This window comes from Protomyctophum parallelum (genome assembly GCF_964188405.1).
Source record: "Protomyctophum parallelum genome assembly, chromosome: 4".
Lineage (NCBI taxonomy): Eukaryota > Metazoa > Chordata > Actinopteri > Myctophiformes > Myctophidae > Protomyctophum > Protomyctophum parallelum.
Genome location: NC_139700.1, coordinates 6,466,335 through 6,610,513, shown reverse-complemented (window position 1 = coordinate 6,610,513; position 144,179 = coordinate 6,466,335). Strand labels below are relative to the sequence as shown.

General features: G+C 43.2%; 2 protein-coding genes and 1 long non-coding RNA gene across 3 annotated transcripts in view; 2 read left to right on the top strand and 1 right to left on the bottom strand.

Annotated features, from left to right (window-relative positions):
• Positions 1 to 17,088, top strand: part of syt9b (synaptotagmin IXb) — a gene marked incomplete at its 3' end in the record, with an annotated part of 40,819 nt that extends 23,731 nt beyond the window's left edge. The window contains exons 5-8 of the mRNA XM_083763046.1: positions 11,858 to 11,978; positions 12,948 to 13,119; positions 13,544 to 13,673; positions 17,011 to 17,088. Coding sequence (XP_083619172.1) covers positions 11,858 to 11,978; positions 12,948 to 13,119; positions 13,544 to 13,673; positions 17,011 to 17,088 — 501 coding nt within the window. The remainder of the gene's footprint in view (positions 1 to 11,857; positions 11,979 to 12,947; positions 13,120 to 13,543; positions 13,674 to 17,010) is intronic.
• Positions 17,089 to 31,168: 14,080 nt separating this feature from the next.
• On the top strand, positions 31,169 to 33,116 carry LOC310857931. The gene is made up of 2 exons (XR_014569188.1): positions 31,169 to 32,029; positions 32,155 to 33,116. It is a non-coding gene; the product is annotated as an uncharacterized lncRNA (long non-coding RNA).
• spon1b (spondin 1b) lies at positions 32,978 to 137,977 on the bottom strand. Its single transcript, XM_083763933.1, has 16 exons — positions 137,124 to 137,977; positions 135,203 to 135,309; positions 105,185 to 105,318; positions 97,986 to 98,059; positions 95,106 to 95,225; positions 94,805 to 94,953; positions 57,668 to 57,732; positions 52,065 to 52,266; positions 46,054 to 46,194; positions 43,913 to 43,988; positions 41,812 to 42,003; positions 39,626 to 39,796; positions 38,749 to 38,916; positions 37,735 to 37,893; positions 36,693 to 36,971; positions 32,978 to 33,321 (listed from the first exon to the last, which is right to left on the bottom strand). Exons 1-16 carry the CDS (start codon positions 137,461 to 137,463, stop codon positions 33,167 to 33,169), a joined length of 2,532 nt encoding a protein of 843 aa, XP_083620059.1. The 5' UTR covers positions 137,464 to 137,977; the 3' UTR covers positions 32,978 to 33,166.
• Positions 137,978 to 144,179: the final 6,202 nt, after the last annotated feature.

Here is a 144,179-nt window from a genome sequence, read left to right as displayed (position 1 = left end):
CTAGTCTAGAGGGAATGACTCGCATCCAGATTTCTATTAGACACGTTCGTAATGACAGGAAAAACACAAGGGCTTTGTGAAGCAATTAAACTTCAATATGTCTCCAAAGCAATGAATAATGATAAAAGCTTAGTTGCATCGAGCCCCCGCCCCCCTCAAACGCACACACACACACTCACACACTCACTCACTCACTCACGTTGTTTATTCATAAATGCTATCACCCACAATCTATTGGCAACACCCACCAAATAAGGTCAATATAAATAGCACGAATCTCCCCTGAGGCAAACCAACCAGTGTGTGTGTGTGTGCGTGCGTGCGTGCGTGCGTGTGTGCGTGCGCGCTGTGGCGTGGCGTGCGTGCATCACAACTCAGAAATGAGGCTAAAGCATTCGATTTGGTTTCTGATCCAATTTGCATACTGCAATTAAAATACCGGTATCTCTTCATCATGTTCTACAGCCATGACTTCTTGTTTGATTGCAGCACTCACACATGTTTCTAAGTAGTAAGAAATGTGACAGGTGATCTCTTATTTGATCAAAATGTGTCTTTCAGACTAAGTATGCATTGATTTACTGGATTATGAAATTAAATTGAGTAGTTATTAATACCATTCCATACATGCTTTATTTATAGCCCAATAGCTGACTATAGCTGTTGTACTGCTAAAGAAGGGCATGCGCACGCACGCACGCACGCACGCACGCACGCACGCACGCACGCACGCACGCACGCACGCACGCACATGTACACACACACACACACACACACACACACACACACACACACACACACACACACACACACACACACACTGCATGTTCCTCCTCGGCCCGGGCACCCTGGAGAAATGACGAGCATTTACATGACATTCAATTGCTAGCCCGTCCAATGACGTTAAAATAGCTCGCCCATTGGCTTTAAACAATCCACTGTGTCTACACCTACAGCCTACTAGCACGTCACACGATGGACCATTCATATTATACATATTATTATATGTATTTATACAATTTGAGGGCGGCCATAGCTGAAGGGTTATAGTGAGCCCGCCTGGGGAGCTAGAGGCCCCATGGTTGCCACAGGTAACATTCACCAGGCCAAGTCAGCAATGTGTCCCCTAATTGCTCCACTGCCTATATAGCTTCGATCGGCTGGGTTGAGCTCAGCAAGCGAGGGACAAAAAGAAAGTTTTAATTAATAGCGGTTTGGCTGCTGTACCGCATGCCGTGCGCGTGCGACCCCCCTGCTACCGCACCGCCTACTAGTGCATTTGTGCGTGCATGTGTGTGCATGTGTGATTTACATTTCTAGTGATGCACCGAAAGGGAAATTCTTGGCTGAAACCGAATACCGAATATAGGAAACAGTACCTTAAAGCTATAGCTTTAACCTTAAAGCTTTAAGGTACTGCCATGACAGCAATGGTAGGAAAAAATACGGTACCTAATTTATGGCAAAACTTAACTTAAATAATAATCACTATTATGGGTCCATAAAACATTTATTCAGCTCTTTTGAATGCATTAATTGCATACACTAAAGTATTCTGTGATATATTTTCTGCCTATTCGGGCCGAAACCGAATAGGCCGCAAATGCATTTTTTTGCCATTTTCTGCGGCCGAATATTCGGTGGATCACTACATTTCTATGTAAGAGCAGAAATTAGGTTCTTCTTTTTATCTTTTAAGTTTGCGTGCCACGATGACATCATCTCTCCGTTTCGTTCCGCCCCAGGCATAACCGGGTTAGCACCCTTGGGACCTCACAGTATGTAGGAGGCACCCTGCTCTGGTCCAACCTCTGGTTTATGAAGATTAATCATTGCTACAGTCATGCATACGTGCATATACATGTTTGGTATACATACAAAGTACATTGTATGGACTGGGATAGGATAATATGCTGCCTGGCTATTGTTGACAAATATGAGTTACACATAGACAAGCTCCTCGTATACAGGTAAAAAGCAGTGAGCTTCCTTTGGAAGCTGCCCTTAGTTTAAGCAGTGCGTGCTCATGCTATAAATAAATACAACTTAAATCAAATACCACAAAAGGTGGCACTCCAGATAAAAGACTGGCTCAGATGCAATTTCGCATTTATTGTATACACTTTGTTGTTGATCACAGTACTGTATATGCACAGTACTGTATGTTGAAACGTGCTGAGCTTGTACCCGCTGTGGCAAGAATACATATTATATATTATACATGTCTTGCTTGTTTTGATTGAGCTACAGTATATATGAACATAGGTCATAGGTAGGTTATAGAATGATTGGATACCCGGCCCCTCCTCTGGAGAAACCTCTGCCTAATATATGAGCATGTAACTATCTCCCCAGGCTGCCTAATATATGAGCATGTAACTATCTCCCCAGGCTGCCTTCCAGTGCATATCCCTCTATCTTTCAAATGTCCCAATAAAGGAGGAATACATAGGGGAGTACACTACCCACTCATTTGTTTTTTTATGGACTGGATACATGTCTCTGGAGGACCGATGATTGCTTGTCTATTGGGGGAAGGGGGAGATGGGACATAGAAGATGTGGGAGAGAAACACCTCAGTATTCCTTACTCTTCTTTGTTGTATTGTTATGGACCCTGGTCTAACCAACCAACTGGAAAACCACGTTAACTGACCAATTCTTTTGCAATTACGTACCGGTAATTATTGCCCTGTCGTTTCCCGAGAAGTTTTGCTCATGTATTGAGTTGTTTGACCCATTATTCCTGAGAGTTAGCGCGCAAACGTAGGTCATGATAAACTTTCAATTACTTTGAGGCTATAATTGAGGGATGCCTGGGTTCTTGGGGGTCAATAGATTTCTTTTTTAAGAACATATTTATTGTTGTTAAGCCAAAAGTCATGCTCCATTGTTAATCAGTGAAAGATTAACGGAGGCAAACACAATCAAGAGTTCAGAGGCACTGTAATCTGTAGCTCTTCTAAGGGTCAGTCAATAAGATCGACCATCGTCGTCTGGTTGGAATGTAATTAGGACTTTTGATGAATGGGGTCAACATGTGCATGGCATGCGTGTGCGTGTGTGTGTGCGCTCGCACAGCATGTGCATGTGCATGTGCACGTGTGCGTGCATGTGTGTGTGTGTCTTTAATTCAATAAAGGAGGTTCCTTTATTGAATTTATTGGGAGGTTCGCCTCCTTTGTCTTATTGACTAAGTGAGACATTTGAGTCCGTGTAGAGCCAGTGGGTGGCTCAGATGATATATGTGTGTAACTGATACTGAAATTTGTTTCTGCATCATAATGTAACTAAAATATTCTAACCGTTGCAGTTTGTGAATGAAGCATGCCATTGATGTGATAACGTGAGATGTGTGTGATAATGCTGATCACGTACTGTGGAACTTTGCTTTATGGTTGGCTTTATGCACATTGCAGCGTGAGGTGAGCTGTGTGGTTCGCTTTGCATAGTATTCGTTTGTGGAGACAAGAGATACAAATATCGGTAGACAGGCGGAGATATGGACAAACAACCCTGTTCTAAATGACTAGAAGGCTCTCGAGAATGTACGGGATCTTTTTCAGACTTTTCAAATCATTTCGCGTATTAAATCTACAATACATACTAGAGTATTAATACCAGTAAGACCAGTAAGCGACCTGCGCTGAAACAACAGAGCTTCCTAACACGGCACAGTTGAGAAGCAGCTAGTTAAACTATTAATCTGGTCAGATGTAGAGTTGCTGCATATATGTAGATCTAGTATGTCTCACCATGTATGGCTATCAAGGGTTCGATGAGGTCAGTGTCGTGATGATAGTTAGGTCCACATATAGCCTGGAACTCACCTATGCTTTCTATGGCATAGGCAGCTCCCGGCAGGATCCGCCGGGAGAAACTGTGCGCAGCTGCTGGACATGAGACTAATTAATTAGAGCGACAGAGAGAGAGAGAGAGGAGTGTTTGTGTGTACGGGTGTGCGTGTGCGTCAATTTAACAAAGGTGCAGACGATCAGAAATCAGCAGAGAGTGATCAACGTTTGCGCCGAATTGTAGTGGACTCGGACCCAGACTTTTTTTTTTCTCCCTGGAAATAAAAACGTCTGGGTTTCCGAGGCTATAGGTCCACATATGGAGATCCATGTGTTGTACCAACTTGGTTCACTTGCAAGTGTGACTCGCGTCGCGGCAACCACATGATCTCACAATATGGCCATATACCTGTATCGACATTCCCATATATTTCTGTTTTTCATTGACCAAAAAATACACAATGCAAACGGCCAGCTATGGCCAGGGTTCATGGCCATATATAGCGTGTCTTGACTCTTGAGTGTAAAGGGTTTGACGATGTCAGATCGACATGATCGTGATCTTCATATGGACTCGGAGACGGCCATATATGGAGTGTGTCACGACTGACAACATATATGGAGGCGTGAGTGACGGAGCTGCGGACAGGTTTGGACAGGTATGGTCGCAACAATACTACAGTACAGTATTATGTTAGTACAAATATAGTGGTTGGAGGTGGTATCCCTATACTCTTCAACTTTACTATGTTGTCACAAGGTAGGACAAGTTATTTGAAGCAGACTAGCACACCAGATTGGACAAGACATCTCTATACAGTAGTTCGTATACATTTTTGCAATTACCTGCCTCCATTGACACAAAATAAAAGTTATAGATTGTATCTTTAAAATGCAACATCTTCTCTCTCTCACACACACACACACACACACACACACACATGCACAAACACAATGAATCCCTACAATCTCTGGAAGTTGGTATTGATATGAACAACCCACAATATGCTTTGGAAAAAGATGGTTAGCAACAGTGTCAGGTATAGTGAGTCATGAGTGAGTCAGTTCTCAATGTTTTCCTTCATTTGAACACCACTTGAAGACCACCACTTCATCATAAATGGTGCATTTATATAGCGCCTTTATCCAAGGCGCTTTACAGAGATTGTGCATTACATTCACCCATTCACACACACATTCATACACCGATGGCAGCGGAAACCATGCAAGGCACCAACTAGCACATCGGGAGCAATTAGGGGTTCAGTGTCTTGCTCAAGGACACTTCGACAGTAACTCTGGGGGAGCCCGGGTTCGAACTGGCAGCCATCCAGGCACTCTACCCCTGAGCCACCGCCGCCGCCCATCATGCAGTTTCATTCTGTGCGTGCTATTGTGGCGGACTAATCTAGTTTAGCCTAATTCTGCCAGTGTGTATTTATTTAAACAGCGACAGTTCGTCCCAGGCTAGGCCACACATTATTTACTTCCACCATGTCCAGTCATGCAGATTGCAGACAGTCAGACACCATGACTGTGGCTCTTCTCTGATGTATTGTAAAAGGACGTCCAGTGGTTAGGTGAGCTGAACGCATTCTCCACTTCAGTCATCTCTCATCGGTACAGCCCCATTCATACTTAGTCACACCACAGTGTCAGTATCATGGTCAGTATCATATCAAAATCATGGTCAGTATCAAGTCAGTATTGTGAGACTGATTGATTGAATAGTTGAATACTTTAACATTTTGCAACAAAAACAAAAGGCACAGCGGCACAGATTTATACAAAAGAATGCTAAAAGGATAACCCAAATAAGTCCTCATGTGTTGTTTCCATCATGGTCCTTTGTATTCAGGACATTAAAGGTATTATGACATTATTTATAACATAATTTTAACATTAAAAGTCTTGGCCATGGTCCTTCAAACGTGTCTATAAAAGGTTTGAACAGAAAAACTCAGAACACATTCCACATTCCTCAGAACACATTCCAAGGCATATAGAAGCTATAGGCTTAACTCTCCCTTTCAATGAATGTCAGTTCTGATTGACTCTTTTCCATTATTCCATTCAAACTTAAAGCATTTAAAATACTTTTGCCAAAACCTCAGAAGAAGGTTACATTTCCGAACTTTTTGTGGGCAGTTTATTTCATCCGAGTAAATCTTTCACCGTGCACTGGAGGAGACAGACAGAAGAATGAGACAGGGGTCATTAGAGGTACAGATGGTGCAGCAAGGCTCCCAGAAAGGTTGCGCTGGGAGTGAAGGTGCTAGTATTCTAATTGATGGACTGTCCAGTGTCCATCCACACTCCCGCTGCAATATTAGAGGCCCTTTAGAGCGCCAGTCTAATTTCATTGGCTGAGTACAAGTGACCGTAGTCTCCAGCCGCAGACTTGATTTGAGTGCTCATAAGAGTGGGGAATGGGTATTTCATAGTCTGAAAACCAAAGTAAGTGTGTGGGTGTGTGTGTGTGTGTGCACGCGTTGTGATGGAAGAAGACTATTAGATTATCTATGGCCTGGAGACCGGGTTTCTTGGCCCCGTTACTAGTAATCAACCATCTCTGTGTGTGTGTGTGTGTGTGTGTGTGTGTGTGTGTGTGTGCGCGCGCGCTGTGCGCACTGTGCGTGCTGTGTGTGTGTACGCTGTGTGATTCCTTGGAGACTGGAACAGAGGTTGTACGGGGTCTATATGGTCTAGGCTAAGCATAACATGACCGTGAGTTTGATGGGGATGCTTTTGCCCTTGTCAAGACATGATGGATTAACTCATTTTGCTATTAACATTCTCATTGATATTGGACAAAGCCTTTGCTCTTGGTGTTTGTGTCTGTATTTGTGTCTGTGCGTGCGTGCGTGTGCGTGCGTGTGTGCATGTGGGGGGGGTATGCGTGTTGACAACTGTGATGAATCAACTCATTTCGTTAATTTGATTCCCAGTGATGTTGGGAAGAGGCAAGAGTCTCACAGAAGCATCGGTGTGTCTGTGTGTGTGTGTGTGTGTGTGTGTGTGCCTGTGTGGGTGGTGTGTGTGTGTGTGTGACATTCACCTGCTGGGTCCCCCAGCAGACGGCTTCCAATTCATCATTCTCAGCGTGGCGCCAGAAGGAGACCACTCATTGCTGCTTAAGTGGGCACACTTATTTTCCAGTGCTACAATTACAGCTGACCTTTAACTACATATCCTGGGTGATATTAGCGCTGACAGGGACTAACTGCCGAACACAGAATCATTAACATCCTGTGTATTACTCATGTCATGGACACAGTTCAGATCTCTCAGTCTGTGTCACAACTCACATCGATACCGCCGGCCACTGCATCCATCGCAACCAGAAGCCAGAGTGGCGAGGAACAGTGGTGTAAATTAACTGGGTAGCCTACATTTACTCAAGTACTGCACCCAAGTACAATTTTGTGGTACTTTTACTTTATTGAAGTATTTCCAAATGTCTGTACAGTAGAGACATTTGGAAATGTCTGAGATGTAGTGGAGTCAGGGGCGGCCTTAGGAATCTGGAGGCCCGTTTCAAGACCAAATATGAGGCCCCCATATACCTATGACATAATTATTTTGTTGATACAGCCGTATGTCGATACGAATAGTTTGACTGTTCAATATCACACGCAGCCATTACTCTCGACAATTAGCAACAACAACACCTTTCCTCATCCTGTCGTCCCTTCACAATTAAAGTGTCTCCCCTTTACCTCCCAATGCTGCACATTTTAGCATGTTATTTACATAAAATAGGTGTAACTTTACTAACTTAGCATTAACATTGTGGGAGAGAGCAAGGCAGTGAGTGAGCGAGAGAGAGAGAGAGAGAGAGAGAGTGGGCCAAGATGGCGGGGGTTGACTGAGGGTACTTCAGTGCACTGTACACTCTTGCTTCGAGTCCCAGGTTGGCTTGGTGTGGAATGTGCTAATTTCCCCCTATATTCAAAGTCTGATTTCCATTGATTGTTGGCTGTGTTTAGCATGTATATGGCTGTGGAGTTTTGGTACAAAATCAAAACAACTTGTCTAATATTTTGGCATGTTTAAACCTCCAGGAAAATCTGTGTTGAGGTTCCTAATCCACTGTTTCCCATTAAAATGTCTTTGTCCTACTGTCCAGTTGGGGTTGTGTTGAAGTCCAGATACTTTTAGAGCTTCAATGCCGTGTGCCATGTAATGTTGAACAATCCTTTTAGTTGTCTTTTTTGCATTGTTAATATTGTATTTGTGTTGTCTCAGCCTTGCAGCTATTGTTTTACTCGTTTCTCTGACATATTGTAAGCCACATTTTTCACATGTGATTAAATAAACACAGTTGCTGGTGCTGGCTGTTATCTGTTGTTTCATCTCCAACGTGCGTTTGTAGTTCTATTTTTAACTATTTGTTTGGGTTTGAAGTATTCTGGTCTCTGGCGTGCTGGTGTGTTGATTCCTTTTAGCTTGCTGTGTACCAGATAAAATGGTAAATGGTGCATTTATATAGCGCCTTTATCCAAAGCGCTTTACATAGATTGTGCATTACATTCACCCATTCACACACACATTCATACACCGATTGCGGCGGAAGCCATGCAAGGTACCAACCAGCACATCGGGAGCAATTTGGGGTTCAGTGTCTTGCCCAAGGACACTTCGACATGTAGACAGGAGGAGCCGGGATTCGAACCGCCGACCCATGGATCATTGGACGACCTGCTCTACCTTTCAGGACTCCTTGGTCCTTGAAATAAAAAAAGATCATAGAAATAAATATACAATAAAGAGAGTTCCACCGTGTTCAGTTTGGAACATACAGACACAGGTTTGTGTTTACACCGCATTGTGTTGGACGGAACAATTGTCATTGTTTGATGCCTAGCTGAATGGTTAGAGAGCCTGCCTGGAGAGAAGGAGTCTCCTGAGGTTTGAATCTCAGTAAGTGATGCTGAGAGGTGGCTCACCATCAGGTGGGATGAGATGTTGATCCATCATTTCTTGATCTTTCTGCTGTTCCTTCATCTGGAATGTGGTCTCGGTTGTTGTTGTCGTCTGTTTGTTGCCATGGCTGCCAGTTCCCACCTGATGTTGTGTGGGAGTTCTGATTGGTCCAGACTAAGTGTACTGAATAACTTCTAGCTTACATAACGTCTTAAGACAAGGACTCAAGTCTAAGATGAACATCTCATCATAGATAGTGTGAAATCCTTTCCTTCCTCCAAAGAGGATGATACGATCTCCCACAATGCAACAGCACATACCAGTCATTGGACATGGTCCTTTCCCCTTGGGCTCAACCTTCTTCCAGGAGAAGGTCTCTGGACTGAATTTCCACACATCATTGAAGTTCTGGTTACCGTTCCAGCCACCAAATATGTACAGCTCTCCATTGTAGGTAAATGCTGAATGAAAATAGCGTCCTTCTGTTAGAAGTTGTGCAGAAGGTGTAGTCAGACAGAGATTGGTCTCTGTGTCAAACACTCTGATGGTGTTGTAGCCCCCCTGGTACCCCCTACAGCCCCTGAATACAAACATCTTGGTACCAATGATGGTAGCAGAGTGAGCTGATGAATAAGGAGGTGGAGTTCCTCTGGTGTTAATTAAAGTCCAGACCATTGTGCTGGTGTCCAACTTGTACATTTGTGTATCCAGTCAGCTTGCTGTTTCCTCCATGGAAAAACATGACCTTCTCCAACACACAGGCTGAGTGGTAGCTCCTCTCCTCTGGAACAGTCCCAGAAACCCTGGGTGGAACCATCTGTGGGCGTCAACATCAAATGCATAAAGCACATTGTAATACTGCCCTTCCCAAGACCCTCCACAGATGTAGACTGTATCTTCAACCAACACAGCTGTGTGGCCGCAACGCATGGATGGAACCTCAAGGTGACCGTCTCCTCTTCCTGGTTCCACTGGAGGTAACTTCTTCCAGCATAAAGACACTGTGTTGAAGACATGGACATCCATCTGTCCTATGTTGTTGAAGGTCCCTCCATCACAGTTGCCTCCAAAGGAATACAGATTGTTCCTCACTGCTACAGCAGCATGATAGGCTCGCTTTGGTCCTCCTGCTTTGGAAACGGTCCAAGACAACATCACTCCGTCCGTCCGTCCGTGTGAAATCACACGCGACACAAACTGTTGCCATGCACGCCTTAACGACGTCAATTAGTGCAGCTGTTCTTCATCTGCACCCTTTGACCCTTTATTACTTCATTGCGGCTACGTTGGGGTCTATGGATCTATGGGTCTATGGATCTATGGATCTACAGTATGGGTCTTCCACACGTATAGCATAGTATAGTATACATGTATAGTTTATAATATAGTTTCATTATATAGATATTCCACTGTTACGTTCTTAGCTTACGCATGTTTCATGATAAATGCTTTTTATGTGATGCATTCCCATGCTTTTTTGTTCTTGCTTAATGTAAATCACTCTGGATTAAGAACGTCTGCTAAATGCCTAAATTGTAAATTGCTACAGCGTTCCCTAACACTGAGCTGTGTTGTATTTTGAGGCTGTGTGTGTGTGTGTGTGTGTGTGTGTGTGTGTGTGTGTGTGTGTGTGTGTGCGTGCGCACGTGCGTGGAATGTGCTCAAGCTGACTGGCTGAGCACGGAATGTGATGTATGGTGATAACAGTGCCGCTCACGTCACTGTACTTTTCTACTCCACTACATCTCAGAGGCAAATATTGTCTTCTTTTCTTTTGCCACAGATATATAAAATGAGTGGAAAATAATATTACCAGAAACACAAAGAGCTAACTATGAATGACCATATACAGTAGCTACAGGTCTGTAATTTCTCAGGGTTTTGGAGGTCCTTGAAAATAAAACATTTGAGAACGACTAGTAGTAGTTGGACTGCGGGCGGACAGACAGACAGACAGACAGACAGACAGACAGACAGACAGACAGACAGACAGACAGACAGACAGACAGACAGACAGACAGACAGACAGACAGACAGACAGACAGACAGACAGACAGACAGACAGACAGACAGGACAGACAGACATCCTGCGGTGGAAATCAGTCACCCAGATGCAAGGACAAGGACAAGTCTTTGCCACCGTGTATGGACATATTGATGACCCCTGCTTGGTAAAGCTGTGGGCTACATTATCCCATTCTGACCTGAGATCAGATTCTAAAAATGTCTATTACATCCTGACAGTTTAATTATTAACCCATTCTGACCTGAGATCAGATTCTAAAAGTGTCTTCGATTTTTCAAAAATAGCAGACCTACAAGCTCGTATCGCGCCACTCGGTGGCGCGATATGAGCTTGTAGATCTGCTATTTTTCAATAGCTAAAGCATAACATGATGCCAACACCAAAATGGGTGCCCGTTCAGAATGGGTTATGCACCAGCCCGGGTTTAACGCAACAATACAATAGAATCTATCTTCACAAATCGTTCGTCATTGACTCCAAATGTCTGACACTATGCTGTCAGCATGAACTAGAGGAGGAAATCACAGAGCAGACCATTTCCCTGATGGAAACCTTCTGTGCCAGTTAGTGTTTTCTAAAGACTTATAGATTCTCACCCTAACTTATTTTCAGAGGTGTTGATCAGCGTGTTCTGGATGCACTGCAAAGGAGAGAGATCCTCTCAGGGAAAGCCAGGGTGATGTGAGGTAACTCATGACACCAGACTCCCCGCTGTAACTTAAACTGCAGTATAGTGACTAGTGATGTCCTATTCAATAGGATATCTGCCAACATAGTCGAGATCCAATACGTGCTTTTTCCTAGAAGATTCAGCACAGTTCAAGCAAATAAAAATCATGTATATATGCTTCACAATTAAAAAAATGCATAAATGTCACGCGCCGTGATGGAAGAGGACTATTAGATTATCTACGGCCTGGAGACCGGGTTTCTTGGCCCTGTTACTAATAGTAATCAACCATCTGTGTGTGTGTGTGTGTGTGTGTGTGTGTGTGTATGCGAGTGAGACATGTGAGACTTTCTGTTACATGCTAAATACGGAATTAGCTGGAATTGTATAGTTTTTAACATGCCGTTAAATGGTGAAAGATATTCCTGCCCTTGTTTTCCAGGACAACGTGGACTTGGGGGAGCTGATGTTCTCTCTGTGCTACCTCCCCACGGCCGGTAGACTCACCATTACCATGATCAAAGCTAGAAACCTCAAAGCCATGGATATCACCGGCGCTTCTGGTCTGTACCTCACATTGCTGTATTGTTGTTGTGGTCTTTTGTGTGATTGATGTCACATGGCAGGAACAATGGAACACGTCTTTTTTTCCCTGTATACGTATCTTCTTTTATTGTTATATATTATGTCATATATTGTTATATGAACGATGGGAATTTGCATTCTTGCAAACCTTTAGACGGGAAACCCCTTTTGGTGTTTTAACTAAGCATTTAGCTATTGAAAAATACTTGTAGGTCTGCTATTTTTGAAAAATCATAAGAAATATTTTGACGTCAGTGCCTAAATGGGTTAAGTAATGATAATGATAATGAATTCATTTATTTAATGTGCTATATAAATAAACACCAACACCAACACCAACACACAATGTATATCGAGTGCAACAGCGTCACATCTGATCATGAAGACCCCGTCTTAAATCCATCTCAGGGCCATTTCTACTTTGTTGCGTGCTGCATGACCCTTTCGTTCAACTTCAATGTTGTGGAGCAACCAATGGCTGAAAGGCTGTATATAACGAAGTACGTATTCATGTGCGTTATCAAGAGTGCAGTCAAGAGTCCTGCCTCACCGTTCGTCTGGTTGGTCAACATCCATTCATTCCATCCGGATTTTGTTTCATCTAGCACTCCATGTCAATAAAGAATCTTTCCTCCGGACCTGTACAGTGGTATGAAAGAATAATTGTTTTAACAATACTATGTCGTAAAAAAAAAAAAAACAATAAACTTATGACCCAATCTGTGCCAGGAACGTTATGTTTTAAGCAGCAAAAAGAATATTAATAATATATATATATTTGTTTTAATCGGACGTGCACGCGATTGTGCACATGGATGCGCCCACGGTTATTTATTCTTTCATTTTGTCCCATATCTCTGGCACCTGAGCACAGCGTTTCTATTGTAACAGGTGGCATGGATTGTGTACAGTGGATAATAATCACATTACTGTATGCCTTTCTACAGATCCATACGTTAAGGTGTCCCTGATGTGTGAGGGGCGGAGACTGAAGAAAAGAAAGACTTCGACCAAACGCAACACCCTGAACCCAGTGTACAATGAAGCCATCGTGTTCGATGTCCCCCCGGAGAACATCGACCAGATCAGCCTCCTCATAGCGGTCATGGATTATGATCGGTTAGTGCAGCCGTCAGTCGATCTGCCTTCCTGCTGTGTCATTGTGTAACTTAACCAATTCTGGGCGGGAACCCCTTTTGGTGTCAGCATTATGTTATGCTTTAGCTATTGAAAAATAGCAGACCTACAAGACCTACAACCTACGAGCTTGTAGGTCTGCTATTTTTGAAAAATCAAAAGAACGACTGACATGGAAGAATAGCTTTTTCAGAAAACTGTCAGGATGTAGAATACCTTTTTAGAATCTGATCTCAGGTCAAAATGGTTTAAATATAATATGTACCGTGTTATTAATTCATTTAACAGAAAACGTCCCGCTTTATCTCACATACTGTGAGATATTAAAGTTACTGAAATGAAGATACTGAACAGAGTGGCTATGTAATTAGACAGATCCCGTTGTGATTTCTGTCTCGTCTCACAGGGTCGGCCACAATGAAGTGATCGGAGTGTGCAGAGTGGGCAACGACGCAGAGGGTTTGGGCCGGGAACACTGGAGCGAGATGCTGTCGTACCCTCGCAAGCCCATCGCACACTGGCATCCCCTCATAGAGGTACTGTGTGTGTATGTGAGTGTGTGTGCGTGTGCGTATGTGTGTGTGTGTGTGTGTCTGTTAACATATTGTCTACAAAGACAAATGCATAACTCAAAACAAGAATGATTAAAGTTAAATGTGTAGGCCTATATGGTTTCATGTTGCCATGTTAGCAATGTATTTTCTATTTTGCAGTGTGAGAAAGAGAGAGACGGAGTCAGGCACAGGCAGGCAGGCAGGCAGGCAGGCAGGCAGAGACAGATAGACAGACAGACAGACAGACAGATTCTATTTCTGAATTCCCAGACCACACTCATTAGTACAAACATAGTATGCTGACACTGACACAGAAGTTGTGGACTGAATCATGCAAATTCATGTTGAGCTATCAATTGATATTCAGCTTGGACGGAAATTAAATGCTTAAAATTCAGTCGAGAGACAATAACATTCTGTCGAATTATTTGCATGCATGCCAGCTGAAATGTCTTAACAGGTGTGATCAATTGTCTTATTTTTATGCTTAATCGGCTGAGTTCGGAAATGCGTTTTTAGCATTCCTCACTGCAGGTGCCGATAGCCACAAGCGAGCTCATTAATCATCCACACTGTGCATTTTCCGAACAAAATGCAAGGTTACTGCAGTTGCTGCAGGATTGGTTGGGTTTTCTTGGAGGTGGCTAAAACTTAGCATCCCACCATAGATGGATTCACTCACTCACTCACTCACTCACTGTAAATTCCTTTATTCATTTTCCCCATCTACATAATAGTAATGCTGAGCGTGTACAAATGGAACCAAAATGGACCCTTACTTTGATTCCATTTCCATTTGTACAGCGTCAGTGCTAAAGGTACTCTCAGGATTTGACAGTGTACAGATACGTGCCGCTCACCACCACGTGTTTTCTCTTAGTTGTCAGACGCCATAGAGTGGTGTACTTGTACTGTACACAATATCTTCTATAGGACCATTAGTGACCTAGTAGCAGCATCCTTCCACCAGCAAGCTAATGGATTATTATTGTACAGCTCAATACATCTGCAGATGTGTCCCCTCCTTACACATTATGCATACACTGTATGATATACTGTATGTATACACATATTGACTGTACTTGAACTGTACTATGAATGAAGCAAAATGAGAGGTAGAGAGAGAGAAAGAGAGAGAGAGAGAGAGAGAGTTGAATTGAGTACATCAAGGCTTCCTTGGATTCATCCTAGCAGACCATGTATTGTACTGTACTTCCCTGTGCTTCATGTCCATGCAAACTGTTAGTAACGTATTCAATCAAATCACAAAATACATGACATATGACCCTCAGGGGTCCTTGAGGGTGTTCCAGGGCGTGGCCGGTTAAGACTGAGGTTAGGGTTAGCTACCTACAGTATGTGGCAGGTTAAGACTGAGGTTAGGGTTAGCTACCTACAGTATGTGGCAGGTTAAGACTGAGGTTAGGGTTAGCTACCTATGTGGCCGGTTAATAATAATAATGGACTGCATTTTTATAGTGATTTTCCAAGTGCTCAAAGCGCTTTACAATGGTCCATTCATTGGGAGGTGAAGCGGAAAACAGTCAACGCCAGCGTCCTCACTTCCCACATTCACACACCGACGGTGGCGAGCTCAAACCGACCAACTCATTGGAGGCAATGTAGGGTTCAGTGTCTTGCCCAAAGACACTTCGACATGTGGACAGGAGGAGCCGGGATTTGAAACGCCGATCCAGGGATCATTGGACGACCTGCTCTACCTCCTGAGCCACAGCCGCCCATTAAGACTGAGGTTACAAACATGCCCAGAACATCGAGATGAACCTGTGTAGTTTATGGCTGCTCCAACATTAGTGGTAACATAAAAAAAAAAAAAAACTGAATGTCCACCGCGGTGGCTGAGACCAGAGCCATTGAGTAATGTTTGAGACGAAGCAGTGAAAGGTCCTGAAAGATACATAACGTCAGTCTTACCCAATACCCAATCTTTCCGTTTTATGAACACAAGGCTGCTGTACTTTATACCTCATACTTTAAATGCTTAGTATGAGGTATAAAATACAGCAGCCTTGTGTTCATAAAACAGAAAGATTGGGTATTGGGTAAGACTGACGTTATGTATCTTTCAGGACCTTTCACTGCTTCGTCTCAACCATAAAAAGCAGGTAAAAGAGTAAAGTTTGAGACAGACTAACATCAGTCACTCTGCCGTTCACTGTAGTGGAAGAGGTGCGCCTGGTGAGGGTTTAAACCCTGCAGCTACGTCGAATCTGCCTACAGGAAATACGTAAGCTGCGACCATGAGACCCGTTCCTGGATTCGTCTATACTGTAGGTCGTGGTGACACACACATGAAGGCCTACACACACACACACACACACACACACACACGAAGGTCTACACGACGTAGATCCCTTTTAGAGCCACTAGGTGTTCTCTAGCTCACTGGTCGTCTGATCAGACTGAAAACAATCATTCATTCACTGGCCTTGATCGCTTCACCGATTTAAATATAAACACATACGCGCGACATGCATGCTCTCACACATACAGCATAATGTTTTCTCTCTCGCACACACACACACACACACACACACACACACACACACACACACACACACACACACACACACACACACACACACACACAGTCACACACAGTTATCACTGCTAACTCTCTCACACACACACACACACACACACACACACACCCTCACACACACACACACACACACACACACACACACACACACACACAGCAGAGATCACTGCTAAGTGCTAACTCTCACAAACACTACAACACCTCGGTCGCAGTGGCATTTCATTGGAATATTGCAGAATGCTTATAGCTTTTAACACCATAACAGAACGGAAATGCAAAGAACATTCCGCGTGTGTCAGATGAAATCTGAATTGTGTGTCACCAACTGTATACAGTACACTTTGTACATACTTTAAAATGACAGCATCACCTTATTAGCTTATCAGTTATGTTCAACATCACCTATGGTTCTCAAACTAATACCTTTCGGTGTCAAGGACATGCTGGAGACCCTATGGAACTCCCCCAAGGACCCCGGGGGGTACCGAGACCCCATTTTGAGAACCACTGACCTACAGTCTGGCATGTACGCTTGTACAGTAGTGTGTCTATAAAGTCCTTTGATGGTGAAGGTAATACCATATGTACTGTGTTTGTAATTACAGTGACAGTCAGCTTGCTAGCAAGGAGCAGTCAAATTCACTGTGGCTTTAATAACCTACAGTATGACTTTGTGAGCTCATGAGTGCGACTTTTTACAGTTCTGTTTTGTAATTGCAGTGACAGAGCAATCACTTTCTCTCCATCTCTGTCCAGTGGGTCGGACAGGGGCCTGCAGTGGGTGGAAGCCAAGGAGGATCCACCAACTCTTTGAAGACACCGCCTTCACCATGATATAACACACACACACACACACACACACACACACACACACACGTCATGGGCAGGATTTTAACATGTGCCTCACTATCACTTTCAAATCCAGTGTACGGTGGACCTGCTGGACATTTTTATAGCCTGGCTGAAGTTATTACTACAGTATAGTGACCACGTGAACCCTAGCATCCCTAATCTGGGCATGCCACAATGGCCAAATATTCAACAAAGATCTACAAGCAAACAAGACATTGCGTTGTGACTCGTTGTGAGCTTGTAGATTCAGTATTATTGGGTTCACATGGCTAGATGGTTTGAACGTTACTCGTGTCAGTAAAGTAACTCGTTAGATCGAACAGGATTTACTGTGCTATGAAGCTGGAAAGACACATTTATATTCCTTATTCCTATTTTGTCATGAAAACCAAAAAAGAAAATCAAAAAAACAATTGACCACATTCCGAGAAGGCTACTAAAGTACATTCACGCCTAACCTTTTTAACAGCATAGCCAAGATGTTTGAAGTAGATTAAACTAACAGTTGAGTTGTCTTTGTCCAACTGCAGTACGCAGACCAAAATGTTGACTTTGTCGAGAGTGTGTGAAGCTTCAGCTGCTGTAACAGTCGACTCTGTGTGAATATGTAGATAGATCAGCCTATTAGACTAACTAACAGATTTTATAGGTAGGCCTATAGGTATAGAAATGTGATGGACAGAATTGGACATTCCTGTTCAAATCAACATTGTTGAAATGGTTCTTCGTCTGGTGCACTTCAGATCAGTGTTGATTTCGACGACTAAAAGTAGACGAAAAATGTCCGACTATCTTTTTCACTGAGGAAAACTAAACTAAAACTATGATGACTAAAACTACATTTATTGAGAAATTTGTCAACAATGAAATAAAATATTAGGAAGGTACTAGTGGAGAAGAGATCCAGTAGAACTAAAAGTCATTTTATTATATAGGTTGTATGCTGAAAATAGCTCATTACGCAATGTGAGCTTTTAGATCGGATATTTTCAGCATGCAACTAAGCCTTAAAATCATCCATTACGACGCCATCAAGGCCTGCCAAAAATACATCCTAGTCGACTAAATCAACTGTATATTTAGTCGACTAAAACTAGACTAACTAAAACATTTCAGATGATTAAAATGGGACTAAAACAGAAAGAAAATGTATTCAAAAGACTGACTAAAACTAAATCAGAATTTGCTGTCAAAATCAACACCGTTTCAGATGGCTGACACAGAATCCCAGCTAGCGCTGTCATGGAAATGTACGGTTCCAAATCATCGCTGTCAGGCAGAAACCTCGTATCTCCATATTTCATCTTTATGTTTTCTTAGTGAATAAATGCCATATACTTTTGTCATACAAGAGTGTCGTACAAAAAAAGTAAAAAAAAGTAGCAGATCCGCAAGCTCAAAACGCATCGTGACATGCTGCGAGATCTGCTATTTTATTGGTTAATTTGGTCTGTAGATTTCATTAATACTTTTCATTGGTTCAATATTTACATTGGATGCATTGGAACGCAGGTTACTTTTTTTTCTCCATTTCCTGAAAAGTAACAAATGAGGCCCCCAGAGCGGCTGGCCAACGCTGAAGCTGCCAAATTCTACTGGAACTGCAAGCGGGTGTTTTTTGCCCGTGCATGTAGGCCTACAGCACGAGCTGGGGTTTAACATGGAGAGCTCGTTAGCACTTCAGCATTTTGGCCACCAAATGGTCATTTCTTTGGTCTCCAAATTGAAAAAAAAAAAAAAAGAAAACGGGTCCTTCAATCGCCACTGAGCAACTTCCATTGAAATTAATTGTGGAGGTGGGGCTGTCCTCTCTCTAGCTTATATACAGTATGACTCTCTGGGCGAAACGTTTCGATGCGTGACCCTCAGGACGGCGTGTTGCCATAGTAGCAAGGTCACCATTTCACTGAACATTCCAGTGGCAGTTGTGTTGGAAAGAATCCTCCAGCTCTCCAGAGTCACACAAATACATGTACAGTACAGTACGTGTGACCCCAAGCGACGTGCTGTCATAAATCAAATGTAAGGCAGCATTATTAAGTGTACCAAAGGAGCACACAGCTATATACAGAGACGGACCGTTTCTGTGCATTTTTCTAGTCTTTGTGCGAGGCTCTTCTCACTGAGCCGTGCCCCAAGGACACGGTGAGGGGGAGTGTGAAAAGCTGCTGTTGTTGTTGGGATGGGAAAATGGTCAGACAACATGTTTTATGTGTTGCATGTCAATTCGTCTTTGGTAATTAAAGGGTATGGACAAAATAAGAGAAAACACTGCAGTATAGTTTATACCGATTGTCTTTTGCTCTGTAGCGGTTTGGCGTGTTGCTTTTCCTGAAAGTTTCGTTCTTCTAACTGCGGAGGGCATCGTTAGTATAGTCTAATGACATTTTGACAAGCAAGCAGTGCTTTTGAATGATTTGGGGTTATGAACCACATATGTCCGTAGCATCCCTATTCATCACAGACATGATAATAGGCAAACATTTGCCAACATATAACATATACCAGCTCTACAAGCTCACAATGCTGCAATGCACAATGCATTGTGAGCTTGTAGAGCTGGTATATGTTTCCAAAATGTTCGCCGACTTGTAGTGAGCTCGTATTTTTGGCAAAAAGGGAGAAAAGGAGGTGAAGTACATTTTGAAGCCGATTCTTTTGTACTTTTACTCAAGTAAATGTTCAAATCCGGACTTTTACTCGTTAAGAGAGTATTTCCATATTGCATTATTGGTACTTTTACTTAAGTAAAAATTGTGAGTACTTTTTCCACCACTGATGATCATTATGCTCCACACAGAGCACCAAATGAAGACTCATGCCCTTTTGACTAATGTGTTAATGTTCTAGAACCCAAAACCCAAAATGTTCAGATTAATCCCATTAGAAGTCATTTCCATTCGTGTAGGGTGCAATTGATTTGACTGGAACGGATCCTTGCTGATAACCCGGGCCAGATCGGCACCAGTTCACTGAAATGTATTTAAAGCAGTGGTTCTCAAGCGTTCTCATGTCCAGGAGCACCAAATTAACCCATTCTGACCTGAGATCAGATTCATACAAGGTTTCCACTGGACACACACTGGTCTGATTAACCCATTCTGACCTGAGATCAGATTCCAAAAATGTCAGTCGTTCTTCGATTAAAAAAAAAATAGCAGACCTACAAGCTCGTATCGCGCCACTCGGTGGCGCGATATGAGCTTGTAGATCTGCTATTTTTAAATAGCTAAAGCATAATATGATGCTGACACCAAAATGGGTGACCGGTCAGAATGGGTTAATATGTATTTGGCCGCAGACCCCCACCGGAAACCATTTTGTGCCAGGGACCCCCACAAGAAAGGATTAACATTAAGATAAATTCAATCATGCCTATTAAAAAAGAATATTATTTGGGGGAGGAAATAATTACATTTTGAGAATCACTGCATTAAACCATACCTGGTTATTTATTTTGAGGACAGAGGAATAGCGGAAGGAATTTTTGTATTATTTGAATTTCAAGATAACACCAGATTGTTTTGACTTTGTATTGCAAATTATGATTTGTCCTGTGTTCCTCTTTACAATGCATGCGTCATTTTTGTTGTGAGATGTTGCCATTTTTAAAGCTTTTCTTTGTTGTGAGATACTGTACTAATCCTATTGTAAACACAAAATGTATTATGAAACCATGGCAGACTGTGTAAATTGTCTATTCAGATGTTATTAATAAATATTTCTATATATAGTACTGACTCATTTTATATTAAGTGTGTGTGTGTGTGTGTGTGTGTGTGTGTGTGTGTGTGTGCGCGCGCGCGCGCACGCTCGCGCATGTCTGTTTGGTATTGAGAGTGAGAGAGAAAAACACAGTATTTCACAAGAAGGAAGGTACAAAAAAAAGGGGGAGATCCAGTTTTTTCCAGTTTAAATGTTAGTTTAAATGTTTAAAACATGCACACGTGCAGGCACATACACACGCACACACGGATTCCCACATGGGCAACCAAACATCTACCTGCACTCAGCCAAAGAGCCTGAGTTACTGTTTTTTGATGACTCATTTTACTCCAACACAAGAGAGCTGTTGTGGACAGCTATTGTCCACAAGTGTCAAACTGATTCATTTAACTCAGACAAACAGAACCAATGTGAACAAATTAGAAAATATATTTTCATAATTGTATGATCCACATGACATTTCATGAGAACTCATGTGAACTAAATAGTACATTTTAATAACTATGATTCGTTACATAATTGACATGTACCACATTCACATTTAGCCGAACTGAGAAATTGTGCAAATCCATGTCAAAAGTTATCCCACTGTCTCCAAAATGTCCCCTAAATTTGTATAGATATAACAAGGACTTTTTTAGATACGAGAGTACTTCATGGGGGAGGTGAAAGCTTCTGAGCCGGTGGCCTCAAACAATCTCGTACAGGTTTTTATACAGGCATATAAACATGAGTCCAAAAGAGCAGTCTCTAGTGTATACAATGCCTTGGTTTCAGCTAGGATTAACTCCACAGAGTTTAAACTAATTGGGAAAAAGAGTTGGAGATTACCATCACTACAGAGTAATGGGTAAATATGTGCAAAACACAAATTACGTCTACCAACTCCAGAATGTGGAGAGAATTCTGTTGGAAGACAGACACCTAAAATTAAGTCAGTACAATTGAAAACAGAACAGCCATGCTGGAGACAATGTGGCCACAAGGAGGCGGGCCACGCTCATATATTCTGGATTTGTCCCAAAATTCAGAAATACTGGCAGGATATCCACTCCACCTTGGAGACCATTCTGTGTTTTTAAGATACCTCAGACTTGTTCCTTTTTATTGCTGGGAAATATCCCTGAAGAGTTTCTAATACATGATAAATGTTTAATCGAGATCCACTTAGCAACAAGTAAGAAAGCGATCACACGACGCTGGTACCAACAGGACCCACGAAAGAACATTGGATGGACATTACTGAGGAACTGTATGTTATGGAAATATAACATTCATACTTAAGACTACAAGAGGATAAGTTCTATAAAAAGTGGGAAAAGTGGGATCTCTTCTTTCAGCCTAGCGATAATGTATGAGGATTTCAATGAATGTACCGTGTAATATGAAAAATGCAGCCTTGTTTTAGTTTTTTCCTTTTCTTTTTTGTATTGACTTTTTTTTGTTGTCCTTGTCTTTTCATCAATAAAAATTAAGTGAAAAATATATATATATATATTTGACAGACGGTGTCACTCGCAGAATATAGCCGATCTCACAATGCATCACCTATACAAAGAAGTGAAAGAGTTGAAGATCAGTATACTGTACGGCGAGCGCATGGCAAGAAGTGAAAAGGCTGATTCAGCATTGTGTCATTACAAATCAGCTTGTAGAGCACGGGATTAGAACTATGGTGACTCTGAATAGACAGACAGGGAATGGAGTGCATGCATAATTAATTAAATCAAATCCACTTCTGCTTGTCATACCTTGTTGTGAACTTCCATTATTTTTTCAGCGCCACTTAGCTGCTCTTTTCATAGCCTCTGACCTGGACATGCATGGGCCTCTGAGAGAACTTCTGGGAGACCCTTTTCTTTTTTTTATATACACCCCTGTGTCAATTATCAGTACACACCCTCCACCAACCTGGGGAGTGCAACGGACTTGAACTCATGCTTCCTTCATGTATGAGTGTCCAAGTTGCTCCTTTACAGCTGACAGGGGGTAGTTTCCCTGGTTGGACGTAGCGCGTGGAAGGAACACGTTATTCCAACCAGTTCCTTCCCCCTCCATCAGGTGCCCCGGCTGGCCAGGGGGAGGCAGTTTAGAGACTAGGATTACTGCATGTTTTTTGTGAGGGTACCTACCCTGGGGGACACGGGGAGAACATGCAAACTCCACACAGAAAGGCCCTTCCACCTGCCTGCCTCTGATGACGCGGAGGAGAGAACACGCCGCCAGCACCCACAGCGTCCCCAGCGGGAATCGACTGTGCCACCGTGCCCCCCGGGAGACCCTTTTCTAATCACTCAAGAACATTGACATGCATTTTTAACATTTGGGGCCTTATTTTAGTACCTTACCCCTTGGGCCCTTATCCCTAGATTTCTTTGCCTTTTTTTTTTAGCCCCTCCTATATACAGGTTTAATGTTTGTTTTTAGTTCAATGTTCGTTTTAAAAACACCATTGACAATGAAGGGAAAATTTACGTCATCTTGTCCCAAACACAAACATTAAATCCCATTAACAATACAGATCATTTTATATTTTTGTTTGACATCATTACATCACCTAATCATAGCATGATGAGAGCGCCCCTCACTTCACACGGGTGTGATTTTTTTTTTTTACTATCTTGAAAAACATTTTAAAATTGTTCAAATCACTGCCGAAAATAGGGCCATTGGTGTATTGAGAACAACTACACTCAACATTTTACATTTGCAGCAAATACATTTTTGCCCTATTCAGCGCTTGTGCATTCCAGAGACCCGCTGCAGCATATCACTTTGATAATATAGGCACTCATCTGAAGATCTGCTCCATGGAACAACAACTGAATGTGTGTCATTGTAGTTAATTACAGTTAAATCAACACAGCACTGTTTCCAGTCCAAATTGAGTAACTCAAGAGGCAAGAGGCAGCCAACATCAGAGCCTTAAAACTGTGTTGTCTTGTGCCAGTTGAGTTAACAAAATGTAATGATGGAGTAAATGAGGGAGTAAAGTAAACAAATTGCATAATAGTATCAAACATTTACCGTTTAACCTTCTTCTCTTTTCTCTGATCATTCTGGCGGTGAATTAACTGTGGCGTGTGCTGCGTGCATCGCTATGGATATTTTCCACACTTAATTGTTTCCGATAGCGGCTGGCTGGCTGGGTGCTAGAGAGCCATTACGCCAAATTAATCTCATAAAAAAAGTATACACAGGATCCCAAGATGTGTTCGCACGTTGCCATGAGTCACATTCATTCAATGGAAGAAGTAGCAGCTGCTCTTCGTACCTCTCCACAATGAGGAACACAAATGAAATGTATTCACATATCACCTAAGCAACCAGAACTGCATGTCAGACTGGTGTGAATGAGCTATTTGAGACACAGCAGTCTAGACACCTTTTCAGTTTTGCTTTGACATGCTGAAGAAAAGAAAATATAGCTGCCAGTGTAGCTCTAATAATGCAGGAGAGGACAGACATGCGGCCGGTGGTACTACAGCACAAAAGGAACTTTACAATGGCCGTCCAGGTATAGATGGAATCATCATAGTGCATTTAAGGCTTCATTTGTGGTTCAGTACGTGCGTTGGCTACGCAGTGTGCACATTGTGTGTCAAACTGGAAAGCTGTACTGTACCTAGGAAGTCCAGGTCAGGAGTCATTTAGGCCAGGTTATAACGATAACGAGGAGGGCCCAGGGATGTTAAAGGAGAATCTACTGTCATCAGCTGCTGCTTATTATGCGGGGCATGTGAAGAGTGTGTGTGTGTGTGTGAGAGAGACAGACAGAAAAGACAGAGATGTATTCTATTGTATAGAGAGAGAGAGAGAGAGAGAGAGAGAGAGAGAGAGAGAGAGAGAGAGAGAGAGAGAGAGAGCGCACAACCGAAAAGACAGAGATGAATGTATGAGTATTATTTTGAATGGCATGATCATAATAAACTGTTAATCAGGGTGGATAGAGTACCACAATATTCCAGTCGAGTCGAAGTACTTGACTTAATTATTACTCAGTCAAGTAGAGTACGTTTTACTGCTGTTGACTTCTACACAGGTACTACCTACTGTATGAGCTGGCACTTGGAACACAAATGGGAAACAAGACAGAGGTCTAATAATGGATGCCATTAACTGAACAACCAATGAACATGGAGTGTGAAAGTGGTTATTTTCAGTAGTGTGAGATGTGGATGAGTGAGAGGTGTGTGCAAACAGTGCAATGTAGTGGTCAAGTGTGACAGTGGCACAATTACTAAAACAACAACAACCAGGGACGTGGGAAGGCATTTTCCAAGATGAGTTATTTAGCATTTAGCGCAGCACGCGCACACGCACACACACACACACACACACACACACACACACACACACACACACACACACACACACACACACACACACACAACTGCTTAAAGACAGTGTTCTATTTCCAACAGTCTGTGTTGGGTTTTTTGGTTACTTGTATTGGAAATTAAAGAGCCTGTATAGGCCTATGCAAATCACAGAGGCCACACACACACACACACACACACACACACACACACACACACACACACACACACACACACACACACACACACACACACACACACACACACACACACACACACACACACACTTTAACACCCCATTTTTGCACGGCGGCAGAAGCAGCAGCAGCAGCAGCAATAAACAATAATGTCTTACCTTTGGGAGAAAGTGACTTAATTCCCTTTCCCCATGAATTGATCCAACCAGTCAATAGTTTATTAAATTAGTTAACAACACTCTCCAGCTCAAATGTGGTGCAACCATTAACATGTTCCTGTGTCACACAGTACCTGTTACAAAGGTTCCTACTACCTAAGCAGTGTACACTTGTTTATTAATACTAAACTAAAAACAAAAAAAATCTATACTGGCCACTGCCACTACTAACTCAAATCCTCCTAAAAATCCTCCTTATACAGTACAACTCTGAGTGGAAGTAGAATTACATAATTCATACAGAAATATTAGGGTCGTCCGGCAGTAGCATTGAGCTGGTGGAGCAGAAGTATACTGTACGTGGCCTGCAACACACTTAACCACTACCGATGATGTTGGTGCCTTTATATGCACTGTGGTGGGATAAAATAGACCTTTTAACTAAGTACCATTACTTATAATAGTGTACTGCAGCCTGGCTGTGCAGTGACTTGTAACCCAACGTCCTATGCCAACGCTGCTTTGATATGTGAACAAGTGGTAAGAGATAAGAACTTTAGAATTCTCCAGGACAGACGAGCTCTCTGTCCTGCTTCGAGGGGCGTCCCAACCAACGAACTGATATGATCGAATTTGATTTGTGAAGTAACAGGTCATATTTGCTTTTATTCATATTATTTTCTTATTCATTTCAGGGGAATACCCTACCAGTGTAGTCAATAAATCTATGCCAGTCTGAGGCTAATCTGTACCCCTGAGTTCTGCCTTTCATTGTACTGTAGAATAATAATAATAATAAACTTTATTTGTATAGCACTTTTCATACATAAATGCAGCTCAAAGTGCTTCACAGGGCAGGACACAAAAATAAAATACAATAAAACACAAGTAGTTAAAATGATAGAACAATGGCAGAGAACAAAATTGAATATAAGAACATAAAAAAAAAAAACTCAACTAAAAGCAAGGGTGAAGAGGTGAGTCTTGAGTTGAGATTTAAAAATGTCTACAGAGGGTGCGTGTCTGAGCTCGAATGGAAGTTTATTCCAGGCTGTTGGGCCATAGAAGCAAAAAGCTGCCTCACCATACTTTTTTGTGCACATTCTTTTAGGCACTTCAAGTAGGCCAGCATTGGAGGACCTGAGGGGGCGATGATTTAATAGATGCAAGTCTTGGAGTATTGGGTAATCTCGGTGTATGCATTTGCCACCAGACCTTAGGATAAACAGAACACACTCCCGGTACTGGCACATCAACTGTCATGCAGGTTTCCTCCACAATCAGTGTGTGAATGTGAAGTGGGTGACTGGGTGTGTGAATGTAATTCACATTCTAAAAGTGCGATATTCATGCATTTAATTGTTTTGCTGTTAACTTGTTAACTCCCTGTTAACAAAGAGTTAATAATATCTGGCTTTGTTTGTTCTTTCAACTCATGCTGATGTGTAGGTGGTGTGAGCTAATTTAAATAACACTCCCACACACTGTTGCTTTTTATATCTCCCGATTCCCGCTACCTCATTTTGCTGTTACACAAGCAGAATGAAAGATTTGGGTAAAGCCATGTTCTCCTCATTGAAATCAACCTACAGTTTAACCAATTTAAACCAACAGCGCTATACTGTCAGTCTAAAGAGGACAGAGACCGCTGGTCAAAGGGACATGTGTCCTCCTTGCCCAGAAGATTTGCCCTGTAATCCAGGCAATAAACCGTAATCAGGGTTACGGGTTACGGGAAGATACCTTTCATCCATCCATCCATCCATCCATCCATCCATTAATTCTTAGTTCACTTTGTCTGAGAACTCATTAACAAAGAATGCAGTGGTCCACGCTGCTCCACTTTCAGAGTCTCATCTTAATGGAGTCCAGTGTTGCCAGACGCCGGGTGAGAAATAAGCAACCAGGTCTATGAAAACAAGTTCAACGGAAGAGACTGGTTCACACACCTTAAACCTATACATACATTGGCTATTTGAAAATAGCCGACCTTCAACGCGTCGCAACGTGGTAAAAGGTGGTGAAAAAACAAAAAAACTAACAAAAAAAGCCGAAGATTGCTTATAATAAGCAGACATGGCAACACTGGTCTATTCCCTATGTGAATGTGTGTTTGATCTGTCTCTGATTTACAGCCAGGCAGGATTGAGATGGGGGGTGTGGGGGTATTGAGTTCACTCCTCTAGCAAGAAGCAAGCACTTAGTTCAAAGAGCGGCAAACAGGGTCACTTAGTCTCCAACCACAACACCGCCAGGGGATTCCACCACGCATCGCACAAACACACACACAAACGCACAAACAGGAGCATGCGTGTGCGTGCGCATGAATGCACGCGCACACGCACACACATACATAGCCGCTCTAGCTGTAGTGTTGCATGCTAATGGTATCACCATCTAGCTCTATCCTCTTCCTGTCACACAGTGAGTTATGGACTTGTTTGTGATCTGCAAATGCCCCCCCCTCCCCCCCCCACGCACACACACACACACACACACACTAATACGTCTCCCCATCTGAAAGCCCAGGCGATTCTTTACAGTAGGGTCTAGCTCAGGTCGGTCCATAGCTCTAATGCGTTGCATTTACGCATTAGAGCTATGGATCAGAGCTACAGTATAGGGTCTAATGCCAAAGGGTCCTCTTCTCTCATGTCGTGCCTTTGTAGTTTCAGCAATATAGACACTGTGCAGTGGCAGCGATAGATGTAGGGACCGGGCCGATAGATGTATAGGGACCGGGCCCCGGACCACAGGAACCATGTAATGATGTGAGGGAATTATGGAAAGAGAGAGACAGATCCTGCTGTTCTGCTGTACCTCTGGGTACAGCAGAACTAGGACTGAGACAGTGATGGGTGCAGAGAGTAGCCTATTGGGGCGGCAGTGGCTCAGGGGTAGAGTGGCCGGTAGAACAGCCGGATGGGAACCACAAGGTTCCCAGTTCGATCCCGGGCTCCCCCAGAGTTGGTGTCGAAGTGTCCTTGAGCAAGATGCCTAACCCCTAATTGCTCCCGAGGTTGGTTCCTTGCATGGTTTCCACTGCCGTCGGTGACATGTACGAATGTGTGTGAATGTGATGCACGATCTATGTAAACTATCTATGTATAGCGCTTTGGATAAAAGCGCTATATAAATGCACCATTTACCATTTATAGCTGTGGACCTGTGGTATATTGTATGAGCATAATAATAACCCCATTTGCCATTCGCTTATTCTGTCGGACTCGGAGCATAATAGTCACCTGCAGGTTGCAGTGCACCGTTCCTTATAGAGCGTCGAAGTCCTGACGTCACTCGCTCATCCCCTGGTTCACGGAAGTAATGTCTCTATGGAGAATAACACAGGGTCATCTTAAAATCACCAAAAATAAACAAAGTGAAATTGTCGGGGAGGTGGCTCTGTGTCGTTTATGAAAGTTTTCTCAGTTTTGATTCTTCATTATCCATATGAGTGAAACGACCGGGATGAAATGTAAATTTTTCAAACACAGTTCTTATAATGGGGATTTCAATGCAAATAAAAAGTACATGAACCCGTGAACTTGTGCCCTCTACCGATATTGACCTCAGACGTGGGTGCTCTATAGCACCAAAGTAGAAGCGAAGGAGCGACATGGAGATATCGAGGCACAGTAGGCTATAGGTCAGTACACAGACAGAGAGAACGGCTGAGAGAAAGATCAGAGAGACAGAAGTGATGAGACAGTGACACTGGACAGAAAACAGATGGGTAGGCAGGCAAAGAGAGCAAGAGAGACACAATCAAATCAATATCTCTAAAAAATATTACTTCAAAAGGTCTAGCTTGTCCCGAGGTAAACCTTTGTGTCTTATAGCTCTTGGTGTAAGATCCCAGATCACAGTCCCAGAGAGCTGCTTGTGCCCGAAGCCGTTTGTTGGAGAAATCAATGTCTAATTGTGTGACTATTGTATCATAGTGACATTATGCGCTGATAGTTCAATCCACTACTCAGCGTGCTGCAGAGCATCATTCATAATTGATCGTTAGTAGATAAAAAGCTATTCCCCTTTGCTCTGCATTCATTATTCATGATCACACTGTACACATAATACAGTTTTTTGAAAAGTATCCCCTGGCTGGCTGTCCATGCTACACTGCATGTTATGGCCTCGTTCTGATACACAGCAGATTATGTAAAACCTAAGAACACGACGTACCCCAAAACAAACAAGCACACCAAAGCTGTTTCATTCCTGAAACACAGCTATTATGTTTTTAATCTGTTGCCAACAGCAACACAGCCAGGAGGAGTGCCCACCCGACCGTGCAAAGGATATCTCACTCTTTTGTCACCATCTAGTGGGAGCAACGTGTAATCACAACAGAAGCACTGTCATGAGAGAACATTGTGGCCAAGTCCTACAAAAACATGGACAGCCAAGCCGTTTTATTTTTTGTGTGATGATGTGGAGTACGCTATTTGAGTTCTGATGAGGCATGAGATAGAACATTACAACTACATGTACAGTAATGCTAGAACATAGCACAATGTACTGTCCAAAGACATTATGATTCTCACATTTACCTGTTTATTGTAAAGACTGTTGAATACAAAAAACAGAAAAAACATGGTCAACATGGTACAGTATGGAGGCTAAGAAAGGTAAGAAAGGAATAGGCCTGGGAACATAAAAAGGGAAAAAAAGTAAAATGTACTAAACAAACAAAGTGAAATTCTTATCAAAATACATACATAGATATTACAGTATAATTATGCAACCTAGTATTTGAAGGTCGTCTGCAAAGCACTGACGACAGCTGAAGACAAACAAGTCACTTTGTCTCCAACAGTAACAAAGCTCAGAAACATCAAATGGTACGTAATGTTTTTTAGTTTTTTTTTACCCAACCAAGTCAGCATGAAACCGTCTACTCTATTGTCAACTTCATGAATTCAATTCACAACATGTTTCATTACAGTCAGCCTCACTTCAGATTCTCAGACATTACTGTACAGTTCAGTTAGCCTGGAGGATGTGGGAAGTGTTTATACAATATGACACATTCAGGCCCATTTTCCACCAGGGTTGAACCATTTTGGTTATTTATTCTCGCCTAATATTGAACCAGTTCAGGGTGTTTCCACTGAAAATGAATCGGTTCAGAACGCTAACAGTTCGGAACTGGAACCCCCGAAAATGGCCGCCGCCGGTTCCATGAAAGCGCCAAGGTTCCAAGAATCTAGAATGGTTTAGTGGAAAAGGGGCCTCAGTGTTGGAAAGTAAACCAAGTACATTTACTCAAGTACAGCACATAAGTACAAATTTGAGGTACTTTTATTTTAATTGAGAATGTCCATTTCTCAATACGCTACATCTCAGGAGGAAAAATATGGTACTTTGTACTTTAGGTTAATAAAACAATAACATAACGTATTCAGAAATAACTGCTTTGCAGATCAGCCATTACGGAAAAGGTTGTAAAAATGTGTACATAGGACTTTTACTTGTAAAAGAGTATTTCTACATTGTGGTGTGGTACCTTTCCAGTTTTCCCACACTGACAAAGCCACATTAAAAAGGGTCTATTGGTTGCTGTTCCATTGTAGCAGTTACCTTGAAAGGCGTCATAAACAGGCCTCAAGTGCTCTCTGCACGGCCCTGAGCCCGTTTATGATGCCGGTTGTTGTGTTTGATCTTTTTGTCCGTCCCTTGTGCCATTTCACACCAGAAATGTAGTACTAATGGAGCACGAGCCATTAGCATAAGACACAATAACTTGGCCCATGTCACTAAAAAAACGCAATATGTTCTCATTACAATGTCTTTTGTAAACATTAAAATATATTATATTGATATTTCTTTTACAGCCTGCCATTTGTTTTTTTTTGGGGAAAAAGGGGCACTTTGAGGCAAAAGTGGCTTCTGTACATCATCTTTCAGCAGTCGGCCGTAGACAAATATGTCTATCTGATTGATGTACCGAGTGAGTCGTCTATCCTAAGATTAGTGCTACATGAGCTGAAACAACAGGGAAACAGTAGTACAGCATATAGTATTAAGAAATGTATAAAACACATGTATTTAATTATATAGTATGTCTGAGATATTTATGTGATAGTGTTTTAGTAATTACACAGAAGTGCCATTTAAAAGTGTTGGTTAGAATAGATAGTAGTTATACAAACTTCAGTCTTTTGAGACTGCTAACGTATGCCTGGTATATATTATACAACTTTACGCCAGAGCATAGTGTTTAAAGCTGAAATCTGGAATTTATTTTAATGATTAAAACACTGTGACCAATTTGTATTGTATATTAATATAATATCACTAGCACATATGCAGTGGTCTCCCTACTCTTTTGTTTATACCCTGGTGTCGGGTAGGCCACCTGCTTGGTGGACAAGTAGTGTTGTCTTTAAAAATCTATCTATCTTCAAAAGTTCAAATCCCAGGTGTTACGGTTTCACTTTTCCAAACTTATGGATCACAGCTTTACGAGGTGCGACTTCTGAATCTCACTGCTCTTTCTGACCTAAAGGGTGTGTCTAGCTAGGCTGCAATAAGGAAAATGCCAGCACTCATTGTATGTCCTTTTTGTATGAATTTATTTACCTCTGACGTTGATAACGAATGCGTTTCGGCCTGTGTGGCCTTCGTCAGCGTTATGTGTGTAGCTAGGCAACTACAAATCTCAGGGAGGGACTAATCATTTCAGGACTCCCTCCAACATCTCCAACTGATGAGTGTACCATGAAGGTCCCTAGTTTTGCTAGCCAATCAATCTGTAGCACACTGAAATAAGTGTGCTGGCGGCTGGCTCTGGCACGGCTCAAGTCTGCCTTGTTGAGGTACCAAAAACAAGCGCTTGTCTTCCCCAGCCATAGTAGGGAAAACAATACTGGTGCCTCAGAGCTCTTTGAGAGGGTCCCTAAATTATTGATAGTTATGAACCAAATGTACCCTTACAGGTCTGTGGTCAGAGTTATGGGGGTCCGTGGCCAAAAGCACACCAAACTGGGGGTCCTTGAAATTAAAAAAGGTTGACAACAACTGATATAGCCTATAGTCATCTTAAATGATGTGAATGGAGGCAGAGGAAGAGTTGTAGTCGTGATATTACTCTAGTCTAGTACAGTATCTGTGACAATAATCTCTGTATGTCCTCTGTTGTCCATTTTCCATAACCCATTGTAGAAACTAATTTAATCTCACGAAAATATGACATGTCATTATGTGGGCCATGCTTGGGCACCGAAATGTACTTTCCTGAAAGGGTGCCAGGAATTTTTTGCAGGTCACTATTTCTGGGCTATTTCTGCTCTGGACTGTAATTTCTATAATAGTTTGAGTATAGACAACATCTAACCCTCTTCAAATCGCATTAACTTCCTCCCCTTCCTCATTACCTTCCATCTTTAATCATCTCCTCCGGTCTTCTCACTCCTCTCGTCTCTCCAATGCTCAGCAGAGTCACTGCAAATCCCCCCCATTAACCCGGTGTCAGGTTCATTGCTCCCCCACCGTTTACCTGGCCTTAAAACACAACTGCATTATCTTCATCACTCTCATCACCATCATCGTCGTCGTCGTTGAAACCACATAATTTTGATAACTCATAATCATATACAGTAATATAAGAACCCCCCCTCCCCCCCCACACACACACACACACACAACCGAGTGGCTCTTCCTAGCAGGGATGTACATTACAGGCACGGATCTCCTTCCTGTCCTTGCAGACGGCCGTCTGAGCTCTTTTCTTCACCAACATGAAGCGCTCCTGGATCCCCCCGGCGCAGGCCTTGGTGCAGTCCGTCCAGCTGCTCCACGGCTGCATCCTGCAACCTGAGGGCGTACCAACAACTCCGCTGAGTCAGGCCTCACTCACACCTTTCCATCTAGCCCATTCTGACCTGAGATCAGATTCATACGAGGTTTCCACTGGACACACACTGGTCTGATGAACCCATTCTGACCTGAGATCAGATTCTAAAAATGTCAGTCGTTCTTCGATTTTTCAAAAAATAGCAGACCTACAAGCTCGTATCGCGCCACTCGGTGGCGCGATATGAGCTTGTAGATCTGCTATTTTTCAATAGCTAAAGCATAACATGATGCCAACACCAAAATGGGTGCCTGGTCAGAATGGGCTAGCACAGGGGTTCCCAACCTTTTTTGGACCAGGTACCCCTTTTGCGGTAGATATTTTTCCAGGTACCCCCTCATCCTCGCAACACAGATAACAATATATTTACAACCACAAGCAGTGTTTCCTGCAGGAAAAAGCTTTGGCATGGTGCTGGGCGCAGGCCGCAGGGGGGCCTTCTTGCGTCGAACATTTTGATTAATTAATTAATTTGATTCAATAATTAATGAATAAGATTAATAAATTAAGATTGATTTGTATTATTGCTCTTGTATTGCTATTGGAGACACTGGGGGGACACTGGGGAGGCACTGGGGAGACACTGGGGAGACACTCGGGAGGCAATCAGGGAGGCACTGGGGAGGCACTCGGGGGGGACACTGGGGAGGCACTCAGGGGGACACTGGGGAGGCACTGAGTGGACACTGGGGAGGCACTGGGAAGGCACTGAGGGGACACTGGGGAGGCACTGGGAAGGCACTGAGGGGACACTGGGGAGGCACTGGGAAGGCACTGGGGAGGCACTGGGGAGACACTGGGGAGCATGGGGAGGCACTCAGGGGGACACTGGGTAGGCACTGGGGAGGCACTCGGCTGGTCACTGGGAAGGCACTCAGGGGGACACTGGGGAGGCACTGGGAAGGCACTGGGGAGACACTGGGGAGACACTGGGGAGGCACTGGGGAGACACTGGGGAGACACTGGGGAGACACTGGGGAGCATGGGGAGGCACTCAGGGGGACACTGGGGAGCATGGGGAGGCACTCAGGGGGACACTGGGGAGGCACTGAGGGGACACTGGGGAGACACTGGGGAGGCACTGGGGAGACACTGGGGAGGCACTGGGGAGGCACTGGGGAGACACTGGGGAGACACTGGGGAGACACTGGGGAGGCACTCAGGGGGACACTGGGGAGGCACTGGGGGGACACTGGGGAGGCACTCAGGGGGACACTGGGGAGGCACTGGGGAAGCACTGAGGGGACACTGCAGGAGGCACTGGGGAGGCACTGGGGAGAAACTGCAGCCACTGGGGAGACATTGGGGAGCCACTGGGCAGACACTGGGGAGGCACTGGGCAGACACTGCAGGGAAGACACTGGGGTGGCACTTGGGGAGGCACTGGGGAGGTACTGGACATTTCATATCACACACACACACCATGATTCACAAGCCCCCTCAAAAAGGGGCCTTCTTGCGTCGAACATTTTGATTAATTAATTAATTTGATTCAATAATTAATGAATAAGATTAATAAATTAAGATTGATTTGTATTATTGCTCTTGTATTGCTATTGGAGACACTGGGGGGACACTGGGCAGGCACTGGGGAGGCACTGGGGAGACACTGGGGAGACACTCGGGAGGCAATCAGGGAGGCACTGGGGAGGCACTCGGGGGGGACACTGGGGAGGCACTCAGGGGGACACTGGGGAGGCACTGAGTGGACACTGGGGAGGCACTGGGAAGGCACTGAGGGGACACTGGGGAGGCACTGGGAAGGCACTGGGGAGGCACTGGGGAGACACTGGGGAGCATGGGGAGGCACTCAGGGGGACACTGGGTAGGCACTGGGGAGGCACTCGGCTGGTCACTGGGAAGGCACTCAGGGGGACACTGGGGAGGCACTGGGAAGGCACTGGGGAGACACTGGGGAGACACTGGGGAGGCACTGGGGAGACACTGGGGAGACACTGGGGAGCATGGGGAGGCACTCAGGGGGACACTGGGGAGCATGGGGAGGCACTCAGGGGGACACTGGGGAGGCACTGAGGGGACACTGGGGAGACACTGGGGAGGCACTGGGGAGACACTGGGGAGGCACTGGGGAGGCACTGGGGAGACACTGGGGAGACACTGGGGAGACACTGGGGAGGCACTCAGGGGGACACTGGGGAGGCACTGGGGGGACACTGGGGAGGCACTCAGGGGGACACTGGGGAGGCACTGGGGAAGCACTGAGGGGACACTGCAGGAGGCACTGGGGAGAAACTGCAGCCACTGGGGAGACATTGGGGAGCCACTGGGCAGACACTGGGGAGGCACTGGGCAGACACTGCAGGGAAGACACTGGGTTGGCACTTGGGGAGGCACTGGGGAGGTACTGGACATTTCATATCACACACACACACCATGATTCACAAGCCCCCCTTTTTTTTTTTGAGGGGGCTTGGGTACCCCCTGGCTATGCGTCGCGTACCCCTAGGGGTCCGCGGACCCCACGTTGGGAACCGCTGGGCTAGCATACAACATTGATGCATGCTATGATGTAGGCAAAATGTAAGTGTCATGGCCGCCCCAATGCATTTCCAATGGAAGTCACATGGTTTGATACAACATTTTGGACTACACGCTGTTGCATGGCTTTCGGCTGTGTTTCGACTGCCCCCCCTCCCCCTCATACAACACAAATGTTGTGTCAATCCGACTGCCCCCCTCCCCCTCATACAACACAAATGTTGTGTCAATCCATGTGACGCCCATTGGAAATACATTGGGGCAAGATGTATCACACCCTTTGTATACAACAAGCATACATCAGTCTGTTGCGAAGGTGTGAGTGAGGCCTTAGTAGCAGTGGTCGAAAGTAACTAACTACATTTACTCAAGTACAATTTTGGGGTATTTGTAATTTATATTATACTTGTAGATTGGCTATTTTTATACATTTGAAAACTTGCAAAATGGGACCTTCTGCATAATGGATACTTTCTACTTTTCGTACTTTAAGTACATTTTGATACCAATACTTCTGTACATTTACTCAAGTAAATTTTGAAATCCTGACTTTTAATTGTAGTATTTCCAGTATTGATACTTTTACTTAAATAAAGAATGTGGGTACTTTTTCAAAAAGTTTTGGGACACAAAATTGAATGACAGCAACGTACGGTATCACTACAAACAACGTATTAGATTTATTTTCGTCAATCAATCTCTATCAAAGTCTAGAGTGGCCGCTACAAAGTTATGCATCATCACGAAGACAGGAGATCAATATAAAAAAGCAATCAAATCGCTAGTAAAAAAACAATATTGTTATAACATTATTCATCAGCAAAACACTGACCTGGCTGCGCCTCCACAGCAGCATCTCTCCCCTGCTGTTTGCCCCTTCTTCTCCTTTTCCCACCTCCTCCTCCTCCTCCTCCTCCTCCCCCTCTCTCCTCTTTGGTTTTAGTGCGGCACTTCCTGAGTTTGCACTTCTTCCTCTGGACGCCCTCGGGACAGGGGCCGCCCCCAAACTGGGGCTCCAGTTTCACCATGCGGCTCCGGATGGCGTGGCCCTTTCCACACGACTTGTTGCACTCAGACCACTCGGACCACTCGGACACCATGCAGTCGACGGCTGTCCGGGAGGCAAAAGAAAGTAAAAAGGCCTGATTTATGTTTTGTTTTTTGCACACTGGTGAGTGGTGACATGCATCCGAAAAGAGGTTATCTGTTTTCTTTTAACAGTGCAAAACTGTTGCACATTATAATTAAGCACATCGAGTGCCGCCTGGTGGACAAAAGTGGTGGTGCTTGGTTTGCCAGGTGATTTTAGGCTATTCCACTATGACGCATCTTCCATCAATGCTACAGAGCTAAAATGACATCCACCCTTGCTCTAGAAAACACCAATGTTCCCATCGCGCTCACCGGATAACCAGAAAAGACCTCCGAACATCGCCGATCTGTTCAACACTACGGACAGCGCATTAGTTTCTGAGAAAAAAAGCGTGCAAAGGCGCGGCCAAGAACAGAAGCTAACGGCTATTGAGAAAAAAGCAGTGCGGGCGGGGCCCTGGCAACAGTGCATAGCAACCGGAGCGGTTCCAAAAATGAATCACAGCGAGGCAATGTTATAGCGATATCAAACGCCTTAAGACGAGCCTGCTCGTCATCTGTACCCAGCGTCATTCATTTATAGGACAGGTAACATCCTTTGTCCATTCTATTGTTTCATTGATCCGTACGTGATTTGGAAAATATTAATAAGGAAAACAAAATAATAATAACTTAAGCATATAAGTAGTAGCCATGGAGGACGACAAGAGAGAGGTCTTAAACAGGTCAGTAGTCAACCCCTGTCTTTTACCGAGTACGAGAGCTCATTTGGAGTCACTTACGACACTCGGGCAGCATGCATTTCTCGGTCTGCTCCAGCTCCTCCGTGCAGTCCGACGACTCCGACTTCAGCATCCTCTGCCGCGTGCGCATGCCCACGCCGCACGTCACGCTGCACTCGCTCCAGTCAGACCACGGCGAGAGCATGCACGGAATGGCATCTGCAACACCAGCGCATGACATGTATTGTATGCATGAAAACCCATTCAGGACGGGAATGTTTTAAGCATTATGTTATACTTTGGCTATTGAGAAATAGCAAATCTATAAGCTCATAGCGTGGCACTGAGTGCCGTGCCAAGAGCTTATAGATCTGCTGTTTTTTGAAAAATCGTGAAAATGTGGTGGTTATCTTTGAATATATTTCCGAGCGAACGTTTTTAACTCAAATCTTTGCTTCTGGGGGGTCCCTGGAACAACATATTTTCAGATGGGTGTCGGCGGCTGATTACATATATTTCTGGGGGTCCTTGACATGAAAATGTTTGAGAACGACTGTCATAGAAACATGAGTTTTTCAGGAAACTGTGAGGATTTAGAAGGCATTTGTAGAATCGTCCTCAGGTCTAAAAAGGCTTTGCCTGTATGACATTCCCAAAATAGGGAGTGTACACAAAGTACACACTAATGTTTCTAGTACTGTCACGGGGGCGGCGGTGGCTCAGGGGTAGAGTGGCTGGATGGTAACCGCAAGGTTGCCAGTTCGAACCCAGGCTCCCCCAGAGTTAGTGTCGAAGTGTCCTTGAGCAAGACACTGAATCCCTAATTGCTCCCGATGTGCAGGTTGGCGCCTTGCATGGTTTCCTCCGGCATCGGTGTATGAATGTGTGTGAATGTGTGAATGTAATGCACAATCTATGTAAAGCGCCTTGAATAAAGGTGCTATATAAATGCACCATTTACTATATATATGCACCATGCATTACTCCTTGAACGGTCACATCAGGGTTAGTTTAATAAGTTGGTTCCCTGGCAATGGCGTAGTAGTGAGTTATATCCAATTAATGTCTACTCACGACAGTCCGGCATCATGCATTTCTCCACTTCAGTCACCTCAGCTTTACACATGGATCCGTCTAAAGGAGGCATCTTCACCATGCGCTCACGCCTTCGCATGCCCAGGTCACAGGTGACACTGCAGGGGTCCCACTCGCCCCACTCTGTCACCACACAGGTACTGGGTGCTGTTGGAAGGGCGCACACACGCACACACAAGAGGAAGGTCCTAGTCAACTCGACATATTGAGCAACAGAGGGAGAAGGAGAGTGAGAGGAGGAGAGAGGGAGGTTGTGTTACCAGAACTCATTCGTCGAGAGAGAGAGAGAGAGAGAGAGAGAGAGAGAGAGAGAGAGAGAGAGAGAGAGAGAGAGAGAGAGAGAGAGAGAGAGAGAGAGAGAGAGAGAGAGAGAGAGAGAGAGAGAGAGAGAGAGAGAGAGAGAGAGAGAATAGATAGATGCAGTGGTTTCACAGCAGTGGTTATAATAATAATATCACCCTGACAAGCACGTGGAATTGTAGGAGTTGAGGCAATACATTGAGTTTGACTCTGTTCCACAGATAGACATTGAGAAAATTGTTTTCAACTTTCTTATATTATTTGAAACTTTGGCCAATGTTTGACCATTGTTTTGATTACTTTTGATGCAATGATGGACTTATTTATTTTCTTTCAGTTATTAAAATGGTCTTAAAAGTCCTTCAATGATCACTTCACTGTCACACCCCACCCCCTAACTTTGAGAACCAGTGGTTTACAGCATACAGTGTGTGTGTGTGTGTGTGTGTGTGTGTGTGTGTGCGTGTGTGCATGTGCGCGCGTGCAAAGAAGCATGCACACATCTGCGCCGACACTCACACAACAATGACACCCCAGTGTGTCCCCAGTAACTCACAGCATTCGTCGTTGACCACACACTTCTCCGTCTCCTCTGTGTGGAGCTGGCAGAGGGAGCCGTCCTCCGGGTACTGCTTGATGTAGCGCTCTCTGGACCTCATGCCCATCCCACAGGACACGCTGCACGCAGACCAGCTGATCCACTCGGACATCATGCAGGTGGATGGCTCTGCCCGCACCGACCCACCGGGGGGACAAAAGAACATTGGACATTTGAACTAAAGAAAATCCATAATCCATTTCGACTTGTTGTTGACATTCTCCACTCAAAGCCGTGACCGAAAAAAAGACAACAAAAAAAACCCACAAACGGTGAATCCAAATTTCACTTGGATTTTTATTCAACATCAGTGGGTCAAACCCCCCAACCCCCCTCCCTACCACTCTCTCTCTCTAGACTGAAATCTCCAATGCTTACGAATGGTGGCATACTAAAGCAGAACTAAGTGAATAATTAATAGGAGTTTAATACAGTTAACACTGCCCCAAATTAATATTAATTTACCATTATATTCTCATGATGATCAATCTCCCAGTGCAAGCTATGAGAGCACTTAATGAAAGCAAAGTCTGTCTCCGTTGTGCATCTTCTCCCCCCACTTGCCCCCCTTTTTTATTGTCTCCACCAGGCCGAAGGCATGGGGAGAGAGTATGTTTTGCACTCCGTCCGTCCGTGTGTGTGTGTGTGTGTGTGCTTGTGTCCGTCCGTCCGTCCGTCTGACCGTCCGTCCGTCTGTTACCAGCTAATCTCCGGCACCGTTAACCTGGTCGATGCCAAATTTTGCACACACACTCCCTGGATGCCAACGATGAACCTCTGCCCCAAATTTTCCAGAACGGCCTGTTATAGCGCCACCAGGAGGCAGACTTTTGAAAAACACATTTTTGGATATTACTCCTCCAGATTCTGTCCAAAAATCCTGCAAATCACACCATTACACACCATCTCTATAGTCATGTGTTCAAGACGGATCTGTCCGATATTTCAGATTCCATCCTAATTGGCTAACATTGGCTTTCAAATTTGTAACAAAAAGCCTCAAATCATGAACAGAGCATTTACGTGAAATCTTTCACAGACTTTCCTACTAGGCTGAGGAATATATCCCACCCTTTTCACATTGGCCTGTTATAGCGCCACCAACAGGTGGAATTTAGCAAAACACATTTTTGAAACAAAATGCCTCAAATCATCCAATTGCCATCCAAGGCGTAAGAAGAAATGTCACCCTTTTCACATTGGCCTATTATAGCGCCACCAGGAGGCCACAACCTGACCTGCCCTGGTGGAGACCTGTGCCCCGAGGGGCACTTCTTCTAGTTCTTTTTTTAAAAACGTGTACGTATGTTTCTGTGTCAGAACATAGCGTCCGTTGTTTGCTTTCGTTTCCGACATTCTTTTGTTGGGTCAATCACTGTGTTTTGTTAGGGCTTTCCTGTAGCTCCAGACAGTTAGCTCATAACATTAGCTGTTGTCAGTCACAGTGGCTCCTCGCTGCGGCGTTGCAGTGTGGGAGCAGACTTCCACGTTACGTCGTGTCAGCGCTTAGGAGGCAGTCAATCATGATTCATGACTAGGCCGCTATTACGTGATTGGCTGGTGGCGTTTCAGAGTATGGGGTCAGAATCCCATTGGCTTAGGCGGCGATTCAGAGTATGGGGTCAGACTCCCATTGGCTTAGGGATAGCCAATCATGACTAGGTCATTGTTAAAAAAATGGGCTGTTGTATGCCAGGTTTTCACCTGGCAAAAAGAAATACAGTAAAATGATGCATGTTGCGACAATAATAAGAGTGTATGGATGTGTGTGTGTGTGTGTGTGTGTGTGTGTGTGTGTGTCTGAGAGTGTCCTTGAGCAAGAATAAATAGTAAAGAAGAGTCAACATGGACCCAGCCAGGTCCCAATTAGCCTGGGGTCCACCTATGCTTTCTATGGCATAGGCAGCTCCCGGCAGGATCCGCCGGGAGAATCTAGACGCAGCTGTGCGACATGAGACTACCGTAATTAGTTGGAGCGACAGAGAGACAGAGTGCATGTGTGTACGTGTGTGCGTCAATTTAACAAAGGTGCAGACGATCAGAAATCAGCAGAGAGTGATCGACCCAGACTTTTTTATTTTCTCTCCCTGGAAATAAAAACGTCTGGGTTTCCGAGGCTACGTAGGTCCCACTGGGATGCTTACCCTCCTCTGCACCTCCGCTGCAGCCGGGGCCCATGCATGGCTGGAAGTCCTGCGTGTGGGGGCAGGGCACGGTGAGGTCCAGCTGGGCTTTCAGCATCCTCTGCCGCATCCTCCGGCCTTTATCGCACGTCGCGCTGCTGCACGCAGACCAGGGAGACCAGCTGGAGTAGATGCACGTCTCTGGTGTGTCATCTGGGGGGGGGGGGGGGGGGGATTGTTTAACCCATTCTGACCTGAGATCAGATTCATACGAGGTTTCCGCCGGACGCACACTGGTCTGATGAACCCATTCTGACCTGAGATCAGATTCTAAAAATGTCAGTCGCTCTTCGATTTTTCAAAAATAGCAGACCTACAAGCTCGTATCGCGCCACTCGGTGGCGCGATATGAGCTTGTAGATCTGCTATTTTTAAATAGCTAAAGCATAACATGATGCTGACACCAAAATGGGTGCCCGTTCAGAATGGATTAATTCTCTTCAATTAAACGAAGACAAAACTGAAGTATGTTTTTGGAGCCATGGAAGACTGAAAAACTGTTAAAACGTTGGTCATCACAGAGAACTGAAAATAAATGTTTGATGAATGAATACATGAACAAGAGCAAATGTATATATTACCGGACTTACCGGTGTACACACACACATGCACGCACGCACGTGTGTGTGTCGGTAAGTCCGGTATTATGTAACTGAAGGTGAAGGTTTTATAGGATTCCTCATTTGTTGAACTTGAAATAGTCCCAACATACATTGTATTATATTACATGACCAAAATAAAAACACACAAAAAAAAATACATGCCAAGCCAAATACCTAACCTTAGCCACATTAACACCAAGACAACCTACTATAACCACCATAACATAGCATTAAAACCGAGAAAGCATCCGTGCCAATTTAGCGTTGGCTATATAGCAGATCTACAAGTTCACTGAGAGCTTGTACATCTGCTATTTTGGATTTGCTTAAAATAAATCTTAAAATAGATTTAGAAGGCATTTGTAGTATCGGCCTCAGGTCTAAATGGCACAGATGTCCAAAGATAATTTAGAAAAAAGTACATTCGTCATGTTCAGTAGACTACTGTAGCAGACTAGCGGTGTCTTTATAAGTCTCTCTAAAATAATCGATCAGACGACTGCAGTTGATTCAGAGCGCTGCTGCCGGAGCTGTGGATCTTTACACTGGCTCCCTGGATCGACTTCAAAATACTACTGTTGGTCTATAAAGCTTTCTATGGTTTAGGGCCAAAATACATCTCTGATCTCGTTAATCTGGTAAAGGTCTGCTTTCTGTCCCTATAGAATCAAAACTAAGCGTGTTCAGTTTGTATGCACCATCACATATCGTGAACAAACTCCCAGAAATTTGCATGTATGCATTTTATACTTTTTTCATATTGGTTATGTGTCCTGTATAGACACTGTATTAAGGAGATAATGCATTTCACTTCTTTTTTCCTTCTTTCTTTTTACTGAATTCAAATAATGTGGTATAAATGTAGTTATAGTAGTAGTTGTAGTGTAATCTATTGAGAAAGTAGGAAGACAGAGACAGTGACAGGGAGAGGTGGAGGGAGGAGAGCTGAAGTGACGTGACCAAGGTCCAAAACTGTTCATCAGCGAAGAGGACATTTTTATGAGACGAGGGACCAAGGGAAAGAATTCTGTAATAAAACCCTGGCAATTCCTTGCACCACAGCCCAGGCTTCTTAATAATAGTAGACACAAACCACAGAGGTACAAAGAAAGACTGCTCCATCACAATTAACTGAATTAAGGCCACGGACTCAATCTCTGCAACCAATAATTACATGTCAATCAATGGTGTACTATTATAGTGCCCCGAAGAAAGACCCAGACTCCATTAGTGTTGAGGTCTGGGATAAGAGACCCTCCGCTTTAAATACCTATGATGTAATTATGGATGCTTACAGCATTATACAGAATACGGTAACAAACAGTAAAGTATAAACACACACACACACGCACGCACGTAATTGCAGGATGTGGTTGGTTAGTCAGACAAACATCTTATACAATAATCTAGTGTGTGTGTGTGTGTGTGTGTGTGTGTGTGTGTGTGTGTGTGTATTGTACCATCCTCCTTCTGCTCCTGTCCAATGTCGGCTACAATGTCGTCCACTGTGTCTGGCACCACATTACACTGCTCTCCCTGGGAACGAGCGAGCATGCACGCACGCACACGCACACACAACGGCACACACACACACACAAACACACATTTTATTAGGCACGCCTGTCCAACTGCATGTTAATACTTTCCACCCATTCACGAATTACACGAGTTAATTGATTGGAGAACAGCTTCCCTCCCAATAACGAGTTACACAAGTTAAGTTTTTCATTGTTTAATTTGCGTTTTTTTTTTTTTTTTTTTTTTTAATGTTCTGTTTATTCTTTTTTTTTTTTTTACAAATAGAAGTAAATTCAGAAATAAAAACAGAGTGACAAATATAAAAAGAAACTAAAACACACACAATAACAAAACACAAACTCCAAATCAAGACAACCAAAGAACATTCAAAGCACAACAAAACAATAAAAACAATATATAAAAAATAAAATAAAAACTCCAATATAGTCAATATACATAGATCATGGTCACAAACATCATCCAAACAAGACAGGTTGGTAAGTCAGGCGACAGTTAATCAGGTTCAATCGGGGGCACAAGTGTAAGGCGGTCAACATGAGACAGAAAAGGCTGCCATGTTTTACTGAATTTGGAGATTGAGCCACGCAATGTATATTTAATTTTTTCCAATTTAAAAAAATGCAGTATGTCAGATATCCAACGGGAATGTGAAGGGGGGTATGTTTTTTTTCCAATACATGAGAATAAGACGTCTTGCCAGAAGCGTCACAAAAGCGACAAGGTCAGATTGACATTTAGGCAGGGGGATAGTATCAGGAAGGACGCCAAATAGGGAAATAATAGGGGATGGCTCTATGGGAAACTGTAACACATCTGAAATAGTATCAAATATAGCTGACCAAAAAGACTGTAAGGCTGGACAGGTCCAAAACATATGAAGAAGATTATTAATTCGCGTTTTTAATACGTTTTAAGACATACAGGGTTTCCATCGCTTATTTTCCAATGCCAGAGCGGTTGCGCAAAGACCAACCCGGCAGCACTGTTTAATGCAATTTATTTGTGTGTAGTACGTAGTATTTTTGTAAGTTTTTAAGTTGTAAATGTCAACAGTATGTACTGTATATCCATAACATAAGCAAGCTAGCAGAATATACACTAGTTCTGTCTTTCAATCATGTTATTATTATTATTTTACCTGATTATCTTCTTAATTAAATACACTATAGTTTAAGCTCGTCACATGAAACTCTATACCGTCATATGCATACATCTGTTGCGCGAATGATCAAAACATTAGAAAGTAGCCAGCGTATCTGTGTATCAGATTGTGAAAAAATAAATAATAATAATAATAAAGAAATTATTGAAAGACAGAACTAGTGTATTGTCTGCTAGCGTGCTGCTATACTGTTGACTTTTACAACTTTGTCTTAAAACGAAAAGTATAACAAACACAAATATATTGCATTAAACAGTGCTGCCGGGCGGGTCTTTGCGCAACCACTCCGGAATTTAGATATAGGCGTTTCCATCGGACAGAGTGGGATAGGTGACGCGTTTTGATGACGTCATCGGAAAAACATCCGTCGGACTGGCATGCAAAGGGTTCTGGGAAATTGAGGCCCAATGCATTCCAATGGCGGCGATGGCGCGCAGCGGGGCGCGTTCCGCATCCACTTTGGATTAGTTTTCAACACCACGACAAGCGATCACACCATTTTAAAGCAGATCTTCATGAAAAGGAACGATGATGTTGGCGCGGTCGTTCTTCGAAGCTTAGTGAAATCCAGGCAGTTAACGTGGCATTGCGATGTCATTAATTCCGCAGTCAAACTGTTGACATACATTTCTACTCAGCCAGTTGCATGGCAGCAACTCAATGCATTTAGGCATTCATGCATTATTCAAGACGATCTGCTCCTGCAGTTCAAACCGAGGATCAGATTTGGGATGCAAACTGATTTAAGTGACTTTGAACGAACGTGGGATGGCTGTTGTTGGTGCCAAATGGGCCCTACAGCAGCAGACTCCTAGGTGGGGTTGGCAATGTACACACTATGCACCCACCCACCCACCCACACCCAACCACACCCACCCACCCACACCCAACCACACACACCTTCCTCGCAATCCGTTCCACCAGCACCCTGGCTAGAGGAGTGATGGGCCCTCCTTCGCGGTCATAGAAAGGGCTCTGTGGATGATCCAGACTCGACAGCGGTCTGATCTTCTCCTGAGGATTGGTGGGACTGTTGGGGGCCTGAAAGAGACATGCAGGAGTTGTTAACGGTAGGGCATTTTGCTTCACAGTTCAAAACTGCACGGATGCACTATACCTGTTGTTCCCAAACGCTTTAGCCCATGACCTAAAAGAGATTTATTTTTCATCCCCAGGACCCAAACTAGTGAAAATAGCAGATCTACAAGCTCACAACATGTCGCTTTGCGCTGCATTGTGAGCTTGTAGATCGGAATTTGCACACTAGGCTAAAACATTTGTTTTCTAATTTGTGATTTTTTGTTCATTTCTTCGTGACATTACTGGAGAAGTAGTGCATTTTATTGAGCAATGTTTCGGTCGTTCGGACCTTCAACAGGCCTGAACGACCTTGAAATCTTGAAATGAAAAATGTTGCTTTTTAGGAATTCTTTTTTTTTTTCTTTTTTTTTTAATAATAATAATAAAAGAAAAATAATAATAATGTCAGCGAGTCACAAATGGGTCCCGACCAAATGTTTGGGAAACAAATAGAGACTATACTGAGTGCAACGGTTTGTCCCATAAGCCATCTGGTCAGGGACCTCTCATCTCTTTGATGTCACTATGCATAATGTATCCAACACGGATACATTACTCTTTAATAAGAGATTGATGCCATTGTTTCCTGCATGATGTGTGAATGTGCATACCCTTCCTCCAATCATTAAGCTTTCAAACAAACGCTACGGGAGAGGGAAACAACAAATGGACTACTATTATTAGCCATTCTCTTTAAAGTTTTTTTTTAAAGCCCTTTGTTGTTGTCGCAAGTTTTAGATCCAACTTTCTGTTTAATATATTCAGCAGCAAACAAACTATGAGAATCTGTCATTTTACCCAACCATGTAAAGTGCAAACTATAGGGGTGTATAGCACCACATTCTGGGCCCTGCAGGGACAAGGGTTCACTGTGGGGTTGGATCGGAGGTTCTGGACAACTGGATAGCCAAACTACTCGCCCGGCAGTCCCTCGAATTTGAAGTCAGTCGGTCGCCCAGATATGCACATGCCATATATGAGCATAGTGGTCACTGAGATCTGTGGCTCTGGACAATCGGATCTCTGTCTCCATCAGCCCTTGTCCCTATCTCTCAATTCATAGACGCCTTAACAGACGACGTCACACTGATAAGCACCAGCATGCGCGTGCAGGCCGGCAGCACAAGAACCCCACCTCTCATAAGATGCAATGGAAAAGTTCTGGCTCCACTCTTTTATTGTATTCTCTCACGAGTCGTGAAATATATAATCCATTGGTTTCTGTTGTGTGTGAACAATAATAGCAATTCAAAGCAGTTGTCCTCAAAACCACACCTCCAGTCGCTGTCATAAGAACGGGAGGTGCGCTTATAATCACGGCAGCAGAGCCTATTTGTGCACGGCTGCACGCGCACCTGCAGCCCATCAAGTATAATTTATGCTTCGTCCCGCGATGGTGTCACGCACGCAGACCTCTACGCTCACAACAGTGGCATCCGTGACGCGATGTGAGCTTGTATATCAGCTGTTCTCTGCATGCAATACTGTTGCAGTAGTATAAATGTCTCCTAGGGTGCACCTCACCAACAACACACAAGAGGAGGTTGTCTGAACTGAAAACAGGTTTGGAGATCTGTTGGGAATTGAAACACCCGTGCGACCAGTCTCAATGTTTGCAAACAAATAATTGGTCTATAATACAATTTAATAGGAACACCACTTTACATCTACACCAGTAGATGGCAGTCATTCAATGTCTTGCACACGTGTGCAGTCTACACTAACATACATCTATGTGACGCTTGCACAGCCACAACAGGCTTAAAGAAGTGGCAACAAATGATGGATCTGTAATCTATTAGAAAAAAAATCCACTTTCAGAAATACATGAAAGGTTCAGGTGCATGAGGAGTGGGGAAATTACAGTTTGCATGAGGAGTGGGGGATTAGGAGCCTGACACTCAGTCTGAATTTTCATTTAGTTTCACAATATATTTTCTTAATGGGGTAGCGATTCAGGGCTGGAGCCAGGCTAGAGAGTTACAGTTCTAATAATGTCCCATTATGTTGTGGAATTAGGTTGGATTGACATTGACAAGTTAAAAGCTTTCTTAACCCATTCTGACCGGGCACCCCTTTTGGTGTTAGCATCATGTTATGCTTTAGCTATTTAAAAATAGCAGATCTACAAGCTCATATCGCGCCACCGAGTGGCGCGATACGAGCTTGTAGGTCTGCTATTTTTGAAAAAAATCGAAGAACGACTGACATTTTTAGAATCTGATCTCAGGTCAGAATGGGTTAATCAGACCAGTGTGTGTCCAGTGGAAACCTCGTGTGAATCTGATCTCAGGTCAGAATGGGTTAAAATGTAGTTTATGACGGGCTCAGAGAAAGAGACAAGAGAAAATGATGAAGTAATGGATTTGTATTTGCCGTTTGTAGACGTGTTGTGTTTTTTATCTCCAAAGCCAGCTGCTTCATGTGGGAATTCTGCATCTATCTTCTATCTACAAATGCACCAAGTCTCTGTCTGTCTGTGTGTGTGTGTAATCCACATAACTCGACTTAGCCCCACCGGCTTCAAATTCGACACGCGTGTTCCACACCACAGCAGGGGGTGCAGTGCCCGGTGTCGAGTCGGTCGGACCCACGATTGTCCAGAACCATCGTCCATATATGGAGCTGGATTGTTCTGACCTCACAACACTCCGTATTTGGGCATGCCTGACACAGAACTCCATAAGCTGGCTGCATATACTCCATATTTGGGCATGCCTTACAAAGAACTCCATATATGGGCATAGAAGGGAGACAGACATAATATCTGGGTGGGGCATGCATTTCCAACTTGCATCGTTACACGTAGGCCAGTGCCCTAACGGGCACCGCCTTAGAGGCTCCACCACGGGCACTGCTCTCTTTTTAATCAATTCCACAACATTTTCCATTGTTATCATGTAATGCAAATGCCTCTTTAGAAACCTCAATTTATTGTACTGACGATAATAATTCTCTTTCCATCTGGCATTATTTACCGTTCCAAATGTAGAAGGCAGAATACCCTCTCCTCCCCTATCTGTTCTCTAGTTAGTGACTCTTGTAATTGTGACACTTTATTCTTCATGCGTATTATTTTACTGGAGTAAGACAAAGTTTGCCGCACTACTAGTCCCACAGTTTTGACTGTACGCACTTGAGCCATATGTCAAATTGACCGGAAAAATCGGGAATCGTGTGCTTGTGTTTTGCTAAGACAAATGTTGTATAGTTTAATTGACATGAATGGGAAAATGCAAAAATTCACATTCAAGTATTTTTTCCTCGGAGACTGTAATCACTATAGTTACAAAACTAGGATAAATTCATACTTATCACTAAAAGTATTTAACCTATAATTTTATAATTCTATCGGTCGGCCTCATGGTGGCGCTATAACTTTACGTTTTTGCTTATAACTCTTGAACCGTAGGTCGTAAAATCAAAATATTTTTTCCCTGGATTCCTTGGGTCATGACGCATCCAGCCACGCCCATTTCCGCCATGATACATTTTCCGCCATTTTGTCCAATACACACTTTTTGCTTTGTGATCTCTGGACCTTTCCGATGAAAACTCAAATGGCGGTATTTTGATAGTGCGTATCGTTCGCCCGTAATCGTCGTCCGAAGTTAGTAGGATGGGCCTATATCACAAAGAATGCCATAAATCACGAATGGAATGTCCAATCCATCCCAAATTTGAATGACATGTCCGGGGTGGTTCAATCAACCAAGTTCTAAAAGCAATTCCATTTTCATCTTCATTTTCAAATGCGATAAATGTAACCATTTGTCGCAAAAACATGAATTTTAGGGGTTAAATCCCTTCCGAATCACTTACACATGATCTAAGTTGTGACTTGAAATTGTAATTGGCTGGCATTAGTGGGAGGGGCATATGTAAGCCACTGCGGCAACCACACTAGAATTTTCTAGTTCCTGCTGTCCATCTCTTTCTGTCTGACAGTCAAGCTCTCTCTCTCTCTCCCCCCCACATTTCCACCATTCCTTTAGTGGCGGTGCAACAATACTGCACGGCACTGCACTGTGTAAAAGTTGAGATTTTGTACACATTTTTGATTTGAACAAGAGCAGAAAAAACATTGGATAAGTACCATAATGTAAATATTGCAACTTGAGACTCCAGGGAGACACGGTGTCCTGCACAGTACAGGGCAGTGGTTGTTTGTTTTTACATTCCAAAATATATTCCAAAAATAACGTGCATATTTACTGAAAAAGTAAGGTGCGATCCATGACTACTCACTCTGAATTCCAAAGGGAACGCAGTGCACTAACCTGGGTTGCCTTCAGTATGGAGTACGGAGCACACAAGGCTAGTCATGGAGGTGTAAACAAACTCATCCATCTTCGTAAAATGACAACTGACACATTGAAAGAGGGCCTTTTATTTTCCCCAATGCCTGCAAAGTATTTACTCTCTCCTCAAGAAAAACTGTGTAGTGTAGCTATTTATTAATGGCAGTAATCTCAAAACAATTGGCAAATATGGAAGACCGTCTTCCATTCCAAGGACCAGACAAATAAAGATAGATTGTGTGACAACAGGTAGAATTGTGCTTGCTTGGAAATGCGAGGCAGGCAGAAAAAGATCTTTCAAGTTTAAGAGTATAGTGGCCTAGAACAGTGGTTCCCAAACTTTTTCATGTCAAGGACCCCCAAATTGACACTAAATACCCGACGGACCCCCATTTGAAAAGATACGCCAGGGACCCCCACAAGAGAAGATTTTTACGGCTCTAGCAGTGATTCTCAACCAGTTTAATTTCAAGGACTCCCAGTTTGACATGCATTAGTCTACGGACCCCCATTTAATGGCATTTCTATCTCTGGGATGTATATATGTATATAACGGGTCCATTTGGTTCCATTTGTACACTCTCAGAGTTACAGACCCATAAATCGTCCATTTGGTTCAAAACTATATCATTTAGCTGGGGACCCCCTGGAACTCCCTCAGGTACCCCTGGGGGTCCCCGGACCCCACTTTGGGAAACAGCGGCCTAGAACACTAAACCCAGATTCACCCGGACAATTATATTTTTATATTTTTGTAATTTTCATAATGTTGCTGATGTCTGATCTGTGTATGGGTCTGATGCAGTGACCTCATAGAAGGTAGGTTTGTTTCCCTGCCCACATCCCTGTTTTTTTTCCTACAGGCAGGTGTTTAGTGTTTAGTTTAGTGATATTTTAATGAGAAATGTTATTAGGGAATATATCACATTGGTTTGACAAAAGTTAAGTTTAGTGTTCTAGGGTTAAAGGGAAATATGCAGCTAATATTGTGTATACAGATGCCCTTGGCGACATCATTGTGTGAGCCAGGAACTCAAACCCAACAAACATAATATAATTTAATGTAATGTAACAGTATGTGGTTTAACGCTTACCATTAGTGATGCACCGATTGCAATATTCTTAGCAGATTCCAATTTTTGTTTTGTTTTACAAAGATTCCTGTCACTTTTCTTTAATACAACATCAAAATTCAATTCTATGTTCAATTGTTCATAATTAAACACTACATTAGTGAGGACCAATTATATGAAGGTAGGTTGAAAAGTGGTGAAGTGGTCCTTTTACTTAACTAAAAGATATTGCAACAATACAACTGTATTGCTAACTTTTTCATCACCATTATCTGGGTTATAATTAGCATGTCCAAGTCCAAGTTTTCAGAATTGTTTTACTGATAAACTTCCGAGACCAGCTCTTCGGCGTCAAAAGTAACACACTGATTTTAGGGGGCATTCTTACCGCTAGAGAGCGACAGTCTGATCTCTGAGCTCACAGCAGGTCAAATGGAAATACAGTCCTGTACAGTACCTCATATGTGACGCCACTGTCTGTCCCTGCGTCCCAGGGTATGAGTTCTGTCTCCAGACGCTGGACCCAGCCACATTCCTTGGTACAAAGATCCTCTCCGGACAGCCCCACGTTCCAGTCCGGGCTGGGCCCCAGCATGGTGAGGAAGGACATCAAGTGACGGCTACGGTCCACAGAGAACTCTGCAGAGGGAGCCGCCCGTCTGGTGACGGTAGTGGTGGGGGTACAGAACAAATGGTGATGGTAGAGGTTGGGGTACAGAACAAATGGTGACGGTAGAGGTTGGGGGTACAGAACAAATGGTGACAGTAGAGGTTGGGGTTGGAGGTACAAAACAAATGGTGACAGTAGAGGTTGGGGGTACAGAACAAATGGTGACGGTAGAGGTTGGGGGTACAGAACAAATGGTGATGGTAGAGGTTGGGGGTACAGAACAAATGGTGACAGTATAGGTTGGGGGTACAGAACAAATGGTGGCGGTAGAGGTTGGGGGTACAGAACAAATGGTGATGGTAGAGGTTGGGGGTACAGAACAAATGGTGACAGTAGAGGTTGGGGGTACAGAACAAATGGTGACGGTAGAGGTTGGGGGTACAGAACAAATGGTGACAGTAGAGGTTGGGGGTACAGAACAAATGGTGATGGTAGAGGTTGGGGTACAGAACAAATGGTGGCGGTAGAGGTTGGGGGTACAGAACAAATGGTGACGGTAGAGGTTGGGGGTACAGAACAAATGGTGACGGTAGAGGTTGGGGTACAGAACAAATGGTGATGGTAGAGGTTGGGGTACAGAACAAATGGTGACAGTAGAGGTTGGGGGTACAGAACAAATGGTGACGGTAGAGGTTGGGGGTACAGAACAAATGGTGACGGTAGAGGTTGGGGGTACAGAACAAATGGTGACGGTAGAGGTTGGGGGTACAGAACAAATGGTGGCGGTAGAGGTTGGGGTACAGAACAAATGGTGATGGTAGAGGTTGGGGTACAGAACAAATGGTGATGGTAGAGGTTGGGGTACAGAACAAATGGTGACGGTAGAGGTTGGGGTACAGAACAAATGGTGACAGTAGAGGTTGGGGGTACAGAACAAATGGTGGCGGTAGAGGTTGGGGGTACAGAACAAATGGTGATGATAGCGGGTTGGGGGTACAGAACAAATGGTGACAGTAGAGGTTGGGGTACAGAACAAATGGTGACAGTAGAGGTTGGGGGTACATAACAAATGGTGACAGTAGAGGTTGGGGGTACAGAACAAATGGTGACGGTAGAGGTTGGGGTACAGAACAAATGGTGACAGTAGAGGTTGGGGGTACAGAACAAATGGTGGCGGTAGAGGTTGGGGGTACAGAACAAATGGTGATGATAGCGGGTTGGGGGTACAGAACAAATGGTGACAGTAGAGGTTGGGGTACAGAACAAATGGTGACGGTAGAGGTTGGGGTACAGAACAAATGGTGACAGTAGAGGTTGGGGGTACAGAACAAATGGTGACAGTAGAGGTTGGGGGTACAGAACAAATGGTGACAGTAGAGGTTGGGGGTACAGAACAAATGGTGATGGTAGAGGTTGGGGGTACAGAACAAATGGTGACAGTAGAGGTTGGGGGTACAGAACAAATAGTGACAGTAGAGGTTGGGGGTACAGAACAAATGGTGACAGTAGAGGTTGGGGGTACAGAACAAATGGTGACAGTAGAGGTTGGGGGTACAGAACAAATGTGACCAGTGCCAGTAATTTGAACCACAAGTCGCCAACTCTGTTATGTCACTATAGGACCAAATAGATTATTTCTTTTTTTTTGGTGTTTTTCGTTTTTAGCCACATTAAAACAGTTGGAATGTTAAAGAATGTTTTTATTCCATCAGAAAGTCGTTTTAGTGTCATTAAGTCGTTGTATTTACATTGCAAAAATGTCTCTATAAGTACAGTTTATTTGCCGTATTTTGGGGGTGTGAACATTCCTGCACGTATTTACATAGAGTCGTTTCGATTGGCCATAGCTATCTTTGTTCTCCAGTTACAGTAGCCGTGTGTTTGTGACAATAGTCAATAAATAGCCTACAACATCAGCATTTTTGTTAACTTGATATGATGCTGTTGGATGTTGTAATAAAAGTATAAATTAACTGATTTACCCGTCGTCCACTGAAGAAAAAGTTGCTGTTTGTTTGTGGTCTCCACACGGACCACACGCATTCTGACGATTGTCTTAGTTGTAAATCCATTCTTCTGCCCTTTATTTCAGTGCACACATGTGCATGTTTAGCACTGTGTTTTAATCTCTGTAACTTTATTACCGTTGGATGCAGCTGCCTGATGATCAATAGCCTACATGAATTAATAACATCGTGCGTGATCGCGCGTCGCGGTAAAATCCGTCTTTTATATAATTTGATCCATCCATGACATCCATGCGTGATCGCGCGTCGCGGTGAAATCCGTCTTTAATATAATTTGATCAATCTGTGACATTGTTGTTCAAATATTGAATGAGAAGACATAGTGTAGTACTTCAAAGTGGAAGCATCATAACACACGTCTAAGGTATTTTTTCCCCTGACTTTCTGTTGGTAAGGTTTTGACTCTTTCACATCAGTGCACGGCTGATTCAAGCCATGCATTTAGGGGTAAAAAGGTACCTTTGTACATATTAATAATGTAATGTAAACATACAGCATTTTTAAATTTAGCAATTAAAAGCATGGGTCTAAAACTACAAGTAACTCCATGGAATAAATTATAGCCTACTTGCAGTGTTAGCGGCAAGTAGTTTTACTCTACATGTAATTATTTGAAAACTCAATTAGCCTACTAGTTATTTTTTAGATTGTATTATTACAAAACATACACTAAACAACGTCCGTCCTATATTTCTATATTGCAATATTGATACATTATCATCTCTATTTATTCTTATTCTAAGAGTTCTAGATGACCTTCTGGCTTCTTTTACTAAGTGTCCACTCAAGTCATTCTGTGCAGTTGACATTGTGGAGTGGTTAGAGGATGGGGGGAGTGTTTATGCAAGTATCTAGGGGTGGAGACAAGTGACCATTGTCACACCCATTCCTTGGCTCAGAGATGCTAAATAATTTGAAATCTTAGAACGGCTAATTCTGTACTTTGGTGTTTACAGTTAAACAAGTTTCAAATGGTCATATCTTCTTCATTTCCCCCCCAATTTCAATGAGCAATACATCATATGAAAGGTTACAGTGTGCAGTTTCATAATATGTAAAGAACTGAAAAATGACCATGGCCCCCTTGTGTATTAAACCACTGGCACTGGTCACAAATGGTGACAGTAGAGGTTGGGGGTACAGAACAAATGGTGACAGTAGAGGTTGGGGGTACAGAACAAATGGTGACAGTAGAGGTTGGGGGTACAGAACAAATGGTGACAGTAGAGGTTGGGGGTACAGAACAAATGGTGACAGTAGAGGTTGGGGGTACAGAACAAATGGTGGCGGTAGAGGTTAGGCTTGCTAATTCTACTGCTTTGCTACTGAAAATAAGTGTCCAGCAGATGGACTCTAATCAGGGAATCTGAATAGAAGTGTTGTGTTGTTGTGTTGTGTTGTGTTGTGTGTGTGTGTGGTATATGCAAGAGAGGGAAAGAAAACATGATGAATCAGTAATTGATTCATATCTACAGTACTTCATAGATGGGGTTATAGGGTCCTTTTCACACCGTATATATGAATATTCAAACAATGTCATTATAGAATAACAAAGAGGAAGGTGTTGCACAAGTTAATCCTAAAGTTATAATTAATTCACTGTTGCATTCAGAATGCAAATTATGGTTCACAACTATTGTACAAGATAACACAAATATCGTTGAGAGTAAAAAGGTTGTAACATCATCATAATTGAGACTTCAACACCACTGATTTACACTTACAGCTCTCACATAATCGCTCAATCAATTCTCACACAATCAATTATGTTTGTGTAATAGTCATCATCGTTTAAAAAAAGAACGTGTCAGTGATTTCTTTATATGTTCAAGTTATTGGTCATATCTGCCCAGTGCAAATTATGAAGACTGAAAAAAACTAACAGAAATTACATTTGTATTCTGTTCCCATGTTCAAGGCCAAAAACACAATTAAACTATTGTCACTATGTGTGACAGTTAATCGTCAACTTAAGTTTGTAATGGTGACAGCCCTGCTGTTAGTCCAACTGTCACACAAGCTTTGGGGTCTGGTCTGATTGGCCAGATCTCAACGACCTGTGCCATCGGACAGGAGTCCAGCTAAAATGGGCAAAAAAACAACGAAAATGTGCCCATCTCTTTTTATTATATATATTTTATATTGTTTTTTATTGTTCATACCAACAGCAGATGGTCACAAAATACAGTATCTCTCCTATATAAGGGAGAAGACAAAAAACGAGGGGGTACAAAAAAAAATCCTCCTGCCACCCACCCACCCCCTGACAGTGACACTGATGAGTAATTGGACAACAAAAAATAGAAATAAAGTACAACATTTTTGAATAGAGTTAGCTCTGTTCTTCATCGGCACTCCTTCCAGTATACCCTACCTTTATTCTGCTTGTTTTTAATGTCGTTGCCTTATTTTATCTGTTCTTATCTTTGTACCATTGTCCTATTGTTTTAACTGCTTGCCTGTTTTAATGCTGTTTTGTTTTGCTTTTATTATCTTTTCTGCTCTGTAAAGCACTTTGAGCTACATTTATGTATGAAAGGTGCTATATAAATAAAGTTTATTATTATTATTACCTACAGCCTCCACCCGCCTACACTGCGCATGACCAAACCTGCCTCAGAGCACAGGCCCATATGCATATTTGCACCTCAACCTGCAGTCAGTGGGTGACACTAAGCACTGAATATTAGAGAAAGAGGGGGAAAAGAGAGGGGAATGAATAAGTGGATATGCAGATGTAGAGAATAGGATATCAGCCTGGTCTGCTATCCTATTAGCAGACCAGGAATTATTCTCCATTCAATTCAATGCAATTCATTGAGGGCTTATGGTAGGGGAAATAGCCAATAATGTGCTTTTGCACAAAATAACACCTAGACCTCTTTGGTGGGGGACGTAACGACTACAAAGAAAGGTAAGAAAGCCTTTTAGTATGGAATTCTCCTTTAATACGTGTGGGTGGTATATGCAAGAGAGGGAAAGAAAACATGATGAATCAGTAATTTATTCATATCTACAGTAGGCCTACTTCATAGTTGGGGTTATTTATAGGGTCATTTTCACACCGTATATGAATATTCAAACGATGTCCCGCGTTATAGAATTACAAAGAGGAAGGTGTTGCGCAAGTTAATCCTAAAGTTATAATTTATTCACCGTTTAGAATGCAAATTATTGTTCACAACTACTATCGCAGATCAGCTATTTCCGCTATTTTCTAATCTTTGGGAAAGTATAGAATTATTAAATGTGTCAGTGATTTCTTTGTTATTTGTTAAATTATGAAGCCTAAAAAAAACCTAACAGAAATAGCATTTGTATTCTGTTCCAATGTTCAAGGCTAAAAACACAATTAAACTATTTGTGTGACAATTAATCGTCAACTTAAGTCTGTAAGTCCAACTGTCACTGAACGATACTCACAGGTTGAGAGGCTGCCATGCTGGCCACTGGGCCTTGGTTTTAATGACCGTCAGCACTTCCTCTCCCTGCAGAGAGAGAGAGAGAGACAGAGAGAGAGAGAGAGAGAGAGAGAGACACAGAGACAGTGAGAGTGAGAGAAGAAAGAAGAGAAGAAAATCTACATCAATGCGATAAAGAAGACAGGGACAATTAAAGGGCCCACAATGGCACATTGCCAATGGCACAGGGACCTCACTGTAATTACAGGACACCAAAGTGTTGTCTACTTTTCAAAAAGCCAGAGAGCGCATGCAGGGAAATTATATCCATTATCAAGATATACAGTTCCTGTGTCATAATGGCCGTGTGTCTCTCCAAAAGAGAACCCAGCTCTCTAACCGCACACAAACGTAAGCCATTCCATTGTATCTGCCTCATGTTAATGGACAGGCACACAATACTTTATATAAGAATGCCGTGGAAGTACAGTAATTATTTGCTCCAATAGCAGGGTGGTAAAATGATGAATTCCGCAAAAGATCTGATTAGAATTTATTCAATTGAACAGTCTGAATATAGCCCTTTCTAAATAAATGAGGCCCCCCCCACACACAGTCACACACACACAAAACTGGCAGATAAGAGACTGAAAAACAAGATACAACAAAGACAAAACATTTGATGGTCACGCACGCACGCACACACGCACGCACGCGCACAGCCGCACACACACTTTTGCTTGATTTGCATCAATACATTTTCCTGAATGCTTCAGGACATAATCTGTTGTTCCATCAAGAAGAGATGGAAGAGGAAGGCAAGGGAGCAGATAGAGTGAGAGGAGAGAGAGAGCGAGGGATGACAACAAGAGATGGAGATGAAACAAAGGTTAGGAACGAGGAAGAAAAAGTGATAGGCACACGTCCGCATCAAAAAGGGAGTGAAAGAGAGGGATGAGGGGAGGACAAATTGAAGAACGGGCACAACGCTGAAAAAGCAGGGGAGAGATATGGTCGGAGGGCAGAACAGACAAAATGAAAAGATTTAATGAAGACCACGGAGACGGCAGGACGGAGGACGGGGGGTGCTGGGGGGGAGGAGGGGCAGCGGGGGGGGAGAGAGGAACGCGGATGCGGAAAGTTGATGAGAAGGAGAAAAGAGAAGGAGAGGACATAACATAGGAGAGGAACCAGGCATCGAGCGGGGCGGGCAGGTCGGGACAAAGAAGACAGGAGACATGCCGTGCTGCTGGAGTGATGTGTTGTAGATGATAAGAGGAGCCAGTGAGATTCTGAAAAGGTTAGAAGAGAGGAGCGATGGGAAGCTGAAAAGGTTAGGAGGGGAGGAACAATCTAGTTCGAGCTTAGTAACATGTACAACCTACAGCATGACCTGCACGCACACGCACGCACGCACACACACACACACACACCCCTCAGTGTTCCTGGTACAGTAATTGGATTCCACTGTGGTAATACTCCTTCATACTAGAGAGAATATTTGGTCGTTAGTGAGTTTTTCTCTCATTCTCTGCAGGGTGTAAAACATCCGCAGCAGCCGACAATGGAATACTACAGCAAACTGCGTGGAAAGACAGGCAAACACAAGTACCAACTAGAAAAAGTGCCCTTCTGGGCACAAGTCTCCACCAGGTTATCCACAGATCCGTGCAGTTAGAGGTAAAAACACTTTTTGGCCAGTTATAGCGCCACCTTGAGGCTGAGTTGAAATTGTTCATGTGGCATTTCGTCCTGGGCCTAGTGGGAATGTGGGTGCACAATTTCACGGAAATCACGCGATGTGTTCATGATTTGCAGCATTTTGTTTGAAACTGAGCACTCCTGTGAACTTTGGAAGCCAATCTTAACCAATCAGGATGGAGTGTGAGAAATCTGAAAGACCTGTTTCGTTGAATGTCTCTAGAGAGACTGTGTACCAATTTGCGTGATGTTTGGACAAAATCTGTAGGTGTACTGTGCAGAAACTTGTTTTGCACAAAGCGGCCTCCTGGTGGCGCTATAACAGGCTGTTCTGGAAAGTTTGGGGCAGAGGTTCATCGTTGGCATCCAGGGAGTGTGTGTGCAAAATTTGGCATCGACCGGGTTAACGGTGGCCGAGATTAGCTGCTCACGGACACACGGACGGACACACGGACGGACGGACACACGGACGGACACGTGGACGGACGGAGTGCAAAACATACTCTCCCCACATGCCTTCGGCCTGGTGGAGACAATGAACAGTATATTGATGATACTGTGTGTGGTTTAAGATCTAGAGTCAGTGAAATGAAGAACCTGTTATTGCATCTGCCAGTGAGCTACAGAGAGAGAGAGAGAGAGAGATTGCTAACAAGTTGCTAACAAACCTATGCCGTCGGCCGACTGCTTCAAATCATATCACCGTGCCATCACGAAGGACCGCCCTAAAGTCTTATATAAAGTCAGTTATCTTTTAAATCTCCCAAATTGTTTCCGCACAGTTTCAGCAATAACACCGGCGGATATCTGGAGCGCCGTGAGACACAAGAAGATTGAGAGGCAGACAGAAAGACACGCACAGTTAAATCGAGAGAGAGAGAGAGAGAGAGAGAAAGAGAGAGAGACATATATATATAGAGAGACAGACAGAGAGAGAGAGATATCCAAATCCCTCACTGATCTCAGCTCTACCCAACGTTTCACTCCATCACTTTGGAATAAAGTTGTGCCTGGAGGGACATGGCCCACACATCATTGTCTTTCTACACCCATCCTAATGAAGGCTAATGAGCCTGTAGACTTTGGGGGGAAAGAGTTTCTAATGTCTTAAAGCGATTACAATTACACAGAGGCTATGGAACAGATGGATGAATGAGCTACACCACTGTAACTTGGGGAGATATAGATAAAATATAATATACTGTAGGTATAGATTATATATAATATATATGGATCAAAGACGAATGGCACACACACGTGGCACGCGCACACACACACACACGCACAGGGCCGGATTAACACCTCTGAGGACCCCTGGGCACTGAAGCTAGAAGGGCCCCCCTTCACGCGCACGCAACATTTTTGCTGTTTTGTAGCCGTGTTGGGGCAGTTTTATGCCGTTATATTGGCCTATTTCCGGTCGCCTACCCCCCCCAGAGTGACAGCCAATCTAGCGCATTGTTGCTGCTTTAGACACAATTGCACTTTTCAGCTGCCCTTCTCACCAACAATAAAACACTAATCTTTTTAGACACCATTTATTTCATTCTGATTAGCAGGGAAATTATCTGTAGAAATTATCTGTGGAACTAACTTTTCTTTTCTTTTTTCTTTTTTTAGGGGCCCCTGGTGCCCAAGGGCCCCTGGGCATGTGCCCAAAGTGCCCATATGGTAGATCCGGCCCTGCACACGCACACACACAGTTGCCAATTGTAGTCTATATATGACATGGTTATGAAGCAAAAACACTTCAGTATGATGTGCTCAATTATACACTCCCCTCAGGCTGATTGTTGTAACTGTGATGAGCAAAATATCAGTTTGTTATTCTACTGTATATAACAACATCCTATCCCCACTGCAGAGCAACACATTGGAGTGTGATATTTTAATTTGGTTTCAACCGGTTAATTGGCAGTAAAGGGCAAATCACTTGAATTTGACAGTGACAGCTTTCAAGACATTTCTCACAGCAGTTAAGTGAAAATCACACTGGCTCCACAGCAACGTGTCACCGACGCACGTGCCGACCGTAGTGCTAACAGGAAGTGTTGCTCTGCTGGGCCATAGAGTTATATATCTATAGAGAAGACACCCGAGTTCTCCTCCCATCCACTTGCATTAAGTTGCTCAAAAGCGCATGAGGCAGATTCACTCCTCCTTCCTGGTAGGAACAGAGTGCATTCTGGGACGGATTGCAATGGTGAGTGGCCTCAAACACATGAACGCGCTGCCGTTGAACGCGCACGAGCGTCGTCCGTCGTGAACGTGTACAATGTTAGTCAACGGACAGCGCGTTCATGTGTTTGGGGCCAGGCTGCAATACCTTCATTCGGCCACTATGTCCATTTCGCCTCAAGATTTCCTCTGGGTGCCTTCTCTATTCATATATATACTCTAAGTGCTGGGCGCAGTGCTGACCGTAGTGCTAACAGGAAGTGTTGCTCTGCTGGGCGCAGTGCTGCCCGTAGCGCTAACAGGAAGTGTTGCTCTGCTGGGCGCAGTGCTGCCCGTAGCGCTAACAGGAAGTGTTGCTCTTCTGGGCGGAGTGCTGCCCGTAGCGCTAACAGGAAGTGTTGCTCTGCTGGGCGCAGTGCTGCCCGTAGCGCTAACAGGAGGTGTTGCTCTGCTGGGCGCAGTGCTGCCCGTAGCGCTAACAGGAAGTGTTGCTCTGCTGGGCGCAGTGCTGACCGTAGCGCTAACAGGAAGAGTAGGAGAGTATCGACACACTTTGATCTTGCCGCAAAGCAGGTGCCTATGGGCTATAGTTCCAAATATTACTCCTATGGCTGGAACAATCCCATTGAGATAGAATGAGCACGTCCGCATTCCATTGTTACAATGGGAGTCAATGCTAATTTACTCTGTGCTGCCCGTAGCGCTAACAGGAAGTGTTGCTCTGCTGGGCGCAGTGCTGCCTGTATAGTGGAACACCATTGAGAACACATACAGCGGGACATTTGTTGAGTCTGAGTATTAATTCCAGGCAACTGGATTCCTCACCAGACATCGTCATTTTTGGTAAGGTGCAATGACTAGAAGGTGGGCCACTACGCAGACCGTACACATCTACAGTACCAATTTAAAGGCGCAGTGAAATGAAAAAGACGTTTTTCACACTTTTAGACCATATCCGTGGTCATCATATGGGCATACCTAACAATGGATGCCAAAAAAAAATGAAAATTCTCATTTCTGTGTGTTTTTATATCAAAGGTCCATAAAAACGATTCTATTATTTATTTATTAAAACGAAAACGTGCGGCGTGATGACGTGTAGAGATACACATCGATAAAAGCCAATAACAATGAAGCTCACCCGTTTAATTCCCCATATTTGCGCATCCGTCCAACACAGCTGCTACTGATTACAGAATACTCCGTTTTTATTTCCATTCAAGATAACATCCAGACAGTGTATTACTCGGTTTCAACTCAATCATCACGCTAAAATATGTATCTCTGAAAACATTATAGGGTAAACTGGTACAGCTGGCCGACCATCTGATTTATAAACAAACACATACCACGCTGTTGCGCATAGCATAGCTACCGTCCCTAGCTACCGTCCCATCGCCTGAAGGGATGCGACGCTCTGATTGGTTCAGAAACTTAAGACCGGTGTTTCATGTTGAAACACCATTTTCATGTTGTTCACCATTTCCGTTTCACTACAACAAGGTTTTATGACATTCATTTTAATTTATTTTTATTTTTCGTTTTTCTTTTAGGTTTTATGACCTCAATTACACCCCAAAATCCTGAACTTTGAACATTCAGTGGATTTTCTGTGGTCTGGAGTTTTTTTGGGGGTTTGGAAGCCTTTTGAGCTACAATGAAAACAGGCAAGACAGTGAAAACAGTGACATCTGCTGGCAAATCCCATTGACATATATGGGATTTGCAGGCTCTTACATCACAAACTGCCGGCAAATCAGAGCACCTGTTTGAGCCAGAAAACCCCAGACCACAGAAAGTCTACTGAATGTTAAAAGTTCAGGTTTTTTGGGTGCAATTGAGCTTAGAAAAAAATAAAAAATAAGAACAATTCCAGTCACAATCCCTTTAAGACCTCTTTAATTAGAAGGTACTGATTTTAAAATGGTGCTTTCTAAGGCTTTTTGTGCTCATCTTGTTTTCCACTCTTTATTGCCAATTATTTTCTTTTTGCTCCCTGAGATGCAAAGGTATCTTTGCATCTGCGTAAACAAGAGTTTCACCTCACTGTTACATGTAATTGTGTTGTGACAATAAAGTTGATTGATTGATTTGCCCATATACTGTACTGTGTGTGATAATAATACATGGTTTGTGTTGCGTCTGTGACCCTGGCTACCTGTGTCCCTTTTATGCATAATGGAGACCTCTGTATAGTTAGTCCTTGTCCCTTTTATGGCCGTTACGTGTATTATATATATATATATATATATATATATATATATATATATATCCTACATACTGTACATACACATACATATTTATTGTGAGTGAGTGCCAGTGCGCCAGTGTAGGGGTACAGTACATAATGTATGACAATAATGGTGACGGGTGTTATGTTTAGCCTATATTATGCATGTTAAATTAGATTACATTGCGTTGTCGTAATGTGTGCGCGGGTGCGTTTGTGCATGTGCGTGTGCGTGTGTGTGTGTGTGTGTGTGCATGCGCACATTAACCTGAGGCTCAGGTAATCCATCACACCAGTGTCAGATCATAATGTGTGACATATTCACCTGGGGAGACACTGTCCCATTAGTCAGCATGGATCACTGACTGCTGTGCTTTGTCTCGTCAGAATTCTCTTCATGAATGCAAAAGCATGAAAGTTATCATGGAATAATATGAGTCTTAATTAACTGTTCACTCTGTCCGTGCAGAACATGTCACATACACTGTATGTCTTTTTATCCATACTTTTTTATCCATACATGAGTATGCATATGTGTGTCCTTAGCACATCTTCTCCTATGTGCAACCATACGTACTGTATGCACACTGTAGGTATCGATAATCACTTGTATTTGTTTGTCAGGGAGTACACAGGAGCCTGCCTCCTTTTGTGTGTGTGTGTGTGTGTGTGTGTGTGTGTGTGTGTGTGTGTGTGTGTACGTGCATGCGCACATTAACTGAGGCTCAGGTAACTGAGGCTCAGGTAATTCATCACACCAGTGTCAGATGTGACAGTGTTTCCCCAGGTGAATATGTCACACATTACATTAGTCAGCATGGCTCACTGAATGTGTTTTGCAAAAATCCACCTATAACACGTGCTATAACAGGCCAATGTGAAAAGGGTGCGATATATTCCTCAGCCTAGTAGGAAAGTCCGTAAAAGATTTCACGTAAATTGCACGCTCATTCATGATTTGAGGCTTTTTGATCAAAACGGGCCAATCCTGCAAACTTTGAAAGCCAATGTTAGCCAATTAGGATGGAATCTGAAATATCGGACAGATCCGTCTTGAACACATGACTATAGAGATAGTCATGTGTTCTTCTAACGTCGGCCTCCTGGTGGCGCTATAACAGGCCGTTCTGGAAAATTTGGGGCAGAGGTGAAGAGAAGAGAAGAGAAGAGAAGAGAAGAGAAGAGAAGAGAAGAGAAGAGAAGAGAAGAAAAGAGAAGAGAGAAATAATAGCTGGAGCAGCGAGATGGGGGGGGGGGGGGTGGCGTGACAGTGAGTATATAGCAGTAGAGTGGAATGGAGAGGGTAGAAAAGGAGGTGGGGGGGTCAGAGTGTGAGTGAAAGTCCAGTAATTGCTTTGCCCTCAGGCCGAGCTGGGCGGTCGCTCAGTCAAAGCTAGTGATGAATTCCATGCCCCTGGTTCTGCCCTGGGAATAAAGTTACTCTTCACAGGGATTTGTGTTTATGACCGCTGGAACGAACCAAGAAAGAGGCTGCAAGGACTGTTTAGAGGATGGAGGGCGAGGAGGCGATAGAGAGAAATAAAGAAAGAAAGAAAGGGAGAAAACGTGCTAAGCGCCTCCCAGAGCTCCTGTTAAATGGATGAGATGAGCCGGAGGGGATGTTTGGACAGAGAAAGAGGGAAAGACGGGCGAAGTGGGAGGGGCGGTGGGCAATACAGCCAGGGCAGACGAGTTCCATCAAGACCTCTGACCTGTCAGTAACACATTGCTGACAGCAGTGGATAGTTTAGCTGGCCCCAAGGGCCGGCCGAGGGCCACGACGTGACACTGGTGAAGTCTGAGGGAACTGATATTACAGTGGAATTTAAGTTACAGTTCCATGCTAGCCTCCTAGACACGGAGACGCTGATAGACAGCTGATAGTAAAGCATGATCTCAAACTGAATCAATATAAACCATTAAAAGACAGATCTCTTTGGACTGTGTAAAGGACTAAACATAAACCTCACCAACCATGGTCCTTCACAGCAAATCGTATATGTATCCTTGCATTACAAGCTTTAAAGGGGGTTCATAATAGCCATACAGTACTGTACCGTATACATTTCTGATATTGATTATGTGCTAGCCAAGCATTTCCCTGTACAAAGCCAGCCCACTGACAACAGAGTGTATCAAAGCAGCCTTGGAAAATATTCATTACAATGATGAAACAACAGTACGGTATGGTATATAATGTAACTCTAGAATACAAGCTCCTGTGGATTTCTTGTGTTCTCCTGGGCATCTGGACTATAATTATCTTGTCACAAGACATGATTGGTTATGTTGATATAGTAATTGTTTACAGTGACATTGTACTGCCCCGAAATATAACTGCATCCATGCTCTGTAATGAAGAGGTACAGTAATCGAAATTAACCCATTCTGACCGGGCACCCATTTTGGTGTGGGCATCATGTTATGCTTTAGCTATTGAAAAATAGCAGATCTACAAGCTCATATCGCGCCACCGAGTGGCGCGATACGAGCTTGTAGGTCTGCTATTTTTGAAAAATCGAAGAGCGACTGACATTTTTAGAATCTGATCTCAGGTCAGAATGGGTTAAGTACTCGCAGCCAGCGATGTGGTATAAACGCAACTCACATATCAATAGTGAGCAAGGTGAAGGTCCAGGTCTTGATGATGCCTCACCATCCACAGACTGTTAATCAAAGGAGAAGTACGTGGAAGATAAGGAGAGGTTGTCACGATGGAAGGCGTTAAGGTTAACACATTTTGAGCGGGAACCCTTTTTGGTGGTTACATACATTATGTTATAATTTAGCTATTGAAAAATAAAACTTGTAGGTCTGCTATTTTTGAAAAATCGTTAAAATGTGCCTCAAATCTTTGATGATGATTTAGAATTTTTTTTTATTTTTTTATTTCAACGTCAGAAATGAATGTGTTAAATTCAGTGATTTCACTCAAAAAACCTTAGGTTTCGTTTTTGGCTGTGGGACCCAGCCTTTCGTCCAATCAGGATAGAGAGTCAAAAACGAAACCTAAGGTTTTTTTACCCCCAGGGGTTAACTGGGGGCAGGGAGGAATGGCCAGCACACTCTATAGTAGGGAGGATTATCACAACAAAACCAAAAAATAAGTGATATTTGAATTAAGTGAAATCACTGAATATACCTTTAAAGTGGTATGAAGAAAGCAGGCAGTAGGAGAAAGAAATGGATCCATGGAGTGCGATTCATAAGAGTGTAACTAACAGCTTAGATTTGTCAGGGTAGTCGTGGTCTACTCATTTGTTCGCCGTGTAGAACTGAGGTACATCAAGAGGTTTGCTCCTCGTGAAAGGAACCACCTCATTACAAAGACACCATTGTCAAGTCACCTGATGGCAGTGATGGAAAGTAACTAAGTACATTTACTTACTAAAAATGTATGTTAAGTACTACGTACTTAACATTTTGAGGAATGTTTGCATTACTGATGCATTTCCAATTTCCAATACCTTTACTTACATCTCGGATCCAAATATGGTTTTACTCCACTAGATTTATTTGACAGTTTAGTTACTAGTTACTTACTAATTTGGATCATTATCACAAAACATACATGTAACCACTTCAGCCCTGTACAATATTTTAAACATTTGAAAACTTGTAGAGCTTGTAGATCTGCTTTTTTGCATTTTTTTGTAATTGGAATCCTGAATTATTTTCACCTATTTTTGAATTGGAATCCAGAAAAGTAATCTTTTTTTTAGTTAATTTCAAATACATTTATAATTATATGTTATGTTAACTATATGATTATGAACTGAAATGCAAATATTGGACATAAAAAAAGACTAGTACTAGTCATTAAGCTACTAATATAGACTGAAGTAATTAAAGCGGGACATGTTTGCATGTTTGGAATTGCAATTGGAACAGCTGAAATCAATAACATATCAGTATTCTGATATTAACCTGCAGACCACATTAAGTGAAAAGTATAAATTATTGACGTTGCGGTCAATACTTGGTCTGGGCTACTTTTGAAGAAAGTATTTGTGCTTAACTGACCAGCCAACTGGCCTGACCTGAGCTGTTGTATTGTCAAGAGGAAGGTGTGAGACATAAGACTGAACAATATAAATGAATTCACGGCTGCAAATCTGGTCTTCCATAACAACTCAACACCTCCATGCCACACGAACGATATTCTAATTGGAGAGCCATGATGTACAGTAAATTGGTCATTATTAAGGAAAGACATGGCTAAATATAACTACCAGCTGTCAACACAAACAGCAGGTGTGGACACACGTCTTAGCAATTATTGAGCACAGTTAATGAATACAAATTCACAATTCTTGCCTTTGCAACACAGCCTGTGGGTGATGTCTATTTTATCTAAATATACCTATTTGCATCAACTTCCATAAGTAGGCGAGCGCACGCACGCACGCACGCACGCGCATAGACATAGTTGAACTTGTCCATGTCCATCTTCAGACGGTAAACAACACTGACTCTAAACAAGAAAACAACTTGGCCTTTATTGTCAAGATGACATCACTCCACCTATAGTTCTTACGGTGTTACTAGAATTAAACATTCTACATCATCAGTTCAAGAGTCCATCCTTTAAAGAGCCAGGGTCGCTTACAAGGCACGCTAACAAAGTACCTGCTCCTGGATAGATTGGTTTCACTCGAGGCCAAAGTTCTCCTATCAGCAAGTCAATAAAAAAGAATGAACCTGCAGTGAGACTGTTTGATAGGCTATCTGGCAGCTTCTGTACTTGTCTTTGTTTTGTCTGGTTGATTTACTTTGTCTTAGACTTTCCCTGCAGAGTGGAGCCATCTTGTGTTCCAGGAGTGGTTCCCAAATGTTTTAGCCCGTGACTCAAAAGAGGATTTTGTTGTCTCCCCCGGACCCAAACTAGTGAAAATAGCAGATCTATAGATCGGCTAATTTCACTACTTACTTACTTTATGCAATTCCTTTGATTTCTCTTTTATATCTTCATGAAATAACTGAAAATAAATCATAGAATCATGAAAAAAATTGTGCAGTTTTTAGAATGTTTTTTGAAAATGTTTCACTTTGATGAGGGCCCAGGTAGGGCCGACCCAAATCGAAGTCCAACTACAAAGTAAATCCTTTCATCATCAGATGAAAGAATGAGAGGGAGAGGTACCTGGCGAATGATAGCCATGGATGCACTGAGACATGTGTCTGCATCAGGGGTAGGCTCAGGGGTAGAGTGGCTGGATGGTAACCGCAAGGTAGCCAGTTCAAACCCGGGCTACCCCAGAGTTAGTGTCGAAGTGTACTTGAGCAAGACACTGAACCCCTAATTGCTCCTGATGTGCTGGTTGGTGCCTTGCAAGGTTTCCGCCGCCATCAGTGTATGAATGTGCGTGTGAATGGGTGAATGTAATGCACAATCTATGTAAAGCGCCTTGGATAAAGCCGCTATATAAATGCACCATTTACCACCAACATACTCTTATCTAGACGCAGATGAAACAACACACTTTGTGTCCCTTCCCTGCCGAGGTCTTTTCAGCCGGATATCTTAAGTTATTTTGAAGACCAACAACTCATTGGCCTACAACCGGAAGCAGTGACTCCGCCAGGACGTGAAAAGACATTTATTTATTTATTTGGGGACTCACATTGTTGTGTATTAGCCCGTCTGACACCTTGATTGAGTTGAATAACATGCAGTTACTGCACGTATGCAGCCAATACACGACTATTGCGCAGAAAAAATTGAAACGGTGCTAGCATGCACCAGACCCAAATGACCCCTCTCCGGCGACCTATGACCGGAAGTACTCAATCTGGTAAAAAGAATCAGGGAAAAAAGGGTTTACATTTTTCAGTTAACATTGAAGTGGATGGAGGGGAACCTTTTCCCTGACGGACCATTCCCTGTTTATCGACTGCCTAGGAATGGGACATTGGAGACGCTGCCAGATGGTGGTCTGGTCTGGACAGCAACCTCACTGAATCAATACAAAACCCCACAAGTCATTAAAGTCATCCTTGGCAGTTGGCAAGGACGACATTGGCATTCATAAAAGTAAATGACCAGAGGGGAGTATAATAATAATAAAATAAAATAAAATAATAATAAAAAATAGAGGGTTAAAGGGTTTTCATTCTTCAAAAACATTGAGTGGCTACAGTATGTTCTATACACACATTGCTGCCCACCTTATGAATATCATTAGTTTGGATGGATACCTTTTCAGCTTTCAGTCTTCTCATATGTCAGTGTTTCAACTTTAGACCAAGCCCCCAGAAAGGCTGGCCAGAGGCGGTTATTAGCGCTACGGAAACTACGCAACTGCGTAGAGCCCCGACAGCTAGAGGCCCAGAGAAGTCTGTATATTGTCAACGTGCATGTTGCAAAACAACAACATACAGCCAGCCCTAGACTGTAAGCGGAATACAATATAAACACAAAAATCATATTTACCCTGCTCTAAACCATCAAAAGTGTGTTCTTTATCCCATTCAGGCCTAAGGCCGATTCTAAAAACGCCTCTAAATCCCGAAAAACTTCAAATATTGATATAGCAGAATCAAATCTTTTACATTTTTCAATACTGTACATACTGTACAGAACCCAAATATGGGTTCCCGGCCTGAGGGGGTAAGATACCAATAGGGGTTCCCGCCCAGAATGGGTTATACATCCTCCATTTCACGATTTCAGAACTCGGAGGTGAGTGAATTAATTTAATTGCTTTCAGGGACGTTGTGCCCACAGCGTTTTGTTTGCGTTGTCGCCAATTAATCTACCCTGACGCTGCCAGATCCAAGAAGCTTGCTACACACATTTGTTTCACAGCTTATTGGGATCTGGGATCTCGGGAGGCAATTCGATGACGGGGCTGTTCCTTTTTTTCAAGATTCTTGGTAGATGATTGGATGGGACCGTCTGTCTATCACCGTGTGGGCGTGCAAACACAACCAATCATATTGACGTGTCTATGTGACGTATGGTAGGTGCGAGGAGAGCAAAAGCATATTTTCCACGCAGAAAAGCCTTCAGTGCCATACTTTGCTCTTCTTTCAATGAAGAAATATTGTTCCAGTTGAGAAATAACTGCAGTTATTGCAGCATCTATCGTCATATCGGTCTTGCTCACGGTAGCGGCCGACTATGTTGACTAGTGAGAAAACTACAACACAACAGCCACTTCTATATAGCGTCACATCCGTTTCGCACATATCCCGCCCTTAGCTCACGCTGATTGGTTCGAACCGGGAGCGGTTCGGTGTTTGCTCAACCCCCTGAGCGATCTCAGATGAATGCTGTCTTGGGGAACATGGTTACTCAATACCGCCCCCATCTGGCAGAGTCAGGTTACAATTAATCTACATGTCTTTAAAAAGTTCTAATATTAATATAGCATATTGGCATTGTCTCTTGGTGCACAACTGTTATGTGGACCATGTAAGAACATGTTCAACAGCACTGTTTGCAAATGTAGGCTACATTTGATCACAAAGACAATTTAGACAAAAAGATGCTGCTGCCTGCTGAAGTGCTGATGAAGGAGCTTGTAGATAAGCTAATTCTTTTTCTGGAAAATTGCAGATAGTTCTCCTGGCAAAAATCATTGATTAGGTAATTAATAACAACTAAAATTACAACAAATAGGCTTCCTCTATATGTCATTACATCAATAAAGTGTTCAATGTCCTGCAGTCATGACGAGAGAAGAGAATGTGCTGCTAATAGGCTAATGTAGCAGATGAGTTGGCAAATGATACTGAGAGTGAGGTTGATTCTGAGGCTGCAACTAGCCTACTGTTACTGGTACTAGTACTACAAACCATGCTTGTTTTGGTCCAAAAAGAAGAATCTGAGATATTACGATCCTAAAAACTGCGTTCCCATAGACAGCATATGCCAGCAGAATTTGAGTGTTACGAGTGCGTAGAGAACACAGTTGTGAACCGTAATCAATTGATATTAAAAAGGCAATCTCGGCGGTAAATGAGTTAAACATTGGTTCACTGGTGGTCACTTGTTGAATAAAATGTCTTTAGCTACATAAAACAGATAAGCGAAGACAAAAGTGAATTTGTCTATCTGTCTAGAAACAAGTGTGGCAGCTTACGTATGATTCATGATAACTATTCTTTGTATACGATGTATTTTTTGTACTTGCTTAATGTAATGTCGCTCTGTATTAAGAGCGTCTGCTAAATGCCTAAATTGTAAGGAGCTTACTTCTTAATCAATCGTTTCAATGTTGACCCCACATCCAGTACATAAAATTACCAAAATAACAACAGGAAGAAACACACCATGTAGAAAATGCACTGCAAGATAAATAATATATTTTATGTGTGTGTGTGTGTGTGTGTGTGTGTGTGTGTGTGTGTGTGTGTGTGTGTGTGTGTGTGTGTGTGTGTGTGTGTGTGTGTGTGTGTGTGTGTGTGTGTTTGTTTGTTGTTCTCTGGCACGTTCTAAGCTTGTAGTATTGTAGCTTTATGAAAATGTCAAAACATTTCAGGTCCTCAATAGCTCATACTGTAACGACACTGAGCAGGTGGAGGATATTGCAATGTTAGGTATTATAAGAACAAGCTTGTAAATGCGATTTAACAGAAACCTTGAAGGAGAGGAAAACTAACTCTAGAGTAGCCTATGTGATATGTCTGACGTTCAGCCAGCTTACGTAGCCCACGTAAAACAGCAGCAATGGACACATTTACTGCGGCTGGTTGTAAAACTGGCATTTATGCATGCAACTGCATTTGGACGGCAACTAGAAAACCCATTTTTACCACTCACACCATTATACCAGTCCGTTTCGGGGCTCAAACTTTGCAAGCGTATCCATTTGTAGCAGTAATAAAACCCATCTCCTTGTTATACGGAAATAATGGCTACAGCCCCCTGCAGCCAATGTGATTTGAGCATTCAACCCATTATATAAACTGTTATGACTCCATTTTGAGTCATTATAGTTGACAACCGTGCACCGTCTCAGTTCAACAGGATGGAACAGAACGGAGCAGAGCAGAACAGAACAGGCATAAAGTGTGGATCTGTGCTAGTGGCATCCTCCTGACTTTACAGCAGTAGTGGAAAGTAACCAAGTAGATTTACTGTAGAAGTACTGTAGGCCTACTGTAGTATTGTACTTTACTTGAGTGTTTCCAATTTCCAATACTTTTACTTCTACTCCACTACACTTCGAGCTTCAGTGCCCAGGGGCCCTCAGGGGTGTTAATCCGGCCCACAATTATTTGAAAACTTTAGTTGTCTTAAGTGCCTCTCTCGAAGAGAGTCATATGGGTCCGAGACACTTGGTGGCGCTGGAGCACAGAACAAAACATAAACTCACGAGCTAATTTATTGGTTCGTGGAGCTGTCACTCAAGGCGGCGCCCCCGGTCCCAACCCGCAGGTATAAAACCGGTGGGCGTGAACGCCGAGTCATTCCTACATTTTTCTGCGCTTGGATGCACACAGCACAGCAAGTACACCAAAGTCTCACAACCGGCTGTTGAAGTTATTTTCCCGAAAGACGGACGAGTCTAGAACTGACTTGCACCGCGGGGATTCGCAGCTGCAAGACGGTGTTCTTTCTACGAGCTACTTCCGAAGATAAACTTAATAAGACTAGTAACACAAGTGAGCCTGCCCGGCGGCTTGTTGTTCTGTCTTCCCTCTACTTTCCCGCACCTCTCGTTACCCTCTAGCTAGCGTTGTTAGCTCGTAGCTAGCTTCGTTAGCTTGTTATTGGCTTAGCTTCAGCGTTGCTGCCGCTTTTTTCTCCACCGCTAGCCTCTCGTTAGTCACTGACTAGCCCCCTCCTAGCCGTAGCCCGCAGCCTCGCTTCTACAACCCTCGGTAACAGTGGGCCGACGTCACCGATCTACTGCAGGCGAGACGGGCCGCATTCTCAACCCTTCCCCACTCTCTCTCAACCCTTCCCCGCATTGGGAACAAGAAGCAGGCCTTTACACGGTAAGCCAGCAACAGCACGTGGGGAAGCCTTCAGCCGTCGACTGAAAGCTGACCACTGTGTGTGTTCCGCTTCACGTTACCCTCTTAGTAGGGGAGTTAAGTGAGAAAAATATTTTTTATTTAGTGGAGGAGCTAAGTTATAAAAAATAATTTCTTTATATATTAAAGTAAATAAAATATATAAAATAAGGGGTTTGAGAATAGGCCATCTCCACCATGGCTGCAAGAGATGACCACGATGATGGACCCCTTCCGAGGCTCTGTTTCAACAGGGTTTGTAACAACCTCTTGACTCCAGGTGATGGCCACTCCATGTGTATGTACTGTCTGGGTTTAACACATGCAAGGAATGCTTTTGAGGTCGTGGGCCTCTGCCCATGTTGCCTTGAGCTAACAGACAGAGAGAAGGGGCGCAGGCTGTCTAGAGTCAGGGTAAGTTACGTAGGTCCTTTCCGTAACCCTGGTTTTGAGTTGATTTTTTGTTTTTATTAAATCAACTCCATCGCACACCATGGCCACCGGCGGTGACGACAGTGACTTCGACCCCTCCCCCATGGAACCAAAGAGTTGTTTCAGACATGGGTGTCTCTACCTCCTCTCCCCGACAGACACACATGCACTGGGCATGTTTTGTCTTGGTCTTCCACACATTTGAGAACACACCACAGTTTCACAACGTGGTTTTCTCTGTTTAGACAGCTGATCTTCAGGGGAGCACCACGAGTCCTACTCTTCTACTCCACCACCACTTTACTTTTACCCTGTTTTGTGAGTTACAGACAGTTTTCCTCACAACATTTTTGTTATATTATATATTATTATTATATTATAACTTAAAAGAGAAGTGCTTCTACAAGCTCTTGGACTGCTGGTTCCTCCTTCAAGCTACACCAACACCCAAGACGACCTGCAGGGGTGACAACAGCCCTCCCGGGTTCCCCGAGGAGGAACGCCACCGGGGGTCTAGAGCATGGGTCTAAAGCATGCTCGCTAGGCTTTCGAGACCCCTGGTCTCTCCCCCTGCTGCTCCTACTTTGCAGACAGAGTCACCAAGACAGGTCCCTGGTCGACACCTCCGAGCCCTGCTGTCCCGACCAGCCCCAAACCTCGAGGTCTAGGCCCAACGCCTCGTCCTCTCTCTCCAGACCCCTCAACCTTGACGCGTCTCAGAGACACCATGGCGAGTCCTTCCTCGGCTCCTCCCCTGCCAGGAAGGCGGCTCGGACCGCCAACAACAAGCTCCACACGCTCTTCACCACACTGGTAAACAGGCCTGTGGAGCCAGACCCAAGACATCAGCCAGGCCTCGCCGGCTGGCTCTGGGTGCTGCTCTCCCTCCAGCGGGATCTCGTCGGCCCACCAACGAGGCTCCCCCGATCCAGGTGGTTGCGACGACGGGATGTCGGATGCAGTCCTAGGCCTCCACCGACAACTACCGCTACTACTACTTCACGCAGCGGCCAGACGCACGAGTCTCACTCGACGTGGTTCCCCAGCGACCCTCGACTACCGACTGCTTCCCTCAACATTACAGGTATGTACATTGTGAAGCTAGGTTTGTTTAGCTGTTTAGCTAACCTTTTCGAGGTCGGGAGTAGCAACCTCGTTGGATGGCCGATGCCACCCTAGCATGCTTAGCATTCTGGATAGGCTGCTTTCAAGGTGGACGATGGACAACGAGCTCCTCCAAGAGCTCTCTCCGTGGACGTGAGGGACAAATGTCCCCCACGCCCCCCTGACCAACGCCGCCGCCCTCCAGCAGCCGCGGCCGGCACTAGGAAGGCCAAGGACGGCAAGGCTCAGCAGAAGTAGTGACACTTCCTGCCTCCCGGGGGAGACGCACCCTGACGTCTTCCCCCATCCCCCCCGCCTCAGGGCTTGCGCTGGGCGTAGTAGTCTCGAACTGCACTCCCGGGCCGCCCCACAAGAGGTTGAGGCTCAGGGCACGGGTTCCCGCCACGTACGGGCCCGTGACCAAGCCACACAAGTCTGCACTAAATGCACATGTTTCTGTATGTTTCTCCATAATAAGGGCACTGCCCAAAACAATAAGAAAACAACAAGAACACCAATGTCGGGGGACCATGAACCCTCTGTCAGGGGCAACCAACGGGCTGGCCACTGCAGAGGGGCGGGGCATGAAACTGGTGGCGTACTCAAACGCCACTGGGGAGACGGGTCATGCCGAAATTTTTCTCTGGTCTGAGGGTGGACCACCCTTTAACCAGGCGCATTGCATAGTGGGAACGCCACGGCGCGTCACCATGGGTTCTGCGCACCTTAGCGAAGGGTTACAGACTCCAGTTCGCTATGAGACCCACCGCGTTCGGCGAGGTCATCTTCACCGACGCACGGGGTCAAGCTGGCCATATACTCCAACAGGAGACGATAACTCTAGTGGAGAAGAAGGCCGTCAGAGGTGCCCCTCAGCCAGAACCGCAACGGTTTCTACTCGGGGGACCATGAACCCTCTGTCAGGGGTAACCCACGGGCTGCCCACTGCAGAGGGGCGGGGCATGAAGCCGGTGGCGTGCTCAAACGCCACTGGGGAGACGGGTCATGCGGACACCACCCCCAGACGAGGTCTGCAGGGGATAAGTCCCTTGACCAAGCACGTAGCCCAATGGGAACGCTACAATGCGTCCCCCTGGGTCCTACGCACCTTAGCAAAGGGCTACAGGCTCCAATTTGCAATGAGACCCCCCGCGTTCAGTGGAATCCTCTTCACCGACTCGCGGGGCCAAGCGGGTCAAGTTCTCCAACAAGAGATAGCTTCTCTGCTGGAGAAAGGAGCCGTCAGAGAGGTGCCCCAGAGCCAATGTCGCAGCGGGTTCTACTCCCGCTACTTCTTGGTCAAGAAAAAGGGGGGGGGCCTACGCCCCATTCTGGACCTTCGGGCACTCAAGGGGCACCTCAAGAAGTTTGCGTTCAAAATGCTGACGGCCAAGTCTCTAGTACGTACCATACGTCCAGGCGACTGGTTCACGTCCATAGACTTAAAAGACGCATACTTTCACATCCCCATCTACCCACCTCACAGGAAGTTCCTGCGGTTCGGGTTCCAGGAGAAAGTGTACGAGTACACGGTCCTCCCCTTCGGGATGTCCCTGAGCCCCAGGGTGTTTGTGCGCTGCACAGAAACCGCCCTCGCTCCCCTGCGTCAACAGGGGATTCGGGTGGCGAGCTATATCGACGACTGGCTCCTGATGGCCAGCTCGAGAGAAGAGGTAACGAGGGCCACAACCAGAGTGTTGACCCACGTGTCCTCCCTAGGGTTCGTTGTGAACTACACCAAGAGCATGCTGGTGCCCACGCAGTCAACAGACTTCATAGGCATCAGGCTGGATTCAGTTGCGTATACGGCGAGGCTGTCGGTAGACAGGCTCAACGACCTACTGAAGTGTGTGTCACTGTTCACACCGGGACGCACTCTCCAGTTACGCACATGCCTACGCATGGCAGGCATTATGGCTTCGGCCATCTCATTGGTACGTCTGGGGAGACTGCACATGAGACCCTTCCAGCGATGGCTCGGGTCCCTGCAGATTCCCACCAGGTGTGTGAGCCGCCGTGTGACAGTATCTCCGGCTTGCACACTGGCGCTGAGGTGGTGGTCAGACAGACACAGACTGATGGAAGGGGTGCCCTTGGGTCTTCCCCTATCCAGGAAGGTCGTCGCCAGCCTCTCGGGATGGGGTGCCACACACGAGGGCAGGTCAGCCAGGGGTCTGTGGAACACATACCTGAGAAGGACCGCCCACATCAATTACTTGGAATTGATGGCGGTCTTCCTCGCTCTGAGGGAGTTCGAACCATTTCTTCAGGGACACCATGTCCTGGTCCGTACGGACAACACAACGACGATGTCCTACATCAACAGACAGGGAGGTCTCACCTCCAGACGTCTGTGCACACTGGCACACAGGCTGCTGGTGTGGTGCGACAGTCGTCTCCTCTCCCTCACAGCATGTCATGTACCGGGCCTGCTGAACTCAGCGGCGGACCTCCTCTCGAGGGGTCCACTCCACTACAGCAACTGGTCTCTCCACCCTCAGGTGGCGAACCAGATATGGCACAACTTCGGGTTTCCGGAGGCGGATCTGTTCGCCACAAGAGAAGACGCGAAACGTCCCCTCTTCTTCTCGCTGAGGGGCGAACCACCGCTGGGCCTGGATGCACTGGCGCACCAGTGGCCACAGGGTCTGCTCTATGCGTTTCCGCCACTGGAGCTAATCCCGCATGTGCTGGCCAGAGTGAGATTGGAGGACGTCCAACTACTGCTGGTGGCTCCGGCCTGGGGATCATGGAGGCAGGACGTTGTCCCCCTCCTCTACCGCGAACCGTGGCAACTCCCCCTGAAGCGGGACTTGCTCACGCAGGCCGGCGGAGAGATATTCCACCCGCGCCCCCAGGACCTGGACCTATGGGTCTGGCCCATGAGGGGGCCCCTCTTGGAATAGCCGGCTTGCCACAGAACGTCATCGAGACCATTCTGAGTGCTAGGGCCGCGTCTACCAGACGGCGTTACAACACGGCATGGCAGCTGTTTGTACGCTGGTGTTTGAATAGGCCAGAGAGGATCCTCCCGTTCCAAGCTCCGGTGGCTCTCATCTTGTCCTATCTACAGGAGTTCCTGGACAGAGGTCTAGGTTTGTCCTCGGTGAAGGTCAACCTGGCGGCTATTTCCGCCTACCACTTGGGCATAAACAACGGTCAGGTGAGCGAGCTCCCATTGGTCCGACAGTTCATGAAGGGTGTCATGCATCTCAGGCCAGTCACTAGGTCCCTGGTCCCAGCCTGGGATCTGACGGTTGTACTGGATGCGCTCACAAAGGAACCCTTTGAGCCGTTGGACACGGTGGACCTGAAGTTCCTCTCTCTAAAGACCGTTTTGCTGGTCGCTTTGACGACAGCTAAGAGGTCGAGCGACATTCACGCGCTCTCGGTTAACGTGAGCTGCATGAGATTCAGTGGCGATGACACTAGGGTTACGGTCAGGCCGAACCTGTCGTTCCTGCCGAAGAATTTTCCTTCTGGCTGTGAGCCAGTGGAATTGGTGGCTTTCCATCCACCGCCCTTTGCCTCGGAGGAGGATGGGCGGTTACATCGCCTGTGTCCAGTCAGGGCACTGAAACTGTACAAGGCCAGGACAGCCCCCTTTAGGAAGCGGGATCAGCTTTTCGTTGCTTGGGCCCCTCAGGCACAGCGGAAGGGGAAACCCGTCACAAAAGTACGGCTCTCACAATGGATTGTGGAGGCCATACAACTGGCTTACGCTACCGGTGGAGTGGATCTCCCCGAGGGTCTGCGTGCTCACTCCACAAGGGGCATGTCAGCATCCTGGGCCTTAGCGAAGGGCGTTCCTATACAGGATGTGTGTGCGGCGGCGAGTTGGTCGACTCCGTCGACTTTCGCCACATACTACAATCTTGATGTGGCTCCCGTGAACCTGGCCCATGCAGTCCTGGGAGCTGCCGCACATTAGTCAGGTAAGACATGAACTCTGCAGACTGCGAGGAGCACATAAGGCAGCATAGCTGTCGGCTCCTCTTGGGGATCCTTTGACCACCAGGCAGAGCCTGGTGGGGGTTCCTGGGATCCCGCCCTCTTGGAGGGGTTGCGTCTGTGGGGTTGGGGAAACTTCCTGGATGGCAGCGGACAGTGGTACTGTTGGCTTCCCAGGATTTTTTTCCCCTCGCCTCTATCAGTGTTTTTTAGATTTTTTACCTGTTAGAGGGACTCTGGGCCACCGGGTATATGACCCGGCGGCCGAGAAAAGGCCTTCTCTGGCTGCCAGGTCAGTGACCTGGCTAGCCTTCTCAGTCTCCCTTGCGGGAGGGACGTACGTTCACCTGATGGTGACGTCTCTCTGGGAAAAGGGGGACCGTGGAGCGGTCCTGTCAGCCGGGGTGATCATACGGGAGTTTTATGATGACCCATATGACTCTCTTCGAGAGAGGCACTTAAGACAACTTCGGGTTACTTCAGTAACCTCAGTTGTATAAGTGACTCGAAGAAGAGAGTCATCGAACTGCCCGTCTGCTTTGGCAGGCGGCAGAAAAATGGTTGATAGGAATGACTCGGCGTTCACGCCCACCGGTTTTATACCTGCGGGTTGGGACCGGGGGCGCCGCCTTGAGTGACAGCTCCACGAACCAATAAATTAGCTCGTGAGTTTATGTTTTGTTCTGTGCTCCAGCGCCACCAAGTGTCTCGGACCCATATGACTCTCTTCTTCGAGTCACTTATACAACTGAGGTTACTGAAGTAACCCGAAGTTACTAGTTACTTTTTAGATTTTGATTATTATTACACAGCCATTTGAAAATAGGCCGTGTAATTATCCCATGATTTCTGTAACCCATTTTCTTTCCAACCAGTGTCAATTGTCTAATGAAATCCTGGGTGTCTCTGACAACCTGCACAGAGCAACAGACTGAATTCATTCCTTCAATGCATGAAGACGTTTCTCTTCATCTGACAGGGCGAAAACTTGAAATGGGGCATTCTGCATAATGAAAATGTCTAAAATTGTCTTCTACATCCTGACAGTGTTCTGAATTATGAATTTCAGGCAAAAATACCTGCCACTTTATTTTTTTACCTACCCTTCTATGTTTAAGCTAATTGCATTACTAAAATCTGAAAAACAAAAAGTAATCTATAAATTGGGTGCTTTTCTGAAAAATGTTCTTCCACTGTACAAATAGGGAAAGCCTTCCGATATGTCTATGTATATATCGTGTAATCTGTAATGTATTGTATACTTTCGATTGTATACTTTTATGAATCTGTGCTCCAAACCATGTGATCATGGTCGTGAGTTAAATAAATGATGATGATGATGATGATGATGAAAAAGCTATGTTTCTATGTCAGTCGTTCTTCGATTTTTCAAAAATAGCAGACCTACAAGCTCGTAGCGCGCCACTCGGTGGCGCGCTATGAGCTTGTAGATCTGCTATTTTTCAATAGCTAAAGCATAACATAATGCTAACACCAAAAGGGGTTCACGCCAAAGACTGTAAAAAATATGGACAAAGCGTTCCCCGGGTCTAACATGAACGTAAAATAAAGCCCGTCAGTCCTTGAATTGTAAGTCGCCATCTTTCTAGATCTGTTTGGGCCCAGCTGACCCATTGGCTGCCCAGACAACGAGGCGGGACTTCCCCCCTTCTTCTCCGTTGGTTTTTATTTTGACTCGAGTGGGAGGGGAATCCCGATCATAGACTGTAACGGTAGCCACGCCCCTCAGAACATACGCAACTTTATGGTCATTTTTTTAATAAATGGGACCAGAATTTTCCAAAAAGAATATTATGACATTAGAAATGAGACTTTAAACTAGTGACTGGAAGCAGAAAGTATTCATGACCATGTTTATTAAGGTAATACAGTCTAGGTGAAGTTGGGCCCAAATACATGGACTTCTATGGGGCTATGGTTTCTTTTGGGCCCAATGACAGCGCCACAACAGGCCATTATATGAACTTTCAGGAAATCCTGATTTCCTCAGTGGCTTCACAAAATATCTGTCTGACTGCCCCCCTGGTTCACGCCCAAAAATGGGTTAAGTACATTTTGATGCCATTTCTTTTGAACTTTTACTCAAGTACATTTTGAATTCCATAATGTTACTTAGTATTTCTACTTTGCCGTATTGACACATTTGCTTAAGTAAAACATTTGAGTACTTTTCCCACCACTGCTTCAGAGTGAGGCGGTGCGGCATGTACACACAATGACCTCTGACCCGCCCTGTGTTTCTAAGCATTCTTCCATCCTCCCCATCTGGCTCCCCCATATCTTGCAAGTATGATTGAACCCTACAAACCCTCCCGCGCACTCAGATCAGCCAACGCAGGGAAGCTGGAAGTACCCTCACTAAAAACGCCGGGACAACGCTCCACACGTCCCAAACTCTTCTCCCTTCTGGCTCCAAAACTGTGGAATGCACTTCCCATTGCAGTCAGAACTGCAGCATCACTCCCAATCTTCTCAATAGTCAATATCAATAGTCTGAAAACCCACCTTTTCAGACTCCATCATGGCCCATAGCACTTACCCCACCCCCTTAGATAGCATTTCTGTTGACTTAGATAGCATTTGATACAGACTTATAGCATGTTATGTAGACAGCACTATAATTGCATTGTATGTAGTCATAGCACGTCATACATAATGTATAGCATAGTGATAGTATAGTATATACCGTAATTTCCGGACTATAAGCCGCGGCTTTTTACCCATGATTTGAACCCTGCGGCTTATACAACGGTGCGGCTTATCTATGGATTTTTACAGCTAACGCAGAGCCATCTCAGGCTCTGAGCTAAAGTAGCTGCGGCTTATAGTCCGGTGCGGCTTATAGTCCGGTGCGGCTTGTATATGGGATTTTCCCTAAATTTGGCTGGTGCGGCTTATATTCAGGTGCGGCTTATAGTCCGGAAATTACGGTATGTATAGTTTCATTATATAGATATTCCACTGTTACTTTCTTAGCTTACGCATGTTTCATGATAAATGCTTTTATGTGATGTATTCCCATGCTTTTTTGGTCTTGCTTAATGTAAATCGCTCTGGATTATGCCTGATGAAAAGGTTCTGTTCTGTTCAGTACCCTGCCTGATGAAAAAGTTCTGTTCTATTCAGTACCCTGCCTGATGAAAAGGTTCTATTCTGTTCAGTACCCTGCCTGATGAAAAGGTTCTATTCTATTCAGTACCCTGCCTGATGAAAAGGTTCTATTCTGTTCAGTACCCTGCCTGATGAAAAGGTTCTATTCTATTCAGTACCCTGCCTGATGAAAAGGTTCTATTCTGTTCAGTACCCTGCCTGATGAAAAGGTTCTGTTCTGTTCAGTACCCTGCCTGATGAAAAGGTTCTATTCTATTCAGTACCCTGCCTGATGAAAAGGTTCTATTCTGTTCAGTACCCTGCCTGATGAAAAGGTTCTGTTCTGTTCAGTACCCTGCCTGATGAAAAGGTTCTGTTCTGTTCAGTACCCTGCCTGATGAAAAGGTTCTATTCTGTTCAGTACCCTGCCTGATGAAAAGGTTCTGTTCTGTTCAGTACCCTGCCTGATGAAAAGGTTCTGTTCTGTTCAGTACCCTGACTGATGAAAAGGTTCTGTTCAGTACATTGCCTGATGAAAAGGTTCTGTTCAGTACATTGCCTGATGAAAAGCCACACATCATACAAATAGAGGAAATGTCTCGTCTGCCACTTCTCTCATCTCAGCTCTGTGGCCAGCTTCCTCCCTCAGTTTGGCCTGTATGAACCTTTCAGCCAATTAGAGTTGGCTGTGAGGGTCTGTCCATCTGTCATCCGCCTAAAGCTTTCTGAAGTGTGTGTGTGTGTGTGTGTGTGTGTGTGTGTGTGTGTGTGTGTGTGTGTGTGTGTGTTTTTGTGTGTGTGTGTGTGTGTGTGTGTGTGTGTGTGTGTGTGTGTGTGTGTGTGTGTGTGTGTGTGTGTGTGTGCGTGCATGCGTGCGTGCATTGCGGTATGTTGCCCTTTGGAACTTCCAAACTCAACTAAATCATCAGTTTCTTACAAGCACAACTCTTGATGGATAGCACTACACTATAACTCCCCAACGTACAAAAGTCTCAAAGATACAGGCTCCCATCACACAATTATGTGCACGCACAGAAACACATGTGCGTGCATGCACACACCACGCATATCAATATATATATATATATATATATCTCAACACTAAATTGAACGCTCTCTGTTCTGTCATTCTGTCTGTACACCTCCTTAGCACAGAGCAAGACTGCTGCTCGCTTAGGATGCCTTCACGACGCATGGTCAGCCTCAAGGAACCTAGCGCCGCACAGCTCTGTCCTCTAGCCTCAATGTGCCCTGCTTTAATTACAAACATACCAAAGCCAACCTCCGAGTTTAATAGATTATATGCATCTCTATGGGCAGCAGACGGTTAGCTGAATGGTTAGGGACCATCTACAAAGTGCAACACTGAACGTGAAAATATTCAATAACTTCATTTAGAATCAGAATTATTCCCCCCCTATCAGTAATGTCCTCTATTACATCGCATTACCCACACTGAACATCATTTGCTGTTCATATATTCAGAATGGGTAAGGATTAGTATATATATCAGATCTTTTTCCTATTTTCCATCTACTTTCTGCTCCACACATTGAAATCTTGAGTGATAATGTAACCTACAAATAGATACATTTTATACAGTGAACACATTTTTGTGTGCGCATTAAAAGACCGTCTTATGCGAGTGAAACACCAGTACAAGCCATAACAGACAAGAAAACTAAAGGTTTAAAGGCCAATATATTCCATACTATTTGGAAGATTATTGGTAAAATAATATGATTAAAAAGACGCCTTCTGGCAGAGAGAAACGCAATTTGGCATCAGCTTCATGTACAAAGACGCTTTAAATCCACCCAGACATTCACAGCTATGATAGATATGGAGATAGGAGTTGAGGTGTGAAACCCCTCATCGTTTCCTGTACGATAGTCTATCACACAAAAGCGCAGCGAGCAAGTCATTACAAATGATACCACCGGTAGCTACTTTCCAAATTGATGAATATATACAAAGGATTATTAAAATGTAAATGCTCCCCTCTAGCCTCTTTCTTCTTCCTTCTGTCCTCTTTTAAAAGTGAGATGGGCAGAGAGTTGCTATAAACTATGAATGTGTATGTGTGAATTCAATAACCTGCAGGTGACCCGATGAAGATGTAATCTGACATTGAAACGTTGTCGTTTCATTGTCTATGTGTTTAGTTATTAGTTACACCGGTTATTAAAATAAAAAGGCTCCAATGCTCCAGCGCCTTCCTTATTCAGTATAGGGGTGTAACGATACATTTGAACAGCGATACATACGATACGATTCAATGATTTAAATTTGATACAGTAACTATTAAGCAAAGACTTAGTATTAAGCAAAGACTTAGTATTGATAGTAACATTATTTGCATTGCAAAACGATTCAATACCGATTATTTTCATTTCAAATCGATACGATACGTATGAGTTTCCATTTCAAATTATACTTCGATTCTTGAAATTAAAATGGATCTTTTTGATGCAGTTACTATTATATACACCCCTATTATTCAGCTGTGTGTGTTCGCTCCTGAGACGCACGGGATCAGCCTGATTTTGGCTCGAGGCGCGTGGAATATCCCTTTAATCCTGTATCCCTGGAGGTGCAGGTATTGTTAAAGCCAGCACAATAATAATGTGAAGTTATGTGCATGATGCGTCAATGTGTCCCTGAATGCAAATGAGACACAAAACATAGATAATAATATTGCAAAGTATCTGCTATCTGCCAAGCGAATGGAGTAGCATTGTTCTTACAAAAAACAATGCTATATACTGTTGACAACTGCAGCAGGTGAAAAAGCTTGACAAAATGGTTCTAAGCAAGCACAGATGTTTGAAGAGCAACGCACAGAGAGAGAGAGAGAATGTTTCTCTTAGCACTACTTTCTTCCCTCTTAATCTGACAGGTGGTGTCAGGAATGGGATTAGATGGTGCGTGCGTGCGTGAGTATGTGTTTGTCAAGCCAGTGTGTGGGCGATTGTCTGCCCGTTTGAGGGAGGTCTGCAGCATTTTCCTGTGAAATGTTTTGAGCTAAAAAATGAATAATAGTTCCATTGACCACCCCCCCCCCCACCCCTCCCTGAAATGAGGTCTTCAAAACAGATAGAGAATAAACAATGAGATAAAGGCTGTCAATGTATGAGAGGAGTCACTCACTCACGCAGCTGTAAAGATGTAAATGAGGGATATGAAGGGGGAGGAAATGGACAAAGAGGAAAAAAAAGATATGGAAATAGTATAAGAGCTCCGGCGAAGGTCATATACAGCGGCATATTTTACATTTCCAACACTGCCGCATAGCAACGTGGCTCCAACAAAAAGCTCTGACCTTAAAGTACAGCACATACAATTAAACCTGTAGGAGTCCCCGGAGAGGCATGATGGGTACTAGCCCGGGGCAATATGGCTGGGCTATTGCATACAGTACCCCATGACACCCTGAAACATCAAGCACGCTTGTCCTCTCCCAGCAGGATGTGAGGGGGGGCGCTGTGAAGGGTGTACACCAGGAAAGTATAGCCGGGCCAAACGAGATGACCAGAGGGTCAAAAAGACCTGCATTGATTGACCTCCTGGCACCAGTGTTCAAACATAGACTGTCTCGAGAGCAACCCGGTCTCACCCAAACACAGTGAAATAGCATGGATTTGGCAATTCCGTACACACACACCTATAGAAAACCCCAAAATCCGTACATATTACACTGAGGGGCACCATGGGTCGCCGCAAGTTGCGAAGTTCGGTAGAGCCGACTCCGAGTTGTCACCCAATAGCACAGAATCATAAATACAGTAATGTCAAACCCGATCTCAGCCAAACACGGTGAAATAGCACCGATTGTCAATTCCTTACATACGATACTAGTGAAAGCTACGCCTCCGTCGTGGTGAAAACAGTAATAAGGTAATACTGTATGTACGGATTTGGGGGTTTTCTAGGTGTGTACTGTATGTACAGAATTGCCAATCTGTGCAATTTTGCCGTGTTTGGGTGAGATCGGGATCGAGAGACGATTTAGTCTACATCAATGCAGCATATTTTATCACTTGGCACACGTTTCTCATTTTAAACTCTTATAACCACTTAAACCCTCTATTCTTTAGGCATGGGACGATAATCGTTGATATCAAGGAGATTTAAATTTATAGTGAAATTCTCCTCCGTCATGCACTGGATGAATTGGCTTTTGTTTAGCTGCAAACTCAGCACCACTTAAACCCTCTATTTCATAAAGCGGACATGTAAAGAACGCATCTGGTACGCCTATATTTCACTTTACACAAATCGATTCACCAAAAATAGCAATGGTAAAACAGCGCTTTTTACAGCGCTTTTTTCCATCTACTCTACACCAAAGTAGCCGATCTACGAGCTCACAATGTGATGTGATATTTTAGTGAATGTTCCCCGCAGAGTAGGCAAGAGGCATGCTGAGGCTCAAGTGGATAAATACAAAGAAGAGAGAGAGAGGAAGGGTTTTTTCCAAAGGTCAAGTCACAATGGATATTTCCCAGAGGAATCTTTACCCGAGTAGTGACGCTTTTGAAAAAGTAGCTGTTGGATGCATGACGAAAGGTTAGTTATTAAGGCATGTGAGTGGTGCTGTTCAAAGTACACCGTGGAACTTGTTCTAAAATGCACCTTTGAGGTTTTATGTTGTGAGCCGTCACGTCCAACTAAACTCATTACAAGTTAATTGAATCAAACCAACACACTTTTCCGCTTCAAATGCAATGCGCAGTGCTCTCCGGCCTGCCACTCTTGACATTTTTGCTATCTCTGATCATGTAAGATCACACGTGGCTGTGTGGTATGTGACATTTCAGAGCGAGTTATAATTAGGCGTACCATGGATGGATTTTCTTTTGTCCCTGCTCTCCGACAGTGTGCCATGGTATTATAAAGGTTGCGATTTTACTCCTTGACCACACATTTCACTACCTTGACTTATACGATATTCTGGTATATGTGTGACATTTCACAGTAATTAGACATGCCATGTAACTGAGCGTGCCGTGTAATTTAGTGTCCCTCCCGTGTACATTAAGCGGGCTGTGACATTAAAAAGGTGGAATTTCACTGTTCTGGGTGGTTCTTGGGCGTTTCCCCTAAATCAGTATCATCAGTAAATCACTTTACTTTACTTGCCAATACTGTGCACTCTATGTTCCTAAGTGATATTCCAAAAATAGCATTACTGGCACAAAAATAAAACTCAAATTGTATTTATCTTTACAACGTCAAGTAATACGTAATCAGTCTGTGCACTTCTACTTTATTTATTGTTGTAGGCACACTTTACTTTGGCAGTCGTAAGTGATCTGACTAAAATTACTCAAGCACTTTGGCATGTCAAAACCTGTGAGTGCCGCTTAGTGCCAGGACTTAAGAGAGAGAGAGACCATGACTTCGAATTAAGGCGGAACTGTGGTTATCAACTGCTGGGGTGGGAGTGGAGTAAGTTAAGCTGTGCCTGGAGGATTTGCTCAAATGAACTTCATCACACATACTTTTCCACAGGTTTTTGCATGTTGAGCCTTGTCCAGTTGCTCTTTGTACTTACTATTTGCTACGGGATAGGTTGGGCATATACACTCGAGAGGTTTACACGCATGTGCAGCTCTATGTGGGCGATGTACAGTGTGTGACGTGTCAAGCAACTGATCAAATTGGCCATTTCTACTGACCTGAGATCAGGTTTCCACTGGACACACACTGGTCTGACTAACCCATTCTGACCTGAGATCAGATTCTAAAAATGTCAGTCGTTTTTTCAAAAATAGCAGACCTACAAGCTCTTATCGCGCCACTCGGTGGCGCGCTATGAGCTTGTAGATCTGCTGTTTTTCAATAGCTAAAGCATAACATGACGCTAACACCAAAATGGGTTCCCGTTCAGAATGGGTTAAGGTCAGCTGAATCTTTAAATTTCCTCTTGCTGCCACTTAACGTTGCAGCAAGTCAGTTTACCAAGTCGCCGGGGCGATAATTCTTCATCAATGTCTTCATCGTTATGCTAACATGCTGTTTCATCAGTGCAGTATGTCAAACCCACAGATGTTATAGTTGGTTTCCAAAGTGATCAAATTCTTTTGTGCAACTAAATGGTCAGCTAGATAATGATAAAAAAGGTGAGTATGTGAATATCAATGATAAGTATAGGCCTACCATTTCGGGATTTTGTTTACTAATGTACATTGTTTTGGTACTTTGGTGTTTAAACTTTAGCATTCCTACTTTCTCTAGTGTGTTTTAGTGTCTAAAATGCACTAAATCGCGACGACTTGTTAAACTGGCGAGTTCTCCGGATACCCACCCCAGCACCACCAGTAAGCTCTGCTTTCCGTAAGGGTTCAGTTTATTCTACTAGCCTTCTACTATATATGGGGGGGGGGGGTCGTATACACAGTATACGATACACAATACACACATGTACAGATAGCTTGCTCAGCTCTCACCCTTTGGACGAAATACGCTTATAAACGTATTTGGCAAGATAAGAATTAAACACTGAGACAAAGTCGAGGTGTCTAATCATCCTGGAGGGCATTATTTCTAAACTACTGCCGTCTTACTTATTCCATATTCCATAATCCAAAATGAGTCTATTGTGCGTTTGTTTACATGGCTGTCATGTTGGAAACAGAATAAAATCCACAGCCAGGTGCTCTGGGGCTTTGATTAGACAACGGTCTGTATTAGACAACGGTCTGTATTATCAAGAAATAACACACTGCTGAATTCAGCGATTGATCTCCCTGCTCTTAAATGGTTGTCTGCTAACGTGCTGAGCAGAGCTGAGTAATGTACTGAACTGAACGCCAAGATCAAATATAATATTAACACTTTTTTTTTTTAATAAAATGTTCTCAAGCTATTTGTGAGTTATCAGACTAAACTACTACTTGTTCAGTCATGTTTCTGACTGAACGACGAGTAAATATTTGTTTTAATTAAAAATAAATTTCGGATTCTTATCACAGACGGTATGGTATTCAGGTGACTGCCAAGTCAGAAAGTCCCAGCTGCCGTCGCCCACTGCATGACTGTGTATCTGCCTGCATGGCTGTCTGTCTTTCTTTCTGTCTTGTGTCAGGGCTTATAGGCCGTTAGTAGTTAGGAAAGCAAAGGTTCTAAAGCTTGTAATTACAGAGTTATCTCTTAAGGCTTTGTCTTCACATCACCACAGCCGATCGCTGCCCCGGATGGTTGAGATTCTCAGCTAAGACGGGGATTATTGACCCGTGTCAACTTTTCTCTGCTCCAGCTTTACAGCAGCCTCTTTGCAATTAAGTGCACAGTGACTGAAGCTAGAGTAAATTGACGGAAACACACAATAGTGTGTTTCTTAGCAGTGCTTACACAGAAAACATGTTGTGTTCTGCATCGCCTTTTATGCACTGTACATGTGTGAGATATCAGTTGCTCTGGTATTATTCCAGTATAAGTGGAGATCATCATGTACCACTACTGTAAGATTACTATTCCTTACTGTATATATATTTAACCAGTTGAATAACTTTTTTCTGATTAGGCCTAGTCATTCAGCGAACATGCCTATTATGAAACCCCCCCCCCCCCCAAAGAAAAAGCAACAAAATAAGACTATCTTCAATATCACTATTATTATTCATAATTATGGCCCACTCAGTCTAAACTTGGTGCACTGTCCATCTAATTAAAGTGTGTTTTCTCTTTGATCGTTATCTAGTCCACACACACACACACACACACACACACACACACACACACACACACACACACCTTTTTTTCCCCTTTTTAATAGCCAACATTCCATAGTAGAAGGCCTACATGCCAGTGAGTCTACGGCACAATGGCTTTACATTCCAGGCCGTACAGAGTACACTCGTGAGCCCTCTCATTCCACATAACGTTTCCTTTTGTGTCAGAGGGTAGTGTTTTAGTGCCAGTAGCTGTTATGCACCAGCACCACCACCACCCCAGCACCACCGGCAAGCTCTCCGTAGACGTCTATTCCACTAGACTTCTACTATTCCATAGTAGAAGGCCCACTCAAGGCATGTCAGTGAGTCTACGGGCACAATGGCTTGCATTCCAGGCTGCAGAGTACACTCGCAGACCCTCTCATTCCTCATAACATTTCCTTTGTGTCAGGGTAGTGTTTTAGTGCCAGAGACAAGACAAGGCCGGCCAAGAGAGGAGTTAGGCCTGTCCTTCGGCCTCCGATGTCTCCACATAACAGACCAAACTCAAACTGACAGGCAAACACCCAACTGTCAGACCTCTAAGAACACACTATTGTTCAACTATAAACTGCTATGATGCACCTTTCAGCACTATCTAGGAGAGAGGGTGCTGCAGAGCAAGCACGACCCCCCCCCCCCACACACACACACACACACACACACACACACACACACACACCACAAAAGGTATGGTGTCCTGTGCTGTCTATGCAGAATGTTGTACTGTACACAGCTACACACACAAGTACTGACATACAGAGTATATAGCATATACTGTGCAGTAGGCCACATGCAATGTTAAGATAAGTCAGTACACACGTGCATGCCGTGCACACATGCGCACACACACAGATATGCACACACACACACACACACACACACACACACACACACACACACACACACACACACACACACACACACACACACACACACACACACACTTTACCAGCTACAGCAACTATGCAGCATGCTCAGTCTAGATATGCATTTTGGTTTAATGAAACGTATAATGAGGTGAAAGGTACAAGAAAGCCCACTCTCTGTATGTAAATGCCTTGGCCCCCATACTGTTTGTGGAAATGGGAACTTTCACACCATCCCTCTCCATTAAACCACCATTGTGACAAGAGGAAAAAATAGAGCGTGCGAGAAGAACGGATATGTACAGTACATGCAGATGCACGTTTGCCACAATTTGCATTCCTCATTTCATCAGAACCCCTCATTAACTTCAAACTGTGATGTAATGGCTTCTGACAACACACATTAACAGTAGATGGAGGGACCCAGCAAGCAATAACAATCATCATACCTCAACTCTCTACGCACTGACAGGGATGAGAAGCGCAATGCAGAGGCCGTGCTCTCTGACTTTATCTGGAGACATTTTGCTGATCTTGTCTTGGCTCAGCATATTGTTATTTTGAACACTGGCTTATTTTTTATTTTATTTTTTATAGTGCAGGGATTCTCACTACAGTTGGACTCATATTACAGACTGAAATCCATCTAATCCCAACCTTTCAGAGATGGAAATTATGCATTTACATGATACTGACATTTACAATAGCCCCGCCGCGGTTGTAAAAGGTTGAATTTCTCAATGTGACAGGAATCAATTTGTTCTTGTGAGTCGGTTAATGGGAATGTATGGGCTGGCTGCATGGCTGGTCTATACAGCCAGATAATCATTTAGGTTAGTACGGATTTGTCTTCATTAAAGAACTTTTTAATGGGAATTTGCAAAGACGACAGAATAGCAGTCCATGATGCCTTGGTGTGGCGCAGTGGTTTTCGAACTGTTTGTGGCCAAGTTAAGCGCAACAACCGGCATGTCAAAATCTCAACGCACACACTAGCCTCCAACACATTTTATCACTCTATTTTTATGTACCAATTAAAAGTACTTCGCAGTACACATTATCACATGGCAGGACCATGATGTCAGTGTCATGGACATGGCAGTGGCATCAAGGATCTCCATATACAGTATAGGAACAAATCTGAGTTAGTGCAGGTGGTCCATTAACCTGGCGTGGCCAGACTCATAGCGGGGATTCACTGACGCTTCCTCCCCGCATACGAGTCTGGAGTCGGGCTCATTGGCAGAGAGTACCGGTATGCAAAAGCGGGAGAAATCAGAAAATGACCGGGGCCAATCAGTGACTGCGTTTCAATGGCTGTCTGTACAACAGTGAAAAGCAGCCTCTGATTGGTTCATGTGTGCGTATATGGTGACGTAACATTCATGCTGCAGTACTTTCAAAACACCAATGGCTGGCCCAGGCCGTAGCGTAACGGTCTGGGCACCGGACTGGTAATCCAGTCGCAGTGTGCCGCGGGTTCGACTCCCGGACCCGACACGGCCTTTACTGCATGTCATCCCCCCATCTCTCTCCCGTTTCCTGTCAGCCTACTGTCTGTCCCTTCAAAAATCAATAAAAGGCGTAGGCCGCAAAAAAAATATCTTTAAAACACCAATGGCTGCCCTCAACGCAACAAGTTTACACAGAAATGATAAGAACAGCAGTTATTTTAGATATAGACTGACATATATCCGACATTTCTCACTCACGGATAAAGTACAAACTATAACAGAACTTGTTGTTTTTAGCACGGTATGAGTGTTAGGATCTGTCTCTCCACAGACCTTGCCAGACCTGGCAACCTCTCCACAGACCTTGTCAGACCTGGCAACTCCCACTTCCCCTTCCACTCTGCAGTCACATTCACTCACCTGTCTCCAACTCCCTCGTCATTCCACCTGTGAATAATTCGTCAATCAACCCTCCCCCTATAAGACTGGACTCATTGCAAACTTCAGTGTCAGTTCATAGTTTGTTGTTGCCGATGCATGTTTCTCTCCTCTGTTGACTTTTTGTCATTCCGCCATTCCTGATTCCTGTGTTCTACTGAAGTAAGATATTTTCCTGGTTTTTCCTGCGTTCAACTGCAGTGTAAGATTTTTGTTTCCTATTTTTGATTAAATCCTTAAACGGCTATACTTGTCTGTGGTTACTCTGCATAATTGGGTTCAACTCTCTGCATCATAACAATGAGGAGCAGACTAGCGCACTGTGTGGTGACGTTAGCTTTGTGTTACGTTGATTGGCTAGATGGATGTGTCTGTCAAGGCAACTACTAACGGCCACTTTTCATCCTGCCTATGGGCCCGACTCCAGACTCATATACAGGGAGGAACAGGTGTCCTGTTTGGTCCATGGGAAATAGTTGAAGCATTTAAATGTGGCCGTTATCCAGCACAAAATAATAATGATGGTGTTGTGGTTCTTGCCAAATGATATGCCTGCTCTTTACTGGTGATAAAATAAAATGCTTTGAAAACTAGATTTGAATCATCTTAACTCATGGCATGGTGCATTAAACTCCACCACTATCATTGTGTCAGGTGGATATATGATGGACCCACCCGAACACAATAGTGGTGGTCCCGATGTTTCTCTTAGACGCTTTGCACACGAGAACGGCTCGGGCCGTTTAGAATAGACATGTATGTTGATGTAGCCTATATTGTAAAATATGCATTTCACACAACATGACATGAAAGACAGTGGAGATGGTGTCTTGAAATGCAGCAGAGATCGACGGTATAGTTGAAGGTGAATCAATGGCTTTTGTTGAGTCAGAGAAGATATTATAAATGTAATGCTTCCATAGTGAAAATCTGTAGACTTATATCTCATGGCCCACGTTTATTATTATTACGTTCATTTTACATCTGTGTGGATGCAAACCAACAAAAAATAATTTATATCTGTTCTCCGAAACAATCTCCCTCTATCTCTAAGATCCATCTCATCATTTAGTAGTTTCAGGACTTCCTTATATTCACGTCTAGACTCAACTTGTCTATGCTTCTAACCTGATGGTAACCAATAATGACACTGATGTATTTGCACTGTGACCTTATCTCCATTGTGCTGATGTTGTGGTGGTTGGTGGGGTAGGTGGAAGAGGGTGAGCAAGCTATTCGTGTATATATGTATTTATTTACTTTATTTATTTTGTATTTTGTCTGTTTATGGGTCCCTCTTGAAAATGAGATGTTGCATCTCAAGGGGCTGTGCCTTCAATAAAAATCTAAAATCTAAAAATAGCTCATCTACAAGCTCACGGGCTGCAGATAGGCTATTTATAGACATTATGTGCAAATATAAAATAGCCGTGATACTTATGTAAGTGGTTATGGTGAAATAAACCATTAGCACTTCAGGAACAAATGTATAAAACAATATTAAAGGCTTCCCTTTACACTACCGGTCAAACAACACCATTCCTTCACATGCAATATACACATTAATAAATAACCATTAAGCAATTAATACCAGTGAGCTGGCTCGTCATAAACCTGCATCATTTAAAGTAAAAAATAACGTATCATGTTGCTGTAAAAAAAGCTGGCTGATCATGGACGCAGCCATCAGTTGTTTTGGAGGTGGAAAGCCTGGCGACGTGAGGTTAGTTTGGAGGGGGCGAGGGGACTATGGTGTCACCGTTTCAGCAAATAGGCGGCATTCGTTGTACACACGGAGATGACAAAGTAGCGCCCCCCGAAGTTTGTCACACTGGGAGCCGGTTTAAAAAAGAGCCGGTTCCCCAAAACGTGGCAGAAAGGGCAGATCAGCTAAGTACTTGTGCGGGTAACGCAAAATACGTCCTCGTCTGAACAACACCTTAGTCAGGATGGTGGTCAAAATTGAAAACCCCTGATCTAGCTTAAGTAAGGTCTTGTGTTACCGACCTTCTGTCGAATCTCTTCTTCCATCTTGACTGGAGAACCTAGCTCAGCAACCTGGCGGACTCCTTCGCTGGCATAACCACCGTATTCCCACAGGACGTAGCTTCTGGAATGTGACCCTCCAATCAGAGCGGACCAGTGGTTAGCTCGTCCTATAGGACACAAGGAAGGACAACAGGCCTGTGTATAACTTAGAATGCAGAGAATCTTCTCAGTATGCTCCCTGCAAACACCACTTACTGTTTCTCTATCTTCTGTTATACATAGTCACACACACACACACACACACACACAATGAACTCACTGGGGTAATCTCTAGGATGAACTTTCTCAGACCAGTTGCCAAAGAAGGTGAGCCTGTACTTTGCGGTTCCACAGGCACAGCAATCCAGAGGACTCTCTGTGGCCGCGCCGAACACAGGCTCTATAGAGAGACAAGACAACACATGGCAGTACACATGAACACACAATACTTATAGCCACTGGAGCCTACTGGACATTTCCTACATATTGACGTTGTTGTCAGCCACTGTCCGACGTCGCGTTTGGCACGTTGTCCTACTACTACCGGGAACCCTAACCTTAAAGGTATATTCAGTGATTTCACTTATTTTTTTGTTTTGTTGTGATAATCCTCTCTATTATAGAGTGTGCTGACCATATAAGGAGTTCCTCCCTGTCCCCAGTTAACCCCTGGGGGTAAAAAAAACGTAGGTTTCGTTGTTGACTCTCTATCCTGATTGGACGAAAGGCTGGGTCCCACAGCCAAAAACGAAACCTAAGGTTTTTTGAGTGAAATCACTGAATATACCTTTAACCCTAAGCTCAGTCTAAAGCCCGAACCACACCAAAGGGTCGGGTCGGAAACAAAACGTTTTTTAAGGTCAACCACACCAATGCAACTCCTTGCAACTCAAAAAGTTGCATTGGTGTGGTTTACCTTAAAAAAACGTTTTGTCCCTGACCCGACCCTTTGGTGTGGTTTGGGCTTTAACCGGCCACCGTAAGTGAACAAAAGCGAAGTTGTCGTATAGCGCCGTTTCATGATGTTTTCGTTCCGGCAGCAGTAATTTCACTCGTGTGTCCTAGTCGCCTAGTACCTCCGTAATGAAGTGGTTGCACCACTTAAAAATGCATCGTTAAATTGATCTGAGAACAGAATGCCAAAAACCATGCGTAAATGAGATCAGATGGATTGGGTAAAGTTGGCCAGAACTCCAAAACGGGGTCAGCTTCGCTATAGCTTCCACAAAACCGCAAAACTATGTTGGATTGGTTGGAGAAGGTTCCTTTTTCTTTTAATGATTTGTACTTTATTTATTTTCTTCCATATGTATAAAACATTGACAAGAGACAACCAAAGAAATACACAAAAAACAATACAATACAACAATACAATACTACAGATGCACAAAAAAACAAAAAACAAAACATAAACACATAACTAAATAAAACAAAACAAAACAATACAATACTACAGATGCACAGAAATATCCCGCAGTCCACCCCAGCCCCAAATCCAGACATTTCTTCAATATATTTGTCCAACGTTGCAGCCCGTTCAGAGCTCACTCAGAGCTAGAAACTACTCAGAGTCCTGATAAATGCATATGGTAAAAGCCCCATTTTGAGTCATAGTCGTCCAGTCTATTGAGCAGCCTGTATGACAGGATCCCCCAGAATGAACAGACTGGGTGAAAAAGCAATGTGTAGGCCCGCTATTCTCTCCAGTCTTTCATGTATAGCGGGTCCAATATTCCTGAATTTTGGAACAGCCCCAAAGCATTGTGTACAAGTGTACCGTCTCTATCCTGACACCTCCAGCATTCAGGACCATCATCAGTCAAGCCGACCCTAAACAGTCTCAATGGTGTCCAATATATTCTATTTATAATTTTGAATTGAATCAACCTTGTAACGTAGTTCTCTTGACATTTTCCTTCCATTCCTAAGAATTCTAGCCCAGTCACCATCTGATATTGTAATCCCTAAATCCCTTTCCCATGGCAACATGGGTGTGGATTTACACTGGTCAGATGCATCTAGTAACATGGCATAGTATGTAGAAGCCTCATGTCCCAATCCGAACATTAAAAAAATACTCTCCACTGTGTCAATTTTAGGGGGGGGGTGATGTGAGAGAACCAAAGGTTTTCTCCAATAGGTGTCTCAGTTGTAAGTACTGCCAGAAGTGATTATGTGGTAGGCCAAATTCTGTTTTTAATTCTTCAAATGATTTCAAATTGTTTTCTTGGTATAGGTCTCCCAACATCTTTACACCCCGTCGATAGCACGGGTCCCAGAGGAAGGGCTTTTTTACCTATACAAAGTTTGGGATTTTGCCAGATGCCAGCTGACCAATGGAGATGGGGATTGAACTTACGACGAGCTTTTTCGAGCTATTTCCCCCCAGACCCAGTGAATGTGAGACATAATCGGGTGTGATTTGCTAATTGAGTCCAGTTTAGTTGTGAGACATTCAATAGGCGTCAGGAGCACAAAGTGCGCTCTCAAGACTAAACCACGGCGGGGCCCTATCCGGTGGAAGGGACCATTGTACCATATATGCCTCATGGTGAACGGCATAGTGGTAGAGCAAGAGATTGGGTATACCCAGACCCCCTTTATCCACCGGCTTCTGCAGTTTTTTTTTAAGCTCATTCTTGGACGTTTGCTGTTCCATAAGAAGTTGGAGAAGGTCCCTTGAAATAAAAGGGTCCCTCAAGGTACAGTGTGCTTGAAAACCGGCGGTGCAAGAACATTGCAATGCCTCAGTGATTGTGAGCAATCAGTGTGGGTAGCTGGAAGTGTTCTGCTGCCACTCTTTTGTGTTTATTCGAGGAGCATGCACATCTCCAATGCTGACGTGGTGTTTCCCTCCGCTATAAAATCACAGGGAACATGAAAGCATTACTGCCGCACCATGCGGTAGGTTCATTGTGGCGTTTTAAATTCCACAGAGCACGCAAAAGAGATCTATATAGCCCTCGCTGCGTTTTGTTGTCGACTATGTAATTCTTTCTTTGTTGCTTTGAGACATTTGACACTTCCTTTTGAAAACCTATATGTGAAATGGCATTAAAGAAAGGGATGACAGGGGGATAATGGACAGATGACAAGCAGACAAAGCATAACACCGAGGATAGGCGACGACGGCAGGTGGATGACGGACGGCTGTCATTACCTTTCTCACACAGTGGAATGGTGAGGGAGCCCTCATCCTGGAAATAGATAATTCTCTTCTGGACAATACTGGCCCTGGAGACATGGACAGACAGACAGCATGAGAAACGAATACAGGAGAGGGGTCGAGGAGGGGATGAATTAAAGGACTAATACCATAGTTGTTGTTTCACCCCCCCCCCCCCCACTCCCCCCCATTCCAGAAGCATGTTTTTTTTCACAGACTGCCAAAGGTAATGGGTTCCTTGGGGTATCCTAATGGAGTTGGAGTGCACATCTTTTTTTCACAGATGCCGTGTGAACGTGTGGTATTCTCTGCCCCCTCGTGACACGCCATCACGCAGCTGGGACATAAAACGTAGCCGATGTCCGTGCAGACAGAGATAGGGCACGGAGTGAGGGGAATGTATAGGCATTACCTCCTAGGAGGTAGGTGTTATATGTGTGGCATATACGGTAACATCTTTTCACATCAGACTCCAAATAGAACTAAATGCGTTTTAGTTCCATTTGGAGTCTGATGTGAAAAATGCCTTTTTGAGTCTCAACACGGCTGTTCTTCACATAGAAACTGGTTAAAGTGGATTTCATTCCGTGTCTTCCAGGGTCAAATAAAATTCCTGTAGTAAAATTACAACTCCGTAAAGAGGGAGTGAATGTAGGATCCTCCTCAGTGACTCTGAATGATGCACAGCAGCAGTGGTGGAAAGTAAATAAGTACATTTAATTATTATTATTATTCAAGTACTGTACTTAAGTACAATTTTGAGGCATGTGTAATTTACTTGAGTTACAATTTCCAATACTTTTACTTCTACTCCACTACATCCCAGAGAGGATGAAGGGGTATATCACCTTGTTAACCGTTGTGTCTTGTATTGGCCATATGAATCTTTAACAGTCTCCAAGTGGCACAGTGACAGTGTACACAATATTTTGACTGCTTGGCTATGAGATTGAAGAACACAACTGATGTATACATTATATATGTCCTGGAAATACAGATATCTGTCTGTGTGGGTCACATCATTCTTATTTTTTCTAGTGATCCACCTACACGCGTGTGTGCGTGCGTTTGTGTGTGTGTGTGTGTGTGTGCTTGCATGCGTGCGTGCGTGCGTGCGTGCGTGTGTGTGTGTGTGTGTGCTTGCATGCGTGCGTGCGTGTCCAGTGCTGTCAGTAGGCCAAGGAAGTACCTACTGTAAGTTGGGAGAAAAGCATGAAAAAAGAAGAGAAAAAGAAGAAAAAACTGAACTATCTTACTAGGAGAAAGTAATGCTTAATTTATGCAACGCATTATTTGTTTGTAGATCTGTTTTTTTGGCAAGTGACACCATATGTGCGATGGATTATAAATTAAGCCGGCTGCTCAAATGAAATGAGGCTTCCAAAAATGAAAGAAGTCCTGGAAATGTACTGTCAAAGAGCATATCAAAGTGACTAGCTGTTCCTGTCACAATGGGAATAGAATAAGTGCTGAGCCTGTGGTAGAAATGTTTTGTAGAGATTCCAGCAAATACCTACAGTACAGTAATGTTCAAATCCAGTCTACAGGATTCATGCAAATCCACAGAATTATGTGAAAACTGATAAATTAACTCTTTGCTTATTTGATGGTTTTGTTGAATACTTCGAGTTCTCAATGTTCAATCAAGACATATTACTGTATATGGTCTGCTACTTATAACAAACCATTGTCCTCCTGTCTCAGAAGCTTGTAAGGAAGCTTCTAGGCCAATAGTCATTGTTGAATGAATTATATAATTCATTTGTACAGTAGCCGTGTAATAATCATAATAATGTACTGTGTGGACATTATTGGAAAATAAATCCTTCAGGGTAAAGCAGGACCTCTGCTCCTTCTCGCATGTCTTGCTTCACCTAGGGATTCATTATTCTTAATAATGAGTCTCACATTACACATTGTCCCAAACTAATTAAGCTCAGAGATATAAGGTAATGAAATAAAGTGTAAAAAAAAAAAAAAAAAAAAAAAAAAACCTGTTCAGGTGAAACAAAAGAAAATCTTTTGAGTTACTATGTTTCAGTTATGTTTTCTCACTTTAGATGGTCAGTATTTGAAAATGAAATCAATAAAATGCAACAGAGATGAAAAAGCAACTCGAACTGTGGATTAAAAGAGTGCCGTTATAACTAAGACGCAATTGACAAAGAGCACACAGAGGCTGACAGGTAAACCAACATGATGGTTGCCGGATCCGGAGAGGTTGGGAAGGAATTAAAGTATAAAGAGATGGATAGATCTGAGGCACAACAACACTGAGATTGGACTCTGTGGGCTCCATTAAGCAGTTCAAATAATATTACTAATCATATTACAGTTTTATGAGCTGGGGGAGTGTGGTATGTCATATTGCAATTTTGGGCATGTTAAGAAGCGCTTTCGACACCCCGTGGATTGCGCAAAACGGCATTGAATTAGTCATGGGTGTGTTTAAGGAGTGTTTGAGACGTACCCAATCAACATGTCCGTACTATTCTCTTTACCAGTCAGCTGATGTCACATACGGAATGCGCACTTTGGGGATCGTGGTATTACATTTCTTCAGGCTGGCACCATAGAAGACATGACATGACTTTGTCACATTTCGGTTAATTATCCTATTGCACTGCATGCTGTCACCTTTATGCCTCAAAATAATTTGTTTCTATTAAAACACCAGTAAAATAACGTTTATTATATTTTATTTCATTCAAGTCATGATGAAGGAATGAGTTGAATGCTGCTGCTTAATGCTGTGCCTGTGGCCCCGATGGTATATGGTCTTCGCTCTTAGCATTTTATTGAAGAACACTTGAATCGGGTGTGATACAGCATATGAAAGCAAACTTCCCACGGATTATGGAGATGTTTTTATTTATTTTTAAGGTTGAGAAATGAAAGAATTATGGCCGTTTCTAATCTCAACATTTTACAAAAAAAAGACGCAAAAAGAGTCTCATAGAAACAAGTAAATAGGTCTATAAAAATAAGCGCATATAACAGGGGTCTGTAACCTATTTTAAATGAAGTGCCATGTTTTTATTTTCTAGATAGTGAGTCTGCCATATCCAGATTAATTTTAATGACACCACATTAAAATAAAAAAACATATTTTGATTGTCCACAAATATAAAGTTCTTCCTTCTTTTTAAATATGTTCTTGCACATTGTTATAATGATCATTATATATATCCCCCTGCAGTCAGAGTTCATAGTTTTAATGAATGAATGTGATGCATTGTGAGCTGGTATAGATCTGCTAGTTTCAAAAGTAATCTTGGAAAAAAGTAATTTAATTTTTGGATTAGCCGTCCTTAGTTGGGCAAATGCATTCATCTGGGGATCCTTGACATGGGAATGTGCTGTGTGAGGATCACTGGTTTAAACAACATTAGGAGAAAAGCCCAAATAACCACTTTAGAAACAAGAAAAGCAACCACAACTAGTACAACTAGTCAACTACCAATATTTACAAGCAACTTTACAGAAAAAGAAGCCGCTTACAATAAACAGACATGGCAACACTCCAGCAGCCTCCCAGAGCCGCTCAAGTGTAAAATCAAACGGTGCTTTTTGCGTTTATGAGGTGGTCAGACCCACGTCTAATCGTTATGCGCTGAGTGTTTTTAGGTCAAGGGGCTTAATAGCAAATTGCGCAAAGCGAAAAAAATTAACATATGGACACTCCCACAATGCTAAAATATTCAGGAACCCCGTATGCCATATGTGTGTGCGTTCAACACGGGCCGATATGCCTTTCATAATACGATTGTGCGCAGAGCGAGGGCAATTTATGTATTACCCCATTGTAAAACGTATCTTCAAAATGGCACTCTGTGTGTGTGTGTGTGTGTGTGTGTGTGTGTGTGTGTGTGTGTGTGTGTGTGTGTGTGTGTGTGTGTGTGTGTGTGTGTGCGTGCGTGTGTGCATGCACATGCATGTGTGTGTGTGTGTGTGTGTGTGTGTGTGTGTGTCGCTCTGGGGAAACATTCCTAGACCTAAACAGAGGCTTTTCCGGAGATCAAAGATCAGATTTGGCCTGAGCTCATCAGACCTAACACAGAATGTATTACGCACACACAACGTGCACAATAACTGTCAATCACCTGCGTATGCACACAAGTACATTTGGGGATGATGTTGGATAGAGGCACATCATGTACACACAAGAGTTCTGTTCAGATCAAGATTTCTGTTCAAAATAAAGCAAATGTGTTTTTAATGAAGTGATCATCACATTTTTGTCTTTCAAAGAAAACTTGGTCTTTCACTTACTGATGTTTGTACAAATGTACGATACGAACATTCATTTGGGGTATGTTGAATTTTTTATGGTTTGCATGTGCCAGCATGATGGTAACATGAAACACACACACACAACTAAATGCCATTACCTTCAGCTGTGTTTATGGTTTATCCAGTCAAAATGTCTGCTCTGAAAAAGGTCCATTTACAACCTGAAGGATTCCTGCGATAAAACCATCATGTTAAATATATAAATAACCCAAAATGTCAAAGTAACTGGAGTCAGACTTGACGTGTCTGGGACTAAGCTGATAAACGCTGTATGCTTTACGATGCGAGAGACAAGTCTGTCTGTTAAAGAGTGCAGGCGAGGAAGTGAGAACAACAGGGATAGAGGCAGTTGACCTGAGAGACAGAGAGAATGAGAGTGATGGATCGAGGGAGCTCGAGAGGGAGAGAAAACGAGAGTGAGGGATTGAGGTAGAGACCGAACACGAGTCCAAGAGAGAAGAAGAGGTTAGAGACGTACTGCTCACGAACATGACAGCAATATGAGCCGAATTTGCATAGCAGATGTTCACCCGTGCGAGTCTAGATTTATTTGAAAAACAAACTGCGGGATATGGCTGTATGCCATCTGCGAGACAGCCGCGTGGCAACCAAATATTATAAATAACAGCTGTCAGTATGTGTCGTCAAAGAGCGGAGGTATAAGGGAGAGTCAGGAAGAGTTACCGTGTCTAACGAACGATGAGGTTATTCCCCCCGAGGTGTGAAATGAGAAGAGAGGTGTGAGATAGACCGAGGAGGGAGATAGACCCATAGATATTTATTGTATACAGGGAAGAAGAAAGATAGAGTTTTCAGAAGGTCTTTCATGTTCACATCTTGTATTCAAGGCTATACAGCCTGCGCCTTGCAAGGTTTGTTTGTACCTAGTGCCATGGTGGCCTGAATTACACTTAGACATATATATTATATTAATAAAAGCAAGGCAATCGTAGCACAGCATCTATTTGCTGTTGGTGTTATGGTTGTACAATCATAAATCATTGTCATCGTGAATAAAAAATCAATTATTTACCAGTACCAGTGTCAGTATATAATTTAATCTGCTATGCGTGCGTGCGCTCTCTCTCTCTCTCTCTCTACATCTCTCTCTCTCTCTACATCTCTCCCTCTGGATTTTCTTTTTTAATTCCACAACAACCTGAGGCGTTCTTTGTAAGAACAACATTAAGAATTAATGTGTCCATCCATCATGCCATGGCCGTCAAGGTATTACGGGGCCAGGGGCTAAGCACACAAGTTCACTCTGTTCCACCGTTTTGTTTCCAATTCAAAGTTGAAAAGGGCCGGCGCTCCCCTGAGTACAGGTCTTCACCAGGTTGGGTGGCCACTGGCTCAGAGACAGTGGTGAACAGACAGAGAGATGGTGTAGCTAAAGAGTTTAAGTATCTCAGAGTTTTGTGAGGGGAGGACGGAGAAGGAGTTCGGCCCGGAAAATCGGAGCGGCAGGGGCCTTTTATGTTTGGTTGCGCTCTGAAAATAACAGATCTGCGCTGTGAACAAGGCCTGCCAAAATAAAATGTTGTCGACAAAATCACCTGTATATTAAGTCGATTTTTTTTTTAATGATATATAGATGACTAAAATACGACAAAAACTAAACGAAAACTGTCAAAATCAACACTATAAGACAGTGAACTTCCCTTCACTGGCGTATGTTTTTTCTTTTTTTTAAGATATTCTTTTGGCTTTTTCTGCCTTTATCCCATTCTGACCGGGCACCCATTTTGGTGTCAGCATCATGTTATGCTTTAGCTATTTAAAAATAGCAGATCTACAAGCTCATATCGCGCCACCGAGTGGCGCGATACGAGCTTGTAGGTCTGCTATTTTTTGAAAAATCGAAGAACGACTGACATTTTTTAGAATCTGATCTCAGGTCAGAATGGGTTCATCAGACCAGTGTGTGTCCGGCGGAAACCTCGTATGAATCTGATCTCAGGTCAGAAATGGGTTATTGATAGGATGAAAGTAGACTGACAGGAAATGGGGAGAAAGATGGGCGGCAAAGGCCGTCGGAATCGGGAGTCGAACCCGCGGCACGCCGTCAGGCTGGCTCAGCAGCCTAGGTGCCCAGACGGTTGAGCTAACCGTCCGGGCCCACTGGCGTATGTTTTAAAGGGGACATACGCCAGGTTACTGTGGCAACTTTCGAGAAAGGAATGAAATAAAACACACGCACACGCCTCATCAAATTAAGCAGTATAATCACACCTGCTCCAGTTCACTTCAATCCCCAAAATGCTCCACCATGTATGCGTCACTCTTTGTTTTAGTTCCAGTCCTTTAAACACAGTATACCAGAGGTTCTGGAGAAACAACTGGTATTAGTTGCCCACCACCACTAGATGGTGCTCTTGGCTCAGAGCGCCATGGTTTTCAGTCCGGCCCCTATTTGAGCGACGCCACCGGAATTGACGTACTTCCGAGGCACACAGCAGATACTTCCGTTTTCATCATAAGCGCTGAAACGGACCCGCAAGGTCGCAATGACTTTTTATTGACCTCCAAAAACATGGATGTTTTTGCGAACGCAGTGAGCACTAACTATAGAAGCTGGCCTAAAATGTCTGTCTGTGTGTGTGTGTGTGTGTGTCACGCTGTAACACCACCCTCCCGCCACCAGAGGGCACAGCTGTATCACACACAAACACACACAACGTTTTTTGGATCCCACAAGCCCAATGACGAGCGATGAGCAAAGTGTTGCCTGTCGCCGATGACGCCAAGAGCCGGTACACATCAGTTAATGTCTTGACTATAACCAATATAAAAAATAAAATAAAATGAGGAGAGAGATACACATTACATACATACTGACAAATAAAAAACATTTGAAATTAGACTCCAAATTGAGAAGAAATAAAAAAAAAGATGCCCACTTTAGTATGACACAACCGGTCCCAGTGGGCGGGGCTGTCCAGAACACCTGTATCCTGGTGCGCCTGCGGGGCGTGCTTTCTGTCACAGCAGGGGGGCAGTTGGTCATGAACTGGGTGTCATCTTCATCAATGATCTGGGGACAGAGAGAAGGAGGGACCGGTTCAATTCATTGATTATTATAGGCTCAAGAGTGCATTAAAAGCGGTCAAATTAACACAATCAAATGTTATGATCGATAGTGTCAAGTCAAGTTCATCAAAACGAGCATGGGAGTTACCCGCCGTGTCAGAATTCATTCAAATCTAGTTTCTGTTTGTACATGTGCATTGATTTGTTTTCTTTCTTTCTTTCTTTCTCTTTCTTTCTTTCTCTTTCTTTCTTTCTCTTTCTTTCTTTCTCTTTCTTTCTTTCTCTTTCTTTCTTTCTTGAAGAGGCTGGACACAGTCAATCTTAAAATAATTAGGAATGATATTAGGAAGGACATATTAAAATGGAAAAACAATTAAGAGGCAAGTTGGCAACTACCTAGAACTCATCTCGAAGAAATGAGTAGGCAGTTCTCCAGTATATGGCCTATTGTGGAGAGGAGGCAGACCCTTCTATCTTTCCCACAGTTTGCCTGGTCTCCTTTGGTGAAAACAGTAATGATCATGGCATCGCTGAACTCAGATTAAATGTCCTCCTCACCTCATGAATGTCTCAAACAAGGTCATGAATATGGTGAAAGAGCTCTATATAAATGGCATCCCTTCGGGCCCAGTGGATTTGTCATGGCTTAGTTTAAACCCCAGGGGGTCCAGGGGGGGAAATAAAAAACATCAGAGTTGGAACCTGAGACCAATTGGGTCTCCATTTACCCGCTGAGAGCTGTTCATGAGGTGGACAGCCACTGCCCCCGCCGGCGGGGGATTGGGGCGTAAGAGGCCATAATGTGCTCCATAGTGCGTTACTATGGGATTCATCTCAACAGTTGTGTTATGGGGTAATTGAATACGACATTTGTCCTTCAGTGGCCAGCAGAGGAATCCATCCACACTGACAATGTCTCCATACCATAGTCCCAGATTATTTGAAGCACAACAATAGAGCTACAGTATAAGGACAATTAAACATGTACGGCTTAGGTATAGTCACAAAAAGTAATTTGTTGACGTCATAGTAGTATTATTTACACTTCCTTACTAGGGATGGAGCTTGTTAATTTGTATTGATAATGAGCACCTTATCAATCCTACGTTTTGATCCGGGCTTTTATCGAGCCCACTACTGAGCGTTTTTTAATATTTAGTGGAAAGACATGAGACGACAAATTCTGACAGAACTGGTATCTTTCTTTTATTATTGGCCAGCTGTGATTGACTGTGAGTTTGTGGCTGACCACCATCTAAAATTAAATGACAAAAGTTACAAATATTTAATTCATTATTTTACTTTTAAGTACAAACATATTGGTACCCCATTTTTGGATATTACTCCTCCAGATTTGGTCCAAAAATCCCGCAAATCATTACACATTATCTTCTATCTCATGTGTTTAAGACAGATCTGTCCGATATTTCATATTCCATCCTAATTGGCTAACATTGGCTTTCAAAGTTTGCAGGACTGGGTGTGCATCCGTCCGTCCGTCCGTCCGTCCGTTCGTTACCAGCTAATCTCCGGCACCGTTAACCCGGTCGATGCCAAATTCTGCACACACACTCCCTGGATGCCAACGATGAACCTCTGCCAGAAATTTTCCAGAACAGTTATAGCGCCACCAAGAGGCCAACTTTGGAAAAACACATTTCTTTATATTACTCCTCCAGATTCTGTCCAAAAACGCCGCAAATCGTTACACACTACCTATATAGTCATGTGTTCAAGACGGATCTCTCCGATATTTCATATTCCATCCTAATTGGCTAACATTGGCTTTCAAAGTATGCAGGATTGGCCCGTTTTGAACAAAAAGCCTCAAATCATGAACGGAGTGTGCAATTTACGTGAAATCTTTCACAGACTTCCCTACTAGGCTGAGGAATATATCCCACCCTTTTCACATTGGCCTGTTATAGTGCCACCAACAGGTGGATCTTTCCAAAAATGCCTCAAATGCCTCCAAAAATGCCTCAAATCATCCAATTGCCATCCAAGGCGTAAGAAGAAATGTCACCCTTTTCACATTGGCCTATTATAGAGCCACCAGGAGGCCATAACCTGACCTGCCCTGGTGGAGACCGGTGCCCCGAGGGGCACTTTCTCTAGTTAGATTTCATTATTGATCGCCTCTCGTCTTGATAGTTTAAACATGACGTCATGGCCCGCTATGCTCGATAGCAGGCTCGAGGCATATTGATACTCAATAAATGTGTTAGCGGGTTTGTAATGGGGATCGGTTTCATTCCTTCCTGGTCCCACTGATTGTGTGAACAGAACGCAAGTCTGATCCCACAAGCATGATGCAGTGTGCATAATGCGTAATGCCATTGGTTTAAGGAGCAGAATTATGTTAACTTTATAATCAGGTCCGGATGGGACAGTCTGCTAATTCTGGCGAATGCAAAAAGGGCTGGGCAGTCAAGGGCCAAAACAAGAGAAAAAGAGAGAAAATAGCCAAAACAAAAATAAAAAGTAATAAAAAAGAGATAGTAGCGTCTTTGAGCAGTCTTTGGGACGGTGAAGACCACAAATGCCAGGGCTGATTTTCTGTGCCAGTCCGTGCCTGTGCATAAAAGAGCAGCAGTGATGACAGCACTTTGATGGGCACACAACATTGTTGCAGTGCTGACGAAGACTAAGACTATTTTGAATTTAGTCGACTAAGACTAGACTAAGACTAAAACATTTCAGATAACTAATTATTAGGACTAAAACTAAATGATGTGTTATTGAAAAGACTAAGGCTAAATCAGAGTGTGCTGTCAAAATTAACACGGCGAAGGACTGGAAGGAAAGTAATCACGCTACAGTGTTGTGCTCAGCCCCTATATGTGTGACTTAGGCTATAATAATGTCAATTTAAAAACGTATCAAACCCATCAAAAACGTATCAAACCCATCTCTGCATCAGAGCCATATCAGACAAATAGTCACACACACGCACACCTTCCACTCAATATGCTCCAGCTGCAGTCTGACAGGATATAAAGACAGAGACAACAGCTCTCTCTCTCTCTAGACACTTATGTGACTCACAAAAAGATCCCTCACTTCACACATTCCCCTGTCACACATTGGGGCGCGCACACCCACACCCACACACACACACACGCACACACACACACACACACACACACGCGCACACACACACACACGCACACACACACAAACCATCTACTTCCTCCAAACTTCATTATTCACTTCACGGTTTACGCCTGTTTTGCCAAGACGCACGCAGAAATAGAATTAGATTAGAGTCAAGATATGACAAATTGATAGGAAACCAGCCCAGGGAGTTGCTATAGGGATACGAAAAATACTTCTCTGGATCTACATGTCTATAATGGCTCTGGATGTATACTATTTGAATTTACTCAACTACATTAAGCTTACATTACATTATATTATATATAACTAGAACTGCACTCTGTCAAGTACTTTCGACTGTTATAAACTGTCACTTTTGATGCGTATGCACCGTCCCAGCAAATTGTGCCTGATACGGCAGTGGTGCCAGATTACATACTGTACATGTAATCCTCTCAACACTAAAACATATCGTCATTACGTCACCATCGAAAACCAATTACACTCTGGCATTGGGTCCTTTAATCCACATATTTCTTACGTCATCATTGAGAGCTAGTTATACATATACTATGTATATATATGTATATGTAATTTGTAAGTTGATTAGCGGTATACTGTGGTTACTTTGCGCCAAAAACCGTCCCAGCCAACCTGCCACTTTTGATGCGTATGAACCGTCCCAGCAAATTGTGCCTGATACGGCAGTGGTGCCAGATTACATACATGTATACACAGGAGCATTACCTTTAATCCTCCCAACACTAAAACATATCGTCATTACGTCACCATCGAAAACCAATTACACTCTGGCATTGGGTCCTTTAATCCACATATTTCTTACGTCATCATTGAGAGCTAGTTATACATATACACACCATGTAATCTGGTCCCAGCAAATCAGGCAAAATTTGCTGGGACGGTGCATACGCATCAAAAGTGGCGGGTTGGCTGGGACGGTGCATACGAGCCGGGCGAAACTATTACTTGCGCGCTCTGCTTGCGCAAGTAAATATGAGTGCACTGCTGTGTAAATGTTAAATAATTGTTCCATCATCCATGGTGCATTTGTAGAGCACCTACAGTATATCAGGTATAAGGTATAAGGGGTGTCCAAACATTTTTCAAAGGGGGCCATATTAGAGGGGGCCAACTATACATAATGTACCTTCGGATTTAAAAGATTCTATTTAACTATCAATATTTATCAATTATCAATGGTCTTGTGTAAGGTGTGTGCTGTGAACAAAAAGTGTATCTCAGCCTTTTTTCAGCATTAGGGCAAGCAAGCAAGGTAATAAAAAAGAAATACAAGGAACAAGGAACACTGACAAATTATGCTCTGTGAAATGCCTAGGTTAAAAAACTTTAATGTAAAAATGTTCCATACTGTTGGGCGGACTGCTCATAATGCAATGTAGGTATGAAGCTGCGGGCCGTATAAAATTCGCCCCACTTTGGACACAGCTGACCTATACACTTTGCATTACACGCATCCATTCATGCAGCGACAGCGGATAAAACCTTGCATGATTCAAGATTTCTTTGTCATTTCAAGATTTGACATACAACAAAGTATACATAACATTAAATGGTTAACCCATTCTGTAGGGCGGGAACCCCTTTTGGTGTTAGCATTATGTTATGCTTCAGCTATTGGAAAATAGCAGATCTACAAGCTCATAGCGCGCCACCCAGGGGCGCGCTACGAGCTTGTAGGTCTGCTATTTTTGAAAAATCGAAGAACGACTGACATAGAAATATAGCTTTTCCAGAAAACTGTCAGGATGTAGAAGACATTTTTTTTATCTGATCTCAGGTCAAAATGGTTAAGTTTCAGTCCCTAAAGTCTGGTCTCTGAACATCTGGCAGGACAGCGAGTGAGGGTTGAAGAGAAGGCAGTGAACGCACAGCATGGTTAATGAGCCTTTGTTACTTGCGCAAGCAGGCGAAGGACTGGAAGGAAAGTAATCACGCTACAGTGTTGTGCTCAGCCCCTATATGTGTGACTTAGGCTATAATAATGTCAATTTAAAAACGTATCAAACCCATCAAAAACGTATCAAACCCATCTCTGCATCAGAGCCATATCAGACAAATAGTCACACACACGCACACCTTCCACTCAATATGCTCCAGCTGCAGTCTGACAGGATATAAAGACAGAGACAACAGCTCTCTCTCTCTAGACACTTATGTGACTCACAAAAAGATCCCTCACTTCACACATTCCCCTGTCACACATTGGGGCGCGCACACCCACACCCACACACACACACACACGCACACACACACACACACACACACACGCGCACACACACACACACGCACACACACACAAACCATCTACTTCCTCCAAACTTCATTATTCACTTCACGGTTTACGCCTGTTTTGCCAAGACGCACGCAGAAATAGAATTAGATTAGAGTCAAGATATGACAAATTGATAGGAAACCAGCCCAGGGAGTTGCTATAGGGATACGAAAAATACTTCTCTGGATCTACATGTCTATAATGGCTCTGGATGTATACTATTTGAATTTACTCAACTACATTAAGCTTACATTACATTATATTATATATAACTAGAACTGCACTCTGTCAAGTACTTTCGACTGTTATAAACTGTCACTTTTGATGCGTATGCACCGTCCCAGCAAATTGTGCCTGATACGGCAGTGGTGCCAGATTACATACTGTACATGTAATCCTCTCAACACTAAAACATATCGTCATTACGTCACCATCGAAAACCAATTACACTCTGGCATTGGGTCCTTTAATCCACATATTTCTTACGTCATCATTGAGAGCTAGTTATACATATACTATGTATATATATGTATATGTAATTTGTAAGTTGATTAGCGGTATACTGTGGTTACTTTGCGCCAAAAACCGTCCCAGCCAACCTGCCACTTTTGATGCGTATGAACCGTCCCAGCAAATTGTGCCTGATACGGCAGTGGTGCCAGATTACATACATGTATACACAGGAGCATTACCTTTAATCCTCCCAACACTAAAACATATCGTCATTACGTCACCATCGAAAACCAATTACACTCTGGCATTGGGTCCTTTAATCCACATATTTCTTACGTCATCATTGAGAGCTAGTTATACATATACACACCATGTAATCTGGTCCCAGCAAATCAGGCAAAATTTGCTGGGACGGTGCATACGCATCAAAAGTGGCGGGTTGGCTGGGACGGTGCATACGAGCCGGGCGAAACTATTACTTGCGCGCTCTGCTTGCGCAAGTAAATATGAGTGCACTGCTGTGTAAATGTTAAATAATTGTTCCATCATCCATGGTGCATTTGTAGAGCACCTACAGTATATCAGGTATAAGGTATAAGGGGTGTCCAAACATTTTTCAAAGGGGGCCATATTAGAGGGGGCCAACTATACATAATGTACCTTCGGATTTAAAAGATTCTATTTAACTATCAATATTTATCAATTATCAATGGTCTTGTGTAAGGTGTGTGCTGTGAACAAAAAGTGTATCTCAGCCTTTTTTCAGCATTAGGGCAAGCAAGCAAGGTAATAAAAAAGAAATACAAGGAACAAGGAACACTGACAAATTATGCTCTGTGAAATGCCTAGGTTAAAAAACTTTAATGTAAAAATGTTCCATACTGTTGGGCGGACTGCTCATAATGCAATGTAGGTATGAAGCTGCGGGCCGTATAAAATTCGCCCCACTTTGGACACAGCTGACCTATACACTTTGCATTACACGCATCCATTCATGCAGCGACAGCGGATAAAACCTTGCATGATTCAAGATTTCTTTGTCATTTCAAGATTTGACATACAACAAAGTATACATAACATTAAATGGTTAACCCATTCTGTAGGGCGGGAACCCCTTTTGGTGTTAGCATTATGTTATGCTTCAGCTATTGGAAAATAGCAGATCTACAAGCTCATAGCGCGCCACCCAGGGGCGCGCTACGAGCTTGTAGGTCTGCTATTTTTGAAAAATCGAAGAACGACTGACATAGAAATATAGCTTTTCCAGAAAACTGTCAGGATGTAGAAGACATTTTTTTTATCTGATCTCAGGTCAAAATGGTTAAGTTTCAGTCCCTAAAGTCTGGTCTCTGAACATCTGGCAGGACAGCGAGTGAGGGTTGAAGAGAAGGCAGTGAACGCACAGCATGGTTAATGAGCCTTTGTTACTTGCGCAAGCAGAGCGCGCAAGTAATGTGGTCGGCCTGGTCCATTTGTCGTGACAGCAAAAAAAACGTTCCGCCATTTCAGGACCCCCCCAGAAAAACATCAAATCTGTGCCCGTATTGCTGGACCAATGATGACGAAATGACCATATCTCTTACGTCATCATTTAGAGCTGGTCATACACGTATTTCTTACGTCATCATTTAGAGCTAGTCATACACTCTAATAGCTCATAGCTCTAAATGATAACGTAAGAAATATGGTCATTTCGTCATCATTGGTCCAGCAATACGGGCACAGATTTGATGTTTTTCTGGGGGGGTCCTGAAATGGCGGAACGGTTTTTTTGCTGTCACGGTTTTTGGACCAGGCCGATCACAGAATACCGCTAATCAACTTACAACTACACACTTTATACAGTATAGAGTATAGAGTATATAGATATATACTGTGTATGACTAGCTCTAAATGATGACGTAAGAAATACGTGTATGACCAGCTCTAAATGATGACGTAAGAGATATGGTCATTTCGTCATCATTGGTCCAGCAATACGGGCACAGATTTGATGTTTTTCTGGGGGGGTCCTGGAATGGCGGAACGGTTTTTTTGCTGTCACGGTTTTTGGACCAGGCCGATCACAGAATACCGCTAATCAACTTACAACTACACACTTTATACAGTATAGAGTATAGAGTATATAGATATACGTATATAGTATATGCGTATATACGTATATAGATATTGTATAACTGCTCTCAGTAATGACGTATGTAATACAACATTATGATTCTGGAATGTATAAAAGTCACAACGTGTCAAAAATGTTACCATAATTAATAATATTAGTGTGGTTTGCAAAATTAAATATATATCTAAGTATATAATTATATATGCAAAAACTAAGTTATAATATCGCAAGAAGCTCAGTCATTTAACACTCTCTGAGAAAGACGCAGACAGACTTGGCTATATCAACAATCCAGATCATTTGACACATCCACGGGGGAAGGCTAGAAAAGGTAGCTGGGGTGACTCTCAGCCAAAGACTCTCAGCTGCACAGTGAAAGAAGGAAGATATTGAAACCAGGACTCAGTTAGCTGGGGTGACTCTCAGCCAAAGACTCTCAGCTGCACAGTGAAAGAAGGAAGATATTGAAACCAGGACTCTCCGAGGAACTCTCAGCCAAAGACTCTCAGCTGCACAGTGAAAGAAGGAAGATATTGAAACCAGGACTCAGTTAGCTGGGGTGACTCTCAGCCAAAGACTCTCAGCTGCACAGTGAAAGAAGGAAGATATTGAAACCAGGACTCTCCGAGGAAGACGCAGACAGACTCGGGCATATCAACACTCCAGATCATTTGACAATTTCACACGGAAGCCTGTTGTAAACACAGATCTAGATCAATAGGACACCTCCACAACGAAACATACAGAAAAACAATGGAACTATCTACAGATATACCTTCAAATAAAAGGATGAAGAAGGACCCCGTAATTAAAATCTCAGCATTAAGTTCATTATCATTTGGAAGTCGTGAAAGATGGAAAATCTGTGGAAAGGTAGTTACTAAAAGTGAACAACGTAAATTTACTAACGGAATATACTTCTTCTTTCGGATTACAGACAGTACAGCAACAATTAAGGTAACAGGATTTACTCAAGAATGTGAGAAATATTTTAATTTGATTGAAGTAAACCAATGTTATTTCATCACTGACGGACAATTTAAAGAAATAAATCCAAAATATTCTACGGACCGCGAAAAATTTGAAATTATACTGAAATCAAGGACAGAAATTATTGTATTTGATAGAGATGTGGAAATTTTGAAACCTAAGTTTAATTTCACCAGGATACCTGACATACAGTTGTTAGAAGACAAATGTGTCATAGACGTATTGGGGATTTGCATTAATTTCTCAGAAGTAAAGACTATTTCTACAAATAATGGACCACGTAGAAAAAGGGAATTACAGTTATTGGATTCATCAAATACAAAAATTATATATACAGCTTGGGAAGAAGACACAACCATGGATACCGGCTCTCTTTACCCTATTTTAATTTTACAGGGAACCATCATAACTAGCTATAATGACAAAAAGAATCTGACTAGTAATACAGGTACTATATTATATAGGGAGCTTGATATACCAGAAGTTCAAGAATTAAGATTATGGTTTGAAAAAGAAGGAAAAAAAGTAATATTAAATGAGGAACCAACAGAAAAGTTTTCTTTTAATATGAACAACGTAAATGACTTAGAGACGGAAATATTATATAGTTATTTGGGGAGGATTATTGAGTTTAAATTGGAAGATTCGCCAACGATTTTATGTCGAACTTGTGATGAATCGGTCATTCGACTCGTGGATGAAGGTTACTTTTGTAATTCGTGTAATAAAACATCTGACAATTGTAAATCAGGATTAAAGATCATATTTAAAACGCAAGATATAGCAGTGTGTGATCAATACCTTTTGATAAGTTGTCAACATGATATTATTTCTGAAATGTTGGGTGAGTCAGAAGATTATTTGATTGAATTAAATGATAGTAATAAAAATAAGTTTAATGAACATTTAGATGCATTAAAATCAGAAATCGTTATGTTTAAAATCTGCCTGAAAATAGTAACAAATAACATAAAAAAGAATGTAACTATCACAGCGACAAATGTAAAGAAAATTGATAAAAAACAATGCAAATTTATTGATTCTTTATGTAAATAAATACGAGTATAATATATTTTTTTTAATATTTTTTTTTCAGCTTGAATCCATGATATTTTTGGAACAACCTATTTTTTAAATGTTTTTTTTTCAACTGAAATACATGATATTTTTGGAAACCTAAACTCTATGAAGAAAAAGGTCCTTAAAATAAACAATCCTGAGTGGAGGTTCACTGCCAGGTTTCTCTCTTCAGTGACGGAGTGGCCAGGAATGCTGAGGCAGTGGTCGACCATGCGACCACTGAGGAGGTTCAGCTTCACGACGCAAACGGCCTCAAATCGCCAGCTGCCGCAGTGACAAGGGCCGAGACGGCAACTACCAGTAGACCATCGCCGGGAAGACATCCCACACGACGCCCAGGAGAAGCGATAACGCCCTGCTTGATGGAGAGCCGCTGCAGATCAATGAGACGAAACCGAACAAAGCCAGGCCGACTAGGCTAGGCCGGTTAGGTTTAGCCATTCTGGTAATCTTACTGACAACCGCAGCTGTTCACACTGTTGGACTGTTGGCTAGCTGGACACCCACACGACATTCAAACGCTTCATCCTTTAGGTCCTATGGTGTTTGCTCCATGTTCCCGCACCCTGCCTGCTCAAGGGCCGCGGGGAGTTGAAATAGGAACAGCCGGCCGGCAACAGTTCAACGAGGGCGCTGCACTCACCCGCCACCATCCACGTCTCTGTCAGACAGAGGAGATCCAAAGCGCGGGAGCTGAAGAAATCACTCAGGATAAATGTTGTATTTGTCAGCGATCTAGCATTCACCAGGCCAATCCTGGCCAATCCTGACAGGGGCTGGAGCCTTTGATCCGGAGGAGTTAGGATCGCGGCGCAGCGACCGCTGATTGCAGAGATTCACCCCGCGTCTCCAGAGCTGAGGAGCGCAGGAACGACAGGGCTGGAATAGCACATCCAGGCTAGCAACAGGAGCGAGGCAGGTCACGCTGGGGACCTGGCATCGTTGCAGCAGGGCGGAGGGAGACGATAATCCAGGTTTCACGTGAGACAAAGACGAGTAGCATACACGGGCTTTCAGCTTCACCAGCTTGCCACTCCATTTGCCACGGCGGCGGAGACGTTTCCTCCTCGGTGCCGGAGATTGGCGATCATACACCAACAGAGACTTAATCTGAACAGTGCCAAGGCTTAGACACAGCAGAAACACAAACCAAAACGAGAGCAGGAGACGAGCAGCCAAACACACTGGCGCCATCACTTCCGCCTACCTGTTAGGGCTCTCTAAGCCATAACGGCCCAAGCATCGTTGTGCAGTTCACATCCAGCATTGATGCACCACCACCACCGAGTCTGGAAGACAAGCTCGAAGAACAGGTCAACACTCTGGCAGAGTCTGCAAGAGCACCCCAGAACACCTCATGGTAAAGTCCGAAGAGGCCAGAGCCCGAAGCAACGACGGCCGCCGATCAAGAAGAGATCCTTGGTCCACGGCTCCACATCGACCAGCTTCACTAAGGGCGAAGTGTTACGAAGCAACGGAGTGCCTCTCTGACATCACAACCAGGACGCCAGGAATGACATCACTCTCTACCATAAATACTGGTGCATACAACGTAATGAAGCCAGAAGAAGACAGATCACGTAGTAGACCTCAGATACCATATCAAGACCTCAATACTGACCGCCGGTTCGACCACTACACACACGTGAAACCTGGATTATCGTCTCCCTCCGCCCTGCTGCAACGACGCCAGGTCCCCAGCGTGACCTGCCTCGCTACTGTTGCTAGCCTGGAAGTGCTAGCCATTCCAGCCCTACCATATCAAGACCTCAATACTGACCGCCAGTTCGACCACTACACACACGTGAAAACTGGATTATCTGACCGCCGGTTCGACCACTACACACACGTGAAACCTGGATTATCGTCTCCCTCCGCCCTGCTGCAACGACGCCAGGTCCCCAGCGTGACCTGCCTCGCTCCTGTTGCTAGCCTGGAAGTGCTAGCCATTCCAGCCCTACCATATCAAGACCTCAATACTGACCGCCGGTTCGACCACTACACACACCTGGATTATCGTCTCCCTCCGCCCTGCTGCAACGACGCCAGGTCCCCAGCGTGACCTGCCTCGCTCCTGTTGCTAGCCTGGAAGTGCTAGCCATTCCAGCCCTGCCGTTCCTACGCTCCTCAGCTCTGGAGACGCGGGGTGAATCTCTGCAATCTGCGGTCGTTGCACCGCGATCCTAACTCCTCCGGAGTTCCAGATCATTGGTTAGCCTCTCTATCCAGGGAGAAAAGACGGACGTACTGTAAAGAAGCCTGTTGAACCCAAAAATCTTTGGATACCTATTATATAGCATTCTGTACCAATCCATAGTTGAACTAGAAGAACTAAAGCCAGGAATTATTGTTATAAAATGAATAAAAAGATGAACCAGTACATTAAAGAGGAAGGAGATCTAAGGGTAGAAATACAAAACAAAATGAATGAACAAAAGATACGTATTTACATAAGAAATGATATCCTTGAAATACCCCTTTCAGTTCAAGAGCAAAGAAAGGAAAGAACAAAACGTTTGGAAGAAAATAAGCAGAAGAAAGAAGAAAGAAGAAAACTTAACAAACTAAAGAATACACGTAAGAAAGAAAAAGCCAGACAAAAAACCCCAGACAAAATCAAGAGAAATCACAGGAAAACAACAAAAGAAAGGAAAAAACATGACGAGGAAAAACGAAGTGAAAAACGAATGGAACAATATAAAAACGAAACCTATCAAGAAAAAAGAAAACGACTTTCAAAAAGACATGTTTCATATATTAAAAAGGATCTGCGGGATAACAAGAAGATACAGAATGTTAAGGACAACAACAAACGAAGGACAAAACGTTGGGATATAATTAAAAAAGAAGTAAAGGATGTGCTAGAAAATCAAGCTGAACTGACAATTAAAGAAATGGAAGAAAAACGAAATGAAGAATTGAATATACATAAGACGAAAATCACGGAGAGGAGAAGGAGAAAACAAGAAGAGATCAACGGAAATAAATCACTGCGTTCTCAAAAAATGATTGAAAAATTCCAAAATGCAGTAAAAGAAGGACCTGTTTACGTCTGTACATGTTGCCACAGACTTCTATATCGACAGACTGTCTCAATATTTAATGAGATAAAATACTCTGATTATGTTAAAGAGAGGAACAACCTGACAAGATTGGTATTTGATCTAAAAAACAGAAAAAGAATACGGGGAAAGAATGAATGGATTTGTTCTACATGTAATAAAAATTTGAAAGCTGGTAAACTACCCAGTCAGGCAGTGGCCAATAATTTAATACTTGAAGATGTTCCAAATGAACTTCTTGGTTTAAACTCGATGGAAATTAGATTAATTGCTCAACGTATTCCATTTATGAAAATGGTTGTCTTACCAAAAGGAAAACAAAAGAAGATTGTTGGTCCTGCAATCAATATTCCTAGTGATCTCACTCCAATTTGTACTTTACTTCCAAGATTACCTTCTAATGCACAGATACTTTCTTTGAAGTTGAAAAGAAAATTGACCTATAAAGGACATTACATGTATCAATATATCAGACCAGAACGAATTATAAGTGCATTAACTTGGTTGAAAGATAATAATCGACTGTATGACAATGTTACATTCAAGGATGATTGGGAAAAGGAATGGAAGACGTCGGATTCGGATATGTGGGAAGCCTTTATAACTGACCCTCAAGAAGATAAACTTTACAAAACTAAACCTGGAGATGTAATCGAAACACCATTAGTAATATCAAAATCAGATAATCCTTTGGAAGATGATGATAAATATCCAGTTATTGATGAAGCACATGTCAATTATTATCGAAAAAGGGGTTTTAACGTTGTTAATGTTGAAGGTGATGGAGATTGTTTGTTTAGTGCGGTTTGTTATCAACTGAATTACCAAAATACAAAAAAGATGAATGGAAAAGAATTAAGAAAACTACTTATTGAATACTTCGAAAAAAATACCACAAAATATGGAATACTTTATGCTAATTTCTTAAATAATGAAAAGAAGGATGAAACTCAAGATTCGAACCAAGATGTCCTATGGAAACGTTATCTGGATGAACTGAGAAACAACGCCTGGGGTGATCATATAACAGTTCAAGGTTTAAGTGAAATGTTGAATTATAATATAGAAATATTTACAACATTATGGAAGAACCCGACAAAAATTGTTCCATCAACTAATACTGCAGATCAAAATATGTGTATTGGTCTCATCGGGCAATTACATTATGTAGCCTTGAGAAAGATACATGAAGAACAAGTGAAGGATGGAAATAAGTTTGACAATGACTACATAGATGACCATCAGGAGGAAAAATATCGTAGTTTACAATACGAATCATGTCTTCAACCAGAAAACTTGGAGACTGAAAAATACACTTTTTCCTTAGCACCCGGAGAAAATGGAAAACCTTTACACTTATTAGACGATGACAATTTTGAAGTAATGGCATTTCCTAATCATTACCCAACCGGAAAAGTTTCAGGAATCAGAGCTGTTAAATTAACATTTCGACGATACTTCCAACAACGCCTTTTAAATGTTGACACAAGATTTGCCAAGGATGTTGAATACCTACTTGCCAGTCAGTATGGTGTGGAGTGCAAACAAGTATGTGACAGTGCATCGATCATGTTACGACAGACGAAAGGAAGAGAAATTAAAGGTCTAACTATGAATGCAGGATTTTTAAAAAATAAATATAACGTTGAAGGATTATTGAGAAAAGATCATGCTTATAGATTTCTGAAAGATATAAGAGGATCTAATGTATATTGGCAAAAGACACTATATGATCTGCTGGGTTATCTACGTCAAAAAGATATACCCGCCGTTTTTTTGACGTTATCATCAGCTGATCTCCGATGGCCGGAAGTTATACAGATCATTGCTCAACAACATGAAATCAATCTCACCACTGAAGAAATAATGAATATGAGTTTTGAGGATAGGAGCAAATGGTTAAGAAGAAATCCTGTGACTGCTGCAAGACAATTTAATTATAGATTAGAAACCTTTATACGAGATTTTATAAAATCTAAATTAGGACCACTAGGAGAAGTTATCGACTTTGTTTTCAGAATCGAATTTCAAGCAAGAGGTTCACCTCATGCTCATAGTATTTTATGGATCAAAGATGCTCCGAAACTAGACGTAGATGACGAGGAAAAAGTGAAGAGATTTATAGATGAAATCATAAGCTGTAGTTTACCGGATGAAAATGAAAAACCAGAGTTAAGTAAATTAGTAGAAACATTACAAACACACGTTCATTCATGTGCATGTAAGAAGAAAGGAAATTGTAGATTTAATTTTCCAAAACCACCAAGTCCCTTAATTATAATTGCAAGGGAAACAGATTCGGATGAGGATTTAAACCGAGCACGTACTATATTAAAAAAAGTAATGACATTTATACATGAAGACCAACAACCAGAGCATATGCAGTTGAATGAAATGTTAACATTACTAGAACTTACAGAGGACGAATACAAAACAGCTCTAGCCGTTTCAAAGAGAGGAAATACGGTTATACTAAAAAGAAGACCAAGTGAAATATGGATCAATAACTACAATCCCGACATTCTTATGGCCTGGAAAGCTAACATGGATATACAATACATTACAGACCCATACGCTTGTGTAATGTATGTAGCCTCATACATGATGAAAACCGACAAGAACATGGGACAACTATTAAAAATTGTATCAAATGAAAGCAGAGACATGGAATTCAAAGATCAAATAAATAAAATAAAATCAGTATTCCTCAACCATAGAGAAGTTTCAGCACAAGAAGCAGCATACAGAATACTGTCAATACCTTTAAAGAAAATGAGCACTAAGGTAATATTTATAAACACAAACCCTAAGAATTCTCGGGTATCAATGATGAAGCCATTGAAAATTATTCAAGAGATGCAAGATGATGAACAGGATATCTTTTATTCTAATATTATCGAAAGGTACGCTGCAAGGCCAGATATATTAGAAGATATTTGTTTAGCAGAATTTGTTGCTAATTACAATAGACAAACGAATGACGATGACTCAATAGAAGACGTAGAAATTGAAAAAAAGGAAGAAAACCAAAGAAATAAGTTCATAGTTCTAAAACATGGACTCGGTATTATGTACAAAAGATGTAAAGAAGCTGTCATTCGATTTCATAAATACAATAAAGAAACGGAAAAGGAAAAACACTTCCGTGCTGAGTTAATGTTGTATTTACCCTGGCGAAATGAAGAGGATGATCTAATAAGTAAATACAATAATTATGAAAATCATTATAATGCCAAGATTGATGTCATTTTCAAAAATGAGAAGAAATACAGTATAAATCCAGAAGCAATAGATGCAGCTATAAGGAACCTTGAAACTAATGGTCCACCGGAACATGCTTGGGAAAATATCGCTCCTTGTACGGAACACGAAGAAATACTTATACGAAAAGAGGATGAAGAGACGGAACGAGAAATAAGTCAAGAGGACCTGGATGCTAACACAGAACTTGTATCTAGCAAACAAAGACACTACACAAGGGATCTTTTCAAACAAGAAGTTAGGAGAGATATATTATCTCATCAAGAATATTGTAAAATGATGAGATCATTGAACCAGAAACAAAAACAATTAATGGATTTCCATCGTCAATGGTGTAAAAATACAGTTATTGATTTAAAGGAAGGAAAGAAAACTGTCCCATATCACATCTTCCTTAGTGGATCAGGTGGGGTAGGAAAGAGTCATCTTATTAAACTGATCCATTACGACTGCATGAGATTATTCAAAACAGCCAACTTCATACAACCTGATGACACTATTTCTATGATTACGGCATCAACGGGAATAGCAGCTTTCAATATTAGAGGTGTGACACTCCATTCAGCTTTATCTTTAAAATCATCGAGATTTGGAAATTCTTTCTTACCACTGAATCAAGAAAAAGTAGCATTACTAGAAAATTCCTTACAAAATCTGCAATTATTAATTATAGATGAAATTTCTATGATTGGTGCAGACATTTTTCTCCAAGTACATAAACGATTGAGTCAAATTAAAGGCACAAATGTTATGGAAAATGGCTCAAAGGTACAAGAACAATTTGGCAATGTATCTATTTTAGCTGTTGGAGATCTATTCCAATTACCACCAGTAATGCAAAAATACATCTTTCAAGGTACAAGTAATGCAATTGCAAATATATGTGGTAATGGATGGGATTCATTTAAATTGTTGGAACTTAATGAAGTAATGCGCCAGAAAGATGATTTGAACTTTGCTGTAATGTTGAATCGAGTCAGAGAAGGAAAAATAACAGATGAGGATATCCAACAGTTACAATCAAGAGAAATAAATGCTAATGCTGATAATTACCCAGAAGATGCACTTCATGTGTTTGCAGAGAATAAATCTGTCGATGAACACAATAACTACAAACTTGAAAAATTGAATATTACTATTTATCATATAAAGGCAGAAGATAGTAGAAAAGATAAAGACACACGACTATTTGATCTGGATTGCACAAATAGGAAACTATCACAAACAGGAGGTTTACCAACTACACTCAGTATAGCAATTGGTGCACAAGTGATGTTGACTACTAATGTAATGGTATCTGATGGATTAGTCAACGGTATCAGAGGATTTGTTGAGTATATTGACTTTGGGAAAAACAACACGTATGTTACAGTAATACTCGTTAAATTCCAAGACAAATATGTTGGTCTTAATGCGAAGGCTAATAGTACCTATAAAAAATATCCAGAAGCAGTTCCAATTTACAGACATGAAGCTATCATTTTCCATGGAGGCAGAAAAACAGGATCAACAAATAGATTTCAATTCCCGTTGACATTAGCTTGGGGATTAACTATTCATAAGGTCCAAGGTTTAACTATACAAGAGATTGTCGTATCTATGAAGGGCTCACATTTTAACCCGGGACAAGCCTATGTAGCATTCAGCAGAGTAAAAAGGATAAAAGATCTATATATACTTGACTTTAATCCTACGAAGATCAAAGTAGATAAGAATGTAGAGAGAGAAATGATACGATTACGACAATCACCTCTTGAAAATCCTAATATACGTAAAATAACTCAATTACCATTAAAACATTCATTAAATATTGGATTATTGAACGTCAGAGGTTATCTACCACATTTAGAAGATATAAACTCAGATTCCCAACTCGAAATGTTGGATCTAATAGCTTTTACTGAAACACACTTAAAGAAAAATAATAACATTACTTTTAAATTAAAAACAACGGACACGAATTACAATACAATGAGGAATGACAGAGAAAAAGATATAGGTGGGGGAGTTATGTTTGCTATAAAAGAAGATATTTCCATTGAAAGAATTCCAACTGAAAGCAGGATATTAGAGAAAGTAGAACATATATGTATACATGTAAAAGATAAAAATCTATATATCATTCTTATGTACAGATCACCTAAAACAGACCTTTCAAAATTAAACACATTTCTCGAATACATGATACAGTACATATCATCTCCGACTTCTGCAATTTTGATAATAGGAGATTTCAATGAAAACCATAATACTGAGATAAGCGTTTACATACATAAATTAGATAGGTAGTAAATAGTTACACCTAATAATTACACATTTCAAATGTTCCTTCACAGAGATATTGAGATTCCACCGTTTACAGAAAAAGTATACTGTATAACATATTTTAATTCAGTTTATATACCTTTTTTTTCAACACATATAAATGATTTATTTGTCTCTGAAAAACAAAAAATGGATCCAGAATATATCTACAACAATAAAACAGTATTTCTTATATAGATAGAAACTAAAATCATACTTAATACTAAATGATTACATGTATAGTAGGTAGCAAATAATTACATCTAAACATTAATCATTTCAAACGTTCCTCCACAGAGATACTGAAATTTGGCAGTTTACAGCGGGCGAAAAGATTACATGCGCGCTCTGCTTGCGCACTAGTTGGCCATTTATGGCCTACTAGTGTGCAACAAGCAAGTATGCACTCGACAGAGTGCAGTTCTAGTTTTAATTGCGACTGCTGGAATGTCTGTGTACGTGCGTGCATGTGCGTGCTTGTGGCCAGAGTTCATCCCACCGTCTTTGTCAGCGGAGATGGTAAACACAGATGTCTGCTAAAGCAAATGCAAAAGCACACACGACGACAGAAAGAGGGAGGGGGAGATGGACAGAGTAAAGATCTCTGGAGAAAATCAACAATTAGAATAATGTGTGTGTGTGTGTGTGTGTGTGTGTGTGTGTGCGTGCGTGCGTGCGTGTGTGTGCGTGCAGGCAGGCAGCACATACATTGCAGCTTTGTATTTATATGCGAAGTCGTTTAGTTAGGTGGTTTATGGCCGTTCCGTGACCGCGGAGAGCAAAGGTCCGTTTCTCAATGGATTTGTCATCTAGGAGGGTTATTAAACAAATTTGGCCGGGGTGTATTAAAAAAGGAATACATGGCCCAGGCCGTGGCGTAACGGTCTGGGCACCTGACTGGTAATCCAGTCGCAGTGTGCCGCGGGTTCGACTCCCGAGCCCGACACGGCCTTTACTGCATGTCATCCTCCATCTCTCTCTCCCGTTTCCTGTCAGCCTACTGTCTGTCCCTTCAAAAATCAATAAAAGGCGTAAGCCGCAAAAAAATATCTTAAAAAAAAAAAAAAAAAGGAATACATAATAATGTTTAATAACCCTCCTAGATGACAAATCCATTGAGAAACAGACCTTTGCTCTCCGCGGTCAAGGAACTGCCATAAACGACCCAACTAGTTACCCAGCAGCGAAACCTCTGGGACCCAAGTGCGGAATTGAAACTTTTTCTGACGAACGCACGTATACCGACAGACAGATTGAAATGTCACGTCAACATTTGAAGACGCACGTAACTCATAAAGTCAGAGAAATCTCTTGTCTTGGTAGAAGCCTCCGAGTAGGAGGCAAAAACTATTTTCCCTGAGCAATCTATCAATTGTATCAATCAAAGCTATAGATCATCACTTTAGATCACTGCTGAGATCTCGGGGCCACCTTATTACATCATATAAAAACTTTGCAGTTGAGGTCTGCCCAGTTGAGGTGGGGTGTAGATGGGGGGGCAAGATCTACCACCAGGTGCAGACCTGGGGGAGTCGGAGGGCAGAATCAGCGCTCAGCCATCAAAGCCGCACCGGAGGCAGACCAAAACCCAAAGAAGCTCAGGCTTCACTCAGAGAAAAGGACGCCCTTGCATAGACCCGCGGGATGCCCTTCAACATCAAGGCGACTCTCATGACTAATTGGGCATGGGACGCAAGCTCAGGTCTGATCCCCCTGTAGCTGGCTGCCTTAGGGGAGGGTGTATAGTGTTAAAGGCTGAAACAGCTTCCAAGAACCAAGGGAACACTACTGATGCTAGTTTTTGTTTGTTGAAGGAATTATATTATATTATTATATATATTATATTAATAATGGCAAATGGAGTCATTATGCGCATACAATATACCACAGGTCCACAGCTATAAATGGTAAATGGTGCACTTTTATCCAAAGCGCTATACATAGATAGTTTATATAGATTGTGCATCACATTCACCCATTCACACACACACACACACACATTCGTACATGTCACCCGACGGCAGAGGAAACCATGCAAGGAACCGACCTCGGGAGCAATTAGATTAGGGGTTGTGCATCTTGCTCAAGGACACTTCGACACCAACGCTGGGGGAGCCCGGGATCGAACTGGGAACCTTGTGGTTCCCATCCGGCTGTTCTACCGGCCACTCTACCCCTGAGCCTAGTTCTGCTGTACTCAGAGGCCTCGATCTGTCTCTCTCTTTCCATAATTCCCTCACATCATTACATGGTTCCTGTGGTCCGGGGCCTGAATTAGATTATCAATTCGATTTTATTTCGTTTTTTGTGAGTGAAAAAAGGTAGTCAATAAAAAATACGTTGTCATAGTAGATGAAAAGACTGCTTTGTATCCACTCATCACCATGACGACACCGTCATCATGAGTCATGTGTGCTTGCACAAAGGAAATACATACTGTACATCTTATCCTGTGTTTCATGAATGCGTGGGTCACACCCATAGACTGTAAAAAATATGGACAAAGCGTTCCCCGGGTCTAACGTGAACGTAAAATGAAGCCTGAAATCCCTTGCATGTAAATCGCCATCTTTCTAGATCCGTTTTGGACCAGCTGGCCATTGGCTGGCTCCGTTTGGGTCCAGCTGGCCATTGGCTGCCCAGACAACGAGGCGGGACTTCCCCCCTTCTTCTCCGTTGGTTTTTATTTTGACTCGAGTGGGAGGAGAAGACTCTTGAGTGGGAGGGGAATCCCGATCATAGACGGTAACGGTAGCCACGCCCCTCAGAACATACGCGACTTTATGGTCATTATTTTAATTAATGGGACCATCATTTTCCAAAAAGAATATTATGACATTAGAAATGAGACTTTAAACTAGTGACTGGAAGAAGAAAGTATTCATGACCATGTTTATTAAGGTAATACAGTCTAGGTGAAGTTGGGCCAAAATACATGGGCCTCTATGGAGCTATGGGGCTTTTTGGGTCCAGTCCAGCACCACAACAGGCCATTATATGAACTACCGATTTCAAATGAGGCTTCACGAAATATCTGGCTGACTGCCCCCCTGGTCACACCAAACACGAGCTCACTAAACTCAAGGGTAACAGCTTGTGTCATCCATCCAATGAGTACAGTAGCCTTACATTACATCTCCAAAAAGCCTCCTCCTAAAATAATCTGTAACTGTGTGGATCTATTAAAAAGAATCCTTCATTCTCGAAGGCCTTTTGGCTGTCAATTTGGAAGAAATAAAAATAATAATAATTATCATTGTTAGTACCGTAGGAGGACATTTTGAATGTACTTATATGAATTGAAATAGCTCATTATGTGTTGCTGACTGTATTACTGCGTGTGTGTGTGTGTGTGAGTGTGTGTGTGTGTGTGTGTGTGTGTGTGTGTGTGTGTGTGCCTGCGTTTATTTTTTATTTATTTATTTTTGACAGGGACAAAGCTCATTAATCAACATGTCAGTTTTCACCTCAATGTAAATACCTAGCCAGAGTTAGCCAACGCTAAATTTCATCTGTAGTCCCTGAGCAGGCTCTTAAAAAATGAATGATAAAAGAAAGACAGAGTGTATAGTGTGCCAGCACACAACAGTGGCAACACCATGCGGCGGTGGCTCAGGGGTAGAGTGCCTGGATGGTAACCGTAAGGTTGCCAGTTCGAACCCGGGCTCCCCCAGAGTTACTGTCGAAGTGTCCTTGAGCAAGACACTGAACCCCTAATTGCTCCCGATGTGCTAGTTGGTGCCTTGCATGGTTTCCGCTGCCATCGGTGTATGAATGTGTGTGTGAATGGGTGAATGTAATGCACAATCTCTGTAAAGCGCCTTGGATAAAGGCGCTATATAAATGCACCATTTACCATTTTGATGCCATGTGTGCATACCTGTATGTGCAAGCACCCAACACTATATCCATACAAAAACACAATACAATACAGATAAAAGAAAGACAGAGTGTATAGTGTGCCAGCACACAACACCATGCGTTGATGCCATGTGTGCATAATGTGCAAGCACCCTATATCCATACAAAAACACAATACAATACAGTACAATACAGATCAACATGGTACAGGGGACAGAACAACTGCAAAGTGAAGTGAAAATGACACCGGTGATGAATACTAAATAGTGCTGATAGTTACTCATGATTACAGATTTGAATTGTTTTTAGATTTGAATTGCGTTCGTTCGTGCACACGCAAATCTTTAGTTCCAGACCGTCTTTTTTGTTTAGGCTATTGTCAGATAGAACAGCATGAAAAGTGCTGACGACTTGCTCAGACTTTGCAGTCCACAATGATAAAAGCGCTGTGACCTCCAGACAGACAGAGAACAAATTACATAACTGTAAGAACAAAACTAATTGTATTCTTCAGCCCTTTCAATCCAGTTCACTTAAGTGCCACGTAATTATTTCATCACACACACTCAAACACGAAACATTCATCCCAGATTCCCAACAATAAAATGCGTCTACCATGCAAGTTACACATTGAAAGCACTAGCACAACTAGATTGCTGATCCTCTTGTCTTTTTCACCACAAAGACACTGCAAATAGCTACTAAAAGTAGAGTACACATTGCTTGTCTGAATATAAACGTGTCCATGAAGGACAAGGAGCAGTAAATGAGCATTGGATGGCGATGTCCTTTTTTGTGTTTGATTGGTGCTAAATCTTGAGGTGTTTATCTCGGAGCTGGAACCATGGGGAATTGGGCTGCGTATTGTTTGAGAGCTATTGTTGTATTGGCACACAAGGTCACAGTCATTTCAGCTCTGCACACAGTGTTCATTCAGTCTTTTTCCTTAAAGATCCTCTCGGCAGCAGTGTATGTGTGTGTGTGTGTGTGTATATATATATATATATATATATATATATATATATATATATATATATATATATATATATATAAACACACACACACCTGTATATATATCTCTCTCTCTCTCTCTCTCTCTCTCTCATTGCTGGGCTTATGCAATAGTCTGAATCTCTGAAAAAGTACGGAACGACTTCAGCTCAGGCACTTCAAACTGATTGTGTTTGTTTATCCGCAACTAAACTCAGAACCCTACAGTATATAGCCTTAAAAAAGTTAATATCTGATGTGTGCTCATCACTCTAGGTAACCAAACAAGCTTCGTTCTGTCTCCCTGGGCAATAACATGTCACTAGCCTAGATAAATATGACCCATGTTCCACTCAGTCCGAAGTAGCAAGACGATGGCTGGGAAAAACACACATCTACTCCACTAAGTATGCACGAACGCACACATGCAAGTGCACACACAGGCCTATAAGGCATTACACAAGTCTTATATGGCTGAGTGAAATAGAGGGTGAACATAGAATAAAGCAGGAACTCTCTATATGGCTGTTAGAATTATTGTGTGAAAAGCTGTCTTCTATTTTTTTCTTTCTTTTTCTTGCACCTCAGTGAGACAGCAGGCGGGAACATTCCAGAAGACATGCCAGAAACAACTGAAAAACAGAAACCAAAACGAGGGGAGAGCAGGACTTGGAGCTTACCAACCCTACAAGCTCCTCTGTACAGTATAGATCTACAGTATCATGACGCTGCAAAACCAGACGAAGATTCTTTGGGGGAAATACAACCTTGAATTTTGCGTTAATATCATTACGCAATCCTCTCTGATAATGCATGTTGAGTTTGATGGATTGAGGTCATTTAGGTCAAATCCCTGCAGTCACTCATATCATGCACATAGCAACGCTGCCACTTATTGTTGATCCACTATCAGTCACTGGCAAACAAAATCACTGCATTACCCATATGGGTGAAGAGTAATATTACTCTTTTCCATAATAATTCTAAAGAAAAGCAGAAGAATTCAACGACGTAATATAGCGGACAATGGTAAATTATCAAGAATTTGAACAACTTACTACTGCATTCCCGCAGTTTTTAACACTCGCGTGACAAGTCCACCTATCACACAGACAGAATTTCAGTCAAATTTACCTTTTTTTCCTACTCTAGTTAGTAACACAACTACACTCCTTTCCCTCTGTTTGACAGAACACCTCATCAATGTTGCGCAGTTTTGAGTTTCTCCCTGTAGATAACTTGTATAAACATTTACTGTGTCCACCCGAGTCAAAAAAGTTAATCTCTAGGCATTTGAAAAATGCTTGGGAGGAAGAACTAGGTATACAGATTGTTCTTTTTGTATTTGTTTATGCTCTCACTATTTTAATTCCTTTGTCCGTCTACATCTACTGTAGTCATTCCAACAGTTCTTAAGACTCGTGTGACGGCATGAAGTCCTCCTATCACACAGTAAGGCTGTCCCCAAACATTCAAGGTTCGAATGTTCGCTCGTTAGGGTTGGCACTCGAATCTTAATTAATGGGCTTGAACCATTCGTTTTTTTAATTTTATTTTAATTTAAAAATATATATATTTTTTTTTTTTTTTTTTTTTTTTTTCCTTTTTTATTAACTTGAAAATATATCTCTGCGAGAATGCGATGTGAACGTGTAAAAAAAAGTACGTTTCTAGTGCATTCCTGTCAGAAGTTATGATTTTTTAAAGAAATCTCTCCTTGTTCTGCTGTGCACATTCATTTGGTGATTGGAGACTGACGCATCTCTCTCTCTCTCTCACACACACACACACACACACACACAAACACACGCCAGCATGATCGCTGATAGGGGGAACTGTTCTTACCAGTAGCAGCCATAATATATTAGCATATGCTCTCTAGCATGATAGCATCACAAAAGGAGTGAACTCTGATCATTGTTAAGCAAAACTGTCACGGAGGATCTGCTTTTTCCCTGTGCCCACTTCTTCTGAAGCCGCATTCATACACAGGTGGAACAAATTAACGAGGAACAGCTAACGAGCAACGCGCAGATCAGCTGTTTTCGTGGTGTGTGTGTGTGTTGTGAGAGACGAGAGAGATTTATAAAGAGCGGGGGAGACGCGCTGATATCTCAATGGTTATTTTTTTAATTAATTAGAAAAGTGTGTGTGTGTGTGTGTGTGTGTGTGTGTGTGTGTGTGTGTGTGTGTGTGTGTGTGTGTGTGTGTGTGTGTGTGTGTGTGTGTGTGTGTGTGTGTGTGTGTTGGAAGGGACGAGAGAAGAGCGGGGGAGACGTGCTGTGCGCTCTGATCGAGACAGTTATTTTTTAATTAATTAAAAACAAATGGTCCGAATGTTCACTCGGAAATTCCTGCCGAAGTTCGAGTCCTAAAATAAGGGCTAGGGTACAGCCTTATCACACAGAGAGACTTTCGGTCAAATTGCCCTTTTTTTCCTACTCCAGTTAATAACACAACACCTTTCCTTCTGTTTGACATAACACCTCATCAGTGTTATGCGGGAGATCAGGAGATGGGATACATAACACTAACAGTGTTCTACAGTCTTTCAATACCGAACACCTCAGTTAGAGTCTTTTTGGAGATGGGATCATAGACTGTAAAAAATATGGACAAAGCGTTCCCCGGGTCTAACATGAACGTAAAATGAAGCCTGTCAGTCCTTGGATTGTAAATCGCCATCTTTCTAGATCCGTTTGGGCCCAGCTGGCCCATTGGCCATGAAAGTATTCATGACCATGTTTATTAAGGTAATACAGTCTAGTTGAAGTTGGGCCCAAATACATGGACTTCTATGGGGCTATGGGGTTTTTTTGGGCCCAATGACAGCGCCACAACAGGCCATTATATGAACTTTCAGGAAATCCCGATTTCCTTAGTGGCTTCACAAAATATCTGTCTGACTGCCCCCCTGGATGGGATACAGAACACTTTGTGGATTGTACGTAATTAATAGTACACAAAGAAAACTCATTAAAACCCATACTAGTCAAGTGTCTGCCTGCATGTGACTGCGTGTTCTCAAAGGAGGCCCGCTGAGATATACAGGGACTGGAAATCCATTGGAGACGAGTGGGCGGACATGTTTGTTATGGATTATTATTAATTAGTTAAATCAAACCAGGGGGTTTGCGTTCCTGTGACAAAGTGGATGTTCTAAAAATGGCCTTCAACTGCATTCATACAAAACAGACATGCTTGTTGTTGATCAACACCAGCTGTGTAGCAGCAGGGGTGTAGCACCAAATTCTGGGCCCTGGGACAAGGATTCACTGTGGGGGCCACCATCAATTTTCTTTGATGGGGGGGTAAGGTCTTTATTGCCATCATGTCGTTTCCCAAAGCATTATACACTGGATTTTTACTAGCGCTACCCGGTCATTGATGAGCTTCCAGTTCTGGCCATGCCTCTGGTTAACATGCTCAACCTCCTGTTGTTCCACATGCTGTACACTTGGTATAGTTCCTCTTTTATCCCGCTTATAGTCTCCTCCCTCAGATGCTCTTTTTACCCGTTTACAAATGGATAAATGAACTCTGAGGATGTTACTGTGTTCAGTCAAACACAAGGAGTATAAACTGCAGTAAAGAGATCAGAAAGTAGAGTAGCAGGATAAAATATTCTGTTTTAATAATAAGATATATTATAATAGCGACCGCACGTCGCATTTACTATGAAATCATGAATTTCCGGCCAGTCAGTCAGTAAGTTGTTTGTTTGTTTGTTTGTTTGTTTGTTTGGTTGGTCACCCCAGGACATCATCAGGGATGGAGATCAATTGATGTCATCAATATTAAGCCCATATATGGGAATACCCATATATGGAGTTCCCTGATGTCATCAATATTGGCCAGCAACTGTACATCTGACCTCAAACCTCAAACCCTTAGAACTCCATACGGAGCTGACCTGTTCTGACATTCCATATGTTGATACACTGAGCAAGTGCAGCTCAAAGGCTGAGCTTCAAGATGAATGGGTTGAATAATTACTCTAGCATTTGATGCCCATTCTGTATTGGGTGCATGTTCCGTAAAGCCATTACTTCTCCAATCGAATCAAACTAATGCTCCAATCCATCGCCCTCTTGAAGTTGCTAGCTACATAAGAGGATTGCACAGTCTCTCCTTGGTAAGGATCTGGTTAGTGTCAGGGAGCGGAAACAGCTAGGAGATGTGTGATTCTGTTTACACTGCAGGAGGTAATTGAGGAAGTCTGTCTCTCTCCTCAGGAGCTCTCCAGCGCAGTAGGAGCTGAGCTACTACTACCCTCTCTCTCTCTCTCTCTCTCTCTCCCCTCTCTCCTCCCTTTCCATATCACTCGCTCTCGTTTCTCATGCCTTTCTACAACTCTCCCCCTATAGGCCTACCTAACTCTCCCCCTACCTACCAGCCCACTCACCCACCTCTTGCTCGCTCGCTCCTCCGCTTGTCTTCACTGGAGCGAATATGCGCTTATCCGTTGGAAACATGTCATGTTTGTGTCAGCCCAGAGGAACTCAACAAATGAGAGAACTATAGTTTCTCTTTTTTGCAACAGAACTATGTAGTCTATCTATGGGAAGCTTCTTCCTCCTGCAGAGCTGTCTGTGTAGCAGCAACTCCTTCACCCCCTGTATGACTACAGGAAGCAGCAGAGTGGAGTCCCGTGTGCATTAAAACATGGCAGATAAACGACTCTGCTGCATATCAGGTGGGTACACACTACAATGGGTTTATTTCTTGCTCGAAGCACAGCCTGTCCCTGCTGCGTTATGGTTCTCTCTAGATGGTAGGAGGGTTGCGAGGGTTGTGGAGCTTTTCTCCCATTAAAAACCTCATGAACACACCAGAGAAAACGGAAGACGTGCCTAGCCCATACTGGATTTCACTTTGTTTACGGTCTGCTTTAAATAACTTTAAACCTTGTCTGTTCTTCCTTCAATAAAAATTAAGTGAAAAACAAAACAAAAAACTTTAAACCGTTGTCAACAAGTAGCCGCACTCCACACGCCTGGCGTTCTTGTACACAGAGTATATCCACTCGGAGCATTGGATATATGTTATTGATAACAATTAATGTGTTCATCATTGCACTGATGAATTAGGCCAAAACGTTAGCATTTGTTGTAATGTTGGTGAATGCTACTGTACCATGCATCTTTACATGCCTGGTCTTTTTGTCAGGTGAAACCTGACTAATGAAAACTCATGAAATGTAAGCAACCTAGTTTTAGTATGGGTTTAGCACTGCAGAACAGTCTCATTCAGAGAAGGTGCCTCCAATCCCTCCACTGCGATATCGATAACATGCTTTAGTATGTTAATACGGACATGGGTGCCTGCCACACAAAAATGTAATGAAGGCATTGTCTTTATTAGAAAAAGGTCAAGTAACATACATAATTCACCCTTTGTCAAGTCCCGCCCGTGGTTCTGCCAATCTTCGCAACCATTGGTTGGTGTCGTGGTTGGACAAAAATCTTCTCTCTCCATCCACTACCATTGAAATAACATGTTTTTCAGTTGCTTCGTATTGATACTCAATTGCACTCAATTCTTATTTTAAACTTGGTGTCAGTAAAAAGGAACATCACAGGTGCAGCATGGTGATCATGTTTGTTTTTAGGTTTTTCCAAAAAAGAAGGCGGAACAAGGCAGAAAGAGCCTGCTGATTAGTCAGTCAGGGACCAATCAGAAGGCTGACAAAGGGTGAATTGGTGTATCCCTCGAACACAATGTAAGCTACACCAGTAATTGTGACCGTAGGTCGCATTTACTATGACAATCTCCCGCCCGTCCGTCCATCCGTTAGTTAGTCACCACCACGATATCTGCATATGGACTCGGAGCCGGCCAGCAACTCTGACCTCAAACCCTTAAATCTGAAGATGTTCTGACATTCCATACTGTATGTTGATCCATCCCCACCCGTCCTTCCTCTTATGACACTCCATATGTTGCCCTGACCTCATCAAATCCTGTACACTCAAGACAGCGATAGCGGACAGCCCCGCCCCACCATTCATTTCAATGGAAGTGGCGACGAAGGACCGGAAGAGCGCTCTACTTGCGCATTTTTTTGATTTGACCAACATTTGGTGGTTAAAAATGCGGAAGTGCTAACGAGTGAGTGCTCCGTGTTTCGGCAAAAACCATCGGTCTGCAGTTCCAGCTTTGGTCAGTAGAGTTTGGCGGCTTCAACGTTGGACAGCTGCTCTGGGGGGCTTTAACTCTCCCTGGAAAAGATGGAGGTCCCGCTGGAACACCGTACCCAGATCTTTACCCGAACCATACCAAACTCATGCCCAACATCATCCCTCTTTTATAGGGTGACCATAATAGTAACAACCATTGTGTTGTTATTATTCCCTACCTGGAACTGGCCGGCGTAGTCGTCGTCTGTGGTTCCCTCCTTTCCCTCCTTAAGAGAGATGAGTGTGAAACCTCTGAAGTAGTTAGGACTGGAGGCCAGCAGTGTCACTGTGTGGAGAAGACATATACAGTAATGTTACTACTACATTAATGGCACTGCATTATTCAGCACACACACTGTAGGGTGGGTCCAATAAAAGGTTAGTCTATGGATCCAGGGCCTGCTCTGTGTGTGTCTGTGTGTGTGTGTGTGTGTGTGTGTGTGTGTGTGTGTGTGTGTGTGTGTGTGTGTGTGTGTGTGTGTGTGTGCGTGCGTGCAATTGATTTTTTAATTCACAGTATGTAGTACATTTCAAATGGGTACATTTCAAATGAAAGCATAAGTCAAACAAAGCTACGAGGATAAAACCATAAGAAGCACTAAGATTTGTTTACACCAGGGTCCTCCATTTTCAATTCATCATAACATTTAAAGACGTACAAATATACACTTCTATGAAAAAAAAAGGAAATCTTTATCCCACAAGGGAAATTCTATTGTCATTGCAGTAGCGCAGGTATGAAACACAGGACAGATACAGAAAACAGAGAATCTCTCTTTTCTGTATCTGACTGTCCTGCGTTGCATTTATTTTATTATTACAGTTGTGTTGTATCTCTCTGACGACATTCCCATGCGTCACGACATTCACACCATTTGATTACTTTCTTATAACAGGCACTCAGAACCTGTGACAAGAAATCTCAAGTCTGTTGCTATATCTATAGAGCTGTAAATTTTCCTGAGTGTTGATTTCACTCAAGAGTATAAAAAATGAATTTAATGAAGTGTTGATATGCCACACCCCGAGAGCTGCTCATGTAGTGAAAAAAAAAGTATAATTTTACTAAATAGTATTACATTCTGACTAAAGACTTATGGAGTAAAGGGTATAGGTACCGTAGGCATCTATTTCACAGATATTCAATGTCAATTGTAAATTGTGTTGAATAGATTTAGCCACAAATATTGATGCACAGTCACATGTTCATAATCTGGACACCCCAATGCAGAAATATTATTTTAATAATCTCCTTCAAGCTCATCGCTCCAGCACCGACTCACTGGACTTAAGAAATGTTACACTGTCACTGGGTTTTTAAAACAAGACTTGACCACAGGAAGGGCGTGAACACGTACTGTACATGTGTGATGTTCAAGTTGAAAAAGTTTTCAAGCTCAAGTCCAACTTCTTCACCCACTGACTTAAAGGAGTAGAGGAATAAATGAAGAAGAAATATAGGTCAGAAATGGTATCACAAAGTGGCTCCTATCAAGGCCACACCCCTCCCTCCCTGTAGGGATCATGAGGAGGAAACCCAAACAAACAGAGAGCGAAAGATAAAGACAGGGTGACAGATAACGTCCTTCAGCTGCTGTTACAGTTATCAACATTTTTGCATACATATAGGCTACATGCACACGTTAAAACACATTTCATAAATGAATGTGTATAATCAACAGCTCAGCACTCTAGTGCAAATAGCCTACAAAGTAATAATGTTTAGACACTACCAAATGGACGGGTGGTGATATTTAATGTAGACCCAATAGCTAGGCTGAAAGTAGCCTACACTGTCGGTGTTAAATTAACTGATTGGTCGGTTCTGGAACTTAGCTCTGGTCCATTGCCTTCTACTGAAGGCTATGGACCAGAGCTAAGTTCAATACAAGGTCTGACTCTGCCCAGAGGATTTAAAATTACCCAAGAAAGCACTTGGCTTGTTTCTATTGGGATCCTTCATAATCATAATGCCATTAATGAGGTTGTGCATTGTGCAGTGCATTTTTACAAAGTCCCCATGCCAGTTTCTTTCTTCTTTTTTTGTGTGCAATTTATGTATATTTATGATTTATGAGTATAAATGTAACTTTAGCCTACCCCTGTAGGTGCTCCCGGGCTGGTAGGTCTCCGGGTCCCCCTCCACTCGGAGCCTGAACTCGTGGTAGCCGTCCCTCCGGGTCCCCTGTGTCTGCGCCCGCAGGATACGACCGCAGTACCCGTCCGATGATCTGCCGGCCGGCGGCTCCTCAACGAAAGCGACCGCGTTGCACACCACAAAACTCGAGACAAAACACTGCAAAAGCAGTAAATATATACATATTCCCATTTTGTAGAACCTCGAGTCGAGAGGAGTCTGTATCAATTCAAATAGAACTCCCCCCCCCCCCGCCGGAGAAGAAAGAATGAACGCTCGACCAAATCTACGCCAAACAGACATTCATTGAGACATTAATCGCACCAAACTAGGCTTCTAATGTTACTTGACAGTTCGGGGTGAAGAGCAGTGGAACCATTCTGGTGAGATGAAGCAACCGCGGAGCGGAGTTGCAGCGCGTCTCAAGTTCAGCGGCACAGCACGGCACACGCGGTACAAATAACTTGAAGCATACCGTAATATGGCGTACACGCGGAATTATAAATGCTGTTCGGTTAATCTGTCACTCACTCAGCGTGTCCCGTAATCTGTCAATTGCTCCATAAATTGTTCCGTAATCTATCAATTATGTTTGATATGCATTAGTGTCTGTGAGCGGCGCGCAGGCGTTCAGGAAATAACGAAGTTCGACTTTTTCGGGCACTGGTGTTTCCTCTCCGTTGGACAAGGGAAGGTCTAAATTGGAGTCACGAAAGAAAGAGGCAGCTCATCTGTGGACTTTTAACAAAAAACAGACATTTCCCCCCTCTCCCCTGTTCCTGTGAGCGCAGAAGCAGCTCTTGGGGAAGCTTCTGTCTGTCTGTCTGTCTGTCAAACCAGCAGCAGGGGACCATCATTCTCACAAATCGCGCCCAGTATTTTACTTCTCCACACGATCACACCACACGCACACGCCCACCACACGCACTGTGCGCGCTTTACGCACGTAACGTTGGTGTCAGTGGTTAGGTTAACAAATTAACAATGGGAACTAGAAAACATTTAATTGCTTAATACAGGAACGACTAATTGGCATTATGTATAAATAATGTATGTTCTCTCAAGAATAGAGTGCTTTTCAGGTTTCAATAAAATATACAACCAGTTTTCTGACTAATCAGATTGCCCAGATGTGCCCAGCCCCAGAAATTAAAGCTGGACGATACATACAGCCATAACTATTGTAGCCTATAGTTTACCTACTTTATGGTTGCATAGCTATAACCAAACCCAGACGTGGTTCTCAAAATGGGATCTGGTTCCGGATCCACAGCAAAATTGGCATTAGTTTAACCTATAAACATTGACTATTTGAAAACAGCCGATCTACAAGCTAAAGCACATCCTAATGTGATGTGTTGTGAGTTTGTAGATCTCCTATTTAAAAAAAATCCCACTCGTGTGAAGTGAGGGGCGCAAATGTCACATCCTGTGCTCAGCCAATCAAATCATAACAAATGTAATTCCGGCCAATCACTTGACGTCTTCACTTTTCTGCCCTCACTTTTTACCCTCAATATCCAATCAAATCATCGCTATGGGGTGGTAAACCAATCAAATCATCGTGTTTGTGTTCACACAAACAGACAAAGCTGGTCATAGGAGGGGCTAGCGGCCCTTAAAAATCGTGATTTGGGGGCGTCCGCTGGCCAAATGGTCCAGGCACATCGGCTTTGGCCTGACAGCACGTTGCGTGTTCGAGTCCCATTATAGGGGATCTCAGAGTTACACTAACCACTTCAACCCTACATCATCCCTATTCCGAGGTGAACATTGGGCGGAGCCGCATAAATAGCTGATCTACAAGCTCACAAGGCCACTGCGAGGCGTTTAAACAACACTGACGACTATAGTACTGTCCTCATGATGGCCACTGGTCACATACAGTAGCCTACATCCAGTAAACGTCAGCGACCATGCAGGGGCGCTAGACAGCCCCTCCAATGCATGGCTTTTGAAGATTAAGTCATATGGCAGCCAAGTCTATATGGGAATTGTTTTACGTTTGTTTAGGGCACTTATGACGCAAATCGTTTGCCAGCCGAGTCTATGGACTTTGAGGATATTACAATGTCCCCTTGATGTAAATCATTTGTCAGCCAAGGAAATGAAAGAAAAATCACACATGAGGGAAGTTTAAGTATTTTTCCTCTCTTAATATACATCAGGTGATGTATCTTTTTTGGCCTCAAGCCTAGTTCTGCCATCCATCAGCTATGTCATCATGTCTGTGGAGGACATTAACCAGATGTCTGTGTGTACACAGGGTTACACACACACACACACACACACACAAGCAAGCAAGAACAAAAAGCATGGGAATACATCACAAAAAAGCATTTATCATGAAACATGCGTAAGCTAAGAATGTAACAGTGGAATATCTATATTATGAGACTATACATATAAACTATATCTATACTACTATGCTATACATATGTACTATGGCGTGCTATGACTATATACAATGCAATTATAGTGCTGTCTACATAACATGCTATAAGTCTGTATCAAATGCTATCTAAGTCTACAGAAATGCTATCTAAGGGGGTAGGATAAGTGCTATGGGCCATGATGGAGTCTGAAAAGGTGGGTTTTCAGACTACGGCGGAAGATTGGGAGTGATGCTGCAGTTCTGACTGCAATGGGAAGTGCATTCCACAGTTTTGGAGCCAGAAGGGAGAAGAGTTTGGGACGTGTGGAGCGTTGTCCCGGCGTTTTTAGTGAGGGTACTTCCAGCTTCCTTGCGTTGGCTGATCTGAGTGCGCGGGAGGGTTTGTAGGGTTCAATCATACTTGCAAGATAAGGGGGAGCCATACCTTTGGTTGCTTTGAATGCCAGCATCAGAGTTTTGTATTCTGTGCAGGCAGCGACCGGGAGCCAGTGGAGGGAGCAGAGCAGGGGGGAGACATGTGATCATTTTTATGTCATGGCTGGTTGAAGACCAAGCGAGCTGCGGCATTTTGGATCAGCTGGAGAGGCTTAAGTGCACATGCTGGTAGACCAGTAAGGAGGGAGTTACAATAGTCGAGTTTTGACAAGACTGTTGTCTGGATTAGGAGCTGGGCTGATTCCTGGGTGAGGAACGGTCTAATTCGTCGTATGTTATAGAGTGTGAACCTACAGGATCGAGTGACAGCTGTGATGTGAGCTTTGAACGAGAGCTGACTGTCCAGGACAACACCGAGATTCCTGGCTGTTGGGACAGACGTTACCAGGGCGTTGTCTACGGAGATAGTTAGCTCCCGCATAGGGCAGGACTTAGCTGGGAAGAAGCTCAGTCTTGTCTGGGTTCAGCTTGAGGTGATTGGAGGACATCCACTGTGAGATGTTAAGGTTAAGGTTATCTTTATTTGTCTCCCTTGGGAGAAATTTGTCTTGGAGACAGAGTCACAGCTGCATACAAATAACAGACATGTTCACATACGAAAAAGAAAAAACACCATAAAACACCCACATACACAAAAAAGAGATATTGCACACATTCCCTTGATAAAGTGCAACTATAGTCATTAAAGTGCATTCGGCAATCCCTGATTGAGCATTTTAGTTGACAGGGGAACAAAAGAGTGTTTAAATCTATTATATACACATCGTGGAGTTCTATACCTCCTACCGGATGGCATCAGCTCGTACTCTCGGTACAGTACATGCAAGGGGTCAGATACAATATTCCGAGCCTGTCTCACCACTGCTTGTTCAAAGATGGCCTGGGGTGTGATGGGTGGGGTGGACATGCCCATGATCTTCCCAGCCATGTTTGCTAGCCTATTTACTTGAGACTTGTATTTCACAGTTAGATTGCCAAACCAGCTGGATATACCGTATTTTAGGATTGACTCTATACTAGCTCTGTAAAAGGTCAACATGATATTTCTACGGACTCCAAAAAGCCTAAGTCTTCTGAGAAAGTGTAGACGTTGGTGTATCTTAGAACACAGTGTTGTAACATGCGTGTGCCAGCTCAGGTCCTCATCGATCTGTACTCCCAGATATTTATATGAGGGGACCTGTTTGATGTTATGGTCATGGACACTAATCATACTGTGGTCTCCTATGGACCTGGGGTCCAGTATGACCTCCTCTGTTTTGTTTACATTTATTTTCAGATGGTGTAGATCACACCACTCTATAAACTTGTCTACTCCCTCTGTATGGCTGAGGATGTTATTATCACTCTTGAGCAGACTCAGTATCACAGTGTCATCGGAGAACTTGATAACAAATTGATTTGGATGTGAGCTGACACAGTCGTCCGTATACAAGGTAAACAGAAAAGAGGAACTGACTGTTCCTTGAGGCACCCCTGTACTACTCAATGTCTCCTCTGAGAACACCAAGTTAAATCTCACCCTCTGTGGTCTACTAGAGAGAAAAGAAAAATACCATTTAATTATAAATGGGTTCACATTTAACTGAGCTAATTTACGCAACAGAATGTCTGGATGTACATATAGTATTAAAGGCCGAACTGAAGTCGATAAAAAGTAATCTGGCGTATGCCACCTTACTTTCCAGGTGTTTCAAAGTGAGATGAGCTACTGTAGATATTGCATAGCATGTACTGCGTTTCTTAGAATATGCAAATTGATACTGGTCTAGCTGGGGTCCTACCTCCTTTCGGAGTTCCTCTGTCAGGATCCTCTCCAGTGCTTTTACTACACTAGATGTTATAGCCACAGGCCTATAATCGTTATTCTCTAGTGGACATGCTTTCTTCGGGATTGGGACTATAACTGATTTTCTCCAGATCTCGGGCACTGTATGTGAGTCTAGTGACAGCTGGAAAAGCCTGTGCCAGGCTGGGGCTAATTCCTCAGCACACGTTTTTAACAGGAAAGCATGCATTCCGTCTGGCCCTGTTGCTTTATCGGTCTGTATGGTTTTAAACACTTTACAGACGGTGTCCTGATCTATTAACATCCTGTTATTAACAGCATCACAGTTCAGTTCATTAATCACCTCATAGCATCCCTGAGAAGTATCACATTCAAATCGCATAAAGAAATTATTGAGCTCATTCGCTCTGGCGCTCTCATCTAGAGCAAAGATGGGCTTCCTCTCTGACTTCATATTAGTCATCTCCCTGATGGAGTCCCAGAGTCTTTTTGTGTTCGAGTTGGCCAAGTCTTGTTCCGCTCGTTCCTTAAACTTATTTCTGGCTTCTCTCATTCTTATATTCAGTTCCTTCTGTGCAACCTTTAAGGCTGCCGTGTCTCCTGATCTGAAGGCCACCTTTTTCCTATGTATACATTCCTTGATTTCATTCGTGAGGTATGGCCTATTATTATTAAACTTAGTTATTATTTTCTGTGGCACAATCATTTCAACACAGAAAGAAATATAAGCTGTAATAGCCTCGGTGGCTGTGTCAATGCTAGCATCCTCAAAGAAAATGTCCCAGTCAGTACATAAGAAGCATCCTTTTAGCTCCTCAGTTGCGTCCCTAGACCACACATTTACTGTCTTTTTTACCGGTTTACTGGATTTATAAACGGACCGGTACGTTGGCATGAGATAGACAGTGTTATGGTCGGACATGCATACATTTCTATGGTCGGATGTGCCGAGGGGGGGCCTGGCCCTGGCTGTGTATGCTCCCCTAATATTACCATAGCATTTGTCCAGTATTTTCTCCTTCCTTGTGTTACATTTCACGTACTGCTGGAATCCTGGCAGAAATGTCTCCAGTTTGCAGTGGTTCATGTCGCCCAGAATCAGCATGGTTGCGTCTGGTTTGTTCTGTAGGTGCTGGTGCACACAGTCAGCGATCCGACTCGCTGCTCTGGTGGCGTTAGCATCTGGTGGAACGTATACGACACACACAAATATGTTGGAAAGCTCTCTTGGCAGGTAGTATGGTCGTAATGTAATGCACAGCAGTTCAAGATCGGGATTGCATATCTTGTCTCTGACCGCAACATTACAGCACCATTTGTCTCTGACGTACACACAGAGTCCTCCCCCTGTTTTCTTTCCGGAGCTAGCTCGTCTATCAGACCGGATTAGCGTGAAACCCTCCATTTCTACCAGGCTATCTGGTATATCCTCATTGAACCAGGTTTCCGTGAAAACTAGCAGCCCCGACTCGCGGTACTCAAAGCTGACCTTAGTTTGTGTCCGTAGTTCATCCATTTTCCTCCTCAGTGCGCGGGCGTTGCACAACAGTATGGGTGGTAGCGGTAGTTGAGCCGCTCTCCTGACCCGTTGTCTGACGCCGCCTTTCCTGCCTCTTCTCCTGGCCCGTCCGGGTTGCAGCAGTAGCCTCTGCTGCAGTAGCTCCCTGGGGACACAGCTCAGCAGGTCCGGCGATGGTGGTATTCTGTCCTCCCGTAGTTGCAACAACTCAATCCCGCTGTACACCAAGCGTTCTCTCGCAGCCTCGTACATTAGGCACTCCACAGCCCAGTTGCTGCTGGCCAGGATTAGCCATGTTACGAGTAGCCACTCCATCCTCCTCCGGTTCATTTCTCTCGTCAACATTCCGTAGTATACACTCTCAGTCGGTGCAGTGTACAATATGTCACACAGTAACAAAAGGTAACATTAACTTACCAGATGTCAGCCAGGCATGCAGTGATGCGCTCTTCCACCTGAGTGGCAGAGGGGGGGAAGGATAGAAACAGTTGTGTGTCATCGGCGTAGCAGTGATACGATATATTGTGAGCAGAGATGATAGTGCCAAGGGATTTAGTGTACAGTGAGAAAAGGAGGGGACCAAGTACAGATCCCTGTGGGACCCCAGTTTGGAGGGTTCGGGGAGATGATAACAGACCTTTCCAGGAAACCTGGTAGGTCCGGTCGGTGAGGTAGGAGGAGAACCACTTTAGTGCCATTCCACCGATGCCTATATAGATCCGCTAGGGTGTCTAGGAGCAGCTGGTGGTTCACTGTGTCAAATGCTGCCGATAGGTCTAGGAGAATCAGTACTGCAGAGTGGGAAGCAGCTTGGGCAGCATGTAGTGCTTCTGTGACTGCCAGCAGGGCAGTTTCTGTGGAGTGGGCCTTCTTGAATCCGG

Bases quoted from the DNA above. Each gene is read 5' to 3' on its own strand.
- spon1b (XM_083763933.1), bottom strand. From the start codon at position 137,463: ATGTCTGTTTGGCGTAGATTTGGTCGAGCGTTCATTCTTTCTTCTCCG. The intron at 42,004-43,912 runs GTACAATACACA...CCCCCCCCCCAG, and splicing joins ACAGGAGCAGAAGGAGGATG to ATGACACACCAGAGACGTGC. The intron at 33,322-36,692 runs GTCAGTGTTTTG...GTACGCCCTCAG, and splicing joins TGCTGTGGAGGCGCAGCCAG to GTTGCAGGATGCAGCCGTGG.